This window comes from Acinonyx jubatus, chromosome X (genome assembly GCF_027475565.1).
Source record: "Acinonyx jubatus isolate Ajub_Pintada_27869175 chromosome X, VMU_Ajub_asm_v1.0, whole genome shotgun sequence".
NCBI classification, from domain to species: domain Eukaryota; kingdom Metazoa; phylum Chordata; class Mammalia; order Carnivora; family Felidae; genus Acinonyx; species Acinonyx jubatus.
This window is the reverse complement of record NC_069389.1, coordinates 111721300-111850699: the sequence shown is the minus strand read 5'-3', so window position 1 is coordinate 111850699 and position 129400 is coordinate 111721300. Positions and strand designations below refer to the sequence as shown.

General features: G+C 43.7%; 1 protein-coding gene and 1 pseudogene across 9 annotated transcripts; one reads left to right on the top strand and one right to left on the bottom strand.

Moving 5' to 3' along the window:
• The first annotated feature begins 14622 nt into the window (after positions 1 to 14622).
• MCF2 (MCF.2 cell line derived transforming sequence) lies at positions 14623 to 123479 on the top strand. 9 transcript variants are annotated; one of them, XM_053201750.1, is made up of 31 exons: positions 14623 to 14773; positions 42780 to 42848; positions 48125 to 48239; positions 49758 to 49848; positions 65456 to 65575; positions 66401 to 66517; positions 68123 to 68272; positions 70515 to 70648; positions 71471 to 71585; positions 74367 to 74486; positions 76181 to 76372; positions 77271 to 77462; positions 79186 to 79357; positions 80877 to 80924; positions 84007 to 84044; positions 87695 to 87783; positions 89707 to 89773; positions 90411 to 90526; positions 90653 to 90722; positions 92276 to 92368; positions 96962 to 97054; positions 98345 to 98470; positions 99039 to 99260; positions 105760 to 105852; positions 107961 to 108039; positions 108600 to 108666; positions 110421 to 110530; positions 112915 to 113024; positions 115858 to 115970; positions 116853 to 116953; positions 121719 to 123479. In XM_053201750.1, the coding sequence occupies exons 1-31, from the start codon at positions 14689 to 14691 to the stop codon at positions 121757 to 121759; spliced, it is 3348 nt and encodes a 1115-aa protein (XP_053057725.1). In that variant the 5' UTR covers positions 14623 to 14688; the 3' UTR covers positions 121760 to 123479. The 9 variants fall into 9 exon arrangements, with proteins under 9 accessions (XP_053057725.1, XP_053057728.1, XP_053057726.1 ...); XM_053201753.1 differs by lacking the exon at positions 66401 to 66517; XM_053201751.1 differs by lacking the exon at positions 80877 to 80924.
• On the bottom strand, positions 44231 to 48001 carry LOC113597802 (40S ribosomal protein S26-like; annotated as a pseudogene).
• Positions 123480 to 129400: the final 5921 nt, after the last annotated feature.

The window sequence follows — 129400 nt, the reverse complement described above, 5'->3', positions numbered from 1 at the left end:
AGAATCCAAAGCAGGCTCCAGGCTCCGAGCTGTCAGCCCAGATCCCGACGCAGGGCTCCGACTCACAAACTGTGAGATCATGACCGGAGCCGAAGTTGGACACTCAACCCACTGAGCCACCCGGGCACCCCAGGGAAAAAGCCTTTTCACTATTTGTGTCCAGTTCATTTTAAGCAAAACATTTTTCTAGAACCAAAATGCCTGGAAACCACTTTGGTCCCTAGAAGGCTGGGAAGCATAGCCTTGGAAAGCACAGAAAAATACAAGGTCTTGAGGACAGTTTTCTACAAGAATATGATGGCATTTGTCACGTTGTTTATGACACCATTGTTTTTATTTTTTGAATATTAAAGCCAGAACTACACAATTCATTCCTAGCAGTATTTTCCTACAGTATTTGATGTCCCTAAAAATTAAAGTTCATGAATATAACAGGGTAACTATCCAAATAGAGATTTTCTTATTGAGGCAAAAAAACAGATCATTTTTCCCCCCTAACATGATGAAACCAAGACTTTTGACAGATTTGAGGGATTTACTCTATGGACCACATTGGACAGACAACTAGAATTTGCCTGGGGTTTTCTCTCTTTTATTTTATATTATATTATATTATTTTATTTTATTTTATTTTATTTTATTATTTATTTTTGAGCAGAGTGTCTAGCGAGGCAAAGGTTTCCATTTTCTTTTTGCTCTCTGGTATTGATCGTGGAGGTACAAAGTTTTGGGGAAGGGAGTGGGTACATTTATGTAAGACACGGAGGTCTTCTAAGAATGAAGGGTTGGAACCTTCTTTCTCTGATAGACAAAGTTCTTAAAACCTGTTTGCATCAAAAAGGCTCACGGAACTTGGTAGAAGGGGTGGAAAGGGACGGGAGCGTCTGAGCTGGCTGTCCTCCAGGCTCGCTGCACGTCTCTCCTTCTAGAATTTCCTGTCTGTCTCCTGGGTTGGATCACTATTTCACGGATTCCTTGGCTTTCTCTTCGCTGAGTTACTTCATTTTGGGGGCATATGCTCTCTAGCAACTTCCTAAGAAAGGTTTATGGAAGATGAGCTTTTTATGTGCTATTATTTAGATGTCTGAATGTGTCTGTAGTCTTTTTTCCTAAAGATTATGATCTTCATTTTTTAAAACGTTTTATTTATTTATTTTGAGAGAGAGAGAGAGAGAGAGAGGGAGACAGAGGACCTCAAGCAGTCTCCGCGCTCAGTGTGGAGCCCCCACAAAGCGTTCCATTACACAACTGTGAGATCACGACCTGGGCCGAAGTCAAGAGTCGGACGCTTAATCGACTGAGCCACCCAGGCGCCCCTGGAAAGGTCTTTAGTCTATCTTTGTATTTGTTCGAGATTTTGGCTTAGTAAAGAATTTTAAGTTGCAAAATATTTTCCTCATAATTTTGAGTGTATTTTTCCATGAGTATCTAGAATCCAATATTGCTACTGAGAAGTTCAGTGCCATTTTGATTCTTATTCTTTTGCAAGGGATTAATTTTTTCCCTCTGCATATATTTAGGGGTTTTTCCCCCCATATCCCTGATGTCCTTAAAAATTCGTGAGGGTGTGTTTCAGTGTACTTCTTTTTTAAAGTCATCTCATTTTACTTTTTTTTTTTTTTTTAAGATTTTAAGTAATGTCTACACCCAACACGGGACTTGAATCCACAACCCGAGATCAAGAGTCGCACGCTCCACCCGCTGAGCCAGCCAGGTGCCCCTCACCTCATTTTACTTTTGAGAAGCCCCTTTCATACAAATATTCATGTTCTTCCGTTCTAGAAAATTTTTCTTTTGTTTCTTCTGTTTCTCGAAATGTCCCTCCCCATTTTCCCTGTTTTTTCTTTCTTGGGTTCCTGTGTGATACTGGGACTCCAGAACTGAGTCTCCGTGTCTCTTCTCTCTCACCCAACGCTGTCAGGCAATCCCACTGTACTCTCTTAGAAAGCCAGCTTTCCAGTCTGAAATATCCATTTCACCTGTCCCTTCTCGCCTCAAAGTTCCTACAGCTGTTCCTCCTTCTCCTTGCTATCATTTGATGACTTCAATTCCCGCCTTCAGAAGGAAAATTAGATACAGGAGGTTCCTTAGGAGGAGGGGGGATGACTGGGCAGAGAAGTCACACTGTAAAGTCTTCTCATCCAACCCGACAGGAGGGAGGTTGGGGTCGTTGGTCAGAGTGGCCCCTGTTCGGGGCAAGGGAGCTGGACCTTAACACCCTGCGTTGTCCAGTCATTCAATATGGCTTGTCCTTGGCAGGACCTTGGCTTAGGTGGCTCTTTTCAGCTGGGGCAACCCCTGCACGAGGCTGGCAGCTGACGACATTTATCTGGCAGCCTCGTCAACAGATGGCAGGACGCAGACTTCGCTCCTGAAGGGAGAGCTGATTGGCACATCCCGGCCCCTAACACGTTAGCCCACCTGCACCCGGCAGCGATTCAGCGGAACCAGCATCGGTAACGTCGAGTTGGCAGCTGAAAATCAGCCCTGTCGTGGAAAGGTTTGCCGATCGCTTTCAGCTCTACGAGCCCCCTTTCTTTTTCTTTAAAGGTTTTATCGGTCAAAGTAAACAATTTTTTTAAAAATAAAAATCGTTTAGTTCGGGGCACCTGGATGGCTCATCGGTTAAGTGGCTGACTTCCGCTCAGGTCCCGATCTTGCCATTCCCAAGGTCGGGCCCCACGTGGGGCTCTGTGCTGCCAGCTCAGAGCCTGGAGCCGCTGCGGATTCTGCCTCCCTCTCTCTCTGCCTCTCCCCTGCTCTCATCAAAATGTTTTTTTCTTAATGTTTATTTGTTTTCAGAGAGAGAGAGAGAGAGAGAGAATCCCAAGCAGCTACGTGCTATCAGTAATTTCTGCATCCGGCATGGGGGCTGGAACTCACAAGCCCGAGATTAAGAGTCATTCACTCCTCAGACTGAGCCAGCCGGGCACCCCGAAGAGCTCTCTTTCTTGTTCTGTAATTATTCCCTTTTCATAACATTCCATTACTGTTTACATTTTCTCTTTGAAAACAATTTTTTTATGTTTATTTATTTTTGACAGAGAGACAGGCAGACAGAGGGAGCAGGGGAGGGGCCGAGAGAGAGGGAGGCACTGAATCCGAAGCGGGTTGCAAGCTGTCAGCACAGCGCCCCACACGCAGCTCGCAGCTCGAGCGCACAAGCCACGAGATCACAACCTGAGCTGAAGTCGGACCCTTAACCAACCGAGCCCCCCAGGCGCACCTATTGTTCGTAGATTCGGATAAAGACTTGGCTCTTTCGCTGTCTCAACACTTCGTGTTTTTAGAAATTAATGTTGTTTTTAAAGTTGTCTGTTCCACCGAGGTTTTCATTTTCCCATCCATATATCAGCTCTTCAAACAAAGGACCAGGCACTGAGTTAGGTGATGGTGACACAACAGTGAACCGGGCACAAAGGGTCCCTGTCCTGGTGCCTCCCTGCCGGTGGAGGCATCAGACAGCAAACTAATAAATCCGCAAATACAGCATGTGGGAATGGGGGGTGGGGGGTCTGTTTTATGTTTTTAAGTTTATTCATTGAGAGAGAGAGAGAGAGAGAGAGAGAGCGAGCACGTGCACATGAGCGGGGGAGGGGCAGAGATTGACGGTGGGGAGAGAGAGTCCCAAGCAGGCTCCAGGCTGATAGCACACAGCTGGTAAGATCCTGACCCGAGCCTGAATCAAGAGTCGGACGCTTAAGTGACTGAGCCACCCGGGCGCCCCTGGGGGTGTCTGTTTTAAATTAGAGTGGTCTGGGAAGGTGTGTCTGCAAGAGGGGACATTTGAGCAGAGACGGGAACACAGTGTGGGAGCAAACCAGCTCAGCCTTTGCAGGGGGAGGCAGCCCCCCGGAGTCACAGGCTCTGAGAAGAGAACAGCATGTTACGTCAAAGGGACAGCAAGGAAGGAGTCCAGCGAGCTAGGGGGGGTGGTCAGATCGTTCTCGCTGTTTATCTCTGTCTCTCTTTGCACTTGGTGACTTAAAAAAAATTTTTTTTAATGCTTATTTATTTTGAGAGAGAGAGAGAGAGGGCACGAGCAGGCGAGGGAGACCCACAATCCGAGGCAGGCTCCAGGTTCTGAGCTGTCGGCACAGAGCCCGACTCGGGGCTCGAACTCACAAACCATGAGATCATGACCTGAAGTTGGACGCTCAACCAGCTGAGCCACCCAGGCGCCCCTCCACTTGGTGAGTTTTATCAGCCAGGGTTGTACCAGAGAAACAAACCAGTAGGATGTGTGTGTGTGTGTGTGAGAGATACATCTATAAATTACCTATCTTTGTACAGGTAAAAAGAGACCTGGAGACAGAGACAGACTGAATCAGAGGTTTATTCCAAGGAATTGGCTTAGACATCCACAATCGTGGGGCCCATCCAGGCAGGTTTGAAAGGAACAGAGCCAGCCTGCAGGTTGGAAACCCTCAGGCGCTAAAGCTACAGACTTGAGGCCGATTTCTCCTTCCTCGGGGAAACCTGTTGTGCCTTTCAATGGTTTGGATAAGGCTGTGCGGATTTTCCAGGACAATTTGCTTGGCTTGAAGCCAGCTGATCGCGGCTGCTTTAACCACTTCCACAAAATACCCCACGGCAACGTCCACATTAGTGTTTGATTGAATGGCAATCGCCTGGCCAAACTGATATATAAAAGCAACCATCACCGTAATTTGCCTCAACATTTAGTGATTCTTGCCAGCGGGCTCAGATTTAAAAACGAGGCCCAATGGGGTGCCTGGGTGGTTCAGTCGGTTAGGCATCCGACTTCAGCTCAGGGCATGATCTCACAGTTTGTGGGTTCAAGCCCGGCGTCGGGCTCTGCACTGACAGCTCAGAGCCTGGAGTCTGCTTCAGATTCTCTCTCTATTGCTCTCGCTCTCTGCCCCTCCCACACTTGTTCGTTCTCTCTCTCTCTCTCTTAAAAATAAATAAACTTAAAAAAAAAATAAAAATGAGGGGCACCTGGGTGGCTCAGTCAGTTAAGTATCCAAGCCTTGATCTCAGCTTGGGTCATGATCTCAGAGCTCATGGGTTTGAGCCCCGCATCGGGCTGCGAGCTGACAGTGCAGAGCCTACTGGGGATTCTCTCTCTCTCTCCTCTCTCTCTCTGCCCCTCTGCTGCTTGCACTCCCTCTCTCCCTCCCCCCCCCCCCCCCGTCTCTCAATGGATAAATAAAAAAATCAAGATGTGGTTATCTTCTTTGCTATGTTATAACGTGCTGTTCCTCCCAGGGGAGGCTCGGATGAGGCCCTTCTGTCCTACTGGGTTGAGTGCCTCCAGCTAGGATGAAAAAAAGAAGGTCCTGAGTGAATAGATTATCACAGAGGAGGAGGGCTAGGATACTAAGAAGGAGATCTGACCTGGGTGAAAAGCTGGGAGGGACAAAGAGGGGACCTAAATCAGGGAACAGGAGGTGGTCGAGTTCAAAGGGAAGAGCTAAGAATGGAGCTTAAGAACCCCAGGCCCCCATCCTTTATCCTCTCATAATCCCCCCTATCATAACTTCCATCCCTGGAACCCCCTTTTTTGTTTTGAGAAAGAATGGGGGGAAAGAGAGGCAGAGAGTGAGAGCGAAAGCATCCCAAGCAGGCTCCATGCTTGGTGCAAAGCCCAATGCAGGGCTTGATCCCACAACCCTGGGATCATGACCTGAGCCCAATTCGAGTCAGACGCTCAACCGACTAAGCCACCCAGGCGCCCCTACCCTCAACCCTTTTAACACTTGCACCCCGTTCTAAGTTTCCTCCACCCCATCCTAAGAGACCTCTGGAAACTGACCAAGAGTACAAGCAGATTCTGAGAACAGATAGATGATAAGGGAATAGAAAAACATGCTCAGCTTCATGAACAACCCAGAATCGGTCATTTCAACAACAATAAGAGACCTTGGAAGGGTTTACACAGAGGAGACAGGTTATCGAAACACTTTGACGATGAGTGTATCTCTGGTCTGAAATTTTAAGGCAGGATATACGTCTCTGTGAACATCTCAAGATTAGATTTTTTTAAATGACAGTGTTCTAAGGAGAAAAACTATGTTGTTAGTTCAAACATATCCAGATTTCAATATTTATGCATTAAAACAGCACAGTATCCATCCACTGATGAGCAGATGAGCAAATATTCCTTACAAAAGGAACAAAGTATTGGGGTGCCTGGCTGGCCCAGCCACAAGAGCATACAACTCTTGATCTTAGGATCCTGAGTTTGAGCCCCATGCTGGATGTAGGATTACTTAAATAAGTAAATAAACTTAAAAGAATATTTAAAAAACAGGAATAAAGTACTGACATATTATTTTTTGAAGTAGATTCCATGCCCAGAGTGGGGCTTGAACTCATGACTCTGAGCCGAGACCAAGAGTCAGATGCTTAACCGACTGAACCACCCACGGGCCCCACGGACATATTCTGTAATGTGGATGAATCTTGAAAACATTACGCTAAATGAAAGAAGGCAGTCACGAAGGACCGAATATCATATGATTCCACTTGTATAAAAACACCCAGACTAGGAAAACCCATAGAGACAGAAAGAAGATGAATAGTTGTTTGGGGCCGGAGGTGATGGGAGACTTGGGAAGTGATGACTACAAAGGGTTTGGGTTTCTCTTTGGAGTGATGAAATTGTTCTCAGATTAAACTATTATGGGGTGCCCAGCTGGCTCAGTCAATAGAGCTATGGGACTCTTGATTCCCAGGTCATGAGTTCAAGCCCCACGTTGGGAGTAGTGTTTACTAAAAAATAATAATCATAACATAAAAATAAATTATTGTGCTGGTTGAACATCCCTGTGAATATGCTAAAAAGCATCGATCCTATTCCATGAGCCTTTTTTTTTTAAGATCTTATTTTTTTTTTTTTTTAAGTAATCTCTACACCCAACATGGGGCTGGAACTCACAACCCTGAGATCAAGAGTCACGTGCTCCACCAACTGAGCCAGCCAGGTGCCCCAGTCAGAACATTTTTAAATTAAATAATAAGGGGGTGCCTGGGTGGCTCAGTCGGTTAAGCGTCCGACTTCGGCTCAGGTCATGATCTCTCAGTTCGTGAGTTCGAGCCCCACGTCGGGCTCTGTGCCGACAGCTCGGATCCTGGAGCCTGCTTCGGATTCTGTGTCTCCCTCTCTCTCTGCCTCTTGCCCACTCACACTCTGTCTCTCTCTGTCTCTCAAAAATAAATAAAAATGTTTAAAAAAACTCACGATTCATTTGCATGATCGTTTTCACTTACTTAGTCAACAGATATAGTCTAGTTCTAGTTATGCTACAGACTAAAATACATGAGCTTAGGCGACTCTCAGTCTCTCAAAGCCTCAGTTTCTTGGCCTGGAAACTGGGTATAAATAAACTGAGTCTTCCTTACAGGTTTGTTGGAAGGACCAAATGAGATGACGGATGAAGAGGAACATAAAGCTGAGGTGTGAGGGGCCCCTGGCTGGCTCGGTCGGTGGAGCGTGCGACTCCTGATCTCAGGGTCATGGGTTCAAATCCCACGTTGGGCATGGAGCCTACTGCAAAAAAAAGATGAAGTGTGACAATGAACATGGTACGTTGATTAATTTTCTTGTCGTTAGTAACAGCAACTCCAGTTATGTCAGATTGAGATGGTAACCTGCTGGGGTGCCTGGCTGGCTCAGCTGGTAGAGGTGTATGATTCTTGATCTCGGGGTTGTGACTTCGAGCCCCACGTTGGGTGTAGAGATGACTTAGAAATAAAATCTTGAAAAAAAAAAAAAGACGGTGACCTGCTAATCTTGTAGGCTTAGATCATTACATTTGGCATTATATGAAGTCAATGACATGTTTTATATTTTTCATTGGTCATCGTTGCCAAATTTTATATATGTATGTATGTATATTTATTTTGAGAGAGAGAGAACGCAGGTGCATGAGTGGGGGAGGGGCAGAGAGAGAGGGAGACACGGGGCTCGATCTGTGAACCGTGAGATCATGACCTGAGCCAAAATCAAGGGTTGGACGCTTGACCAACTGAGCCACCCTGGTCCCCTACCAAATAATATATATTTTTGGGAAACAGCCAGGTAATATGTATAATTATGGACCTTAGCTTGGGTTGCTTGTACTTCTTTTATCCTCATGTGAGCTATATAACACCACTCTGGTGAAAGTGGTTTTCTTAAACCATGTCTTTTTTTTTTTTAACATTTATTTATTTTGAGAGAGAGAGAGAGAGAGAGAGAGAGAGAGAGAGAGAGACAGAGCATGGGCAGGGGAGGGGCAGAGAGAGAGGGAGACACAGAATCCAAAGCAGGCTCCAGGCTCTGAGCTGTCAGCACAGAACCCGACGCGGGGCTTGAACTCACGGACCGCGAGATCATGACCTGAGCAGAAGTTGGACGCTTAACCAACTGAGCCACCCAGGGGCCCCGAAAGTGGTTTTCTTAAAATCAGGCTGTCTAACTTGATCATCTTTTCAGATGCCAGTTTTGAGTTCCAGTTCACCTTAATAAGTAAATAAAGAAATACTAATAAATATTTGTGCAGTACAGAAATTCAGCAGAAAACAATCCATTTCTATTTCATTGTTTAGCCTGAAATTAATCTTGGCTAATGTGGAAAGAGGCAGTCCTAGTTAGAAATTAAAGAGCTGGGAAGTAATGATTTCACATTTCTACTTGTGACTCAAATTTTGTCCGTTTCCAATATATTCTCATTGCTTGAGAAAGTACCATAGCATTTCATAAAAGGACTGCCAATATTTACAGGAGCAATTCTTTGCTGCACTACAAGTATAATTCCGTTGGAAATACTCTTAAAGCATTTGGCTTGTCAAATATACCCCAAAGCTGAAAAGAAAAAAGCATTGGGCCATCAGAACTAAGTTAGAAACAGGCACTTCACTTAACGAACAACAGAAATATAAGTATCTGCCTCTGAAACGATGTTTTCTTCGGAAACCAAAGTTTGGCTTTTAGAATGATATCTAATCAAAAATTTTAAAATAGTAACAAATGAAAAGATTTCTGTGGAATTTCCTGTGAAGGGGTGAACTTTAAGTCAATGTCAAGGACTGAGCTCGATCAACTAATTAATCTCTTTGAAGTGACTTAGCCCAGGGTGTCAAACAGGCTCCTCTGTATTTAAATACAAGCATGTTAAATACATGCATGTTAAATACACGCATCTAGAAGGTTTCATGGTGCCAATCTAGAATTAAATGAGATTATGTGTTGCATTCATCATAATTAGTTGGGGTTCTTTTGGTTGCAAATGATAGAAACCCAATTGCAAACAGGTTTAAGCACAGAAGAATGTATTGATCTGTGTAACTGAAAAATCCAGGGGGTGGATATTTCTTCAGGCAAGGCTGGATCCAGATGTTCCAATAACTGCTTTTGTCACATTGATTTCATTCCCCGGCAAGCTGTCTTTGCAGCCCCGAGGCTTACCTCACCCCTGTAACTAACAATCCCAGCTAAGAGTTATTTTCCTGTTCATGGGTTCCCAAAAGCCCTGGGATGGTGTCTCATTGGTTTCAGCCTATCACAGTGGTCAAGGAACAGAGTACATTGATTTAGTAGACCTGAGGTACTTCCTTAAGGGCGTGTGTGTGTGTTACTGACAATCTTGTCTGTAGCACATGGATTTAGAGTGGGACAGGGACAGGCACCTGACTGACTCAGTCTATAGAGCATGTGACTCTTGATCTCAGGGTCGTGACTTCCTGCCCCACACTGGGTGTAGAGATTACTTAAATAAATACACTTTAAAAAAATAGAGCGAGACAGGGAAGATTCTCTATAGGAATATTGAAATACATAAATACTGGGCAGGCAAAAAAGTCAAAGAACCTAGCACATTGTGAAACTCAAGACAGCCCTTTATGTACTATAAACATATTTAATCCAGACAAATTGTGACGTTGCTATTATGTCTATTCTCCAAATGAGTTTTCATTTGGTTACCCTGTCACATGTCAATAGACTTCCCGAATTCTGCAGAACCTTCTCAAAATCAAAGGTGATAAGGGGCAAATAAGGGTACCTGTTAATTTTATTGTTCCCCTTCTTCTTTCAGCATTTTAGACATTCTGGTTTCTCAAAACCTGTGTCTAATTTACTATAATAAAATATTTCCTGTTACTCAAATCCCTTCTGATCTACCTAGGCGGGATGGGATTTACGGATTCAGGTAAATGGGATGAAATGTTTTCCTATCACTGTTAGTAGAGGAAGGAATTTGTTACAAGTCTAGCTTTCATTTGTTACAGTCCTTAGCTTTCATCCAAGGGCATCAACAAACTCACAAAGGACCTTATTTCCAAAGATGTTAGTTATATTGTAAGGCCTGTGTCAAGGGCCCCAACGACCTTTCTGTAGAACAACTCAGTGTAGGGGATGTGAGCATGCTATACAAACTGGGGAAGATTGAGTCATAGCTATGCATTTTCTTCTTCAGCTCTGAGAACCCCTGAGGTTAGTGTTCTTTCGAATAAGGGTCCACAGCAAAATTAAACGACTGTTCAGCCACTATTGCTTTATTCACCCATTTGAGCAACCCACATTTTGAGTGCCTGCTCTATGCCAGGCCCCGGAAGACAGTGCTTAATAAGACATTTCTCCTGTCCTCGAGGACCTCAGAACTGATCCAGATGGCCGACCTACAAGCAGTTACAACACACGATGAGAATCAGAGTGTGGGAGGCAGGACAAAGGGACGTGAGAGAAGGTATCTGGCTCAGAGAGCGTGGCAAGGCTTTACAGAGGAGATAATAATTTTTAGTGATGGCATAATTAGCCATCCTATGGACGACACAGAAGGAGCTTGTGTAAGTCCAGTCTTCTCGTTTTCCTATCAATTTGTCTGTGTATCTATCGATCACCTGCCTGTCAATCGACCGATCGATCAATCTATCTGCTCAATGTTTCTTCCGACATGTTTTCAGTGCTTATAGATGGCATGTACTTCAGATTATACCGCATATTGTTTAAAAATGAGATTTTTTTTATTTGAAGATAATTGTAGATGTAGAAGCAGTTGTAAGAAAGAATACAGAGAGATATCATATACCCTTTATGCAGTTTCCCCCAATGACATCACCTTGCAAAAGTATAGTACAATACCACAACCAGTATATTGATATTGATACAATCAGGATGCAGAACAGTTCCATTGCTACAAAGGAATGTCATTTTTATTAACTGCTTAATAATCCATTTTATAAATGTATCATAACTTATTAGTCCTGCTATTCTCTGACATCTAGGTTGCTTCCAATTTGGGGCTATAGGAAATAATGTAGAGAACATCCCTGTATGTAAATCTTTGCCAAAATATCTGATTATTTCTCTAGGGGAAATTCCTCGAAGGAGACTTGCTGAGTCAGAGGATATGTACATTTTAAGGTTCTCAATACTGATTGCCAAGTTGCTTTCCAGAAAGGTTGTACCAACTTAAAGTTGAGTATTAAAAGTCTTTGCCAATTTGGTGAGTGAAAAATGATATCTTGGGATTTTTAAAGTTTATTTTATTATCATTGAAGGTAAACATTTACATAGATACACACATATGTATATATTAGATTTTTTAAATGTTTTTGAGCGGGGCACCTGGGTGGCTCAGTCAGTTGAGCGTCCAACTCTTGATTTAGGCTCAGGTTGTGATCTCACAGTTCCTGGGATCAAGCCCCTGTGGGGCTCTATGCTGACAGCCTGCTTGGGATTCTCTCTCACCCCCTCTCGCTTCTCCCCCCCCCCCCACTCATACACTTGTATGTTCTCTTTCTCTCAAAAGTAATTAAAAAAAACATTAAAAAAAGTTCTCCTGAGTTTTATCTGTTCCTATTTTCGGACCATTTCCATTTGTTATTAATTTATAAACACTCTTTACATATTAAGGATATTATGTGACAGCTTTATTAAGATAAAATTAAAATACCATACATTTCATCCGTTTAAACTACACCCAGTTTAATGACTGCTAGTGTATCTACAGAGTTGAACAGCCATCAGCATAATTTTAGAACATTTCATTACCGTACACAGGAACTCTAATACTCTTATCTGTTACCTCCAATCCTTCCATCCTCCCCATTCCCTGGCAACCACTATCCTACTTTCTGTCTCTATACACTTGCTTATTCTGGACACCTCATGTCAACAGGACCATAAAATATGTGGTCTTTTGTGCCTGGCTTCTTTTACTTAAGCATATTGCTTTCAAAATTCATCCATGTGGTGGCATGTATCAGAATCTCTGTTTTTATTTTTGATTTTTTAAAAAATGTTTATTTTTGAGAGGGCAGGGACGGAGAGAGAGGGGGGCAGAGGATCTGAAGCGGGCTCTGCATTGACAGCAGAGAGCCTGATGTGGGGCTCAAACCCACGTACAGGGAGATCATTACCTGAGCAGAAGTAGGACACTTAACCGACTGAGCCACCCAGGCGCCCCCCAAGATTTTATTTTTCATCTCTGCACTTAACATGGGGCTTGAACTCACAACCCCAAGACCAAGAGATGCTTGATTGAGCCATCCACGCACCCCTACCATAATTTCTTATAGAGCAAAAAGCAAGAACTCCCCCTTAACCAAGTGATTCCCAATTTCACCCTCCAGAGATCACCACTGTTAGCAGTCTGTATCCTTCTCGACCATTTTTTACGCACATACATATGTGTAGTGTTTAAAAAGTGGGTTAAAAAAATGAAAAGGGAGATCAAACTATAAATACTGTTTTGCATCTCTTTTCACTAGACGATACAGCAGGGCATCTTTCCATCTGTGGATCAATCACATACTTTTTTTTTTATTATGCTAAGTAGAGCCTTCTCTACCCCATGATTATAAAGATAGCCTCCTATTTAGTCATCCAATACTTTTATGGACTGCTGTTCGTACTTCTTTATCTTTCTTTTTGAGAGAGAGAGAGAGAGAGAGAGAGAGAGAGAGAGAGAGAGAGAGAGGGAGAATCCCAAGTAGGCTCCACACTGTCAGCACAGAGCCCAACCCAGGGCTGGCTCTAAGGAACCTGAGATCATGACCTGACCTTGAGATCATGACCTCAGCTGAGATCATGACCTCAACTGAGAGTCAGAGGCTTCACTGGACTGAGCCACCCAGGTGCCCCAGTTTTTAACTTAAAATCGTTAAAGATCAACAAGTGTAGCGCTGGTGGAATTCTTAATACCATCTTCTCCACAACGGAGGGGGCAATTATAAACCTTTCCTCCTCTGCCCTCAGCACATATTCCAGAGAAGGGCTGGAAAACAGTGTGCCTGTTGACTTAACACATTCAGAGAGCGCGTACCCTGGCCAGAGGGAGAGGTGTGTGAGCGTGTGCGGGAGCGCGCTTTCCCCCCTTACTTTGGTACTTGCCCGCACCCACTTTCCTCGGGTATAAATCAGGGGCTCCCCACAGGGTGTTTACAAGATCCACCTGGAAGGACTGGCCTGTATAACATCAGACCACTCTTCCGGACAGAAACCTTTGAAAAAGGATAAGGATTAAAGAGAGAACTGGCCCTTGCAATTCCCACAAAGACTTCTAGCATTGAAGCAAAATTAGGGGCGAATCCCGGTGGCATTGAGTCGGTTTCAGACTTGTGCCGTGTTTATACTGACATTCCCTGGCCTCTCCTCAGCAGGCCGCGGGTTCCTGGGGAGGGCTCCCGCGGGTCCTGCTCATTGCAGGCACTGCGGAACCCCATCTCTCCTCTGCCCCATTTCCCACTTGGCTTCTTCAGGGGGGGTCGCCTCCTCTCGCCTTTCGGTTTTCTTGTGGCCTCTATACTCCTGTGCTCTAAGACCTGCGAAGATCCCCAAGTCGCTGAGGGACGGCAGCCCAGGTGTCTGTACCGCGTGCTTCCTAGGACCCCGGCGTTTTGAGAATCGGGGATCTGGAAGGCAAGGGGCTTAGCATCTCCAAGAGATCCGACTGGTTGTGTGTGTGTTTGCACTGGGGGCGGGGAGGGCATCTTCCGGCTGCAGCACAGACCCTTTTCAGACCATCCAGGGCCAGTCTCTGGGCGCCAGCTGGGACTGCGGTCCCGCTGGGGCCACCCGCCCGTGCGCTCACTGAGCGACGCCCCCGCGCGGCGGATCCCCGCCTGGCCGCTGCGGGCGGGGATGCTGCGGAACCGTCGAGACCTGCAGGAGTTGCCAGGGGAGTGCGAGGCCGGCCGTCCCCTCCCACCACGCGTGCTCGCCGGGCCCGGCCTTCCCGCCCCTGACAATAGGCGTCTCGGCAGGGGTCCTCCCCGCGGTCGCCTTGAGTCCCTCCTCCGCCTCCTCCGCCTCCACTCTTCTTCCTCCGCGCAGCTGGGAGGGGGCGTGTGTGCGCTCCCCGGAGCGGTCGCTCTCGCTGCGGCAGCCGTCCGAGGCAGTGCGCCGGGGCCCCAAACTCCGAGCAAGTTCCCGGGCTCCGGGGACGCGCGCGCGCGCCCGGGCTGCGGAGCCGGTGGTGGGCCCCCTCCGGTCCTGCCCAGATGCGCCTGGGCGGACGCGTGGCGGGATTCGGGGGTCGCGGCCCGGGCTCCGAGGCGGGGGTGGCGGCGGCCGGCTCCGGGCCCCACCCGGGCGCGTCCACGCCGCCGGCCCGGTCCGCGCGCCTGGGCTCGGCGCCCCGGCTCCCCGCGCGGTGCGGCGGGACCCCGGGCCTGCCCCCGAACCGGGACGGCTGCACGATCGTGCCGGCCGCCCAGGCCGTCCCTGGGCAGGTGGACATGGCCATGGCCCCGCAGCGCGTGAGGATATCCGAGAAGTACGGCAAGAGCTACCTCTGCCTCCTGCATGCGGTCTTCGTGGCAGGTGAGTTCCCTCCCCGCTCCCTCCCCGGCGCGGCCGGCCGGCGCGCACACTTTGTTTGAGCTCGCACCCCGCGCACCCTTCCCCATTGCGGGGGGCGCCCGTTGTTCCCCGGGCCGGGCGCGGCGCTGCGGGCGGGCGGTGCGGGGAGGTCTCCGCTGCCGCGTGTCACGGGAGAGGTGGGGCCGGACGGCTTCTTCCCGGTCCGCATCCCGCGGACCCGAGACAGGCCCCCTCCCCCCCCGGGCCGCGCTTCCCTTCTGCTGGTCCCTGAATGCCGGGAAAGTGGGGTGGGGGTGGGGGTGGCGAGTAACACGTGCCGGGGAAACCTAGTCCAAAAAGGCGCTGGGATCCGCGAACCGCAGTTGGAGGAGGGGTAGAGAGACGGTGCGGCCGCCGCCGGGGCTTCCCTCCCGCCCCCCTCCCCCCGGAGCGGTGCATGTCCCCAGCCGGCCCGCGAGCCTCCTGCCTCCTGGGGTCCTCACTCCGATGGCAGAAGTTTTGGTGTGTGACACGACGGACAGACAAAATCGCCCCCCGACTCACACAACTTTCGGTGCCGCCGCCGCGTTTTGGAAAAGGGGCGTGAGTGGCGTAACGTGGCCTTGGCCACTTGCCAGCCGCGGGGCGCGTGCGCGTTCACCTAGTCGGAGGTGCCGGGTTCCCCGCGGGACGGTGCAGACCGGGGCGTGGGGACACCCCGGGGACGGGGTGCAACTCTGGGACCTTAAGTTCAGCCGAGGCTTTCGGGACAGATCTGCGAGGCACCGCGGTCCGCCCAGGTTGTGGTTTTGGTTCAGCAGGTGCTCAGCCTTGCAGTGGGAGTTTGGGCATCCGGAAAAAAAAAAAAAAAGAGTTGGCAATTTTCTGCGCATCAGGGGGTCACAACACACGTTCCAAAGATTCCTCCTTATTCAGGGTCATCCGCGAGTCCAGAGGAGGCCGCCATACAAACCCCTTTACTTAGACCAGAGTAGGTCGGGACGGCCATCTGTGCGCCTTCGGAACACAGAACTTGTTGGTCTTGTCCGTTTGGGTTTTGAGGCGGTCAGTAGTGATTTCTATATGTAATAAATCATTAGGGGGCAATGTGGTGACGGACGCAGATATTAAGTTAGCGCTGCTGTGAAATCCAAGCTGACGTTTCTACCGCTGGTGATTTCCCTTATTTCTATATTGTGAAGTTTCATCTTCCCGTATAGTGGAAGGCTCCTGCACGTGGGCAGGTCCCTGTGGCCTTGGCATCATGACAGAGCACGGCACCTAAATAATACCAGTTGCTGTGCTGTCTTTACAGGGGCTTGCAGTAGTTTTCTGCCTTTCAGCATTTTTGGCAGGAATGCCTTTCACCTTGTGGATCAACAAAGTGTCCTGGAAGTGGTGCGTACCCGTGCTGTTAGAACACAGGCCATGGTACCAGAATTTCATGCGTGAAAAAGGATTTCATGTGTATTTCATATATTTTAAGAATGCTAATGTATTTAAAAAATGTGTTTATGGTGATTTTCATGGTGGGGCAGAACTTCCTGAAAGATGGTTTCACTAATGATCGTTTATAAACTGCTCACTACCAGGAGCATGGTAGCGGGTAATAAGCTAAATTACACGTGCTTGTGCAGTACCTGCTGGGGGCCAGCCAGAGAGGGAATGGTTGCCTCTATTTGAGTCTTCAGGGTGGACAGTTTGCAAGGGCACTGGGGGCAGGGGATAGAGTGGTGGGGATAGGTAGGGAGAACGGTATTCTAGGCAAAGGAACTAAGATTTGCAAAAATAAGCAGAAAAGGGGCAGCATAGTAGGTTTGGGGAATTGTTTTGTTTTTTAACGATTGGAGTGCAAAGTGTGGAAAGTACAGGAGAGAGAAATTTGGAGAGGTAGGCCGGGACTGGATCAGGCAGAGCCTTGTAATGCATACTAAAGGGCTTTACTTCATTTGTAGGGCAATGGGGGAGCCAACGGAGAGGAATACAGCAAGGTTGCTGCATATGGTTGTACAGGTTGTGCACTGCACAACCCTTAGGGGCTCCATTCACATTTACTGCACCATGAACAATGCCCTCGCTAGGACTGCACAGTGCGTGGTGTGCACGGTGATCAACAGTGGCAGCGCATGGTGGGGCTTCTTGTTTTTACAGATCTCACCCTGGCATTTGTGTGGAGGACACAGTGTGCGGACAACGCAGTAGAGAGGAAGCCGTGAGGTAGGGCGGCCAGTTAGAAGGCATTTGTAGAAAGCCAAGTAAGCGTGCACTAAGTCCTGGACTGAGTCCGTTCTGGGACCTGGGGCAAGCTTGGAGAATTGAGAGGGTACAAGTGATTTGACTCGGTGACTGGTCGTGAGGTTTGAGGGACAGGGAAGGAGACCCGTTAATTCCAGATTTCTGCTTAGGGTGACTGGGAGGAGGAGGAAGAGCACGTTTTGGGTTCAGTTTTGGGGGTGTGGTTTCTGTGGAACATTTAGAGAGAGCTGACCAGTAGGTCTTGAGCTGGGAAGAAGCAAATCTTTTTTTTTTTTTTAATTTATGTATTTATTTTGAGAGAGAGAGAACACACAAGTAAGGGGAGGAACAGAGAAATAGGAGAGACCATCCCAAGCAGGCTCTGCACCGTCTGCACGGAGCCAGTGCGGAGCTAGATCCCAGGAACCCGTGAGATCATGACCTGAGCCTAAATCAAGAGTCAGGTGCTTAACCGCTTACACGGGTTATCTCGATAACTCAGGAAGTCTAGCACAGAAGTAGCCCACACTTGGGGTGCCTGGGTGGCCCCGTTGGTTGAGCATCTGACTCTTGATTTCAGCTCAGGTCATGATCCCAGGGTTGTGGGGTCGAGGCTTGTGTTGGGCGCTGTGCTGAGGGTGGAGCCTGCCTAAGAGCCCCTCTCTCTCTCTCTCTCTCTCCCTCTCTCCCTCTCTCCCCCCACTCCAGTGCTCTCTCCGTCTCTCTCTCTCAAATGAAAAAAAAGTAGCCCATAGTTTATTATAAAATTACCTTTTGAACTTGTCCTCAAATAAATGCTGCCCCCCCCCCCCAGCCACACCTTCCTTACCCGAGGATGGAAAGAAAGAGGAAAAAAGAAAGTAATGTTTTACATTCCTTACAGGACAAAAGAATGCAAACTATACCTCGGATAACTCAGATAAGTAGTTGTGAGCACCTGCTCGCTGGAAGGTTTATTTTGTGAGGGCGTACACGTCGCATACTGAGTAATTAACTTGTGTTGTCATCCACACATCTTCTGGAGCTACGCCCTTACAAAATCAACACGTGTTCCACATGACTGAATGTTTCTGGGTAAATGAGGTTTAGCACTTTTGGTGCTTGATACATCCCCCTCCCCCCCCCCCCCCCCGTTGTCCCCAAATCTGTCACATTTTGGGTGGAAAGCCTTTCCGAAAGATGATTTAGTCTCCTAACTCCTGAACCTGGTGATAACTGCATCTTTTTTTTTTTTTTTTGATGATTCAAGATTATCCTTATAATAGCATTAGTTATTTTAAAGTGCTGTATATAGTGTTGTCTCAGGGGCTCCTAAAGTCTGGAGGGTTGTTTGTCCCTCCATTAGATTGGGTACAGATAGTTCTGCCTCTTAATTTGTAATGCCCGCTTTTCTAATCTTTTCATATATCCCCTGTCTGTTAGGTCTCATTTTTTGCTGCTGTTATTTTTTTAAAATGTTTTATTTATACTTGAGGGAGAGAAAGCCAGCAGGGGAGGGGCCGAGAGAGGGGGGGGGGGTGGCGACAGAGGATCTGAAGTCGGCTCCCTGCCCACAACAGACAGCCCAAGCGGGAGCTCAAAGTCACAAACCGCCAGATCATGACCTGAGCCGAAGGTGAATGCTCAACCCCCTGAGCCACCCAGACGCCCCTACTGCTGTCGTTTTAAACTGTTTCTGGGGTGGTTTGTGAGTTCGAGCCCCCGCGTGGGGTTCTGTGCTGCCAGCTCGGAGCCCGGAGCCTGCTTCGGATTCTGTGTCTCCCTCTCTCTCTGCCTCTCCCCCTGCGCGTGCTGTCTCTGTCTCTGTCTTTCTCTCAAAAATAAAAAATAAAACCATTTAACAAACCCCCACAACTTTCTACCAACCAGCAGTCCGTGTCTAATCCTCTGGTTCCTCTGCCATTGGCTTCTTCTAACGTGCTGCTCTGAGCAGGCATGCCGGTGACGAAACCTGTTAGAATTGTCTGCAAAATAGGAGTAAGTAGATTATGAGTGGGGCCTCGGGGAGTCTACTTCCATGAATGTATGTGAACTTTCACACTTGGACTCTGTGCTGTCAGTTCTGATTGCTTAAAAGCCTTTTATTTTCTGTTTTTCTCGTTGCTGGTTGTGTTTTGGAGGGTTGGTGATGTTAAGTAAGTTATCCGGAAAAGCCCGTGTTCTCCTGTCACGTGGGGTAGTAATATTTTAGTTTTTTGGAAAACAGACGAATGCGTTTGTTCAAGATCTGTCAGAAAGTCAAGGTTTCTTTTTTCCATTGCATTTCTCGGGCCCCAGGAGGCACCTCAGTCTTAGACGTCGCCCCCCCCCCCCCCAAGGAAAGCAAACATCCCTATTACAGCGTCTTCTTTAACAGGCACCCTCTGGGGGTGACAGAACTGCCCCTCACCTGCCCCAGGGCGGAAGCGGGTCAGCCCCGGAGGGTGAGATGCCCCCGATCTGGCTGCGGTCAAGGTGAGTCTCCCCTCTCTGTTGCCGCCAAGGTCTTGTCCCGGAGGCAGCTCGCTCCTGGCAAGAGGCCAGTGTCACAGCACTTTCTCCTACTTAGTTTTCACCCAAAGCATCCCCACGTTGTATGTGTATGACACACGTAAGGATCTGACCAGCTGGCGACTCCAGCACTAAGAAGGTGACGTGGAACAAACACCTTAGAACTCGGGGGGTGTTCCAGGCAGAGGGGACCGTGGGTGTTAAAAGGCCCTGACACGAGAGAATACTGACAAGTTCAAGCCACAGGACAGGGACGCGTGTGGCTGAAGCACTGTGTTTTGCATTCGTGTGTGTGTGTGTGTGTGTGGGAGAGAGAGAGAGAGAGAGACAGAAAAATAAATAAATGAATAAACTGCAAAAAAAAAAAAAAAAGAGGAGACCATTAGGATTGGTGATGGTGGCTCGAACCAGCGCGGTGGTGACAGAGGTGGTGAGCAGTGCTCGGATTCTGGATCTCTTGAAGGTGGAGCCAAAAAGCGTTTGCCAAAATGCTTCGGTTACAAGGTCCGAGAGAAAGAGGAGGGATTGTCATCGGTCGAGACGCACATGTGTGCAGGGGGAGCGGGTCTGTGAGAAGAATCGGGAGGGCGGGGGTCTGGTTTGGCACCTGTTAACTCGGAGGCGCCTACCTGCTGTCCTCGTGGAGGTGTCCAGTAGGCGATGGGACGTGGGGACCTGGCATCCGAGGAAGGGGCCTCGGACGGGGATGTAGGTTTGGGCGCCATCAGGCTTCTACGTGGTGTTTAAAGCCTGGATGCACGAGCGTAGATGGAGAAGAGGTCAGTCATGAGAGACCGTTGTTTGTGTCCCAAAGCAAAATGTACTTGAGGAGGAACGAGGGCGCAGAGTGGAAGCACTGCTCCAAAAAGACAAAGCGTGGCTGGGATTTGTTGCTCAAACGTTCGTGCTGTCGGATTGGCTCCCAGGTCCCTTGGACTCATCGTGGTCCTTTGCTCACAGTCTGGAACTGGTGTAATCTATGCCTGGGGGTGGAGAAGAGGTCTGTGCTCAGAGCTGTCCAATGAGAGAAGCTACAGCTATAACGGTAACTGATCCTACTTTACTGGGGACACGAGATCGGTAGTTTATTACACAACCCCCTCCTTTTTTTTTTTCTTTTTACAGATTCTCTAGTTTACTCTTTTATGGTTTAAATTCATGCCGGAGAGGAATCCTTTCCCATCTTATTCTTCCTTCAGTCGAAATATTAAGCAGCCGTTATTGCTTTCCAGTTGAGAACTTTATTCATTTATCTTCTATCGTTTTCAATACCTGGTATAATTTTCTTTTTTTTTTAAACCATTGCACTTAAAAAATTTTTTTCATTTGAGAGAGAGAGAGAGCATGCGTGTGGAGGAGAGGGGCACATAGAGATAGTGTGGGACGGGAGGGGCAGAGAGGGGGAGCGGAGGGAGAGAGAGATAGAGAATGAATCCCAAGTGGGCTCCACGCTCAGATCCCACGACCCTGGGATCATGACCTGAGCTGAAATCGAGAGTCTGGATGCTGAACTGACTAAGCCACCCAGGCGCCCCCCCCCGCCATGGTATAATTTTCTAAAAAAAATTATATCTTAATGGAAAAACCAAAAGCTGATGGCATATTGGAAAGAAGGACCATGGTATACTCACAATTAAGTTTGGGGCTTATCAAATAGTCGAGTCGTGGTTTTCCAAGGTACCCCAGATAGCAAGTATAGTGATGTTTTAATATACTGAAATTTACTCTTAAAAATAGATTATCTTCTCTCTGACTTTCAAATATTTAGTAGTGATATTCTCATCTCTGTCATGAAGAGGTTATGTTGGCTGTTAACCCTGCAGATGCTGGGTTTTATCGCAGCACTTAAAACTTACATATGTGTATTCTGTCTCTTGAAAATTATGTGCTAGCACCCGTATGGAGATACATCTACTCTCTTTTCAGATAATTTTTTGCATCATTTTGTTTTTTGCATTATTTTGAAAAGGGAAAGCAAGGAGGAGGAGAAAAGAGGTTTTTGAAAAAATTTTGTTAATGTTTGTTTATATTGGGGGGGGGAGGGGCAGAGATAGAGCAGGAGACCCAGAATCCGAAGCAGGCTCCAGGCTCTGAGCTGTCAGCACAGAGCCCGATGCAGGGCTCGAACTCACAACCATGAGATCGTGACCTGAGCCGAAGTCAGACACTTAACTGACTGAGCCACCCAGGCGGCCCTCAAGGTTTTTTTAAACTGCTTTGTTGAGATATAATTCACATATCATGCAATTAACCCATTGAAAGTATACATTTCAGTGGTTTTTAGGATAATCACAGAGTTGTACAGTCATTACCAGAAGTTCAGAATATCCCTGTCACCCCAGAAACAAACCTGCCCACCGCTCATCTCGCCAACCCCTGATGGCCGATATTATACAGTGCTTTCTACCTTCCTAGATGTATCTATCCCGGGCGTTTCAGATAAATAGAATCATATAATATGTGATGTCTTGGGGCTGGCTGCGGTTAACATAGCTTTTAAAGGTTTATCCATGTTGTAGCATGTATCAGCATTCATTCTTTCATATGGCTGAATACTACTGCTGTTGTATGAAGATCTACCATATTTTAATGATCTATTCGGTTGATGGACATTTGAGTTGTTTAAACCTTTTTGGCTACCGTGAGTAATATTGCTGTGGACGTTCTTAGACAAGTTTTTGTGTGGATGTATGTTTTCATTTCTCTCTTTAAAACGATTTTTTTTAAGTTTATTTATTTTGAGAGAGACAAAGACAGCATGAGCAAGGGAGGGGCAGAGAGAGAGAGGGAATCCCTAGCAGTCTCCACACTGCCAAGGTAGAGCCAGGGCCCTGTGGGGGAGGGGCAGAAGGGTGAGGACAGAGGACCCGAAGCGGGCTCCATGCTGACAACAGTGAGCTCGATCGGGGGCTTGAACCCGCAAACCGTGAGATCACCACCTGGACCAAAGTCAGACGCTCAGCCGACTGAGCCACCCAGGTGTCCCCCTTTTTAAAATAATACATATTTTTTATGTCAAACGTTTCAGATCTACAGCATTCGATGTTTGCATATACTGCAAAACGATCACATTCACTCTAGGTGACATCTGTCACCATGCATAGTTTACAAAATATGTTTATTATAATGAGAACTTTAAAAATTTACTCTCTTAGCAACTTTTTAGCAATACAGAATTATTAATGCTGTACATTAGGTCCCCCGGACTGACTTATTTTGCAACTGGAAGTTTGTACATGTTGACCCTTGTTAAACCAGGCACTACCTCCCTCCCCCCCGCCCCCACACCCCACAACCACCAGTCTGTTCTCTGTATCTTTGAGCTTGCTTTTTTTTTTTTTTTTAAAAGATTCTGCATGTAAGTGAGATCATCCATAATGCCCTCAAGGTCCATCCATGTTGTTACAAAAGGTAACATTTCCTTTTTATGGCTGAATTTATTCCATTATACACACACACACACACACACACACACACACCAGTTTTCTTCATCCATTCATCTATGGATGGACACTTCATTGCTTCCATATCTTGGCTATCCTGAATAATGTTACAATGAATGTGGGCGGGGTGGGGGGCAGATGGTTTTTTGAGTTAGTGTTTTGTCTTCTTTGGGTAGCTACCCAGAAGTGGGATTGCTGGATCTTCTAGTAGTTCTGTCTTTAATTTTTTGAGGAACCTCCATATTGTTTTTCAGAGCGGCTGCACCAATTTACATTCCCACCCCATAGCCCACGAGGAGCGTCTTTTTCTCCGCATCCTCCCCAGCAGTTGTTATTCTCTTTTTGGTGACGCCCATCCTGACTGGTGTGAGGTCATAGCTCACTGTGTTTTGGTTCGCATTTCCCTGATGACTGGGTAATTGTTTAAGCACCTTTTAATGTACTTCTTGGCCTATTTTTTCTCTGGCATCCTCTGCCTTTGGTGTCCCATATGAGAAAAGCTGGCCTGGGGCACCTGGGTGGCTCAGTTGAGTGAAGCAGCCGACTCTTGATATCTTGATATCGGCTCAGGGCATGATCTCGCGGTCATGAGTTCGAGCCCGTGAGTTTGCGCCGAGCGAGGAGCCTGCTTGGGATACTCGCTCTCCCTCGCTCTGCCCCTCCCCCGCTTACACCCATGTGGGTTCTTGCTCTCTCTCAAAATAAACATTAAAAAAAAGAGAAAACCCGGCCTAATCCAAGATCACAAAATCACACCTATGTTTTCATATGTGTTTTAGGTTTTTTTTTTTTAATGTTTATTTATTTACTTATTTATTTTGAGAGAGAGAGAGAGAATGCACACAAGCGTGCACAAGCAGGGGAAGTACAGAAAGAGAGAGGGAGAGAATCCCAAGCAGGCTCCAGGCTATCAGTGCAGAGCCTGTCACGGGGCTTGATCTCATGAACTGTGAGATCACGACCTGAGCCGAAACCAAGAGTTAGAAGCTTAATCAACTGAGCCACCCAGACGCCCCTGAGTTTTAGAGTTTTAGCCCTTACATTTAGGTCTGATCCTTTTTGAGTTGATTTTTGTGCATTATGTGAGTTAGGGGTCCAAGTTCGTTGTTTTGCACGCACATGTATCCAGGTGTTCCTAGCATCATTTGTTGAAAGAATATTCGTTCCCGCCGAAATGTCTGAGTACCCTGGTTTAAAATGACTTGACCATAATGTAAGTGTTTATTTCTGGACTCTCAGTTTAATTCCACTGATCTATCCACAAATCTATCATACCTGTATCGCTGTCTTGGTTATGGCAGCTGTGTACGAAAATTTGAAATCAGAAAGCGTGAATTTTTCAACTTCGTTCTTCTGTTTCAAGATCGTTTTGGCTCTTCTGGGACCCTTGCATTTCCATATTAATTTTAGGATCAGCTTGTCAATTTCTGCATTAAAAAAAACTAGCCGGGATTTTGCTAGGAATTTTGCGTTGAATTTGTGGATCAACTTTAGGAATGCCTGAACTTCATTTTTATGAGGTTTCCCTAAATTTGGGGTAGTCACATTTAAAGTATTTGGAAATTAGGAACTATGATGCATTCTGGCCTGTCAGTCAGTGCTCATTTTGGATGGTTATTCGTCTGTAGTCTTTTGTTTTGTTTTTTTTTTCAACGTTTTTTATTTATTTTTGGGACAGAGAGAGACAGAGCATGAACGGGGGAGGGGCAGAGAGAGAGGGAGACACAGAATCGGAAACAGGCTCCAGGCTCTGAGCCATCAGCCCAGAGCCCGACGCGGGGCTCGAACCCACGGACCGCGAGATCGTGACCTGGCTGAAGTCGGACGCTTAACTGACTGCGCCGCCCAGGCGCCCCTCGTCTGTAGTTTTTCATGAGTTTAGGAAGGTTACAATATACGAACTCATTCCCCTTGTGGGAATTATTCTCGAGCCCCTGCCGAAAGCCTCAGAGGCAAAAAAAAAAGAAGAAAGAAAAAAATATCCACAAGAATTTTTCCAAGGAAAAACAAAAGCATAAGCAAAGACACAAACAGCGAAATAGTCACTAACTCCATTGCCTCAGTGGTCGTGATTCAGCCTTTGTTGTGCAAGTCTGTGTGGGAGCGGGGTGGGATAGTCTAGAGAAAATGAGAGGCACGTGTTTTGATACTCTATTGACCAGGAATGTGCAAAGACCTTTCCAGGGCAAGACCTTTTGTCAGTCAAATGTGCCAGCCGCATCCCTGCGGCTGGCTGGAGAGGTCTTTTAGGAAAATAGATTGCAAAGCCTAGACGGGTAAGCTTAGGTCAGCCCTGCTGTTGCTTTAAGGAGGAAAAAAAACAGTTATTTATCCCTAGTTTTGCTTCCAGTAAATCATCACATATGGAGTTCTTTATGAAAGGGTTCAGTCCCTCTCAAAATGTACCTGCCTGTAGTTAGGAAAACCTGCTGTCTCCATTGGGTGGCTTTTAATCTGAAGGGGGGAGGGAGGAAAACCTTTCCATAGCTATGCTCTTATTTTTTTTAAGTTTATTTATTTATTTATTTGGGGGGGGGAAGGGCGGAGAGAGAGTGAGAGAGAGAGAGAGAGAGAGACAGATTGAGAGCGAGAGAGAATCCCAAGCAGGCTTGCATTGTCAGCACGGAGCCTGACATGGGGCTCGAACCCATGAACTGTGAGATGGTGACCTGAGCCGAAACCAAGAAAACCAAGAGTCGGACGCCCAACCGACTGAGCCCCCCGGGCGCCCCAGAGCCGTGCTCCTAATTAAACCTACTGCAGACATGGGCGAGGCCCGGCAATCTGGGACACCAAGCCCTGGGGTAGAGGTTGTCCCTTCCCACCTTCTGTACCTCATTTTCCTCAGGTACTTTTTGGCCCTTTCATTGCTTTCTCTTCACGGTTTCTTCTGTGTAGCTCTCACCTCCTTGCCTAGCGCCTTAGATACTCCTTTTTTTCCTGTGTGTGTCATGTGTTTGTTTGTTTGCGTGCAGGGAGGAAGTATCTTTTATTTTTCCAGTTTCTTAAGGGCTTAAATCATGTCTGTATGATGTTTGTCAAACATCTAAACCGCATATGCCCATAAACTAATGAGTTGAAAGTCACCCTTCTGCCTAGCCCAGTCCTACTCTCTGGAGGAAAACGCTAACAGTTTGGCCGTAGGGAATTTTCTGTGGGCATAGATAGTTCAGTAAATATTTGTTGATCACCTTCTACGTGCTAGACACTGTTGGCACGTTTCGCTGAACAAAACAGACACAAATCCCTGCCCTCAGGGAGCTTATTTCTAACCGGTGAGGACGACAATTTAAGAATCCACCCGTATCTAGGTGTTTTACCGAAGTGGGATCATACCCCATGTGTTGATCTGTGGCTTACACGTGAATGTGTTTATTTTTAAATGATTTCATTGTGGAAACTTTCTTACGTTTATTCATCTTTGAGAGAGAGAGAGAGAGAGCGCGCACCTGAGGGGCAGAGAGAGGAGAGAGAGAGAGAGAGAGAGAGAATCCCAAGCAGGCTCTGCACTGGCAACGTAGAGCCTGATGCAAGACTCGAACCCACAAACCATGAGACCATGACCTGAGCCGAAACCAAGAGCCGGATTTCATAATTTTCAAGAAACAAAATACATGCTTTGAAATCATTCTGCTGTGTTACTCGAGCGTTTTCCTTCCATAGAGCACAAAGGCTACTCCATCTTTTCAGCACAAAAAAAGCATTTGTCCAGTTTTGTCTTAGTGGGCCTGGGGTTGAAATAAACCCAGGGAGAAGCTGTCGTACTTGAGAAGGATGCATTCTTTACCCAGTTATCCACACTGCTTCTGTCTGAAGAAGTAGATAAAATTTTATTGAATCTTTCTGTATTTCCTTGATCTACACGGGACCAATTTCATATTGAGACCACCTCCAGCTACTTAGGAAATTAGTTAAGATGAACAGGAGATTTTTTTTCTTGTTTTTCAACAAGAGATTCTAATATAGACATTATTGAAGAAACCGATCCTCATTTGTCTGCTATGTGTTTATGGATGTATACGGCCAATGGCTTGAAGATATAATTTCAGTGTCACTGTTATTAATTTATTGTTATTCAAATGGTCTCTTAGAAGTAGAAGTTTGAACTTTATTTTTTTTTTTGAATGTTTATATATTTTTGAGAGAGAGAGAGACAGAGCACACGTGGGGAAAGAGCAGAGAGAGAGGGAGACACAGAATCCAAAGCAAGCCCCGGGCTCTGAGCTGTCAGCATAGAACCCGACTCGGGGCTCAAACCCACGAACCACGAGATCGTGACCGGAGCCGCAGTCAAGAGGCGGACGCTTCACTGACTGAGCCACCCTGGTGCCCCTAGAAGTTTGAACCTTAAAAAATCAAGTTATTACTTCCCATCCCCCAAAACCGTTCCATGACATTTTCTCACTGGAAATAAGATTTAAAATCAAGTTACACACACAAACACATATAAAATACGTGTATGTATATGTGTATATATTTGTATATGTATTTCACATATATTATATATAATTATATACTGATTTCATTTTTAGTAAGTTGCTAATGACTCTTCTTTGTAAAGCCTGCAGGCAGAAGAAAGCTTGTAGATGCTACTAGAATATTAATTTTAAATAACTTCGTGGCCAAAAAGTCTGGTCTGGCAGTGGTTGAGTTGCCTCTCCAAATCTACTTTGGTTGGGTCAACGTCTGCGGGTGATGTCAGCCAGGAGAGTTCTCATTCGGGGACACTGGGTTTTCTGTCTCTCAGGCCTTCATTTGCACTCGTGGCCCGCAGTTAAGGTGAAGCATTAGCTGTTTAATGTATAGTCTGATCAGAAAAACCACAGGGGATGATTTTAAATAACATTTCCTCTGTTTAAACTGAGATGGGGGACGCCCGGGTGCCTCAGTGGGTTAAGCGTCCGACTTTGGCTCAGGTCATGATCTCACGGGCTGACAGCTTGGAGCCCAGAGCCTGTTTCGGATTCTGGGTCTCCCTCTCTCTCTGCCCCTTCCCTGCTCAAGCTCGCTCGCTCTCTCTGTGTCTCTCAAAACTAAATGTTAATAAACAAACGAACGATCGACCGAACCGAAATGGTGTGATGAGATATCCTTAGACTCGTGGATAACACTTAAAAGTAACGTGTGTGTTTTTGAGGGGCATCTCTGAGTTTGCAAGCCAGATGATGTGACTAATCACAGCAAAATGCAGCAGCCAGCCCTGGTTTTTATTGCCACTTTGCACTTGACAGTTTACAAAAGAGGGTCATGGTTGCTTCCTTAGTTAACACATTCCAGGGACCACAAACAGATGACGTGTGTCTTTCGCATGCCTTATAAGCGAAATAAAGTAAGTCATTTTCATTGGATTTACCATTGCAGATGCTGGGTATTTCAAAATTAGGTTTTCTGAACCCGAGAAGAGGCAGATGGGCACGGAGTAGGAGATGCGGCGGGTAGTTGTGTGGCTGCGTGGATATCGTGAGTTCTGACATTAGTGGGTCCGTCTTGTGTACTTTTATAGCTCGTGCTTTAAATAGCTGCTCTCGAAAGGCCTGAAGTTATACTAAAGATTTAAGAAGAGGCTAAGGTTAATGTTTACCTATTGCTAAGCTAGTACATTCAGAATCATCTAGTGGTGGCGGTGGCTGTAATTGTTGGGTACTGTGATTTTGTCTTTAAGCTCATGTTCAAACATGTCCCTGCTCATCTGTACTGTGGGCACTGAATTGCGATGATTTGGACGAATAAAATGATGCGCCTTTGATTTACAGCTTTTCCCCAAATTTCTTTTGTTACGGAATGAGTAGGAACATTTAAACGTTTATTTTTGAGAGAGAGAAAGAGAGACTGAGCGCGAGCAGGGGAGGGGCAGACAGAAAGAGAGGCGGAGAATCCGCAGCGGGCTCCAGGCTCTGAGCTGTCCGCACAGAGCCCGACGCGGGGCTCGAACTCACAGACTGTGAGATCATGACCTGAGCTGAAGTCTGATGCTCGACCCACTGAACCACCCAGGCGTCCCGAAGAGGCTTGTTTTTTTGTTTTTGTTTTTGTTTTTTTAAACTGTGCTTTCAGAAGCACCCAAGGAAGCTAATTCTCAAAGACATTTATTTTCAAAGATTTTATTATTTTTTTTCAAAGATTGTAAAGTAATCTCTACACCCAGTACGGGGCTCAAAGTTACAACCCAATATCAAGGTCACTCTACTGAGTGAGCCAGAATGCCCTTCGAAGACATTTATTTTCATAACAGTTCTATAGTTTTGAAGATGATGGGGATACATTAAAAAAAATTTTTTTAATGTTTATTCATTTTTGTGGCAGAGAGAGACAGAGCATGAGTGGGGGAGGGGCAGAGAGAGAGGGAGACACAGGATACGAAGCAGGCTCCGAGCTATCAGCACAGCTGACTGTGAACCCGTGAACCGTGAGATCATGACTTGAGCCAAAGTTGGCCTCTCAACCGAATGAGCCACCCAAGCGCCCCGATGGGGATACATTTTTAAAAGCACTTATACTTGGGCGCCTGGGTGGCTCATTTGGTTAAGCGTCCAACTCTTGATTTTGGCTCAGGTCATAATCTCAACGGTTCGTGGGTTCGAGCCCTGCGTCAGGCTCTGCGCTGACAGCACGGAGCCTGCTTGGGATTCTCTCTGTCCCTCTCCCCCACTGCCCCCTCCCCCGTCTCTCTCAAAATAAAAAAATAAAACGTAAGCAAAATAAAAGTACTTTTACCAGAGTTCTGGCATCAGTAAAGATTTAATCAATTGTGTGGGGGGGACTGTAAATTTATGTTATTTTATCATTGTTTTTTGTTTTTTTGACCGTGGTTGACTGAGGGGCTGCAAATTAAAATTATTACAAGTTTTTTAAAAATTTATTTTGAGGGAGAGAGCACAATGGGGGAGGGGCAGAGAGAGAGAGAGAGGAAGAGAGGGAGAATCCCAGGCGGGCTGCACGCGGGTGGCACGGAGCTCGAACTCATGAACATGTTCAAGTCACCCAGGAGCTTCAGAGCTGGGGTGAAGAGTAAGAAAAGGCTCCACACTTCAGGTTTTACCTTTTCCTGTCCCTGTGAGCCTCTTCATATTGCGTATTGACTTTACAAGTGATCTTAAAGACGGAGGAGTGAACTTTCCAGACTCGCCACACGGCTGATGGCAATACTAAAAATTTTCCTATCTGAGCGCTACGTACCTGTGCGCAAACCCATAAACATCGGTGTTTGCAGAAGTTGCGGAAATGCCTGCTTCCCCTTCATTTGCGGCACCCGCAAATATGTGTGATCCGTGGAAAGGTGAGGAAGCTCGCCGCTCTCCTCGTTGGAAGCAGGTCACCTTAGAGTAAGGTGTGGTCGCAATCTGAAACTTCGATGCTGCCAGTGAGTCCCAGGAGGTATTCGGCATAGGTTAGGCCATCAAACTATTTCTTTGTTCTTGTTTTGTTTTTCTACATTATCTGTTTTGTGGGTTTAGTGCTGGATGTCCTTTTGTCACTGTGCTCCCAGCATCCTGGGCTCAGTGCTATTTTAATTCCGCACTCTGGGCGGTTACTGCCTCCTGCTCCCGGACGAAGAGCCTTGTGGGGTCCAGGTCAAGGTTTTAAGCGCTTTCTGTGTCTCCAGCACCGCACAGAGCCTGGCATGAGATGGGAGTCTGACGATGGTTTGTCAAAAGGAATATGTGAGTGGTTCATGTGGCTGATCGATAAATGAGAGGCATGTATGTAACATTGGGTCGCAGTGTGGATTCCTGTTTTGTGTTTCCTGTTCTTTCCTTCCATCCTCTCATTTCTTCCTCCCATTTCCCATCTTCCCCTAGAGTTCCACTTGGTGCTGCTGGGGTAAAACCGTCCCACGGGTCCTGCCTTCAAAGCACAATTAAAAGGTTGAGCACCTGAGAACAGCCAGACCTGTGGATTTTCTTCCCTGAATTGGAACCTATTCATTGTCATGTGTAGTGTAAGCAAGTGGTAAAATGGTGTTGAATGCATAGTAGGTACTCAGGCCACACTTCCCAATGTGTGATTTGACGTCATATGTGTCTTTATTTTATTTTATTTTATTTTATTTTCATCAATGTTTGTTTATTTCTGAGAGAGAGACAGAACATGAGCTGGAAGGGACAGAGAGAGAGGGAGACCCAGAATCCGAAACAGGCTCCAGGCTCTGAGCTGTCAGCACAGAGCCCGACGCAGAGCTCGAACCTGTGAACCACGAGATCATGACCTGAGCTGAAGTCGGACGCTAAACCCACTGAGCCACCCAGGCACCCCTGACGTTAAACGTGTCTTTAAAGGGACCTCAGAGTTCCTTTGATCTTTGTTGCCACATCTAACTGATTAATTTTCCATTTTAGACTGTGTTAATCGCCGTATTTATCCTTCGGCTCTAGCAGGGTAGAAACTCTACCTGATACATTTTCTTACTGTTATCGCTAAAACAATTTTTAAGGTGGTTCTTTCGAAGTGGATGCTCCGTGGAAAAAGAAATCTGTAGTAACAGCCAAGGCCAAAACCAAAGCATACCTGTGGTTATGTTGTTGTATGTACAGGTGCTTGCTAATGTTGGTTTTTAAAAATTGTTGCTTAAGTGGTTGGTAGAAGAGATGATCTTATTGTCCTTGAAATTTGCATTTCCCACAGTACAAATGCAATCAAGGACCTTTTTTTTTTTAATTTTTTTTTATGTTTATTTATTTTGAGGGAGAGAGAGAAATAGAGTACAAGCAGGGGAGGAGCAGAGAGAGAGGGAGACACAGAATCTGAAACAGGCTCCAGGCTCCGAGCTGTCAGCACAGAGCCCGACACGGGGCTCGAACTCACAAACCGTGAGATCATGACCTGAGCCGAAGCCAGATGCTCAACCGACTGAGCCACCCAGGCGCCCCAAGGACCTTTTCAAACGTGTCGTCATCTTTGTGAAATGCCCGTTTGTGTTATTTTTTTTCACTATTCTATGGGGTGATTTGTCTTTTTTTCTTATGGACTTTCATACATCTTTCACATATCCTTGATTCTATTTGTCACTGTGTTTCGCAAATACCCGCACATGGTTTGTGGCTTATCTCGTCATTTTCTTTATGATGTCTTTTGACGAAAGAAAAATTTAAATTTAATGTAGCCTAAATGATCAGTCTTTTATGCTTTGGGCTGCTTGTGTTCTGTATTTTCTCTGATCCGATTCCCAGTGCCGGAGGCTTTGAATCTTTACTAGTGCGTGACCATGAAAACCAAGTTCTAAGTCACCTGGGATTTGGCAGGTGCCAACAGGGCAACTGCTCTTCCCAGTTGGCCCGTCTCTCAGGATCTGCACCCCCTGAATGGTCTTGGCCTCTGAGGATTTCCTTGTTTTTCCAGCTCAGCCATACATTTGAAAGTTCAAGTTTTATGGTCAAAGAGGAGATCTTCTAAGAGTTTTCCTAGTATACAAGACCTGAGATACGGACAAGGAACCACAACCTATTCCCCCGTTTGCAGATGAACCAAAAGATGGAAGTAGGGGCGCCTGGGTGGCTCCGTTGGTTAAGCATCTTCTTGGTTTCGGCTCAGGTCACGATCTCACAGTTCGGGGGCTCGAGCCCCGCATCCGGCTCTGTGCTGGTGGCATGGAGCCGGCTTGGGATTCTCGGGTCTTCTCTCTCTGTGCGCCCCTCCCCCACTCACCCACTATCTCTGTCTCTCTCAAAATAAATAAGTAAATGTTTATCTGCCACCTGATTGCTCACTGGTACGCTAAACCTTTAACATCACAGTGTGACTTTTCTTTATTCTTTAACAATTTCACGTTTATTGAGCACTTGCCATTGCAGCAGGCAGTGTTCCAAGTCTTCGTGTGTACCAACAAGTTTGCTCATTATAGCAGCCCTGTGAAATAGGTCCTATCACCGTCCCCATTTGACCAGTAAAGGAAACTGAGACGCACGCTGTTTTAGCAGGTTGTCTAGGGTCCAAGGTCCTGCAACTTGCAAGTGCTGAGGGCGAAATTGGAATCCAGGCAATCTGTCCCTGGAGCGTGTGCTCAAAAGTACTGTGCTATATGACGTCTCTAAGAAATATTTATTTGAAATTGTGTGAAAAAAAATCAGAATTTAAAAAAAATGTTTTAATGTTTATTTATTTTTGAGAGAGACAGAGACAGAATGCGAGTGGGTTAGGGGCCGAGAGAGAGGGAGACACAGAATGGGAAGCAGGCTCCAGGCTCCGAGCTGTCAGCCTGGAGCCCGACGCGGGGCCCGAACTCACGAACCGTGAGATCATGACCTGAGCCAAAGTCGGACGCTGAACCGACAGAGCCACCCAGGCGACCCCCCCAAAAATCAGAATTTTATGTGTATACATCACCCAAGATAAAATCCAGAATAAAACCACCATTTTAACCTATTGCTTCTGTGATGTCATTGTGCTGAATTGTTATGCACAACCTTCATCTTTTTTTTTTCCTTAACATTTATTTCCAAAAGTTGAGCTTACTTCTGTTGGTTTTTCGTGATTAACTTCCCAAGGAAGGAGAAGTGGAAAAGGTGCATCCTTGGCTCCGAGGAACTTTTTTCTTACAAACACTAATTCTGCCCTTCATTTCTTTCTTTTTTTCTTTTTTTTTTGTAAGTTTTATTGAGATATAATTCACTTATCATACAATTTGCTCATCTGAGGTATAAAATTCACTGTTTTAGCACATTTACAGAATCGTGGCACCATTGTTGCAATCAATTTTAAGCCATTTCATCATTTCTTTTTTTATTTTTTTATTAAAAAAAAATTTTTTTAATGTTTATTTATTTTTGAGACAGAGAGAGACCGAGCATGAACGGGGGAGGGTCAGAGAGAGAGAGACACAGAATCTGAAACAGGCTCCAGGCTCTGAGCTGTCAGCACAGAGCCCGACGCGGGGCTCGAACTCATGGACCGTGAGATCATGACCTGAGCTGAAGTCGGCCGCTTAACCGACTGAGCCACCCAGGCGCCCCTCATCATTTCTTTTTTTAAAAAATTTTTTTAAAGTTCAGTTATTTTCAGAGAGAGAGGATGAGTGGGGGAGGAGCAAAGAGGGGGAGAGAGAGATGGAGACAGAGAATCCCAAGAAGGTTCCTCACTGTCAGCACAGACCCCTACGCGGGGCTCAAGCCCACGAACTGTGAGATCATGACCTGAGCGTAAATCAAGAGTCGGACCCTCAACCCACTGAACCACCCAGGTGCCCCAACATTTCATCCTTCCTAAAAGAAACTCTACCCTTCTGCCAACATGCCCTCAACTCCTCCATTTCCCTAGCCCTAAGCAACCACGAATCTGCTTGGTGTCTCTCTCCGTATGCCTATTCTGGATATTTCATGTAAATGGAATAATAAAATCTGTGGCTTCCTTCACTTAGCAAAATATTTTCCAGACCCATCCATGTTGTAGCATGTATCAGCCCTTCATTACTTTATTGCCAACGAATGCTCCATTGTATGGATGTGCTACCTTTATTCTTCAGTTGATGGACGTTTGCATCGTTTCTACCTTTTGGTTATTGGGAATAATGCTATTAACATTTCTGTGCATGTTTTTGTGTGGATGTACATTTTCATTTTTTTAAGAATTTATTTTTAGATGAACTCTACACCCAACGTGAGGCTCGAATTTATAGCCATGACATCAGGAGTCACAGACTCCATCCACTGAGCCAACGAGGCACCCCTGTTTTCATTTTGGGGGAGGTATATGCTTAGAACTAGAATTGTGGGCCATATGGTAATTCTCTATTTAGCTTTCTTTCTTTTTTAAAAAATGTTTATTTATTTTGAGAGAAAGAGAGTGCGAGTAGAGGGGGGAAGGAGCACAGAGAGGGAGAGAGAGAATACCAAACAGGCTCTGCATTGTCAGCACAGAGCCCGATGTGGGGCTTGATCCCACGGCCGTGGGATCATGACCTGAGCTGAAATCAAGAGTCAGATAGATGCTCAACCAGCTGAGCCACCCACGTGCCCCCTTGCCTTTTTATTATTGATTAGTAAGTGTTTATGCATTCCAGATGCATATTCCTTAACAGGTAAATGATTTGCAAATATATTCCCCCTTTCTGTGGATTGTTTTCACTTTCTTGTTGGTGTCCTTCGAAGCACAAGAGCTTAAATTTTGACAAAGTCAAATTAACTATTTTTTCTTTTGTTGCTTGTGCTTTTGATGTCATGTATATGAAGGTTTTGCTTAATGCAAGGTCCCGAAGATTTATTCCTATATTTTAAGAGTTTTATTGTTTTTAGATCTTATGTTTCTTTTTTTTTTTAATGTTTATTTATTGGGGTGCCTGGGTGGCTCAGTTGGTTAAGTGTCCGACTCTTGGTTTTGGCTCAGGTTATGATCCCACAGTTTGTGAGTTTGAGTCCTGCATCGGGCTCCGTGCTGTCAGCTCTCTCTCTCGCAAAATAAATAAACTAAAAAAATGTTTTGAGAGAGAGAGAGTGAGTGACTGTGGGGGAAGGGCAGAGAGGGAGAGAGAGAATCCCAAGCAGGCTCCGTGCTGTCAGCACAGAGCTCAACAGGTGGCTCAATCTCACAAGCCATGAGATCATGACCTGAGCCGAGATCAACAGTCAGACGTTTAACTGACTGAGCCACCCAGGCACCCATAGGTCTTCTGTTTCAATGTTTGATTCCTTTGCATTAATTGTTGTATATGGTGTAAGCTAGGGTCCAGTTTTAGTTTTTCCCCAACGTTATTCGTTTGAATGTGGACATCCTGTTGTCCCATCACCATTTGTTGCAAAGACTATTCTTTCCTCATTGAATTGTCTTGTCCTTGTCAAAAATCAATTGATAATGTTGTGTCAATTTGGTTTCCTGAATTGTAACCTGTACCTCTCTGGTACATCTAAAATGACAGCTGTGGGGGCACCTGGCTGGCTCAGTTGGTAGAGCCCGTGACTCTTGATCTCCGGGTCGTGAGTTCAAGCCACATGTTGGGTATAGAGCCTGTTTAGAAAAATACAAATCAAATGACAGTTGTGAAATCTAATGACGTGTGTATGTGTGTCTACGTGTGTGTGTGTATACATGTATATGTATGTGTATATATCTCAACCACAGAGATTGGGAATGTATTTTTTAATTTCCTGTTTTTCCTTGTTATGATTGCAATCGATTTGTTCTGAGGTACTTAATAACGTAGGGTTTTGGATGGAAGAATGAAAAACTGAATAAAATATGATGGTGAATCTAAGGTATCTCCAGATTTCAGAAATGTTAACATTGGAAAATAAAAAAGAGCATTTTACAATAGTACTCAAATCAAGTTTCTTCTGGAGTTTGGAACACACACTTTCCTTTTCCTTCCTGCACGCTTTGTGGTGTAGGTGCTTAGAAATTACCCGAGTTCCGGGAACCTTCGGTGAATTGCCTGAGGTTATACCGGAAGTGGGTAGCTAACCGATCATGGAATCCACCAGTCTCTACAGCCCTGTTGTCGTGTTGCAGGAGTTGCCTTCCTGGAAGATATCTTCATGCTAACTCAGTGATCCTGGATCAGAGGCATCTCAGAAGCCTGTTCCCTGGAGGCGTGCAGAGTTCTCCGTTTTTTGCTTCTAGTGGTGCTTTCTGGCTTTGGCTAGACTATCCCGTACTCTAAACTCAAACCATATCAGGCCACACGGAGTCTCCCATACCTTCACCTGCTCCTGCGCAGGCCCCTTGTTTCTTTTACCTGGAACGTCCTCCGTTCGCCGTCCACGTATTGGAACCCTGATCAGTTTTCAGGGCCCAGCTCAGATGTTACATCATCTCTGAAACTGTCCTCTTTTCCCACTTCCTCAATTTAGATGTCATAAGTCTCACCCCTTACATCCTATATTGTGTATTTCTATTATAGCACATACTGCAGTATATATTATGGCCAGTTGTTTATATGTTGTATCTTCTGTTAATTTTTAAGCTTTAAAAAAATTTTTTTAAATGTTTATATTTTGAGAGAGAGAGAGAGCGAGCATGAGTGGGGGAGGGGCAGAGAGAGGGGGAGACACAGAATCCGAAGCAGGCTCCAGGCTCTGAGTTGTTAGCATAGAGCCCGACGTGGGGCTCAAACTTGTGAACCACGAGATCATGACCTGAGCTGAAGTCAGATGCTCAACCGACTGAGCTACCCAGGCGCCCCCATTTTGTGATGGTTTCAGAATGACCCTTTTGTTGATACTACTTAAAAAAAATTTTTTTTTAACGTTTATCAATTTTTGAGAGATACAGACAGTGTGAGTGGGGGAGGGGCAGAGAGAGAGGGAGACACAGAATCGGAAACAGGCTCCAGGCTCCGAGCTATCAGCACAGAGCCTGATGCGGGGCTCGAACTCTCAAACTGTGAGATCATGATCTGAGCCCAAGTCGGACGCTTATCCGACTGAGCCGCCCAGGCGCCCCTGATTCTACTTTTTAAAGCATAACACAAGTTCAGCGTGTTGCATGTGCTAAGTCATTGCTGTTTACAGATGGATAGTGTATCTGCCTCTCATATCGAAAGAGAAAAAATTACACCCCTAGAATCCCATGTGCCTTGCGACAGGATTTAGGACTCAAGACCTAATTTTATCTGAGTTCTGCACATCAGCAACAGGGAACTTTCAAAGAGATGATGGCTAAAAGTAAGCATCGTTGTTAAGAATTTCAGGCTGGAAAAATAATGGTGTTTCTTGCAAAAGATTGTTGGTAAACAATCTTGGTATAGTTTGGAATGAAACTCTTCCTGGAAGGAAATGGCAGGTGATGGAGACCTCCCTAGTTAGTAATTTGCATTAGAGCTCATTGTGTATTTTCTTCCGAGGGCAGATTTTAGACTGTCTGTCTGAAGAAGGCTAGGGGACCGAATAGATAGGGCTGTAAAAGCTTCTGCTAAATCTACTGGATTCTACCACGGGTCTGAGCAGTGCTTGCTGCCTCGTGGTTGTTCAGTGTGAATTTCTTGAATGAATACGTCTGAATGGGAGCCTCTCCGAGCCTGTTTCCTCATCTGGAAGGTGAGGGTTTTAATACACGGTTCTGTTGTTTTCCCTTCTATTTTAATCTGAGCTCCGTTTTTGCTTCTTATTTTTAGGAAAACTTGAGGATATAGTGGTGTTTGGCCCTTGAAGCACTTTGTTTGCCGTGGTTCTTTCGTGCCCGGACAGAATGGCATGTGTGTGCAGCACGGTTCAGAACTCCGTTTTCTTCTATCGTCTAGGGACAGAAACCCCGGAGAAAGGATAAATGTCCCTGGGAGAGAGCGTCACTGTGAAATAAAGCTCAAGGGTTGGAATTATTGCTATTACACAGCAGGATGTAGAGTAAAAATGCTTTCTATAAAATGAGAATGCTTATAGGGCGCCTGACTAGCTCCGTCAGTGGAGCGTGCGACTCTTGATCTCAGGACTGTGAGTTCAAGCCCCGCGTTGGGTGTAGACATTACTTATTTTTTTTTTTAAAGTAGGTTTTGTGCCCAACGTGAGGCTTGAACTCACAACCTTGAGATCGAGAGTCACGTGCTCTACCCACGGAGCCAACCAGATGCCCTGGGTGTAGAGATTGCTTAAAAATTAAAAAAAAAAAAATAATAATTTATTGTCCAGTTGGCTTCCATACAACAGCCAGTGCTCATCCCAACAGGTGCCCTCCTCCATGCCCATCACCCACTTTCCCCTCCCTCCCACCCCCATCAACCCTCAGATTGTTCTCAGTTTTTAAGAGTCTCTTATGGTTTGCCTCCCTCCCTCTCTGTTTGTAACTTTTTTCCCCCCTTCCCCTCCTCCATGGTTTTCTGTTAGAGATTAGTTAAAATTTTTTTTTACAAATCTTAAAAAAAAAAAAAAAAGATAATGCTCGTAGATGCCAAGTTACCTAACTTTCTAAACTACCATTTTCCCTCTAGGGGTTGATAAACCCAGTGGAGTTGTGGTTCCTTGGAATGGAAATACATACTCACATCATGGAGGCATGGACTCTTGGAGAAGTAGGACACGAGAGAGAGAGCATTTATTCCGACCCAGCTGCGTGCTTGGTTGTCCTCGCCAGCCTCCTTCCCACAGAGCAGCTCGGCCTGTGTTCAAACCCTATTTGTGACGGGGGAGGGCTGCTCTGTCTACCTCCCATGGCAGTCATTTCATCTACAGAGCATTCTGACTTGTATTTTTTATTTATTTTATTTCTTTATTAAAACAATTTTTTTAAATGTTTGTTTATTTTTGAGAGGAAGAGAGGCTGAGCATGGGCGGGGGGAGGGGCGGGAAGAGAGGGAGACACAGAAGCAGGCGCCAGGCTCTGAGCCGTCAGCACAGAGCCCGACGTGGGGCTTGAACTCACGAGCTGCGAGATCAGCCAACCAACAAACCAAAAGTACGTGATCAAATAGCACGCATACTGCAGACATAGCCCAAGGAGTTGCATGGTGCGTATGTGTATGTGCTGGGGGATGTTGCGGTTTGCTTCAGACTCACGATTTCACAAACTAATGTGAACACGAACCTTTACTTTCACCCAGAACATCTATCCGAACTTAACAGTGTGTAACACCTAGTAGGGACTGGATAAATGTTTGTTTAAAAAAGCGAATGCATATGACATCGATCTTTAAAAACTATATTTTTTGTTACTTTTTTTTAAAGTAGGCTCCATGCGGGGTGCCTGGGTGGCTCAGTCGGTTGACTTCGGCTCAGGTCACGATCTCACGGTTCGTGGGTTCGAGCCCCGCATTGGGCTCTGTGCCGACGGCTCGGAGCCCGGATCCTGCTTCGGATTCTGTGTCTCCCCCCGTCTCTGCCCTTCCCTTGCTCACGCTCTGTCTCTGTCTCTGAAAAATAAACACTGAAAAAAAAATTTAAAGTGCACTCCATGCCCACCGTGGGATTTGAACTCACAACCCTGAGGTCAACAGTTGCGTGCTCTACTAACAGAATCAGTCAGGTAGGTGCCCCTAAATTCTTCAGATTGGAATTCTGAGCTCGTCTCCTCATTTGCACAAACCTTTGTGTGTGTGTGTGTGTGATCTCTATGTCCAACGCGGGGCTCATACTCACCACCCCGAGACCAAGAGTTGCATGTTCCGCCGACTGAGCCAGTCAGGCGCCCCTGCACAACTGTCTTTTATAAAAGAAACGTTCATGATCGGTTCATAATTTATGGTCAAGGCAGTAAAAGCTTGTCCTCATTTGCTTCCTAGTCCTATGTATGGAATGAATGAATTGGCAAGCACTTTACCTGTCTTTTGCTTTTAGGTTGTGCGTGGTTGTGTTAGACGGTTCAAGTGCATCGTTGTCCCGCAGAGCTCTTAGTGAAGGGCTGCTCCATCGGGGTGTTTTTACGGTGTTCGTAACCAGCTCATTTTCGGTTTAGCAACCAGTCCCAAGTAAGACAGGTGTGTGCTTTTCATTTGTGAGTAAGCTGGGTGTAACTCAGTGCCAGCTTCCCCCCAACTCAGATCTCTGTCTCTCTCTCTCTCTCTCTCTCTCTCTGTTCTCAGCAACCGTCTCCCCTTATCTTTTGTGGCTGCTCAGTGATAACCCTGTGTCTTCTGGCTCCTCTCCCTTCAGTCTATTTCCGATCCAGAACGTGATCATTTCTTTTTTTTTTTTAATTTTTTTTAACGTTTATTCATTTTTGAGACAGAGCATGAATGGGGGAAGGTCAGAGAGAGAGGGAGACACAGAATCTGAAACAGGCTCCAGGCGCCAAGCTGTCAGCACAGAGCCCGACGCGGGGCTCGAACTCACGGACCGCGAGATCGTGACCTGAGCCGAAGTCGGGACGCCCAACCGACCGAGCCACCCAGGCGCCCCGTGATCATTTCTTAGAGTAGTGACGTGTTCCCTTTCACCCATTATTTCCCCCTTTTTCATTAGTGTGGAGATGTTCCTTTTATGGCACAATTGGGGGTGATATTTTACTATAGAAACATCAGTTTTTCTTGTAACTATGGATTTTACCTGCTCTTGGATCTCCTAGAATGGAAGGGGACCGAGAAAGCATTTGTTTTCTGAAACCGGGACAGTGAGGCCGGTGGTCTGGAGTAACTTGCTCAGGATCGCAGCGCTGCTCTGTGGCCCGGCCCGCGCTAGGCCTGCGTCCTTCCACTCGCAGCTCTTGGCCTAATTTTATTTTACGCCCTGGTGCCTCTTACTACATGAACGGATTAAAGAATTGTAGACTAGGGACGCCTGGGTGGCTCAGTCGGTTAAGCATCTGATTTCAGCTCAGGTCATGATCTCACGGCTCGTGGGTTTGAGCCCCGTATTGGGCTCTGTGCCGACAGCGTGGAGCCCGGAGCCTGCTTCGGATTCTGTGTCTCTCCCTCTCTCTGCCCCGCCCCCACTCATGCTCTGTCTCAGTCTCTCAAAGATGAATAAATATTAAAACAAAATAAAAAAATTTTTAAGTTTATTTATTTATTTGGAGTGGGGGAAGGAGGGACAGACAGAGAAGAAGAGAGAGAATCCCAAGCAGGCTCCGCGCTGTGGGGCTCGAACCCATGAACCGTGAGGTTATGACCTGAGCTAAAGTCAAGAGTCGGGCGCTTAACCAACCGAGCCACTCAGGGGGCCCCACAAACACATTCTTTGATGTGAGGAAACTTGTAGCATTAAACAAATAACTGTTCAGCAGTCTGGATGTGAAGGCTCACAGATGGAAATGCACAGGCCTGGGCCTGGGACGTAGCAGGAATCTACTTTAAAAAAATTTTTTTTTCCAACATTTTTATTTATTTTTTGGGACAGAGAGAGACAGAGCACGAACGGGGGAGGGGCAGAGAGAGAGGGAGACACAGAATCGGAAACAGGCTCCAGGCTCTGAGCCATCAGCCCAGAGCCTGACGCGGGACCGTGAAATCGTGACCTGGCTGAAGTCGGATGCTTAACCGACTGCGCCACCCAGGCGCCCCAAGGAATCTACTTTTTTAATGACAAGACGTTTTTGGGAATTGACTGTTATGTCCTGACAGATTGCAGATTTGTAATGGCACGCGTTTTATGAAAATGATGCGTCACTGAATTTTTTTTTTTTTTTTTTTATGTTTTACATTGGGAGGATTTATGTGAGGGTGGGTCATTCCATGACTGATACCCATTACGCTGTCTAGGGTGGACCCACCGAGAACTTGGGTTTCTAATGTCCTTTCTAATGTGCCATCAGCCTGACACCACCATCTACTCGGTCTTTGAAGGCCCTTTGTGTCCGAGAGCCGTGGAAAACGTGGCTTCTGTAGGGGATGTGGAGCCACAGGCATTAAAACCAGCCATCCAAAATAGCCCTGTTTCATGACCTGTTTCCTTTAAAAAGTTATCCTTGCCCATGGACCAGAGGCAGGTAGTAGGCTTTGATTTTTGGCTCCTGTAGAGTTCACTGGAAAGGGACATGAGAAATTAGCACTGAAGATCTGGGGCAACTAAAACCCACTTAGCAATGCCTGGATGTTGTTCCGCCTCTAATAATCAAAGGCAAGTTCGTATGTTACCATTTCCTGAACGCCAATAAGCTGAAAGATGCGAGAAGTGCTCTGTAATCGCTAATAAGCTTTGCAGAATGAAAGGCATTATCATTATCAGAAGTAGAAGACTGTCCGCTACGGTGTCTTCTGTGTGACAGTCTACCCTTTAAATAAATCGGGACGTCCTGGAGCTGGGACCTTGGCCCCTGGCTTTCTGGTGAGGGAGAGTAGCTTATGCCCTAGGTATAGACTCTGAGAATCGGGACATTGGTCCCGCTTCCCCAGCGATATTTTCAAGAGTGCGATTTCCTTGCGGTGTAGCCCAGAGGAGTAGAGGGGGGAAGGGCAGCGGTGTGTGTGCGGGACCCCCGGGGTTCTTTTCGGCATGATGAGAAATCGTGCGGATGCTTCCGGCCGAGCTCCAACACGCGTGTCATCTCTCTCCCTTTCTCGTTTGTCATAGAAACCCAGCTGCTGCTCCGTATGAAGGACATCGATCATTTCTTAATGCAAGATATCGCCTTCTTGTCCGGTAAGCAGACTTTTCATAAGTTTAGACTAGAACAGTGTATGAATTTCTTTTTGTAAATTATGTATTTCCTCACTCTCTAACGCGTGTAGTTTTTTTTTTTTTTAATTAACTAATTTATTTTGAGAGACCGAGAGCGAGCGGGGGAGGGGCAGAGAGAGAATCCCAAGCAGGCTCCTCGTTGTCCATGCAGAGCCCAGCGTGGGGCCCGAACCCACGAACTGTGAGATCATGACCTGAGCCAAAATCAACAGTTGGATGCCCAACTGGGTGAGCCACCTAGGCGCCCCAAATGAACAAATTTCTTAGCAAAACGAGTGTGGTCACCCGTTTATTATATAAGTAGCCATACACATAGGTGCACGCGGAGTTTGGGAAGCACTGTTTTATTTTTTTTTTTTAACTTTTTATGTATTTAAATAATCTCTGCACACGACGTGGGGCTCAACATGATCCCGAGATCGAGAGTTGCTTGCTGAGAGGCACTATTTTAATGAACGTTTATGCATTATGCACATGGTTGCTAAACAGATGTTTACAGAATAGAGGTTTTAAGTGTGTTTCGATTCGTGACGAAAACAATCTTGCTACCCTCGTACGTTTGCCTTTCAGACACGCCTTTGGAAATCTGTGATAGGTGCAAGCAGAATTCTGTGAGAGAGGGTGGTAACTGAGGTGACTTCCTGGAGATTTTCTCTTCTGCCATAGCTCTGATTATTTAAAAAAAATTTTTTTTAATGTTTACTTATTTTTGAGAGAGAGAGACAGACTGCGAGTGGGAGAGGAGCAGAGAGAGGGAGACACAGAATTGAAGCAGGTTCCAGGCTCTGAGCTGTCAGCCCAGAGCCTGATGCAGGGCTCGAACTCACGAACTGAGCCGTGAGATCATGACCTGAGCCCGAGTTGGACACTTAACCGATGGAGCCACCCAGGCACCCCTCTGGTTATTTAAATGTTTCTTACAAATGCCATCAAGTGACCCTAATTAAGCAGCTTGTACTAAGTTATTTTTTTTAGAGTTCCATTTACGAGAAAGTTTTACTTTTCACATATATGTTCTATGCGTTGGTGTATGTATATGCATTTGTACGTAGTTTTGAAAAATTGTGATAAAATACTCATAACGTAAAATTGACCGCCTTAACCATTTTTTAAAAAGTATAATCTCCATTTGGGGCGCCTGGCTGGCTCAGTGGGTTAAGCATGTGACTCTTGGTTTCCACTGATATCATGATCTCACAGCTTGTGAGGTCGAGCCCTGTGTCGGGCTCTGTGCTGACGGCATGGAGCCTGCTTGGGATTCTTTCCCTCTCTACCCTTCTGCTGCTCTCTCTCGCTCCCTCTCTCAAAAGAAAGAAACATTCAAAGAAAGTATAATCTCCGTTTTATCTTTTTCCAGAGAACAGTTTTTTTTCGGTCCTCAAGGTCTTAGCTCCTGACATGGGTTTTGGTCGAGGTCGTGGGGCAGCACCCACGGGTCTAGATCGGGGTGGGGGTGTTCGGTCCTTTGGGGCTTCACGAGAGCGATTCCGGACTACCTTGCATAGTAATGTAGTCTCATACACGGCTTGGGAAGCACATAGGCATTGAAGACACTACCTTGGGAAATGTCCCTGATGGCAGTGGCCTCTACTGTGGTCTGAATACCAAAATTATTCCTTCTTCTTCCTCTCCTCCCTCTCCTCCCTCTCCTCCCTCTCCTCCCTCTCCTCCCTCTCCTCCCTGTCCTCCTCCTCCTCCTCCTCCTCCTCCTCCTCCTTCTCCTTCTTCTTCTCATTTTCTTAAAAGTAGGCTTCATGCCCAGCATGGAGTCCAATATGGGGCTTGAACTGATGACTCCGAAATCAAGAGTCACATGTTCTACCAAGTGAGCCAGCCAGGTACCTCTTGAATAATGAACTTTTTTTTTTAAGTTTTATTTAACTATTCTGTACACCCCACATGGGGCTCAAACTCATCACCCCGAGGTAGGAGTCACCTGCTCTTCTGACTGAGCCAGCCAGGACCCCCTTACCCCCCGGCCGAATAATGAACTTATTATTATTTTTTTAATGTTTATATATTTTTGAGACAGAGCATGAACAGGGGAGGGTCAGAGAGAGAGAGAGACACAGAATCTGAAACAGGCTCCAGGCTCTGGGCTGTCGGTACAGAGCCCGACTTGGGGCTCGAACTCACAGACCGCGAGATCATGACCTGAGCCGAAGTCAGCCCCTTAACCAACTGAGCCACCCAGGCGCCCCCAGAATAACGAATTTCTTAATGGCCTTGTACTTGGGCATGCAATGAGTGCAGTTGCTACAGCAAATAGGCTGCATGTGGCCATGGCCCTTTGTGTCATGACCCTTATTCCTTCTCTTCTTGGTTATCTTGGAAGTGAGGACCCAAGGGTGCCATCTTAACCATTTTTTATTAAATATGTATTTATTTGAGAGAGAGAGAGAGAGAGAGAGAGAGAGAGAGAGAGAGAGAGAAAGCGTGCATGAGCAGGGAGGGGCCGAGAGAGAGACGGGTAGAGAGGATCCGAAGCAGACTCTGCTGACAACAGAGAGACCAATGTGGGGCTTGAACTCACGAACCGCGATATCATGACCTGAGCTGACGTCGGATGCTTAACCGCCTAAGCTACCCAGGCGCCCCGTTAACCGTTTTTAAATGTATAGTTTGGTGGCATTAAGTATATTCACGTTGTTGTGCAGCCATCCCCGCAGTCCATCACCAGAACTCTTGATCTTGCAAAAGCGAACCTCTGTACCCACTAAAAAATAACTCCCTGTCCCCTTCTCCCCCCAGCCCCTGGCTGCCACCATTTTGCTTTCTGTCTCTGGGTATTTGACTACTCTAGGTTCCTCATATAAGTGGAATCATACAGGATTTGTCTTTTTTGTGGCCGGCTTCTTTCACTTGGCATGATAGCCTCAAGGTCCATCCAAGTTGTATATGTCAGTATATGTCAGAATTTCCTCCCTTTTTAAAGACTGAATAATATTCTGGGACATCTGTGTGGCTCAGTTAGTTAAGCGTCCGACTCTTGATTTCAGCTCCGGTCATGATCTCTCTCTGTCTCTGTCTCTGTCTCTCTTTCTCAAAAATAAACATGGAGGGGGGAGCCTAGATGGCTCAGTCAGTTAAACAGCCGACTTTGGCTCAGGCCGTGATCTCACGGTTTAGGAGTTCGAGCCCCACATAGGGCTCGCTGCTGTCCACGCAGGGCTGGTTTGGGATCCTCTCTCTCCCTCTCTCTCTGCCCCTTCCCTGCTCACACTCTCTATCAAAAATAAATAAGCATTAAAAAAAAAGATTGTTGTTTAGGTATACTGTATCCTTGCAAATTTCCTGTCTAATTGTTCTGTCAGTTGTTGAGAGAGGGGTGGTGAAGTTTTTGGACTCAAGTTGTGGATTTGTCGGTTTCTCCTTGTAGCTGTATTAGTTTTTGTTTTACGTATCTTGAAGCTCTGTTATCAGGTGCATAAGCATTTAGGATTATTATGTTCTTTTGATGAATTTACCACTGTTTGATTATCAAATGATTTTCTTTTCTTTTTAAAGGCTGTTTATTTATTTTGAAAGAGAGAGTGTGCACAAAAGAACAGAGGAAGAGCAGAGACAGGGAGAGAGAGAGAATCCCAAGTGGGCTCCATGCTGAGTGTGAGGGACCCAATAAAGCCATCTAATTTTAGACAAAATAGATTTCAGAGTCAGGAATATTACTAGATATTAAGAAAATCATTTGAGGGGGCACCTGGGTGGTTCAGTCGGTTAAGCATCTGACTCTCTTGATTTCAGTTTAGGTCATGATCTCACGAACTGTGAGATTGAGCCCTGAGTCAGGCTCTGTGCTGACAGCGTGGAGCCGGCTTGGAATTCTCTCTGTCTCTGTCTCTGTCTCTGCCCCTCCCCTGCGCTCTCTCTCTCAAAATAAATAAATAAACTCTAAACAAAAATTAAATTGAAAATAAAGTGTGTTTCTTGTAGGTAGTGTATAATTGGGTCTTGGTTTTTTTTTTTAATCCAACTTGATCATCTCTAACTTTGAACTGGGATGTCAAGATTATTTTCATTTAATGTGATTATTCATATGGCTGGGTTTAAATCTACCATTTTACTATTTGTTTTCCACTTGCCCCATTAGTTCTTTGTTTTTTTCGCTCCAGTTTTGCTTTATTTTGCATTAAGTATTTTTACTCCATTTTCTCTCCTTTGCCATCGTCATAGTTTTTTAAAAGTTTATTTATTTTTTTAAGTAATCTCTACACCCAACGTGAGGCTTGAACTCACAACCCTGAGATCAAGAATCGCATGCTCTTCCAACTGGGCCAGCCAGGAGCCTTGCCCTTGTCATATTTTTATTGCACATTGAATTTTTTTTTATATCCTGATATCTTTATTCACTTGAATTCAGCCAAATAAGAATTACAACTAAACTTCTCAGAAAATTTCCATTAGCAAGCTAAATTCGAAGGCCACCCTGTAACTTTCCTCCTAAAAGAATCCTTCAACTTCCATTTAGCACTAAGTATTTATTGAGCACCTACTCTGTGCCCAGTTGTTGGGCAGGCTGTAGAGTAGGACCTTAAACATGTGTAAGGCTCATCCCTGCACTTAGATGGCTTTCATTCTGAATGTTCCATAGTTTCCAAGCTATGTGGAGGGCTCTGGGGTAGGGTGCGCACTGAATTTTAACTCGCAAAGAATTTATGGTCTTTGCTGTTTCTTTGCATTCATCAGTAAGAGTTCTATACCATTGTCGCCGTTACTGTTTATGTTGTTTCTTCCACAAATCCATTTGAACATTGCTTATTTCCTGTAGTTTATATCCTGTATTCTTTCAGGCTCACCATAGCTGTAAATGGTTGATTCTATCAAGGTTTCTATTTCCTGTCAGGCTGTCAGTCACCAGTTGGGATTTAGGTCCTTAGCATTGGTATGGAAACAGTTATTCCCCAATACTCTTGGCTGTCCAATATGAGGGCTCAGCTGTGGTTTCAACTACATTTATTATATGCATTCTATGAAAATTTCTTCTGACTCTAATCACTCCTTTTGCCTTCTCTCTCGCTCCCTCTTCTTTCTTGCATTGTTTTCATTTAGAACTACTTGGCTGCTTCTTACACTTTGGAGCGTGTTGCCATTTTGATTTATGCGGAGACCATCATCCTTATATAAGCTACATTGGCCCCAAACTGTCTTCTAACCGCCCCTTTCAAATCCTCTTTCTTGTACTGCTGTCACATGAATTGTTAATTCGGCTGATTTCTTTTTTTTTCATACTGTTTTAGGTGGCCGGGGAAAGGATAATGCTTGGATCATTACTTTTCCAGAAAATTGTAATTTCAGATGTATACCGGAAGAAGTGATAGCGAAAGCGCTGACTTACTTGACATCTATTGCAAGGTATGGCGTTTCGTTACATTTTTTTCAATTTGTTATGTATCAGGTACCCATTTGAATATAACGGGAAAATGCCTTTGTGGTGTGGCTGTAATTATTATTGTAAGTGGATTATAAGAGTCACCTTCAGAGGAGATAAGAAAGAAAACGTGTAAGGGGAAGCGGACAGCCACCTAAATTGGTAAAAAAAAAAAAAAAAAAATTATGCCGAGGATCTAGGAAAGCAAAATTGGGAGTCTACAAATAATTGTCTTCGTGAAGAAAAGCATACGTTGAAAACGATGATCAAACTTAAAGCCTTCGATTTGCCTAAAAGGAAATCTTCCTAGCCAAGAGTGAGGGTAAGTTTCCAAAGCTTCCTGAAAGATTGTATCTAGGTTGAAAACACATTTTTATTTATTTTTTTTAAAAGTTTATTTATGTACTTTGAGAGAAAGAGAGAGAGAGAGAATCCCAAGCAGGTTCAGTGCTGTCAGCACAGAGCTGGATGCGGGGCTTGAACTCATGAACTGTGAGATTATGACCCGAGCTGAAGTCGAGTCGGACACTTAACCGACTGAGCCACCCAGGTACCCCCAAAACAGATTTTGTTTGTTTGTTTGTTTGTTTAAATGTGAAATTTATTGTCAAGTTGGTTTCCATACAACACCCAGTGCTCGTCCCAACAGGTGCCCTGCTCCATGCCCATCACCCACTTTCCCCCAAAAGCAGATTTTTAAAGGAAACATTTTCCACTTATTAACCCTGAAGACTAAGAGGGCACAAGTCTACAATGGTAAAAATATGAAGAGTCTCATGAACAAAAGTCAAAATCACAGAAAACTAAATTTATAGTGCACCCCTTAAAGCCTAAAAGTGGTCTTTTTAGGGCAAATAAAACATTCGGTAAACTTCCTCCTCTAAAGGCACAGACAGGATAGAAACCTGTATTTGACAGTGTTTTTCTGAGTGAGTGAATGGATGGATGGATGGATGGATGGATGGATGGATGATGGGCTCTTGATGGATTGCCATGAAAAGTTAAATCTGATGTAATGAAGGACAGCTGTCTATAAAGTTTTCCCACACCCAGGATTGCACTATGCCAAATTTATCCTAGTGACCTATTTGCATTATGCTATCCCTTGACTATTTAAAAGAATGACATTAGGGGCACCTGGTTGGCTTAGTCGATTAAGCACCTGACTCTTGATTTTGGCTCAGGTCATAATCTCACGGTTTGTGGGATTGAGCCTTGCACTGGGCTCTGTGCTTGATAGTACATTCTCTCTTTCAAAATAAACTTAAAAAAAAAAAAAAAAAAGAACGACATTAGTGCCAAAAAAGAAATTTTCAATATTGAGTGGTGGAACATGGAATTAAACTGGTTTTCCCATGTAGCGCTTTGTGATAGCTTTCCCAATCCACATAAATTTATCTTTAGCTGAGACGGCAAATGTAAATGAAACAGTCAGAATTAAGGACATACCTAGCAAATTTGGGTAGTTACTAAGCAAAACATGATTTCTTCTTATCTTGCAGGCAAAATGGATCTGATTCCCGGTTTACCATTATTCTTGATCGAAGATTGGATACATGGTCTTCTCTCAAAATTTCTCTTCAGAAAATCTCAGTAAGTACTGGGGCGCCTGGTTGGCTCGGTTGAGTGTCCGACTTTGGCTCAGGTCGTGATCTCACAGTTTGTGAGTTCGAGCCCCACGTTGCCACTCTGTGCTGACAGCCTGGAGCCTGCTTTGGATTCTGTGTCTCCTTCTTTCTCTGCCCCTTCCCCGCTTGCACTCTGTCTCTCTCTCTCAAAAATAAATAAACATTAAAAAATTAAAAAAAAAAACTCAGTACCAATGCATTCTGCAGATACTTTTTTTTTTTTAATGTTTTATTCATTTTTGAGAGCGAGCACGAGCGGGAGAGGGGCAGAGAGAGAAGGGGACAGAAGATCTGAAGTGGGCTCTGTGCTGACAACGGCGAGCCCGACGCGGGGCTTGAGCTCACCACCTTGAGATCACAGCCTGAGCCGATATCAAGAGTCAGATCCTTAACCTGCTGAGCCACGCAGGTGCTCCCACTTTTTAACATTTCGATGTGTGTCTTTCTAGACATTTCCTCCCCTGGGATAGAGTAGGGCAGTGACTCAACAGTAATAGAACTTAGCTCCCCTGTTGGATTCTAGCCCCTAGCTTCCCAAGACCCAGATGGAGAAAACAGTTTCCCTAAGAGAAAAACATGAGAGCTGCAGTCCTGCTCACAGCCTGGGTGATCTTTCACATCACTAGGCTCACGTGGGTGCGGTGGCATTGTCAGACCCTTCTTCATAGAAGAGGAGGGCAGTGTGGGACCCGTAGACTACCTAGCTGGCAAGATTGGGGCTGTCTGTAGAAGTACCATGCGGTTAACTTCCTCTATCAGACCAGAGTAGCTGGGAATCAATATGTGTGTGTGTGTGTGTGTGTGTGTGTGTGTGTATTTAATGTTTATTATTGAGAGACCGAGCATGAGTGGGGGAGGGGCAGAGACAGAGGGAGACCCAGAATCCCAAGCAGGCTCCACGCTCGGAGCACAGAGCCCAACATGGGGCTGGATCCCACGAACCACGAGATCGTGACCTGAGCCGAAGTCGGAGGATGCTCCAGCCGACTGAGCCCCCCGGGCGCCCCCAATACATTCTTTGAGAGTCCAGCATCATCCATCATCAGAAATCTTCGTCTCCCCACTGACATGGGAGGCCACTCTCACCGGAGGAAGTTGATTTAGTGGCAAAGGCAAGCCAGAGATCTAAGTTGTTGGACTTCTTGACCGGTGTACCTTTTCCTGTACTAAACCTAGACAATGAGCGTAAGAAATCTACCGGCACTCACATGGTAAAATGCATGAGATTCTGTTCATACCCAGCTTGAATGATTCTTCATCTTGAGCCAATCAGCCAAGTGGGTTTTTTTTTGTTTATTTCTTTAACAGAAGTGTTTAACTATAAGCAATGGAGAGAAGAATACCAAATTCATACACGTGACTGAAATAAAATAGCAAAGCCTTGACTTCATGTAATATATTTTTGCTTTTTCAAGTGTTCACATTTATTAAGTAATGGTCATTCTGTTTCCTGACTAAGTACTGCAGGCAGGTATCATTATAATTGTCTCATAGCTGAGGGAATTACGTCGATATACACACTCAGGAAAGGTTTTGTGTGAAATCCAAGGTCAAATATCTAAGTAACTAAAAGAGGCGGAGCAAGAATTGAATTGTCATGAACTTCAGTTGTTGCACTTTCCACCTGCTACTTTCTATCATTTTCCAGATGGCTTGTGGATAGACAAAAAAAATTTTTTTTTTAATTTTTTTAATGTGTATTTTTGAGAGACAGAGAGACAGCGTGACAGGGGGAGGGGCAGAGACAGAAGGAGACACAGAATCCCAAGCGGGTTCCAGGCTCCGAGCTGAGAGCACAGAGCCCAACTCTGGCCTTGAACCCATGAACTGTGAGATCATGACACGAGCCCAAGTCGGACACTTAACCGACAGAGCCACCCAGGCGCCCCTTAAGTGTTTTTTGTTTTTTGGGTTTTTTTTAAAGGTAAAATTCCTTTGGAGAGCATAAATCTGCCTGGTGTATACTATTGAGCCATGTCAATGGGGCAAAGTCAAGTCAAAGCTGTTGACCTTGCTCTGGCCTTTTAGGATCTGTCCTTGCGCTTGTTGACGAGATTTCAGTTTACAATTCTTTTCTACTTAATATAGCACTTGTTACAATAAAACACTTTTTATTACCCAGCCCAGCTTTTTTCTTTTGGCCAAAACAATCTGCTTGATTAAATTAATTTTCGTTGAGTGACCGTTTGGCACATAGCATCAGTTTTTTAAGGTTTTATTTTTATTAATCAAATAGGCCACTTGGAACAGAGGGTTGTTTTTTTTTTTTTTTTTCTAAAAGAGAAATATCAGATTTGGTCTTCATGCTGTTGGTTGCAAGTCAACGGAGCAGGAATGACTTGTTTCTTGGGAGGTGTAGCTCCCCTTTCTGCTTTCCTAGGGACGATCTTTCAGTGGGGAAGTGTGAACCCTGTTCAGCACAGAACTTGGCATGCAGGGTTCCTTCATTCTCTTTACTGCCAAAGTGATGGCGCTGGGCAAGATTGGGGGCCCAGGTGATGAAGACGTATAACCAGCTATAGATTACCTTAGGTGTTGTTTCTTTTTAACAGGTTAAATGTTTCTGCTTGTGGTATAGTTTCTACACCCATACTCAAGAGCACATTCATTACAGGGGTGCTTGGGTGGCTCAGTTGGCTAAGCTTCCAGCTCTTGATTTAGGCTCAGGTTGTGATCTCATGATTTGTGAGATCGAGCCCCATGTCGGGGTCTGCACTGACAGCACAGAGCCTGCTTGGGATTTTCTGTCTCCCTGTCTCTGCCCCTCCCTCCTTCTCTCTCTCTCTCTCAAAAAAATTTTTTTTAATGTTTATTTTTGAGAGAGAGAGAGAGAGAGAGAGAGAGAGACAGATAGAGCGTAAGTGGGGGAGGGACAGAGAGAGAGGGAGACACAGAATCCGAAGCAGGCTCCGGGCTCTGAGCTGTCAGCACAGAGCCTGACGCGGGGCTCGAACTCACGAACTGTGAGATCATGACTTGAGCCAAAGTCGGACTGAGCCACCCAAGTGTCCCTGTCAAAAATAAATAAGTAAACATTTTTTAAAAACCCAGCACGTTAATTACATCCCAACCATTAGTAGCTATTGGGCACTGTTTGCATTAAAGATAAATACTGAATACAAGCTAATTTCGAGAGCAAAAGTTGGATTCAGCAAAAAGGATTTCTGGCGAAAATTGCCACTGAAAAGATAAGGTGTAACTATCTTTGGTATGTTACCTTAAACATCTATGAAATAATTACACAACTCAATTTGAAGACCTTAATTTGTAAATTCCAAAATAAACTGCAGTCAGGTTATACTTTTTAATGATGGGAAACAAGATTATTTTCAGTTTGTACAATTGGGGGAAATGTCAGTCTGGGAGAGAAGCCTATCCATTATTAGAAAGTTTGTGTGTTCTTTCTAGATTATCATCAAGACAACATTCCACCAACCGGTAACCTGTCACAAGGCTTAAACTCAGAATAGCATTTAACCATAACAACAACAACAACAACACACCTGGAGTGAATTTTCAGTTACGGATCAGGGTAGGACAAGAATAAGGGTATCCGTTAATACTACCTTCACAGAGATTCTCAGCATTCCACCTTAAAAATCAAACTGCGTAGAGGAGAAAGCCAGTCCCATCAAGCCCCTAGGAGAGAGTCATTTTTTTTTCCCCCCTTTCTCCACTCTTAGGACATGCCTCATCTTCAGCGGTCCGGCAGGAGCTAATCCATGAGGTTCAATCTGGCTAAGTAATTGGGGGAATGTGTCAACTCTGAATTACAATGAGCAGCCGGGAAGGCTCGTCAGCTGACTAATCAGGAAGAGTGGGTGTTTTTGCTGTGCTGCACGCTGGTAATGGAAGCAGCTACGGTAGCTTTGTTTGATAGAGATTTTTGGCTGCCGTTTTTAAATACTACCCAAGAAGCAGCTCATATTTCATCCGTGTTGCACTGACAACTGGAAAAGAAGAGTGTTATTGTGTATAGGCGAGATGGCAGAGGCAACTCCCCCGAGAGGCAAGATGAGGTTCAGAAGGAATGCGGTAAGGGCTCTGCCTGCGGTCCTGGAAAGCCTATATTCCCAAGTTCAAGTGCAGGGATGCTGCGGCATGGTGCTATAGCACAAACTGCTGCCGAATGAGGCTTTTAAAGGACAGATGGAGAGAGAATGGAGACTTGTGTTTGCATGAATTGCATTGATGCGATCACTGTGATCTTGACATAGGGAAACATAAAGGAGTCAAGGAGGTTGAATGCAATTTCAAAATCTAAATGTGATCAAGTTTATGAGGAAACATCGTCAGGCGTGTTATTTGTCGAAGGCCATGTGAGCAGTTTTGAATCGTTTGGCAGAGTAGCTTTAAATCGCGAGTTAAGATAATATCTGACAAAAGGATTCATCCTTTCACCATGGTCAAGTAGAGTGTGATATCATGGACAGGTCTGGAGCTGACTTCATCAGCGTTTGAAAAGGCAGCCCTTCCTGGGTGTTACTTACTGTTCCAGTGAAAAATTTTAAAAGTCTGATGACTTGAAATCTGATGACTTGATTGGAATTGTCTTCCAAATTCAAACTTTAAAGATGCAGAATTCTAGCCTGTTGACAACTTTTTTTTTTTTAAGGGAAAGAAGTGACTTGATTTTTATTATAGACTAGAATTTAGAAATCTCTCCATTCAATAGGTTTCAAACACTTTTCTAAGTAAATTTTTCCCTTCATTGGTTCACTTGTGTACTAAATTCCCAGCAAATTTCTTAAGTGACGTTTAGATGTATTTTGGGGGTGTGTGAAATAACACTAATTTAATATCTGGTCATCAACAAGGTTTTAAATGTCACTCTTTTTCTTTGAAAAGTTAATGTTATCGATGTTAGGATTTAAAATACAATCCTTGCTCATTGAAAAAAATCAAGACAACACACAAACATGAGAAAGTAAAAATCAGCCTTAGGAAAAAAAATGACATCTGGAATCAAAAGTAAGATAAGGAAACTAAACCAGTAAGAGTTTTATTGTGGTTGAAGGAGTGTTAACTTCAATGGGTGAGTAAATGCTTTATTTTCTACTCAAGGTCTTAGCACAGAATGATGTAGTTTAAATTATAGTTTAGGTTATGAATCTTTCTATTTTGACAAAATTGTGTGTCTTTAGCTCTACACATGATTTTGTACTTTGGGAATAAATAGTTTCAGACCCGACAATTTGTAGTGTGCAAGAAATGCCTTTGTACGTGCTTCGTGGCATCGGGGCAGCTGGCATCGGTACTTCTGTTATCAGAAGTAACTGGCTTAAGCTTCCGGAAAGTTCCCGATTCCTTTATGTACACAGATATTTTGTCGGTGACATTTAGTTTCGTGTATACGCACCTACGTTAATAGACACACAAGTGAATTCAGGACATGCGCACTCATTGACTACATATACCTAGTGGTAGACCAATAGACTACTGCGTTACACACAGTATAGGTTTCGCCAAGGTAACTATGGCATGACTGTTGCACTGAAAGAGCTCCCAATCTATTTCGAGAAGGGAGGACGTGTTCATAACTAACTCTTACCAAAGAACTTCCAGGTGGATGGCTTCATGAAGGAAATGAATATTGGTTTGGACCTTAAGCAAGAACGTAGGTTTCTATTACCTTTCTTTGTTTCTCTCCTCCATTCTTCTCTTAAATGAATTCTTTCAAGTGGCCCCTAGGGATCAATGTCTTGAAATGCGATTTATTGGATTAAGTCGGAAGCCCAGAACTCTAGTGGAAGTCGCATTTGTTCTGTTTACATGGGTTGGCTTGACCAGGGTAAAAAATGTGAAACTCACCGGTGACACAGCGGTTTGACCTTGCAGGATCTCTGGAGTTGGGCTGATTTTGGAGACTGTGATATAAGTAGCACCTGAGAGGATGGGACAGTGGATTTAAAGTCCAGAGAGAAGATTAAATGGGTTACTTGGTGGAAATTGCAATGACTGTGGCCAAGTGGGAGGGAGGGCATGATAACAGATAAGTGACGAGAAGGACAGACGTCAAGGAAGGACTGTTGCCCATGACTCTTCTGCCCCTGAGGTCATGTGGCAAGTTACTTGGAGGTCTGCAGAGTCACTCCTACTTTCTGTACTCTGTAAGGGCGCGGTATGGGAGAACAGTGTGGAATTCGTTCATGACGCTGGAAATTCTTCTCTGTACCTGAAGTCATGAAATTGTCCTTGGTGTATTCTGAAGAGGTAGTTCGGACCGTATCAAGGTCAATCACATGGCCACGCCTGAGCGTTCTATTCTGTTAGGCTAATTAGAGCAGCCTCTGTTCAATGGGCTCCATGATGCCAGATTCTTTCCCCCAGTTTCTTTTGACCATTAATATTTGTCCCATTCTGTTAGATGTGCGGGTCAAGTGATTCCTTAACGCCAGGCAGCAAGTGTCAGTGTGCATTCAGCCTGTGTAACACTGAAAAGTGTTCTGTGTCTTAGAGCTCTCCCTGAGGATTCAGGTAGGCCTGGGTGCCCCTGCTCACTGGCTGAACCCTGGACAAGTTACTGCACTGCTCTGTGCTTCGGTTTGTGCATCCAAAAAAGGCCGTAAAAGCTACTTGACCGCAGTGTTATGGGGGTTCACTAGGTAATGTGTGTACCAAGCCTCGCGCATCTGTAATAGGCTTTTAGTCAAGGGTTCCTTCCGTCTTAGTGTTACTGCGTTGCTTTGCCTTAGAGATTAAAAAACGGAGAAAGTCTGTAGGAATAGAAGTTGTTTTATTGTAACATAACCAAACTTTTGCGATGTATAACGCACTTTAAACATTTTTTTCCCCAAGTTTATTTAAGAGAGGGAGAAAGAGAGCAAGCACCAGTGGGGTAGGGGCAGAGAGAAGAGAGAGAGGGGAGAGAGGAGAGAGAGAGAGAGAGAGAGAGAGAGAGAAAGAATCCCAAGCAGGCTCTGCACTGTCATCGTGGAGCCCTACACGGGGCTCGAGCCCACAAACCGTGAGTTCATGACCTGAGCCACAATCAAGAATCAGATACTTAACCGACTGAGCCTCCCGGGCGCCCCTGAACATTTTAAAAGAAATAAGTACAGAATCACAGACAAGTGTATACAGGGTGTATGAATTGCCTCTCTTTGGTACTACACAAAGGATTTAGGCGAGGTTAATTTCCAGACTTCAGGAGCGAGGTGATGTGTCCAAGTGTATGCCTTTTGTTGTTCTTGCTGTCCTTACTGCTATAAGGCTATGTAGCTGTGGAATTTGAGGGTAGGCGTGAGGAGAAGGGAGCAGATCTTCTCTAGGAAGGAAAGGTGAGAGAGCGAGCGAGCTAATTCTGTGCCCATTAACCGGAAGAACCAGAGAGATCTGCTGTGGGGGCGGGGGGGGGCGTGTCACACATAGTGACTGGAGAAATGTCAGCATGTTCATTCTACGGAGGTGCCTTTAAGCAGTCACATGTTGAAACTCCCCCCCCCAAAAAAAATGCCCGCAAGAAGCTAAAAGCAATGCTGTTTCCTCTCCCATGCTGGCTTTTTTTTTTTTTTAATAAAAATAAAAACAAAATAAAATAAGACTGACCTTTGGCCACATCGCTTTGCTCTTTTGACAGGCTCTCAAACACGATTTATAGTTTTACAATCTGGGGCTTGTGGAGAAAATAGAAATTGTGCTTTTTCATGTTTATATAACCATAAAGATTAGGGATTCTTAAAGCAGCATACCAAAGAATTTAGAAATGTAGTATCCCCAAACAGAAATGGAAAAGCTCAATGGTCTTGGGTTATCTTTGCTCTAAGATACGTGCGTCTGATACTAGTTATGATAGGTGATATGCTGTTTGTTCATTTAAACACTAGTTTTGGGGCGCCTGGAGGGGGGCTCAGTGAAACATCCGACTCTTCATTTGAGCTCCGGTCGTCATCTTGTTGAGCCCCGCAGTCGGGCTCTGCACTGACAGTGCGGAGCCTCCTTGGGATTCTCTCGCTCTCTGCCCCTCCCCCGCTTGTGCGCGCTCGCTCCCTGTCTGAAAATAAAATAAACTTAAAAAATAAACAATAGTTTTAAAATGGATTATCTTGAAACTTTTAGGCAAATGTGTGCATACTGTATAGAGAAAAAGCACTCTCTCTCCCTATGTGTATGCTCATAGTCAAACATATGCAACCTGGTCTTAATTCATATGGCCTTTCTGGTTAAAATTTCTCGAGTGCTCTGTCCCGTCGAGATTCTCCTAGCCAGCGATCACAGAGAGAGGAGCATATATTGATACCTACCCGTGTTCAGATGACATGAAGCTTTAGGTCACAGGTCACAAGCTGGTAGTCCAAAGATGTGTTCTGTTTAGGTCATACAGTGTTTCAACAAACTTTGAACTTGTTTCCCATCTTTAAAAATCCTGACGTTTCACACAACTCTGGATTTCTGGCTTCTTTTGAGAAATTGAAGATTTGGCAAAGCCCACCTTTCCACCTGACATTTAGCTGAAACTGACTAGTGGTGCCCCCCCCCCCCCCCAATGCTCTCCAGTTCACCATAATCCCCACCATTTCCGGTGACTACTCATCATCTGGGAAGAGTGTGAGTTGCCATTTCCACCTCCTTCAGGCTGTGTTTTGATGAAACCCTGCCTACTTCACGTGTTTCCATTCTTCCCCTAACACATGGTAGACATTCACATTGGTCACCTTTGTTTTGGGTTTCAGGTTTAGACTCTTGACCTTGAACCCGATCCTTGTACCATCGTTGCCACGCTTCCCCAGATTCCTCCTGTTGCTCCTTTTTCTGTCCATTAGGAGTTTCTCCAGAGGAAGGAAAGCTGAAATGAAAATACTCTTTTTATTTTTCAATCATAGCCTGTTTAAGAGTCAGGGGAATGTGTTTGTTTTTTTTTTTTTAAATTTTTTAAATTTCTAATGTTTGTTTATTTTTGAGAGACAGAGAGAGACAGAGTGTGAACAGGGAAGGGGCAGAGAGAGAGGGAGACACAGAATCCGAAGCAGGCTCCAGGCTCTGAGCCGTCAGCACAGAGCCCGACACGGGGCTCGAACCCATGGACCGTGAGATCATGACCTGAGCCGAAGTCAGACGCTTAACCGACGGAGCCACCCAGGCGCCCCAGGTGAATCTGGGTTTTCATTCTGCCACTTACAAGCTAGAAGTTTTTGGAAAGTTGCTAACCTCCCACAACCTCAGTGTATTACTTCCCTTTTGCTGCTGTAACAACTTACCACAAACTTAGCAGCTCGAAACAACACAAATGTATTCTGTTAACAGTTCTGGGATCAGAAGTCCAAAATGAGTCTCACTGGGCTAAAAGAAAGGTGTTCGTAGGACAGCGTTCCTTCTGGAAACTCTGGAGGAGAATCCACTTCCTTGACTTTTCCAGGTTCTAGAACCGCCCACCTTCCTTGGCTCTCGGCCCTGCATCCCTGCCCTGGGCTTCTCATGTCACATCTTCTCTGACTCTCCTGCCTCGCTCTTCGTCTAGTAAGGATCTTTGTGATTACATTGTTCCCACTGCAAGAGTCCAGGATTATCTCCCCATCTCAAGACCCTTAACTTCCTCATATTTATAAAGTCCCCTTTGCCTTATAAGGTAATACATTTACAAGTTCCAGGGATTAAGATGTGGGCATCTTTGGAGAGTGATTATTCAGCCTACCACAGGCAAGTTCTCCAGTTGTGCAATAAGGATAAAAATAGAATCTAATGTATGCACTCAGCACAATATCGTAATTATGCTCATGGTGATCATGATTCTTGTAAAAGGCTTTCAGTAAAAAGCGACATTCTCACCCATGGCCAGCTAGTCAGTCTCCTTTCCCTTACCATAAGGCCTTCAGAGGTCCCAAACATACATAAATGTGTGTGTGTGTGTGTGTGTGTGTGTGTGTGTGTGTGTATTTTAAAAAGTTTTGGGGCGCCTGGGTGGCTCAGTCGGTTAAGTGTCTGACTCTTGGTTTTGGTTCAGGGCATGATCTCATGGCGTGTGAGTTCGAGCCCTTGCATCGGCCTCTCTGCTGACAGCGGGGAGTCTGCTTGGGATCCTCTCTCTCCTTCTCTCTCTGCCCCTCCCCCTCCTCTCAAAATAAGTAAATAAACTTTTAAAAATTTAAAAATGTTTGTGTTCGAATATAGTTGACGCACAGTGTCATGTTAGTTTCAGGTGTGCAACACAGTGATTGGATGCTTCTATAAGTTCTACTGTGCTCGGGGCAAGGGTAGCTACCTAGTCTGTTACCCTACAAGGCTGTACAATCTCATTTTCTGAATTCTTTGTGCTGCACGTATGTAAGTGTTTGCTCGAGAGAGTTATGAAACGGAGTCATTCATGCGAGGTTATGGATTTGCTGTAACTAGACAAATATGGCAAGCACCTTTTTAGCTTGGGAAAATAAATGGGACCGGGATCAAAAACTCCAGTCTATCCGATTGGCACAGGGGATTCAATGGGTGGGAGGGATACAAACCATACACGTGGTCTGAACTGTGTGATTTCGTTTTCTAAAAAAAATAAATAAATAACCGACCAGTCAGATGGATTTATTCCTCTAAATGGCTTTTAAATTTGAGAGTAGCTGTTAGTTTAACGGAGCCCGTGTGTTCCAGGACGATCTGTGTGGTCGCGAAATAAAGATTCTCTACCTATCCCATCATGAAAAACACTGTAAATGCAAGTATGCAGGCAATAACTGAAGTTTTCATCCTTGATGATGCATTTTCTTTAAAAATGCTAATTTTTGTGGGCTTTTGGCCACAAGTGAATCCCTAAACATTTTGAAGGAATTAAGGAAGGACAACGTATGGCAGAGTAATCAGGAAGTTTTCCTTAAGCATGATATGATTAGAATGTAGAATTCTCTTTAGAAGGATTTTTTTTCCAGGTGTCCATGTTTGGGGCAAACCACTTTGTCAAATATAGGCAATGACTGATTCCGTAAACGGGGGCGCCTGGCTGGCTCAGTCGGAAGAGCGTGCGACTCTCGGTCTCAGGGTCGTGAGTTCAAGGCCCGTGTTGGGTGTAAGAGATCACTTAAATAAATAGATGAAGAAATAAATAAGTAAACGAGACAGTTAAATGAGATGGTTAAAATGTTAAAAATAATAGCTACATAACATCCCTGACTTTTAAGCAGCGGAGCACCCCCAAACCCTGCCTGGATTTGCTTCCCTGTGGATTCTATAGACCATGATTCTGCTTTTTCTCTCCTCTCTCCTTTGTTCCCTGCCGTGTGATGGACCTTGGACCTAGGTGCTGGGACAACCTTGCTCTCCCGGGCGTGGCAGGCTAGAGACCAATGGCTTTAAGTTGGTCAGGCTCAGGGCCACCTAGAGATTTCCTTTGTGATACCAGAGACTATGGTGTTAAGGAAAGTCCGAGAGAAAAAGATGATGAGACCAGATCAACCTAGGGTCCATGAAAGAACAAAACACATTTTGCCATAAGTGTTGACAGAGGTCGGGTGCTTTCAGTTCCAACTGAAAGAAAAAAAAAAGTGGAAAGGCAGCTGGGTCAAGGCAGGAAAGTATAATGGTTTTGGGAACTTACCCGTGTGAAGAAGAAGGAGAGGCTTAACTCCTAAAGCAAATGGCATCGAAGTAGAATCTATGCTTTCTATCTAAAAATAGGCCCAGAGGGGCACCTGGGTGACTCAGTTGGTTAAGCAACTAACTTCAGCTCAGGTCATGATCTCGCGGTCTGTGAGTTCAAGCCCCGCGTCGGGCTCTGTGCTGACAGCTCGGAGCCTGGAGCCTGCTTTGGAGTCTGTGTCTCCCTCTCTGCCCTTGGCCCGCTCGCGCTCTGTGTGTGTGTCTCTCTCTCAAAAATAATAAACATTAAAAAAAAAATTTAAAAATAGGTCCGGAGTTCTCCCAAGGCTCTGTCAGAGTCTCCCCTTTAAGCAGGCCTTTATCAGAGCCCCTGGGTGGCTCAGGCGGTTAAGCATCCAACTCTTGATTTCCGTTCAGGTTGGGATCCCAAGGTCGTGGGATCGAGCCCTGCATCGAGGGAGAATTGGGATTCTCTCTGCCCCTCCCCTGCGTGCGCGCGCTCTCTCCCTAAGTCAATTAAAAAACTTAAAAGAACCCAATACGACAATGTATGTTAACTAACTTGAATTTAAACAAATGAAAAAAAAAAAAAAAGCAAGCCTTTATCAATATCCTGGAAGTTTTCTACCTAAGCCTACTTGTCTTTAGATCCAAGAATGCAAGGTAAAATTTAAAGCCTATCTTCTTTTTTTTTGGGCTTAACAAAGTTCCTCTGTGTTCATTATTTAATTTAATTCTTATGATAACTATAGGAAGTACGTACCATGTTTAACATAAAATACATACTATGTACATCATAGAGGCATCGTTGGGACCCTGTCTCTGCTTCTGGTTCTATACGCATGTTAGCTGCATGCTTTGAAGTAAGTTTTCTCCAGCAGGTTCACGGCGACCAGCAGCTCTGGAACCACACCCTCAAAGTGTTCTTCCCTCAACGCTGGTGTGAAAAATCCCAGGGCAGGACTTCATCCCACTACTAATCGCTGTGTGTTAGGAGGGCAAGGTCATGTAGGAAGATCACAGTTCTTTTTTTTGTTTTTAAATCTTTATTTTTGAGAGAGACACGGTGGGAGTGGGGGAGGGTGGCAGAGAGAGGGAGACACAGAATCTGAAGCAGGCTCCAGGAGGGGGGAGGGGTCTCTCTGGGGTCTCTTTTATGAGGGCACTAGTCCCCTTATGATGGCTCCGTTCTCATCACCCAGGCACCTCCCAAAGGCCTCTCCTCCTACCAGCCTCACATTGAGGGCTGGGTTTCAGCACAAACTTTGGGGGACATAACCATTTAGTACCTGAGAGAGGGGAAGAAGTCTCTTCTGAAGGGAGAGGGTAGCAGAGGCACGGCCACCTGGGGGAGTTCGGAGTTGGACAGCCAGCCCGATTTGTGTCTGTTTATAATCATTGATTAGTTTATTGATTTCATTTTGACCTCTTTCACTTATTTGTGAGTCTCCCACTCGGTCTTCTTCCCTTGCTCTGGTTCTCATGGCCACTTAACTGTTGATGCTTTATCGCCGTCTCAAGTTGTATTTACGGATTTTATTTTTAAGTAACCTCTACACCCAGCGTGGGGCTCAAACTCACAACCCCGACGTCAGGCGTCTCGCGCTCCACCGACTAAGCTAGCCAGCCACCCCTCAAACTGAATTTAAAATATCCCCAGTTTCAAATGTGTATTTCCCAAGAGTCTAGGTCTTAAACCCGAGTGAAAGTTCCTCTTTTTGTTAATACCCACCTCCTAGCTCGTCTGTCTGCCTCCACTCTTGTCCAAATCTAGTCCTTTCCTAAAGCTGAAGTGATCCCTCTAAAATGCTGATCGTGTTGCTCCACTGCCTAAAACCTCTTAGAGCCTCCCCTTGCCTCCACGAAAAAGCCAAGGTCTTTCCTGATCTGGCATCTACCTGTCTTTCTAGCACCATCTCCCGTTGCTACACTCTCGAGCATCATTTTCCTCTAGCTTTCCTGACCGGGACGTCTCGAAGAGATAGGGAAGCGTACAGTGATTAAGAGCCCTGACTTACGGGGCACCTGGGTGGCTCAGTGGGTTAAGCGTCCGACTTCGGCTCAGGTCGTGATCTCGCGGTTGAGGAGCTGGAGCCCCATATTGGGCTGTGCCTCTGTCAGTGAGGAGCCCACTTCAGATTCTCTGTCTCCCTCTCTCTTTGCCTCTCTCTCTCTCTCTCTCAAAAATAAACATTAAAAAAAAAAAAAGAGCACTGATGCAGGCATAGATTAAGACTTCACCAGCCGGGGCAAGTTAAACTCTCTGAGCCTCAGTTTCTTTCTGTCTTTTTTTTTTTTTAATGTTTATTTATTTTTGAGAGAGAGAGAGCGAGCAGGGGAGGGAAAAAGAGAGACAGGGACAGAGAATCTGAAGCAGGCTCTGTGCTGATAGCACAGAGCCCAATGTGGGGATCAAACTCACCAACCGTGAGATCATGACCTGAGCTGAAGTTGGACGCTCAACCAACTGAGCCACCCAGGCGCCCCCGCTTGCTTTATTTGTAAAAGACGCTAGCTTAACTACCTCACACAATTATTATGAAGAGGAACTATGATAACGTTGGCAAAATACTTGGCATAGAGTAAGCATTTGATATATGGTAGTTCATTATTAACGTTGGGCCATACTGTTCTGTCTCTCGCTAATTTTCCATCGTCCCCTCCTTATCTTTTTAAAAAATGTTTATTTATTTTAAGATAGAGCACAAGTGGGTAAGGGGCAGAGAGGGAAGGAGAGAATCCCAAGCAGGCTCTATGCTGCCACCGAACACCTTGATGCGGGGCTCGATCCCGTGAACTGTGAGATCATGACCTGAGCGAAAATCAAGAGTCAGACGCTCAACTGACTGAGCTACCCAGGCACCCACCCTCCTTGTCTTTCTTTCAGCAACTATTTCTTGACCACCTACATGTCCGTATTCTGGAAACGGGGGAAACATTGGTGCACCAGAATGAAATTCTGATCTAAGTAATTCCTTTTCTTAGGCTTCAAACAGACCGTTTTGACCGTCTGTTGCGGATTATTCTGCTTCCTTTGTTTCACTTATCAACTTGTGCTATAGAGTTAACAATTACTAATGGACTGCACTATTAGACTGATTTTCTTGCAAACTGGGTAGGGACTACATCTTATTAATTTGGGGACACCGACTGCTAACAGTGCGCGACAGTCGTTCGCTTAGGTACATGAAATGGACATGTAGAAGAGACTCTGTGAATGTTGTTTGGATGAAAATAAAAATATGATTCCATATCACAGGTTTCTTCCATTGCTTAGTACATGTATATAATGTTTAAGCTCCCTTTGACTTTTGGGGTGATCCTAGGAACCTGCGTTCTAATTCCGTTTCACAGGGAATAAATGCAATTCAAATACAAATGACTAACTTTAAAATGATGTTTCAGGGGCACCTGGGTGGCTCAGTCGGTTAAGCGTCCGACTTTGGCTCAGGTCACGATCTCACGGTTCATGGGTTCGAGCTCCGCGTCGGGCTCTCTGCTGACACTTTGGAGCCTGGATCCTGCTTTGGATTCTGTGTCTCCTCTCTCTCTCTGTCCCCCTCCCCATCAAAAGTAAACATTAAAAACATTTTTTTAAAAAAAATGAAGTTTTAGGGTATGGTTCGTGGGGTGCCTGGCTGGTTCAGTCGACAGGGCGTGTGACTCTTGATCTTGGGGTTGTGAATTCAAGACCCATGTTGGGAGTAGGGATGACTAAAATAGAAATAAGCTTAAAAGGTAATAAATAAAATAAAAACCTAGATTTATTTTGTAAAAAAGTATAGTTCTTCTTAACTTGGGATCTACTTTTGTGTGAGAAAATTCCCCGCCATGAACATTGCAAGGGTCTGATCTGATGACCTTACATTAGTTCTGTTTCTGTTTCCAAGTTTTTAGATTGTATCAATATCCATTTTTAAAGTTTTGTCCTTCTAGTGGCTTTTATTGCTTTAAAAACGGTTTCCTTTAATTACGTATTTTCTGATACGTGCTCAGTCGAGTGCACGTTTTGACGATTTGTTCTTCCTTTCCTGCGTTTCTCCTTTCCGTAGGTTTCTTTTCCTGGGAACTTGCACTTGGTGTTGGTTCTACGTCCCAGCAGTTTTCTTCAAAGGACTTTCACAGACATTGGATTTCGATTTAGTCAGGAGGATTTCATGCTGAAGTTACCAGTAAGAGTATATTGTTTAAATGTTTTGTCTCTTTAATTCTTGTGAGGACTTTGTACCATGCTGTTGATGCTTTACCCATGCTCACAAAGCATCTGAAAGAAAAGAAATAGAATTTGTCTTCCCAAACTACAAACTTGAAATCCCCCAAAGTCTTCTGTTTCTATCGTTAAACTAAAGGAAGAGTTTCGTCAATTTGTAACAAAGCAATCCCTGTTGAATGAGATATATGTCACCTACGTTATTTATGTGTGTGTATATGCACGTGTGCGTGTGTGTATAAAATCAGGACGTTTTATTTTTAGGGAAAAAATGAGCGTGTGTTCTACGTATTTGAACTCCCATGAACTTAGCATCCTGAGCTAGTTCATAGTACCATGATCTTTTTTTTTAAAATATATTTTTATACGTTTATTTAGGGTTGGGGTAGAGTCCTCCTCGTAAATTATGGTACTTTTGCGAAGATCAGCCCCTCCTGATAAGTTATAACTTACTACAGAAAGCCCTTTTCCTCCGTTGTAGGCATAACATTCTTTCGGAAGGTTGGCCATTAATAATGCAAAATTTTAGATCAAGGAGAACCAGCGATTTGGGTTTCTATGGAGATTAACTTTGCTTTACAGAGACATGTTTCGTATGTGAAAACTGTTATTACCACAGAACGTAGTGCAGACGGATGTGGGCGGGGGAGGGTGTACAGGAGAGAACTATTAGAACCATTTGCAAAAGGTAACTTTGTGCTAAGGAAATGCTGAAGTTCATTGTACAGTTGAATGGAGGGATGCCGCGAAGGGCAGTTAACAGTATCTCTCTTGCTTATTTGTATAGGTGGTTATGCTGAGCTCAGTTAGTGATTTGCTGACATACATTGATGACAAGCAGTTAACCCCTGAGTTAGGCGGCACCTTGCAGTACTCCAACAGTGAATGGATCATCTTCAGAAATGTATGTTGCCTTTGCTCTTACTGTAGAGCCTGTAGTTCATATTAGCCTTTAAAATCTAGTTCCGGCATTGTTCTCCTCGTTGGGAAAGACAGCTTGCTGCGGCTCCTGTTTTTCAAACACATATAATTCAACATCTTGATTTTCTTCCCTAGGAAATATCTAGAAATGATGAAGAGGCACTGAGGATGGCAATTGAAGGAGAGGCCTAGGGAGTAAGGCGATCGTGCTCTGTCCACTGCCTCCGGTGGCCATGTAGTAACTTGGAGAAACACAGCGTTTTGGGTTCAGACCTCAGCACTGCTGATTTTTAGCTGTGTGACCTTGTGCACGCTATATAGCCTCTCTGGCTCTCAGTTTTCCCAACTATAAAATGGGAATAATACTACTTTACGTCATAGGGATATTGGGAAGATTAAATGAGATAACAAATGTAAATTGCGTGGCACAGTGCCTAACAGATGACAGGCCCTCAAAACATGCTAAGTAATACGATTCATGTCATCCTAGCGATGCTTCTGAGGCAGTTAGGATTACAGTAGAGTTTCGTCCGGTTCTAGAAATTGGCAAATAGGCAAAGACCCTGTGCCTCGCAGATGTGAGCTTATACTAGAAGAATCTTTGTCCCAGATCCCAGCGATAAGGGAACCCTCTGAAGGAAATGATTTCTCGTTCAATCAGGATCCTGTTTTCCTCATCTTTGTCATTCAGCAGTTCTTTTTGTTCATACGAAAGTGTATCGTCAAAATTAGTGTCTAGCCTTTCATAACCTCTAAAAGTGCAAACGAAAGAGCAGATCACCTCGAGCTGCATGGTAAGCAGAGGGTTTATAAGGTCTCTACGGGTTGCCCCCCCACCCCCCCCACCCCACTTTTCTCTTCCTGAGCAGTTGATTTTGGAAACAATCAACAGCGCAACGCGACTTGACATTTGAGGGCGACCGAACCTTCGCGATCACAATTTCAAGTCTTGTGCCTGAATGAATTGTTGTGGCCACTTTGTTCCCCCATCACCCTTGTGCATTGCTTTGTTGGAATGCTAATGCTTGCTCATAAGTTATAATAAATGTCCGGTGGCTTTGATGTTCTCTTCCAAAGTAAAGTTAGTATAAAGTAATTTTACATTTTACATTTGCAGGGTCTTTGTTTAGGGATAGACCTAAACAAAGTCAGAAAGCGAATGACTCAGTCCACGGCATCTTTAAGAAATTGTTTTCAGGGGCGCCTGGCTGGCTCCGTCGGAGGAGCACGCGACTCTCGAGTCTTGGGGTCGTGTGTTCGAGCCCCACGCTGGGTGTAGAGATTACTAGAAAAAAAGAAAGAAACTTTAAAACAAAGACATTGTTCTCATTGGCGTTCAAGAAATGAGTACAGAAGTTTACATAAAAGGCATTCAAGAAGACTCTTTAACCTCACGTCAGTTTCGTAGAGGCTTAGCTACAAAGGTAGCGTTGATTGCCAAGGGCAATGCCAACTTTCCTTAGCAGAAGAGAGGTCATAGTATATGTGCTTGTTGTCATACCTAGATGAAAATGAGTACAGTTACTGATCTAGGTATTGATGTGCTGGCAGTTTCCATGGAATTAAAACGATCGCTGGGTCTTTGCAGGCTATAGAAAATTTTGCTCTCACAGTGAAGGAAATGGCTCAGATGTTACAGTCCTTTGGAACTGAACTGGCGGAGACAGAGCTGCCAGATGATATTCCTTCAATAGAAGAAATCCTTGCGCTTCGTGCCGAGAGGTATCACATGTTAAAGGTATGTCTGAAAACGTCAACAAACAACCACGACCCATGGCCTTTCTTTTACGGCGCACGTGCCTTTCACACTGATTGGTGGGTGGGGGACCCACAAGGGGAAAATGGCCCGGATCTGTTGAACGTAAGTGGCCCCCTTGTAACTGGTGCATTCTCTTGAGAAGTTCTTTATTTGTTAATGGAAGAGTCCATGCTGCCCCAGAATAAGAAGTCTACAGTCCTCTTTGTTATCACGGATTCTTTATCTTTTCAAAAGGCCCGCTCATTTGGAAAGCTGGAGAATCAGAAGGCAGATGGGTGTTCTAGGTTTACGCCCACCCCAGGTGCGATGTGAAGTGGAGAAGGAGAACCAGATGAGGAGTCAGGGGGCCTGCGACCAAGGCAAACATTGTTAAATTGATCACAAGCTTTCTTTTGCACAGAGTACTAGTTTGTTTTTTTTTTTTTTTCCTTTTTTTAAAGTAGGCTCCATGCCCAGCACGGGGCTTGAGCTCACGACCCTGAGACCAGGCGTCACGCGCTCCGACTGAGCCAGCCAGGCATCCCCAGAGTACTAGCTTTTGTTGTTTTCTACCGTAGACCTTAGATGGCAAGTTGACTTTGGCCTCCTACCCAGTTGTCTGGAGTGTTGGGTTGTGAAGGATTCTGAGTCACAGTTCAGACAATCACCAAGTACTTTGAGATGCACGTTCTCCCGAAAGTTGAAGAATGATCTCAAGAAGCACCAGGCTCTATCACTCATGTCCTTCTGGGGCGGGGCGTGGGGGGGTGGGGGTGGGGAGGCGGCGCTCGGATACGAGCTCTGTGTAGAGACGACACTTGTATTTTAGTTTGAATTGCTTTTTGAGGGGACGTTTGTAGATGAGGAGGAGAGAGACTGAACTCGTGAATCATAATCTCAAAGTAAAACTGTTCCAGGAGAGAAAGCTCTGACCCTCATAAGCTGTGTGATCGGGCAGTTTGCCTCCTGTCTCTGAGTTGCGGTTGCCCTACGTGCACAGCGAGGTTGATGCCGACATGTGTGTACCTTGTAGGGTTGTTGTGAGGATGAAATGGAGGAAGTGATATATGTACAACCACGTTTGGCACATAGCCACTATTTCATAAATATTAGCTCTTTTAAAAAAAATTTTTTTTTTAACGTTTATTTACTTTTGAGACAGGGAGAGACAGAGCACGAACAGGGGAGGGTCAGAGAGAGAGGGAGACACAGAGTCTGAAACAGGCTCCAGGCTCTGAGCTGTCATCACAGAGCCCGATGCGGGGCTCGAACTCACGGACCACGAGATCATGACCTGAACCGAAGTCGGACGCCTAGCCGACTGAGCCACCCAGGCGCCCCAATATTAGCTCTTTTTTTAAAAAAAAATTTAACGTTTTATTTTGTATTTGAGAGAGAGACGGACAGAGACAGAACATGAACAGGGGAGGGGCAGAGAGACGGGGACAGAATCTGAAGCGGGCCCCAGGCTCTGAGCTGTCAGCACAGAGCCTGACGCGGGGCTCGAACTTACGGGCAGTGAGATCATGACCTGAGCCGAAGTCGGACGCTTCACTGACAGAGCCACCCAGTCGCCCCGGAAATATGAGTTCTCAGTGATTATGTTCTTATTTGTATTGGTGGTGGCTTAGAATCTGTTCCCGGACAAATACAGGGACACCCACATTTTTGCCTAACAGTTCAGAGGACCCTTGGATTTCCTGAAGGGAGTCATAGCTCACTCTTAGATGCCCGAAGAATCTACCCACCAAGGTTAAGACCTTCTGAATAGAAAGCAGCGTATGCTCTGTGAGGAATTAATGAACCCAAATGTGACGTAACATAATATGGCAGGCGGCGGTTGATAACAATCTCCCTATCCCTGAATGTGCATTAAATATTATGTTAACTGCATGCTTTCCAATGTGGTAGACTTCATGACGCTATGACTGCTTTATTAGAGCACGTTAAAAATATTAGTAGAGTAGAATGAGTTAGAACTTTCTACCAGTAAGAGAAGGAGACTACATCTGGACCACAAGGGACTGCTGCCTATAAAGATCTTATAAAAATAGCGATCGCAACACCCGTCTCAGTAGGCAGAGGCTTCTTGGAAATCCTCACGGGTTTCGGATTCAGTAGAGGCCGTTCTAGAACTGCCGTTTCTCTTCTATAGCGTGCTCTAGCTGCATGCTTCCTTGTCGTGAAGTCATGCGGGATGGGTTGCTAGCAGGCTAATTCATCCCACCGTGCCTTTTTCCAGAATGATATTACAGCTGTAACCAAAGAAGGAAGAATCCTCCTCACAAGTCTGGAAGTGCCTAGCATTGAAGATGTCGTCAGTTCAAGACTTGAACGTCGGCCACAAATCAATGGTGACTGGCAAACCGTTAATAAGTGAGTATTCTCCTTTTGGTTTGGAATTACTTATCTTACACTTTTGAACGGGAATTCTAATTTTGCTTCAGTCTCTTAAGTGTGCAAGTATTTCTGGACCTTTGGGAATCTGAGAACAACTTCCCTCGTCTCACAGACATCAGTTTGCTTGTAGGAGAGGTTCTGTGGACATTGATGGGCTCTTCGTGGACCAAGTGTCATGGTCTCTGACTTTGCTTATAATTCTTTTTTTTTAATGTTTAGTTTTGAGAGAGAGAGAGAGCGAGTGCACGTGTGCAGGCACACGTGAGTGGGGGAAGGGCAGAGAGAGACGGGGACATAGGATGCAAAGTGGGGTCTGTGGTGACAGCAGAGAGCCTGATGTGGGGCTCAAACTCACGAACCCTGAGATCACGACCTGAGCTGAAGTCAGACACTTAACTGACTGAGCCACCCAGGTGCCCTGACTTTCCTTATAATTCTTTATAAAAAAAATTTTTTTTATTATTTATTTTTGAGAGAGAGAGAGAGAGAGAGAGAGAGCGCGTGCAAGCAGGGGAGGGGCAGACACACACATACACACACACACACACACACACACACACACACACACACGCAGAATCCAAAGCAGGCTCCTGACTCTGAACTGTCAGCACAGAGCCAAGCATGGGGCTCGAACTCACGAACCGCGAGATCGTGACCTGAGCCAAAGTCGGACGCTCAACTGACTGAGCCACCCAGGGGCCCCTCCTTATAATTCTTAATGTCCAGGCCAGATTTATGTACTTCCCTACGGAACAAATCTCTGGTGTGAAGGAATTCTAACAACTTTTCTTTGTTAAGATTGCTGACTCAAGTACATGATATGGAAATAGCTTTTGATGGATTTTGGGAAAAACACCAACTAAAAATGGAGCAGTATCTGCAACTATGGAAGTTTGAGCAGGATTTTCAAGAGGTCAGTTAAAACATTCCTTTATACGGGGTTTTTCATTATTGCCAGCGGCTCTTACTTGCTCCTTGATCATGAGAAGTACAGTCTCACGAGATGCCCACTGACACCCAGAGCGAGATGGAAAGGGAGCAAATGTGAGCGAACCCTGCCAAGATGTCTTTCTGGCTTACTAATCTCCTGGGATAAAGCACTGAACTTGTAAGGAGGACTCAGTTGCTGTCCACCCTGATGTTTATCTTTGAAACTCATTTTACATACAAAATGCTTTCAGGCTATGGACTAGGTTTCCAAGGAAATAATACCCACTTCCTTCTTGTTGTTGTTGCTGTTTTAATACCATATACTGACCGTATTTAATATGACCTAACAAAAACATTTTTCTTTTTTTTTTAATGTTTATTTATTTTTGAGAGAGAGAAAATGAATGGGTGGGGAGGGGCAGAGAGAAAGGGAGAGGGCTCTCAGAGCCCGACGTGGGGCTCGAACCCACGAACTGTGAGATCATGACCTGAGCCGAAGTCAGATGCTTAACCGACTCTTCCACCCAGGCACCCCAAAACATTTTTTTCTAATCCAGTAATTTATTTCTATGAAAAGCCTGATGGGTGAAATGAAATCGTGTTCAATTATGCATTATTTGAAAGGCTAAAAGTACATTCTAGTTGGATGCTTCTGGAAAATACATCACACTTGGTCAAGCATTATTTGAAAGGCTAAAAGTACATTCTAGTTGGATGCTTCTGGAAAATACATCACACTTGGTCAAGCGACATAGTCTCTTTCATAGTACTTTTCCAGGAGATCCGAAGAAAACTCACCTCTTTTCTCTCTCACATGTGGCTGGCTTGTTTTCTACCCATGACTTTCTTACTTACTTGGTATTTCATCTGTGTGAGCAGAATTGGGTTTGGGTGCCGCATTCTGGACACAGGGCTCGGGATTGCCAGACCTTTCCCTCCTGTGACTCAAACAGATTTTGGAATGCCATTCTCTCTGTGAAATCTTCCTTAAAGAAAAAGAATAGGCCAAGTTGTTCTTGGTCCTTCCAGATCTTTCCCTCCTCCCCAACCGAACCCATGTAAGGATAACACTCTTCCTGAATGTGCCCCATCGTCCCTCCACTCCGGTGTTAGTTTGCATCCATACTACGTTCTTGACCTGGAGTTACATTCTGTTTCTTCAAATCCTTGTTGCCTCTAATCGGTATTGTTCTTTTCCTTGGATCGTAACCTCACTGACGTGATCTGTATCTCATGGTGATTTGTCGATAGGTTCTGTGTATTTAGGAAGTTCACTTAAAAAAGGTCTTATTCGTAAATGCAGATGTACAGAAAAATTGGATATTCTCAAACTTGAGATATTTTTGAATCTACAGGATAGGAATATTCTCTTGCATAATCACAGGACAGTTATCGAATTTAGGACATTTAACAATAATGCATTCCTTTTATATCACCTACCATTGGTATTCCAGTTTTATCAATTGGCTCAATAGTGCCATTTATGTCATTTCCCCCCACTCCAGTACAGGACTCAGTCTTAGAGGGTTGGGTGTTGGATAAGTTGTCCTGTCTAGTCACCTTTAATCTAGAACAAACATTTCCATAGCCTTTCTTTGTCTCTTATGACACTGACATTTCGGAAGAACACAGTGCTTTTTAATATAAAATGTTCCTCATTTTCCATTTGGCTGACATTCTCTCTCTCTTTTTTTTAAAGTTTATTTATTTATTGAGAGAGGGGGGCTGTGTGTAGGAGCAGAGAGAGAGCTAGAGAATCCCAGGCAGGCTTCTCACTCACAGCACAGAAGCCCGACATGGGGCTCGATCCCACGAACTGTGAGATCGTGACCTGAGCTGAAGTCGGACGCTTAACCCACTGAGCCTCCCAGGCACCCCTGTCTGACGTTTTCTTATGATTAGATTAACCATTGTATGACCAGCAGGAATACTCTATGAGCGATGTGTTCTGCCGAGGGTATTGTTCTTGGCCCTTCCCGATCTTTCTCTCCTCCCCAACCAAGGGAGTTAATGAAGTCCACCTGCCCCTCATCGTTGATGTGCATTTCGATTACCCAGTCAGGCTGCCGTGGAGTTTCTCCACTAATGACTTTCCCCCACTTGTGACTAGTAGGAAACGTGTGGGGAGAAAATTTAAGGTCATGCAAATATCTTCCTGCTCATCAGAAGTTCTTCATGGTTTGTGATTCTTTACTGTTCTTAACTATTTCGGTGTTTCTGACTGGCTACTGTGCCCTTGTGACACATCCAGACTTTTTTCGGGTTATCACTTCTTTACTTTCTGGCATAAAGAGATGTTCCAAGCCCATCTTGTGCCTCCTCTGCTTTAGCCGTGGAACCAGCCATTTTCCTGAGGAGCCTTGGTTTCTTTTTCTGGGATATGATAGGGAAGACCAAGACCTGGGTTCCAAGTATGCTGCTAATTACTACTGGGGGAACCTTCTTTCCTGGGACCACTCGCCATAGCGCTGGGGAGTATATGTGCAAGTATGTATACATACACGGACTTCCATACGTGCCCACATATACATGCCAACACATGTACATAGAGATATTTACAGATCATGAGTATACACTGATATCTAGTAGGTTGGGTGTTCATAGATTATATCGATTCCTGGGAATAAAATGACAGAAGTGTTTGCCACATATGTGATTTTTCCATGTCGCTGTTCTTATTTAATAGCACTGCCTACAAAAATGACCAAAGGAAAAATGCTTAATAATTTGAATGCTTAAAGCCTTGGTTTCTTCCTGTTTGCAGCTCGCGAGTGAAGTCGAACTTCTGTTAAACCAACAAGCAGAGCTGGCAGACGTCACCGGGAACCTAGGTCAAGTAAAACAAAAAATTAAAAAGTTGGAAAACTTAGATGAAAATTCTCAGGTAAGAGGACATCTCAGACGGTGACTATTGTTAATAGTTCATTGTGATGCTTTTCAGGAGCAGGAACCCTCCCGGTTCACTTTTCCTGGTAACAGTCTACGTAATGGGTTTAATAGCACTGGTCTCTATTCTTTTCCAACCGACGTGGGCCAGAGGTGACCCTGCCGATGCGTCATGTAGTTGCAACGGGCAGTCTCTGAGGTCACCGTGTGAGCGGTTTCAGGCCCACCGATAGGAACAGAAGCATAAAGCATTCTGAAGAAGCCAGCAAAATGTCTCTCAGGAATGCTACTTGGAAACAATAGAAATGTACAAGAGCATAACTTCTTAAATATCCATCATGTGGTATCTGCAGTTGAACCAGATATGGATTCAGACAGATAAATCTGCTTCGTTTTACTAGCTGCATGACCCTGGGCAAAGTGATTAAATGTTCTAAGCCTCAACGTCTTCATCTATAAATTGGGGCCAAAGTGGCCTACTTTGCGGAATGATTAGGGGAGGACTGTTTTCGATGCTGTAGATAAAACACTTAGCACAATACCCGGGAAATGTGGTTGTATAATAAGTACTCAAAACGATGATCACTTTGCTGGTCTTAAAGCTTGGACTCATGGCTTTAACAGTTAACAAATTAGCTTTGCTCTTCTGTCTTGTATGAGAGAGCAAGGCCACTGGTTTTTGTTTTTTGTTTTTTAGTTTTTTTTTTAATGTTTATTTATTTTTGAGAGAGAGAGAGAGAGAGAGAGAGAGAGAACACGAGTCGGGGCGGGGGAGAGAGAGAGAGAGGGAGACACAGAATCCGAAGCAGGCTCCAGGCTCTGAGCTGCCAGCACAGAGCCCCACGCGGGGCTCGAACCCATGAACTGCGAGAGCATGACCTGAGCCCAAACCGAGAGCCGGACAGTTAAGCAACTGAGCCTCCTGGGCGCCCCCCGCCCCCATCTTCACCATTTTTAAGTACACGGTTCGGTAGCGTTAACTATAGTCACATTGTGGTGCAACAGATTGCCAGAACTTTTTTTATCTTGCAAAACTGAAGCCGTACGCATTAAAAAAATAACTCCCTGTTATAATCCTGTGTTTGCCCCCGGCTAGGTAGGCCAGTCACTTCATCGTTCCGGGCTTCAGTTCTCCTTATTTTACCTCGCCAAATATTTCCTGACCTCCTGCTCTTTCAGTTGCTAGGTCGGGAGCAAGTGGGGGACCAGGGCGCGGGGGGCGGGATGCCAGTCGTTGGTAAAGTGGAGGCAAGGCCGCCAAGATCCCCGTGGTGTTCACTTCAGGATGTCCAGGAGGCGGGCAGGTGCTGACTCTAACGAGATTTCCAGAGCTGAGATGGCACGAAATCCGTCCGCTTTCGTTTGGCTGGTGTGTCCCTCATCTGATATATGCAGTTCTGTTCTAAATCTGTACATACCGGGAGAAGCAAATCTCGTCCACACTCTGAGCAGGCTGGTTCATTTTCTGTTTCTGTTACCAGAAACACGTGGGCTTCTGATGACGTCACTGCCGTAGCTAATTACTTGTAACCCCGAGCTTTCTGACAGTCTGCAGAAGTATGACATGCAATCATATTTTTGGCACTCCGTCCGCCCTGCTTAAGCCAATTTGCTTCTCAGTTGCTTTCTTTTTGCCCCCTCCTCTATCTGAACAGCGATCATGTGCTTATTTTACTTCTTTCTTAAAATTAGGATCTGTTAGCAAAGGCCCGCTTTGTGATATTACACGGACACAGACTTGCTTCAAATCACCATTATGCACTTGATTTGATCTGCCAGAGGTGCAATGAACTCCGTTACCTTTCTGATATTTTGGTTAATGAGATTAAAGCCAAACGGATACAGCTCAGCAGGATCTTCAAAATGCATAAACTCCTGCAGCAGGTAGTGTCGTGAGACCTGATACATTTCTTAATAAGAAGACCGTTTGTTTTTGCTTTTGCGTTCTAGGGTGAGGGTCTGGTATAGCCTCGGAGTTGAATGTGCAAGGGGTGGAAGGATTGAATTTGATGATTTGAGATCACGGTCGCGATGGCTTCCTTTCTATTTTGGGTACATCTCTGCATCCTCTCCTCTGGTGATAATTTGCAGTCGGAACACTTTTCACAGCCCTAGCGGCATTTTGCTAACGCCAGAAACTCCTTCCACATTTCATAGTTACCGCAATAAGAAATTAAACAGGGACTGGAAAATACTCCTCCCTGGCTTGTGGGTCTGACCCCTTTCAGAAAGAGGCAGCGAAAGGAAGATCTGGCCTCGGAAGCGGAATGTAAACGAGGGATATCATTTACAGACATCGCATCTGAGCATGGACAGTTTAACCTGTCCCCCCTCCTTCTTTGGCAAGGAAACTTTCATCCTTGTCCTTGGCAGGTCACTACACATTTATAGGACACTATGTATTTTGCGAGGTGTTTCATATTTCACTTACTGATTTGGGGAAAATAGCACGCAGCTGATGTGTTAGCGCTGAGAGAATGGTCAGACTCTCGCTGCAGAATGAATTCCTTGTTGTGAAAGAAAATACCGTGCTTCTCAGCCTTGGCTATGCGTGCATCAGAAATACCTGTGGAGCTCTGCAGAGCTATGAACGCCTGGCTTAGGGCCCAGAGCTACTGAATCAGAATTTCTGGGGGCTGCACCCAGGTATCTTTATTTTTTAACAGCTCTGGAAGCAACTCTGACTCACAGAGGCTGCTAAACACTCCTAAAAGGCAAACATATTTCTGTTTATTCATTCATGGTTTTGTGTGTGTGCGTGCGTGTGTGATTTGCTCACCAGGCTCGTCAGTGCTGTGATGAAGGAGAATGCCTTCTAGCTAACCAAGAAGTAGAGAAGTTTCAGTCTAAAGAAGATGCTCAGAAAGCCCTCCAAGACATTGAAAATTTTCTTGAAATGGCTCTGCCCTTTATCAATTACGATCCTGATACCCTACAGTATGAATTTGATGTAATTTTATCACCTGAGCTTAAGGTAGGAGGCTGTTGTGATTTTTTTTCCCCAAATAAACGCATTTTTTAAAAACTATGATTCCAGTCAAGTTCACAGCTAACTTTATTCAAATTGTAGTTACACGGCTCTCTGAAGGAGGAGGGGTGATATTAGTCCCACCGGTAAGCATCAAAGAAAGAATCCAAAGGCTTGGGGAGCCTGGCTGGCTCGGTCAGAAGAGCATGTGACTCTTGATCTTGGGGTCACGAGTTTGAGCCCCATGTTGGGCGCAGAGATTACTTTAAATAAATAAACAAACAAACTTTAAAAAAAGGAAAGAATCCAAAGGCTTATGCTTGGCTGTGTAATGAGGAGTGACGAGTGAGGAGCTCTCACGTGCCATTGTTTTGTGCATCCTTGGAGACGGGGCCAATGCTGTCCTAGGAGAACACTGGGTTCGTGTCGAGAGCATTCTACGGCAAATGTCTTGTCTTTCTGCTGCCGTGACCACCACCGGTGCTCTGTGGACACAGATCTGGCTCTCCTACTCAGCTTCTTGGGGAGGGGGTGCCAACAGATGTTGGTATTAATGAGGCAGGGACCTGTGGATTAGCTCGGTGCCCCCCTGTTGGAGATGTCGTGAAGCCCTCTCACCACACTGTAGCTCAGAGCTTTTGTGATGCTATTTGTGGCCAGACTGTATAGTCGACCCCCCCTTTTTTTTTTTATCTTTTTTTAATTAAAAGAAAATTTTTTTAACTTCTTAAAGCTTAATTATTTACTTTTGAGAGATAGCAAGTGAGCACGAGCAGGACAGGGGCAGAGAAAGAGGGAGAGAAATCCCAAGCAGGCTCCGTGCCGTCAGCGCAGAGCCCAGCGTAGGACTCGATCTCACGAGCTGTGAGATCACGACCTGAGCTGAGATCAAGAGTCGGACGCTTCACTGAGCCACCCCGGCGCCCCTGCGTAGTTGACTCTTAACTGGAACAGTATCTAAAACCGTGCTTAGCTGCACATCTTAGGGGATGCCCCAGAAAATCAGAAACGTGCCTATAGCAATAACCAAGTGATTTCTCTGGAAGCCACCAAGCGAAACCAACTGCCTCAGATCATCGAGGAGAGTCAAGGAGGAGCTTTTTACAACACAGAGAGCTATAGAATGTCCCGCGGGCTACAACATAACAAACTTCCAAGACAGTGCTTACCTTGGTGGCTTTGTTGTGCTTAAACATGCCTTCTTTTCCAGCCGTTGCTTTGTTCCAGCCATGAAGGGTAAAGCACTTTATACAGTGACCGATTTCATGACTGCTTGATAAATTTCTTTGTTTTATTATTCTTTTTTTTTAATAATTTTTTAAAGTTTGTTTACTTATTTTGAGAGAGAGAGCGGGGGAGGGGCAGAGAGAGAAACAGAGAGAGAGAATCCCAAGCAGGCTCCATGCTGCCAGCACGGAGCCTAACATGGAGCTCGAACTCACGAACCATGAGATCATGACCTGAGCTGAGATCAAGATTCGGGTGTTTAACCGACTGAGCCACCCAGGAGCCCCAGTAAATTGCTTTTTCAAGTTGTTTTGGTTGAGAGCTTCGGGTTTTATAACCATGTGAAGACATTGCATTCATCTGTTTTCTGTTACTTGCCTCATTTTTTCTAGTTACATTTTAAACTCTAAATTAATTTTTTGACTGAGTCTGAGAAATGTAATAAGATTTGTAATGAGCCCAGTTCAGAAAACACTTCATAGAATTCTTACGCGACCTGTAGGTGCAAATGCAGACAGTGCAACTCAAGCTTGAAAACATTCGGAGTATATTTGAGAACCAACAAGCTGGGTTCAGGAACCTGACGGACAAGCGTGTGAAGCCAATCCGGTTTGTGGTACCTGCTTCTGACAGTTCGATCAGATCCGGAGTACCCTTTTTGTCACCGAAACATGGTAAAGTATCTTGCATTCACTTTTTTAATCTCTTCCTTTCCTGCTGTCGTTTGTTACTCTTGATGTAAACACTGAGTTCGTTCTTCAATCCTGATAGATGGAGATTTTATGTAAGCATCTTTGGTCACGTTTAAACTCTGTTGCACAGGGCAGGAGTCACGGCTGAGAGGATCATACGACAGTAAAGCATAGGAATACAGCGTAGTAGGGCCCGATGAAAATGTGGACTGAAGTCCAACCTTGCAATGAGCATGAACGTTTTACCAGCATCAAACTCACCCCTTTCTTTTTTTTCAACGTTTATTTATTTTTGGGACAGAGAGAGACAGAGCATGAATGGGGGAGGGGCAGAGAGAGAGGGAGACACAGAATCGGAAACAGGCTCCAGGCTCTGAGCCATCAGCCCAGAGCCCGACGCGGGGCTCGAACTCATGGACCGCGAGATCGTGACCTGGCTGAAGTCGGACGCTTAACCGACTGCGCCACCCAGGCGCCCCAAACTCACCCCTTTCTTGAGCAGGTGGAGGAAAGGATATGGATCTGGTCTGCACACGCAAGCGTGTGCACGCGGTCACACGTATTTACTACTTAAATGGATAAACTATTACTTGGTTCTTATTCGCTTCTAGTAAGTGAATGGCTCAGATAACAGAATGGATTGCCTTTTCTAAGTAAGTGCAGATAAATAGAATGATTCTGCTAGAAACGAACTGTTAGAGTCCGTTCTCTTGTTTTAATATTTGTAGACGAGTTTTAACCATGTAATATCCATTGCCTTTCTGCATTCTGTGGGATAAAATAATTATCGCGACGGTGGTGTTGAACTAATCTGGAAGTGAGATGATTCGATTGCCCAAAGCTGCCCTTGTGCGACCTCTGGGGAGAATAATTTGGCCTTTGGGGCCCTAAGTTAGTTGAATGGGTGAACATGGGACTAAATTCGGTCTGTCTAATCTGAGAGGATCACAGATTTCATTAATATATGCACGAAATGCTTTGAAATGCAGAGAAAGCTTGAAGGCATATAAAAACCCAGGGCAGTCCCAGCATGGATCATCTGAGAAAGAGGTGATGTAGGCATGTAACTAAGCTAAGATGATGAAAGCTATGTAGCTAATGGTTATTAAATATAAAAATATACTCACAAGTGAATAATGTCGACTAAGAAGATACTGGGCAAAAAAACAGAACAAAACAAAAAAAAACCAAAAAAAAACCCCCCAAAACCAATAAGGGCATAAAAGCATCTACCGCTAGGAGAATAAAAATAGAATACGTTGATATTCCTTAGCAGAAGACAGACCTCAGTTAGACTTCGGGCTCTGTTTCCTGGCTGTGTGACCTCGGGCTGTTCACTGAACGTTCTTCAGCCTCAGTTTCCTTGTATGTAAAATGGGAACGCCTGCTGCCTTCAAAGGGTTGCAACGAGACAATCTCTTCCATTCTGTTTTATTTATTTTTTCTTTCTGATATTCTCATTTAATGCCATTACACTTTTTTTTTTTTTTTTGTCCTGCAGTGGGAGTTGGATACTCTTTCTTTCAAGCATGTAAACTTTTTTCAAAAGGTACTCATCTTTATTACTTCGGTCCATTTTCTGAGTTTGTGCACATGTGAAAAACCAGTTTGACGTCTAAAGCCAGCAGCAATTTATTCTTGAATGTTGCCTGCAATTAACTTTCTCCCGTTTTTCATAACACGCATCCGTTATTCTCTTAGCATTCAACTTACCTGGGAAAAGGACTGTATGAAAAGTAGACGATGCCTCTAAACTCCCATTTCATCGAATGAGCGCTCGTAAAAAGAAACCAGGGAAACCAATCGGCGATGTTAAATCAAGGTTTCTTTCATTTTAGCGACTCAGGTGTCATCCGCAGTACAGCTATCTGTTGGGAGCAGCTTAGATCGGCTTCAACTTAAGACTGCCTCATGTATTTATGAGGAAGAAGGCAGCTTACCGAATAAATGATATGGATGGATAAGTGATTTTACCCATTATTTATCATGGTTTCGAAATGAAATTAAAGCATTATTTACGTTGCAGGCATTGCTATGCCAAACATACAAGATTTGGTCCAATCAAGTTGTGTTCATTTTTCATACAGTGCGTCAAACTGGTTTTTTTGGGGGGGTTTGATTTTGTTTATTTTTATTAATTTGCGTCAGACAGGATCCCATACCTAGCGCAGTGCTGGCACCTAGCAGGATGCCATAAGTGTTTGTTGAATTAACGATTTACTACAAAGGGTACAAGTTAGCGAAGAACATTGTGAGGGGTGACATGTGGTTTGAGCTGCAAAACCTGTAGCTCTAGTCTACACACTTCGGACGTGGCATTTACAATTCGCCTCCTTGAATTTCCTATAGGCAAGTCAGATTCCACATGCAAACCTTCTTTCCAACCCCACTGTTAGCCCTCACTGCCGCGTCCTTAATCCCAGCTAACATCTGTTGCCTTGACAACCGCAGCTGTCTCCCTGCCTCCCCAGATGCCCCTACCTGTCTTGCCTGTTGGATTTTACAATACTCTTCTCTCTCTGGGATGCTAGTCGCTTCCCTCTCCCTTTCCCCTTTGCTAGCTCCTCTTCTTCCAGCAGATTTTCCTGTCTCTAGTCCATTCTCTTCAGGTAAGCTTTTCTTTCCTGCCTCTCTTCCCCCCCCCCCCCCCCCCCGCCCCGCGCCCAGTTCACTTAGGTGTTCATGCTGTGGGCTAACAACCTCCCACTTTGGGTCTTCACAGCTTTTGTGTAATTGCCTCTTTTCGGTCTCTCTTGTCAGCCTGTAAACTCTGTAAGGACAGGGACCGTGCTCAGTTCACGTTTGCATCCCCAGCACCAAACACAGAACCTAGCACGTACCCTAGGTGCTCCATAATTTTAAGGATACAGTAAAACCTCGGATCACGAGTGACTTAGTCCGCGAGTGTTCTGCCGGACGAGCAAACATTTCCCGTAAATTTTACCTTCGTGCCCGAGCGATGTCCTCCATTACGAGGAATACGTGACGCCGACCGCGGCGTGACAGCTGAGCCAGTGGTTCTTAACATTCGCTCTGATAGATGAATGCTTTGGGTGACAAGCATGTTTCTGTAACGAATCATGCTTGCGAGCCAAGGTATTACCGTACGTTTACATTGTTGCGAGAATGAACTTGTCTACCTTGCTTTTCAGAAAAAAGGATGCATTCCTCATGAGTTTTGTGTATATTCCTTTTTCATCTCTTAGTGCAGTTGCAAGGAATCAATTAGTAAAGCTAATTAGAGAGGCTCCCTAAGTTACCTTTATAAATAAGTTCGGATCTCTGTGGATCAGGTGTCTTTTAAATGGTAGACATCAGTGTTCATGGAGAAATTGATTTTATGTGGTAAGTGCCACTACGTCTAACATATATTGATATAGCTGATGCTATAAATGTAAAACTTGTATATAAAAAATACATATTTAAAAAAATTTTTTTTATTTGAGTATAGTTGACACACAATGCTACTTTAGTTTCAGGCATACAGCACAGTCATTCTGCATCTGTATATATTTTAAGTAGGCTCCCTGCTCAACATGGGGCTTGAACACACAACCATGAGATCACAAGTCACATGCTCTACTAGCTGAGCCAGCCAGGCGCCCCTAAAATATATTTTTAAATAATGAAAGCGAAGTATAAAATTTGGAGAACAAAACAGCACGGCCTTTCCCCGAGGTTGCCTTGCAGTGGTTTCTGCCGAGGAGGAAAGGACAAAAAGTATCTTCCATAGAGAGAAGAGATCCATGAAGCCTGTGTGGGTGGCAGCCTTTTTAGCTGCAAATAACAACCTAGTCTTGCACTTGGACCATGCCCTGGGCTTTGTAGGGACGTTTGGCCTCCTTGCTTAATAATATAGGGGCTTACCCATCATAAACAGAACAGAAAGAAAAGGAGGGGGGAGCCTGGCTGGCTCAGTTGGAAGAGCATATGACCCTTGATCTCTGCTCGTTAAGTTTGAGCCCCATGGTGGGTGTAGAGATTACTAAAAACGAAGAAATGAACTTAAAAAAAAATACAGATGACTTTCCTTTCAACGTGTTTAAAAAGAGGACAGAGGAGAGATTAAACAGGAAGAGCAGAAAGATTAAAGCTCGGATTTTGACAAAGTTGTGTTGTTTTAGCATCTTACCGTGCTTCAGAATTGTTGTTTTATGTAGCTCTTAGAAACATATATTCTGACGGCGGACTATGCACATTTGAATACCACCTCTGCTTCCTGGACAAGACACTAACCATACTTATCTACAAAGTGGGGATAGAAATCGTCCCTTTCGGGTAGGGTCGATTGGAGGATTAAAGAACAAAATGGCCGTGTAGGGCTTAGGACAGTATCTGGCATGCAGTAAGTGCCAAATAAATGTTACTCTTCGTGGTCACTTGGCAATCAGGGGAATGCTTGATGAGTCAGAGAATGGGTGAACACATAGCAAGATGATGCTGAAGAAGTCGAAATCCTACAGATAAATCTGACCAGTCAACTGTTTCGTGTAGTGTGATTTAAAAGTACTCGTATAAATAAGTTGGAATAGTCCCATGTCTCTAATTACTGAATAAACATTCGTGTATTTTAATTAAAAGTGTTGATTTTCATTCTGGTCTGAAATTCTTCTTTCATATTTTTCTACCAGGGAAGAAGAGTTGGAGACAAAATCAGAGCAACTTAAAAGTAAATATCATTAATTAATTCAACATTGGCTTTATTGCTGTAGTTGCAGAATCGGTGTGGAGGCTCAAACCATATTTTTAATCCACTAAACCAATATTGTGTGCTCAAAAGCCTCTTTAATCTAAAAGAAAAAGCTGCTACTGATGCATTGCGTCTAATTGCGGTACTGACATATCCCCAGATGTATGAGCGGTTTTTTAAGTCTTGGCTCAAGTTCAGAACTAGTTTCTGTAAAGCATCTATAAGTCTCAGCTTTTCTTTCCCCCACACCACTTCAATAAACTTAAATAAGTATTGCACCTTTCTACAAAAGATTTCTTTCATAATTGATTACATTCCCATAAGTATGGAACACGGACAGAGGACAGGTTCTAATGGTCCATACTCGGGGCTCAAAAAACACACATCTGTTCATTTCTTGATAGAGACGAGATTCCTTCTCAGTTACCCATGATATTCTGGTACCTGCAGAGAGTAGCCTCGTCATAACTGTAGGGCCCTACATTTTCCTTGTGTCTTCTTGATGGTCAGTAAGGACAAGAACATCTGTCTCCAAGAGGCAGTATAGCAGTGATACGGATTATTGAGCAATTGTAGAGACTACCTGGGTTTTCATCCCAACTCCGACAATCACTGGCTGTATGATCTCGGGTAAATTCTCTCACACTCCCGTTTCCTTATCTATAAAATGGGGATAATAGAACACCCTCATCATAGAGTTAGTGTAAAAATGAGATAATATTTGGGAAGTATTTCCAATGATGCATGGCATACGGTAGTGTTCTAAGTGTCCCATGCCATTATTAGGCTAGTGAATGGCCTATACTGATATACCATGCCTGGTTATCACGTTGTACGGTCACGGCTTGTGTTTTCAAGAAAGAAATGGACCGAATGCCAAATTCCATCATCTTACGTGTCTTACGGTTCCACGTTCCTCTCGTGACACCTTAACATTCCTCTATGTGGATCTTTTTATTTGCATATCTCAGGGAATAAATAGGCTGTGGCTCTGTACATTTTCTTGGTGAGATTTCTAGCTGGTGGACCCAGTTCCAGAAGGCACACCTTCTTCCAATTCTAGCCATTTTGCACAATCCTTAGGCATTTAAAGGTATAAAGTTACGTTTCAAAACTTTCCAATCTTGGAACAGAAACCTGTTAGGAGTAAATGATACTTACCTATCTGATGAGTGACGTACATGGTATTTTCAGTCTTAGTGTATGAAAATGGTAACAGTTAATACATTCAGATAGAGTAAATCAAACCATAGTCTTAAAGAGGGAGCATAATGGTGACACATCACAGGCTTGACTCTTTCATCACTTATTAGGTATGTGACCTTGGCCCTGTTGCTATACCTCTGAGCCTCAGTTTTCCCATATGTAAAATGAGGATAAGTGTGCCGTAGCTTGGTAAATTGCTGGGGGTGGGGAATGGATACAATATATGCACAATAGATAGGAATATATAGGAAGTAGTCGATAGATGTTTGTTCCTTTCCACATGGATTTGTCATATTTTGTGGAAATGCTTTTTAGCCGCTGGATCTTGTACTTCATTTTTGGGTTCTAGTGCTACATTTACGTGGAGTTCAGAGATTTTTGCAAGCTCAAAAGTCCCATACAGCCAGGATCCCTGGAAGATACTTCTAATGCTTCTGAAGAACAAATAGCCATCGCAGAGCTCCTGTAGTTGACTCACTGGGCCAGTCCAAGGACTGTAGAGTCTTTTTTTTTTTTTTTTGAAACTAACATTACTTTTATTGATTTTTTTTTTTAATAAGAAGCTTATTGTCAAGTTGGTCTCCATACAACACCCAGTGCCCATCCCCACAGGTGCCCTCCACCATGCCCATCACCCACCCTCCCCTCCCTCCCACCCCCCATCAACCCTCAGTTTGTTCTCAGTTTTTAAGAGTCTCTTATGCCTTGGCTCTCTCCCTCTCTAACCTTTTTTTTTCCTTCCCCTCGCCCATGGTCTCCTGTTAGGTTTCTCAGGATCCACATAAGAGTGAAACCATATGGTATCTGTCTTTCTCTGTATGACTTATTTCCCTAGTGTAACACTCTCCAGTCCCATCCACATTGCTACAAAAGCCAGATTTCATTCTTTCTCCTTGCCACGTAGTATTCCATTGTGTATATAAACCACAATTTCTTTATCCATTCATCAGGTGATGGACATTTAGGCTCTTTCCCTAATTTGGCTATTGTTGAAAGTGCTGCTGTAAACATTGGGGTCCAAGTGCCCCTCTGCATCAGCACTCCTGGATCTCTTGTGTAAATTCCTAGCAGTGCTATTGCTGGGTCATAGGGTAGATCTGTTTTTAATTTTTTGAGGAGCCTCCACACTGTTTTCCAGCGCGGCTGCCCCAGTTTGCGTTCCCACCAACAGGGCAAGAGGGTTCCCGTGTCTCCACATCCTCTCCAGCATCTATAGTCTCCTGATTTGTTCATTTTGGCCACTCTGACTGGCGTGAGGTGATAGCTGAGTGTGGTTTTGATTTGTATTTCCCTGATGAGGAGCGACGTTGAGCATCTTTTCATGTGCCTGTTGGCCATCTGGATGTCTTCTTTAGAGAAGTGCCTATTCATGTTTTCTGCCCATTTCTTCACTGGATTATTTGTTTTTCGGGTGTGGAGTTTGGTGAGCTCTTTATAGATTTTGGATACTAGCCCTTTGTCCGATATGTCATTTGCGAATATCTTTTCCCATTCCGTCAGTTGCCTTTTAGTTTTGTGGATTGTTTCCTTTGCAGTGCAGAAGCTTTTTATCTTGATGAGGTCCCAATAGTTCATTTTTGCTTTTAATTCCCTTGCCTTTGGAGATGTGTCAAGTAAGGAATTGCTAGGGCTGAGGTCAGAGAGGTCTTTCCCTGCTTGCCTTCTCCTCTAGGGTTTGGATGGTTTCCTGTCTCACATTCAGGTCCTTTATCCATTTTGAGTTTGTTTTTGTGAATGGTGTGAGAAAGTGGTCTAGTTTCAATCTTCTGCATGTTGCTGTCCAGTTCTCCCAGCACCATTTGTTAAAGAGACTGTCTTTTTTTCCATCGGATATTCTTCAAGGACTGTAGATTCTTCGAAATAAGATCGTGGTTTAGGATCAGAGAAATCACCTGTAGCAAAAGCTGACATGTGGCAAAGAGCAGAGGCAGAAATCAACAAGTTACGGCCATTTTAAGAAAGAATAGTTACCCACGTGTTATTAGCCCCAGAGTGTTATCCTTGGATTTTATCACATCATTCATGTTCCTGATGATACCACTGGATCATTGGAAAGAGAGTCAATGATGTTGTGTATCCTTGATTAAAGGACTCCAGGATTCATGTAATATTTCCTAGAAAGGCTTCCATTAGAAATCATTAAGGTTAAAAAGCTGGGTTTTTTCTTCAGTAAATAAACTTGAGTTATCTGGAAATTCAACGTTTTATAAATTAACCTCGCTTCCCCAAAGTGCCAAATAAAACATTAATGTGTGGAATAAATTCTAATTAGCATCTTAAATCTGAAAAAAAAAATCCTAGTGTTATTTTTCAAGTTATATACACAGTTAGGACCTAGAGAAAACTTAGTTTGAACTAGATTTCCTTCAAGAGGAACTATACGTACATAGATGCTAATTTAAGTCTTCTTTTCATCATTTCAGATCGAAGTGGTGCATGATTGTCGGGAACAGAGAAATTCTGGTCAATCCTCCAGTCTGGACAACGACAATAGCTTGGATATTTTACAGAAGTATCGTTTCCTTATTGACACACACTTCTATACGCATCTACCAGTAGGGATCTGATTCAGTGGTCAAGGCGAATGTGCTCTGTTTGTGTGACTTGAAAATCAGCCAAGGTTTTCTAGAGTCTTCATCTCCTCTATTGTAAAAGAGATGACAGGGAACGGGACAGTCGCTGTTTCAAAAACTACAAGGATTATTTAGATATACAGTTTTATTTTAGACATGTTAAAAATAGCGTGCTCACTTTTATAATGTTACTATTTCAGACATAAGAATATTCACCTTTTGGGGGGGTGCCTGGGCGGCTCAGTTGGTTGGAGCATCCGACTTTGGCTCAGATCACAATCGCGCGGCTTGTGAGTTCGAGCCCCGCATCGGGCTCTGTGCGGACAGCTTAGAGCCCGGAGCCTGCTTCGGATTCCGTGTCTCGCCCTCTCTGTGCCCCTCCCCTGCTCGTGCTCTGTCTCTCTCTGTCTCAAAAATAAATAAACGTTAAAAAAATTAAAACAAAAGAAGAAGATTCACCTTTAAAATTTTATATCCTAGAGTTGTGTGGCGATACATATTCAGATAAATAATGCTTATAAATGTAAAAATAAAAGAAAGGCAAAGGTAGAAGTTAAATGTGTTACCTGTATTGGAGAGTGAGGCAATGAATTTTATTTATTATTTATGTTTTATTTTGTTAATGTTTGTTTATTTTTGAGAGAGAAAGTGTGAGAGAGAGACACAGCATGAGCAGAGGAGGAGCAGTGAGAGAGGGAGACACAGATTCTGAAGCAGGCTCCGGGCTCTGAGCTGTCTGTACAGAGCCCGATGCGGGGCTTGAACTCACGGACCAGCAGGTCATGACCTGAGCTGAAGTTGGACGCTCAACCAACTGAGCCACCCAGGGGCCCCAGGAAATGGATTTTAAATATGGTATTGAGTTGCCTGGGTGGCTCAGTCGGTTGAGCGTCCGGCTCTTAATTTCGGCTCAGGTCATGATCCCAGGGTTTTGGGGTCAAGCCCTGTGTTGGACTCCTTGCTGAGCGTAGAGCCTGCTTAGGATTCTCTGTCTGTCTGTCTGTCTGTCTGTCTCTCTCCCTCTCCCTCTCCCTCTCTTAAAAAAAAAGTGCCAATTAGAAATCACATTGGAAGAAGAATGTATTTCATTTTAAAGAGATCAAAATTACTAAGGTTTAAATATGATCTATATTTAGGAAAACCAGCAAAATAAATCCATTTCAGGTCTTGGAAAATTTCAGAACATTACTGGGAAAGGGGAAAATCGGACATTAAATGTTAATGTCATTATGTTTTTGGAGAGGGAGAAAGAGAAACTGTGTTTTTCCCTACCCCCCACAACAAAATAAACCAAAGTTTTAGGAATAGATTTTTGAGTTTTTAATAAATTGATTCTTAAGCTTAGTGAGATAGAAATAAAGTGGGCTTTTTTTTTCATTTTGAAAAATAAGTCCTGAGTCCCCTTTCCTTTGTTTTAAATATATTTTATTTTTATTTTTTAATTTTTTTAATGTTTATTTGGGCGGGGGAGAGAGAGAGAGAGAGGGAGGGATGGACGGACGGACAGAGAGAGAGGGAGACTATCCGAAGCAGGATCCAGGCTCTGATCGGTCAGCACCGAGCCCAATGTGGGGCTCAAACTCCCGAACTATGAGATTATTAGTTGAGCTGAAGTTGGAAGCTTAACCAACTGAGCCATCCGGGTGCCCGCCCCTGTTTTCAATATATTTTAAAGCATCTTGTGGGTGATATTTATTCTAGAGACTATACGATTCACTCCATATTTTGATGATAAAGCCAAAACCATTGGTAGTTCCTAGGTGTTAACAATTTTTACCTTGGACAATTTATGATGATAACGATTGAAAGATCATAATTCCAAGGCAACAAAATAACTGATAAATATTGTCTTTTTGCTTTAGCCACGTCCTAAATGAGCTGATACAGACAGAGAGGGTCTATGTTCGCGAGCTGTTTACTGTTTTGTTGGTAAGTGACTCAAATTCTATTTTCCCACCTTCGCCCCAGTGCTCTCCCTGCTACATTCATTAGGAAGTACTGAGGACAGTCTTCTCTGTCTCTTTCCTTCCTTGTCACGTGCCAGCAGTAGGTGTTTCTCCCATTGTTTGAGGCTGCCCATGCGTTAAGTGTGCGTATTCGGGTTCTCCCTCAGTAGTGAGAATTGTGCTGTGTAGAAACGGTGCTGGAAAGAGTTAAAGGTAAAAGAAAACCATTCATTTGATACACCTGTCATAATATTAATTTGCTCTAAAAACCCACACACTTACTGGCAGCTTAAGGAGAGGTTAATGACCTGTAATACAGTTTTTCCTGCTTGATTTCTAGTTTGTTTCCTATACCATCAGCTACCCCGAAGGCCAAGAGAGTCACTTTGTTCTACGCGCTGAGCGGGCAACGATGGTTTCCTTGTCTGGCTTTCTGAAAACGACAATTTTTTGTAAATGGGTAACTTCGGGTACTGGAAGATTTGATTGTTGGAATTACAAACAGCTTTCACCCAGGAGTCTCGCTGTACACATTTCTGTTGTAGCTATACCCTTTGGTGGCCCAACCGAGTATTAACGTGAACGTGGTTTAAATGAACAAATGTATTTATTTTGGGTAGGGCTACAGAGCGGAGATGGACAATCCTGAGATGTTTGATCTTATGCCACCTCTCCTGAGAAAAAAAAAGGATGTCCTCTTTGGAAATATGGCAGAAATCTATGAATTCCATAACGAGTATGTAATTGCCGAATTGAATGTTTCTTTTGCATCGTATTGTTTAAAGGGCTGTTGACTAATTTACTGTATTTGATGTAAAATTATATCGTGGTTTTTTTTTTTTTTCCTCTGACATCTTCACAGCATTTTCTTGAGCAGTCTGGAAAATTGCGTTGACGCTCCAGAGAGAGTGGGACCTTGTTTCCTCGAAAGGGTTTGTTAATTATTATTTAAAAATATATAAATATGGGCCACTAAAATAGCAGCTCGTTGTATAGGACCGGATTTAGAGACAAAGTAGGTATTGTTTTTTATGTCTTTATGTTTTGGGAGGAGACCCATCACTCCAGCAGGTATTTAATGGTAAACCCAGTTTTGTTACAGAGACTGACGGAATCAGACGCTTCAATGGCTCAGCTTGTGCCCACTGACCTCTGGGTGATCCCAGGAGTCCAGGGACCAGCCTGGCTATGAAGATGTGAGAGTAGGAATCATCTTAGCTCAACCATTCTTGGATTGGTTAATTTTTAGCCTAAGAGATGCCTTGGTATTCCCCTCTAATGCATGTAAAGTCTTAGAATCAAGCGTAGTCTGGCTTTCAGACACCAGGGCATCTATCACGGGGACTTTGCGAAACAGAGGGCTGTCTGTTCTTTTTATTCTATGAGACCATTCAGGGAGGCTCATTTCTCCACATCCCAAGAGAATACTTAGCACAATGGACTTCCCATACTCTCCTCCATTAGAATTTTCCTTAGAATATTCTCTGCTCATCTACGTATCTACTTCCTCCTCTTCCTGAAAAATCAGTTCCATCTTGATTTGAGAGTCAATTTGATAATGGTGATCATTGAAAGCTTCCAAAGAGATGTCTTATCCCAGAAAGCGTTAATGGACTCAGAATATGATATGGTTAAGAAAAAACTGTTTGTCCTTACCTCTCTCAATATATTCGGACTTTAAACATATTTAAATGGTAGCCAGATTCTTCCCTGACTTCCCTAAGCAACACCAGTCTTTTTCCTTCGGGCTCCTATAGTACTTAATGTCTGTGCTGCTCGTTGGAGATTTTATATTTGACCAAGACTATATTCACAGAGAAGAACAGGGGGAAAATCATTGTATACAGTGTGAGTTGTGCTATACCGGGGATATACGAAAGATCCTGTAAGAGCCAAGAAGAGGGGCATCTGACATAGATTGGAGGTATAAAGGATGGCTTTCCAGAAGAGATGACTCATGAGGTGGGAGTTAGAGAGTGACTAGGAGGTAGTCCATTAGATGAGGGTCCAGGAAAGACGATTCCAGGGGCAGAGAATAGCATGGTCACACACCCAGCGGGGTCATGGTACAATGATGATATCCCAGTGACAAGCCAAGGGACTTGGAAGTTAGCCACAAGTTCATTCACTAGGGAACTGAGAGGCTGGTGGCATGGAGACGGCGTGTTCCTTGGTACCCTCTTGGCTTACAGCTGTGAACAAATTCATCTATTTGTATAGTTCAGTCGGAGAAGGCTTTTCCCTAGCTCTCCAACTTGGTAAGTGGAGGTGGTGAGATTACTGAGATACTTATGTGTTCCTCTGCTCAGTCTGGTGGGCCTGTGTTTCTTGGATTCCAGAGAGGGATCCTGACTTACTGCCAGTGTGGCAGGCCCTTTAGGCCACGTGTAATGCTTGGCCCTACTCATTCTAGCTCAGCCTTTCTTGATAAGAACAGTACATGTTCACGGATTGATAATACGTTTGAATGTGCTTTTTATCACAGAAAGATGATTTTCAGATGTATGCAAAATACTGTCAGAATAAACCCAGATCAGAGGCAATTTGGAAGAAGTATTCAGAATGCGCCTTTTTCCAGGTATAGTAATTATTCAGGTATTGGATATACTCTTTCCGGAAGACACTGGGATAGTTCTTATTTATGAATCCATTCCTACTGTGAGTCGTATATAATACAGATAGCTCAAAGAACAATTTGACCCCGCCACACAATGTGTACGTGCACACGCATGCGCACATGCGCACAAATCTGTATGCTGCTTCCCAGAGGCAAACACTTTCGGTTCTTTCAGCTGCTTCCTTTGATATTTACTTCCATGTTGGTGAATAACATTTATATCGCTACTTTAACCCTCTTTCACTGCCCCTGCCTCACCATCAGATACATACACATACTTCTTTTCCTCCAAAACATCCAATATGGTTATAAGTTTAGTTATACAGATACAGTGGTAAATTAGTAAGACTAGGTAATTCCTATGTTCAGACGAATCCTCCAGTATAAGATGGTTGCTTTTCCATCCCTTTTTTTCCCCCTGCAATTGTCTTTTTTACTTCCTTAATTTTTTAGATACTTTTCCCTATTCTACCTACCCATAGACTCTCCGAGTTAAGAGAGTTACATAAATTTCTTCTTAGTAAATTTAAACATATTCTTTTTTCTCTGAATTTCATTTTGAATTAATCTCTCCTGGACTTTTCTGATCTGCTCATCAAGGCTCACTAGACGTGTTGCACAGCTGTCAACCTGGGATCTTGTTGAATATAACTTTTGGGATTCTGTTCATGGTCTCTTGCGTAGGCTCTCCTGTTTCCTAGGTGCCATATTTTTTCCTTGTTTCACTCACTTGTTTTGTAGAACATATCCTCCAGCAGTTTTACTGAGAAAGTGTGCCTGGGAGGTAAAAGTTTTGAGAGCTTGTATGTCTACTGGGAGGTAAAAGTTTTGAGAACTTGCATGTCTACAAATGTCTTGAGTGTATCTACCCTAACACTTAATTGCTAGCTTGGCTGGGTATAGAAGTCTGTACCCAGTAAGTAAGAAATAATTTTCCTCAGAATTTTAAAGGTATTTGCTACACTGCTTTCTGGCTTCCAGTGTTGCTGGAAGAAATCTGATGCTATTTTTATTTATTTATTTTCTTGAGAGAGAGAGAGAGAGAGAGAGAGCATGCACACACACAAGTGAGCACAAGTGGGCTAGCAGCAGAGGGAGAGGGAGAGAGAGAATCTTAAGTGGGCTCCATGCCCCATGCAGAGCTTACTCTCATGACTATGATGTCATGACCTGAACTGAAATCAAGAGTCAGATGCTTAACTGACTGAGCTATCAGGTGCCCCACCATTTTGATTTTCCATCCTTTGTGTGTAACCTATTTTTGTCTTCTCTCTGAAAGCTTATGGGAACATTTGTATCTTTGGAGTTCTGAAATTTCACAAATAGTGCCATGACATTGGCGCTATTTTCATCCATTATGTTAGTCTTGTGGCGATCCCTTTGAATTTGGAGCCTCTTGTCCAAATTTACTTGGATTTTTTTCTTTGATTTTCTCTGCACAATTTTTCCATTCTGTCTTTCTGGAATTTTTGTTGTACAGATGTTGGACATTCTCGACCATTCCTCTAATTCTCTGATCTTTTCTTTTTATTTTCTGGCTGCCTTGCTCTATTTTTTGGAATTTGTCTTTCAGTCCTTTTATTGAGAGTTTTGTGTCTGCCGTTATATTTTTAATTTTGTAGAGCCTCTACCCTTTTTTGTTCCCTCAATGTTCCTTTCAGTAGAACCCTGTTTTCATTTCATGAATTCAGTATCTTCACTTATCTTTATGAGGGTAATAAGAATAGATTTTCCTTTTAAAACTCGTTTTCTTCTCCTTGCATAATTTCTGCTGTCTTCAGATTGCTTTTGTTTTTTCTTTTTCTTCATTTTGTTCCTGTCACTCATATTCGATACTTCCCACAAATGTCTGGTGACACTTGTTTGGCCACTTACCTTGAGAGTAAGCACTAGAATGCAAAGCTCGCTGGGATTTTCCTGCACATATGTGGATTTATTGACCATGGTCCTCACTATTGAGTGATTTGTGTCAAGGTGTTTCCTTGAGGGGATCCCCACACCTGTATCTTTCTCAAGCTGGTTAGATTCCTAAGTCTACTACCTGGTGAATAAGGATCTGGTTGCCAGTATTCTGGTAGCCAACTTAGGTGAAAACGCTGAGAGTATTTAATTTGGTACATAAATAGTCAAGTAATCTCTTTGCTTTCAATATGGTACTCTGTCTTCAACTGGATCAGATATTCCCTAGTTCATAGGCCTTCCATTTTACTTTTTTCAGGTAAACATCTATTCTCCTGCTATGTGATGGGACAGGCATCCACCTAGTTGTGCAAGGTGGCATGGTTCTCTGAGCCTTCTCTCCTTTTTTTTTTTTTTTAAACTTTTCTGCTCATTTCATTTTGGGGGTAACCACTCATTGAGATGGAATTAAAATTCCATAAAATTCAGCCCTTTCAAATGTGTAATTAAGTAGTTTTACTATGTCCACAATGTTGGGCAACCATCGCTACAGTCAGTGTAAGAACAATTTCATGACTCCAAAAACAAAAAAAAAAACCCCATACCTTTTTAGTAATTACCTCCCATTCCCCGCCCCCCCACCCCCCCCATCCAACAGCCTTCTGTGATTGGTAAGCTACTTTCTGTCTTTCTAGATTCGCCTGTTCTAAACATTTCATATAAATGGAATCATAAAATATGTGATCTTTTGTGTTTTGCTGATTTCACTTGGCATGATGTTTTCAGGGTTCATCCATGTGGTGGCAGATATGAGTTCTTCTTTCCACTGTATGGGTATTCCACATTCAGTGTACCCATTCATCAGTTGATGGTAATTTGGTTCTTTTCCACCTCTTATGTACAAGTTTTTCTGTGGACATATGTTTTCATTTCTCTTGGCCATGTACCTGGGTATGAAATTGCTGGGTCATTTGGTAACTCTCTCTAGCTTTTTGAAGAACTGTTGGATTGTTTTCCCCAGTTGCTGCACCATTTTACATCACGGCCAGCAGTGTGTGATGTCCTGATCACTGCACACTCGCACCAATGTGTGTTAGTGTCTACTTTTTTTTTTTTAAAGGTATAGATTTATTTATTTATTTATTTGTTTTTTTTTTTTTTTTTTTTTTTTTTTAGAGCATGTGCGAGCAGCGGGAGGGGTAGAAGGTGAGAGAGAATCTTAAGGAGACTCCATGCTTGGCCTAGAGCCCAATGCCAGGCTTGATCCCATGAATCTGGGGTCATGACCTGAGCCCAAATCAAGGCTTGGACGCTTAGCTGACTGAGTCACTAAGGCACCCCAGTATCTCGATGTACTTTTTTTTTTTTTAAGTTTATTGATTTTTGAGAGAGTATGAGCAAGCAGGGGACGGGTAAAGAGAGAATCCCCAGCAGGAGCCGCACTGTCAGTGCACAGCCTGATGCAGGGCTCAAACCCACGAACTGTGAGATCATGACCCGAGCAGAAATCAGGCGTCGGACGCTTAACCGACTGAGCCACCCGGGTGCCCCTCTACTTACTTCTTAAGCAGACTTTCAACAACCACATTTTTTGAAACCTGACCTTCATTTCCCCCCTTTCAGAGGTCCTTGATGTCTGTAATTCTGGAGTCTTTGTGGAAGCAGGGGGAAGGTGTTCTATAACATAAACTGACTTGTTCCTTGGCTTTTCCGAAAACTCTGCCAACTTGAGTCACGTTTCTCTAGCGTGCACAGTTGTCTAACGTTATCACTTTGGCGTTCAGTTTCCATATTTGGTTGATGTGTTTTTCCTCTCCCATCTTTGTAACTTTGGGTTTTGCCTTGTAAAAATTACTTTTTTAATCACTTCAGTTGGGTTTCATGAGTAAGGGGAGCTAAATGGATGTATCGGCCCATCATCTTTAACCATAAGCTGCTAACTGTGTGCATTAGATTGTATATTGGTTTTTATCTATATTCAGAGGCAGGTCCCAGATCTTATACATATATAGCCTCTCCTACTCTCTCTGTGTTCTGTACTGCTTGCATGTACATTTCATCCAAATCAGCCCCATCTCGCCCTAGTTAGGGACCCTACAATGTTCCCAGGACCCAAAGGCATGACCCTCATATTTATAGTGGCAGTGAGCCAATAATCAGATGAAATATAGCACCAGTTGATGAGGTCTCCATTTTTCTTGTGGTGTTCAAAAAACCTCTCCTCATACCCAGTTTGATTTATATTCAGTACAACCTGTTTCTTTTCTTGGCCTTGACCTGTGCAGCTGAGCCCTTTAAAAATTTTCTTACGTACGTTTTTTAGTCATGTTTCATGTTTAATCATGTTCATCTATGGTCATTCATTGCTTTCTCATTTTTTAGGCATTCCACATCAATGCAAATTTTATGTAAAAACTTATTAGTATTTGAAATCTTGGCATTTTATACCTCTCAAATCCTTAAGGCAACATTTACAGTGGTTTTTTTTTACGTATACCGCTGCTTATAATTTCCACACCATATGTAACAGTGGTTTTCCTGGTAAATTTCCCTTGAGATGTAAGAAACCTGCATGCATTGGGTCTAATCAGTGAATGCTTGGTATTTTCATGGGTGCATGTCTTAAATTCATTGATAATTATATTTTAATGACAGGAATGTCAAAGAAAATTAAAACACAGGCTTGGTCTGGATTCCTATTTACTCAAACCCGTGCAACGAATCACTAAGTATCAGTTACTGTTAAAGGTAATTACATAAAGCCTTTCTTTCTTTCTTTCTTTCTTTCTTTCTTTCTTTCTTTCTTTCTTTCTTTCTTTCCTTCCTTCCTTCCTTCCTTCCTTCCTTCCTTCCTTCCTTCCTTCTGTGGGTCAAATGTATCAAAGCCATTAAAAAGGAAGCAGGTGACTAGGAAGCACCAGGAATAGGTAGGCTCGGGGCCTGGGTTCACTGTGGCCCTTAAAGTGCCTGGCGCATAGATGTAATCTGAGGCTGTCTGGATCCATACCAGTTACATTGATGTATGTGTAATGCCGAACCTTTACTATTTAAAAAGTTTTTTTTAATGTTTATTTATTTGAGAGAGAGAGAGAGAGAGAGAGAGAGAGAGACAGAGCACGAGCGGGGGAGGGGCAGAGAGAGAGGGAGACAAGAAATGTGAAGCAGGCTCCAGGCTCTGAGCTGTCAGCTCAGAGCCCCATGCGGGGCTTAAACCCATGAACTCTGAGATCATGACCCAAGCCGAGATCAAGGGTTGGATACTTAACTGACTGAGCCATCCAGGTGCCCCTAATGTTTATTTTCGAGAGAGAGGGAGCGCGAGCGACCGCAAGAGCAAGCGAGCAGGGGAGAGGCAGAGAGAGAGGGAGACAGAATCCGAAGCAGGCTCCAGGCTCTGAGCTGTCGGCACAGAGCCCGACGCGGGGCTCGAACTCACAGACCGCGAGATCATGACCTGAGCCGAAGTCGGACGCTTAACTGACTGAGCCACCCAGGCGCCCCAATCTTTTTACTATGGTTGGGAAGAACTAAACACACATTTCTTAGAGTTTGAGACAGTATTTCGTAGGAGTCTTCGTGATGAAAATTGGAGGAGGCTCACCCCTCGTGTCACGTTGAAATTCAGGTTACAAAAATGTTGTGTTAAGTGTAAGCACCGAGCTTATTTAACAGTATGTTTTCACGGTGTTCTGTGGTCGAGGCAAAATGAATAACACAAATTGTTGTATGTCGAAGGCCAGAAAAGTGTGATTACTTTAAACATAAATCTCTAGTGGGTCCTAATAGCTGTTTTTCTGCAGCTTCAAGAGCGGCGAGTGCCCTTGACTCGATGCCGTTTAGTCACTATTCCATTTCTTCCCAAATTTTGACACAGTTTTTAAAATATAGTACTAATGGGACGGATAGCAAATGAAAGGTATTACTCACAAAATGACATTATCTGTGGACTCCTCCTTGAAAGCGTGTTAGCCAGAAATGTATTCATTTTCTCCCGCTATTAATATCTGGCCAATATTAATTTTTGATTTCTAATCACAGGAGCTGCTGAAATATAGCAACGGCTGCCAAGGGATTGAACAATTAAAGGAGGCTCTGGACACGATGCTGGATTTACTGAAGTCAGTTAATGACTCCATGCATCAGATCGCAATAAATGGCTATATTGTAAGTAAATTGTAATGATTGTCGCAGTTTTGTGGGTAAGCAAGTTAAGATCTCTTTCTTCGTCGCCCGGAACCAATTGAGAAATAAAAAAGAGCCGAAGAATGGGAGATCTTGTTTGAAGGAATGTTTCGGTCTTCTAAGGAGATGTATTGTCCCGGAACTGCTGCTCGCATAGTCCCAGATAGATACGGAAGAAAAAAAATCAAGTCTTTAGACTTAGCTCTGCCTAGTGGGGATCCCAGGACCGGTAGATGTCAATCGCCAATCAGGATTGAGGAGAAGATGGGCGGGGGGTGGGGTGGGGGGTGGGGGCCTACCCTAAATACATCCACATGGAGACAGGAAGCCAGGGAAAAGGAGCTTTCTTCTGTCTCTTGTCCCCACCCTAATTATGTACCCGTGTGACACATGGCGCGTTTTCACGTAAAGTTGTGATGAATGAAATTTTAAAGACCGTACAAATTGTGTTGCAGGAATTTAGTAGCTCAACCTACACAGTACGACGTTGATGTCAGAGGCCCGAATGTAGCTCCACCTTGTACTGATGAGTGTTGATTTTCCTTCACAGGGAAACTTAAATGAACTGGGCAAGATGGTAATGCAGGGAGCATTCAGTGTTTGGACTGGACACAAGAAAGGTGCTACAAAAATGAAGGATTTTGCTAGATTCAAACCAATGCAGCGGCATCTGTTCTTGTATGAAAAAGCCATTGTCTTTTGTAAGAGGCGCGTTGAAAGCGGAGAAGGGTCTGATAGATACCCATCGTACAGCTTTAAGCACTGTTTGAAAGTAAGACAATTTAAATTGTGTAACGTCATATTATTTCATATGTAAAAAAGCTTGTGCACCTTTTCAAGTGAAATGAGTGGGTTTTATACATGCATATCCCTTTATTTATTTATCTACTTATTTATTTATTTATTTATTTATTTATTTATTTATTTATTTATTGTTTCTTATTTGAGCGTGAATGCGAGCAGGGGAGGGGAATAGAGAGACAGAGACAGGGAGAGGGAGAGAGAATCTCAAGCAGGCTCCCACGCTCAGCGTGGAGCCCAACATGGGGCTCGATCCCGCAACCCTGGGATCATGACCCGAGCCAAAATCAAGAGTCAGACGCTCGACCAAGTGAGCTACCCCAGGTGTCCCTCACATCCCTTTTTTTTTTTTTTTAATGAAATCTTTCTATTGAGGCGTTATTGACGTATAACATTATATTGGCTTCGGGTGTAAAACACAATGATGTGATATTTGTGTATGTTGCAAAATGATCGCGATAAGCCTAGGTAACATCCATTACCACACCGTTGTAAGTTTTTTCTTACGGTAAGAACTTTTAACATCTTCTGTCTTAGCAACTTCCACGTGTGCAATAGAGTATTATTAACCACAGTCACCAGGCTGTACATGACATCTCCAGGACTTACTTATTTTCTGACTAGCAATTTGTACCCTTTTTGTCCTCCCCCAACCCTCAAAATCTTAAGTAGAGGCCTTTTTTTAAATTGTTTTTAATGTTTACTTATTTTTGAGGCAGAGAGAGAGAGAGAGAGAGCAAGCGAGCATGAGTGGAGGAGGGGCAAGAGAGAGAGAGGGGGACACAGAATTTGAAGCAGGCTCCAGGCTCTGAGCTGTCAGCACCGTCTTAGTTGGTCGCGTAACTGAGCCACCCAGGCGCCCCTCAAGTTTTAAATGGTGCAAGCAGGGGCGCCTGGCTGGCTCAGACGGTGGGGCATGTGACTCTTGACCTCGGGGTTGTACGTTTGAGCCCCACGTTGGGTGTAGAGATTACTTAAAAATAAAATCTCAAAAAAAATTGTAGAGGCAATATAACATTTGTTATGGGAAGACTGGAACATGGAGAAAACTATTGCCTTGCCTCCCCAACCACCCTGACTTGAGTCATTTTTTATGAGCATGTTCTTTCCTCGTTGTCAGCCATTTGAAAATTGACGACGTTTTCAGCAGCAGGGACAGAGGATAAGTGGTGTGTCCCAAGGTGTTTTGTGTCCGGAGTCTCCCAGATAAGCAGGCCCTGGTTTTGATTCTCCCCACACGGCCGACAGTCCCAGGCTGTTGGTAACAAAGTTCCTACCCAGAGTTATGACCTGATTCGGGCCTCTTCGTACTGTCGAGTTTCCCCTGCTTTGCTCTGAACCCTCAGCAGCGCCACAAGTTTCCTTAACTCCGGCTGCTTTTACAGCAAACGCACCGAGTTGCCCTTTTGACATCAGCAGCCCGCCTCCATGTCCCCCAGATCTCCGTTGTTCTTTTATGTCTCCAACAAACATCGATTGAGCACCAAGATTTTATGGTTGACCTCAGCCGGCGTTTAGATCTCTTGCTGTCTCTGTGCCTATTTCTGGGGATGAGACTTTCTCTCCATAGGCGTGTTGGGCCCAAATGCATTTGGTTAGCTTTTTATTTGTAGAGTGACCTAGCCAGTACCTAATGTTGTATTTCTGATTTGTATCGATTTTTTTTTTTTAACTTGAATTTGTCACTGTGGTGGGCAACAGAATGTTTCTGAAGTACATTAGAGTGAGGAGGGACTGGTATGCGGGAACCAAGTCATGAGAATTCAAACTATAATGGTTACCATGGAAACAGGGCCGGCTAGATGCAAGAAACATTTCAGTGGAAGGAGACCGATGGGCTTGGTGACTTACTAGATACAGGAAAGAAATAATACCTGACATTTGAAGGGAAAAAAAAAATCAGTCTCCTTTTTCTTTGGTTTCCCGATAATGTCTAATATTTTTAATAAAAAAGATTATTCAGTGCTGCCTGCAAAGGTTTAGGCCAGGAGTACCAGGAAAATGGTGATCGCACTGACAGACAAAGATGGAAATTGGGCTAGTTCTTTTCTTTCTTTCTTTCTTTCTTTCTTTCTTTCTTTCTTTCTTTCTTTCTTTCTTTCTATGTCTGTTTATTTATTTGGAGAGAGAGAGAGAGAAAGCACAAATCGGGGAGGGGCAGGGAGAGAGAGAGAGTCGCAAGCAGGCTCCGCACTGTCAGCACAGAGCCCGGCGTGGGGCTCAAACCTACGAACTGTGAGATCGTGACCTGAAGCAAAGCCAGACTCTTAACTGACTGAGCCACCCAGGCGCCCCAAGTTTGGCTGTTTCCTAAGCCTCATTCTGTTTACTTCTTCTTGCTTTCCTATTGTGAGATTCTGGGATTAAATCATCGCTAGCAGTACTAGTCGGTGTGTAACGTAACGATTGGGGTTACCGGTTTCCAAGTTTTCTCTTTAGTAGAGAGGATGGACGCAGAATGCCACTTCCCTGTCACTTTCCCGGACCGTTGTCTTGAGTTCATCCTATCAAGCTAGAATCCCGTGGCCTAACAATTGCGTGCTATATTTTAAGCTGGCCGCTTCTGTACAAAGGAAAGGCCCTCAGGTCACAGCCAGACGGAGAGGTTCGAGTTCTTCAGATTCCTCAGTTCCTGCATTTATTATCATCACCTAATTTTTTTTTTAATTTAATAACCCTGCATGGAGCGCTTACTATTTGCTAGAAGCTGATCTAAGTGTTTATAAATGGCACTGTTAACTCATTGAACCCAGATGGCAACTTTAGATGAAGTAGGAACTATGATGAGCCCCATTTTGAAGGTGGGAAAGCCAAGTTCCAGAGAGGCGACTGATTTGGTCAAGGGCACATAGCTAGTAAGCGGCGAAGCACGGGTTCAAACCCAGGTAGATGGTTCCAGAGTCCATGCTGTTAATCACCGCACCATGCTGGAAGGCCTTGTTTTTTTGTTCTTTCATTCTTTCATGCCTTCCTTCGTTCCCTATTCTCCACACTTAATTTCCTCTCTACCCCTGTAGCAACCATTCTGATTTATTTGATGTACATCCTTCAGTTTGCGTGTTTTTGTTAAATGTGTGTCGATGTTCTGTGCGCATCTAGTTTAATTTGCATAAATTGTAATCCGTTATAATTCTCTTTTTTCTTTCTTCTTCTTTTTGGTCTCAGAAACTGTTTTTAAGATACAGCCATGTTACCGTTTTATACCCAGTATCTTTCTTGTACCTGCCTCATAGCACTTACATTTTAGCTACATTTTTTGTTAATGTGATTCAAGATCAATTTTTTTAATGTTTATTTTATTGAGGTGCCTGGGTGGTTCAGTCAGTTCAGTGTCCGACTTCAGCTCAGGGCGTGATCTCACGGTTTGTGAGTTCGAGCCCCACGTCGGGCTGTCTGCTGTCAGCACAGAGCCCGCTTTGGATTATCTGTCCTCCTCTCTCTGCCCCTCCTCCGCTTGTGTGCACACACACACACTCTCTCTCTCTCTCAAAAGTAAATAAACGTTAAAAAAGAAAATAATTTTTTTAAAAACAAATGTCTGTCTTATTTAATTTTAAGAGACAGAGCGCGAGTGAGTCAGGGACAGAAAGAGATGGAGAGAGAGAATCCCGAGCACGCTCCAGGCTCAGTGCAGAGCCCCACGCAGGGCTCGATCCTGCTACCATGAGATCACAACCTGAGCCGACATCAAGAATCGGATGGTTAACTAACTGAGCCACGCAGATGGCCCTCAATATTTTAAATTATACTAACCCAAGAAGTAAATACATTCTATTCCATACATATAAATGTCTTCAGCTTGGTAGTTGTTGGTGATCGTTGCCGAGTTCTTGACCCGCTGGATGACTTTTAACAATGTAAAGATTTGACATCTTTACATTACCTTGATGACAAAAAATTAGGTTACAAGTTGGAGCCCTTAATTCTTGACACACTGAGATGTCTTCAGATAAAATGCTTTATAATAAAGGATTTATATTCATAGCTACCAGGAATATGAATGCAAATATAATAGATGCAGCAGAGACCACAATTCGGATGTAACTATAGAATCAGGCTTGTTATTATATATAATATGTACTATAGAGTACTATATAACTGTATGCATATAGTTAGACCTTTAACTGCCCCTAGATTCTAAAACGGAGTAAATTTCACGGTATAGTAAACACTTCATGGTATCGTAACATTTAGTAACATCTGACAAACTTTCAGTAAAACCTTTGCATTCCAGTAGATCATTTGTAAGTGACTTGTTTGGAACTCAGAACAAGATTGTCTGATCGACATCATGGTTAGATTACCAGGGCAAATCAAAAACTCATTTAATCTATAATGCTATGTATGCTATGGGTATGAAGTGAAAAATAACAAAACTGCAATTCAAACAAGGGAAAGTTTACAAAGCAAACGCATACTTTGAAAAGCTCATTATACGATCTAAGCATTTAATGCGTGCTATTTAATCCTTTAATCTACCCTGTGAAGAAGGTATTCTTTCCGTTTTAGAGTTGAGGAAACTGCCATTCAGAAAGGTTAAGCAACTTCCATCAGAACACATAGCTCTTAATAATACGAGATGAAATTCCAACCCGGGCCTCGCAGACTCCAAAGCCCAGGTGTGATCCATCTTAAGCGATTAAAAGTATGTGTTGAAATGCAATCGATTTAAATAGAGATTGAACATGAGGTTATTATTTATCTTAAATCCCGATGTTTCAGCCAAAGTACGTTTAGTTGGGGCGGTTGAGTAGGAATGTGAAGATATTTTTCCACGCTCGGTGCTTAAGTTTCTCTCCCTCTGCCCCTCACCTCTGCTTGTGCACATGCTCGCTCGCTCTCTGTCTCTCTCTGTCTCTCTCTCTCAAAAGAAGGGGCACCTGGGTGGCTCAGTTGGTTAAGCATCCCAACTCTTGATGTCCGCTCAGATCATGATCTCATGGTTTGTGAGATCAAGACCCGCACCAGGCTCAGCACTGACGGCATGGAGCCTGCTTGAGATTCTCTTTCTTTCTCTCAAAATAAATAAATAAACTTTAAAAAAAGAACCTTAAAAAGTATTTTTGGAGACTCTGGAAGTAACATGGGACCACGTTCAGGGTAGACATCAGAGACTCTTGTATGTATGCATCTCATTTCTAAGCATAATCCCCTTTCTTTCCCTTTTTTCAGTGTATGTTTATTTTGAGAGAGAGAGAGAGAGAGAGAGAGAGAGAGTACACATGCACAAACAAGGGAGAGGCAGAGAGAGAGGGAGAGAGAGAATGGGGCTCGAATTCACTCATAAACCATGAGATCATGACCTGAGCTGAAGTCGGATGCTTAACCAACTAAGCCACCCAGGTGCCCCCCTTTTCTTTCCCTTGATATGGTGACCTCACTAGGGGTACTTTTAATGCTTAGCAACTCTAATCAGCGCTGTTTGGGGTACTTATAAATGGAACAAAGAATGAGATATTCCTTTAGATAATTAGACGGGAATTGAACAAAAACAGAAGGCAGAAGAGAACTAAAAGAGAATGTGTGTGTGAGGGAGTGAAATGGCACAAAATAGAATTAACCAAGCTATTAGCACAGGATGAAAGAAAATTGAAAAGTTTATGCTTTGCACAATCATACAGGGAAGAAAAAATTGTGGTAAGGAAGGGATATTGCATACAAAAACTTCACTGGTTGGGGCGACTGGGTGGCTCTGTTGGTTAATTGATTTCGATCAGATCGTGATCTCACGATTCATGAGTTCGAGCCCCATGTCTCTGCACTGACAATATGGAGCCTGCTTGGGATTCTCTGTCTGTCTCTCTCTGCCCCTACCCTGCTCGTGCTCTCTCTCTCGCTCTCTCAAAACTAAGTAAATAAACATTAAAAAAACAATTTCACTGGCTACAGGAAGATCTCACTCTGCTATGACAGATAATTTGTTTTCCAGAGAGGCTGAGAGGTTGGTGGAATAGAGGGGACCCTTGTGTACCTAGCTGGTTTTCCCCCACCCCATAAATTGGTTGTTTATCACTTATAAGGCTTCCATAGAGATAAGTAATAATCTGTCAGATGAATTTATCTGACAAAGGATTATTAAAAGTAACCATTTAAATTACTTTGGGATGAGCTTTTTTATTGATGTTTAATTACTTTTAGTTCTGCGTTTGACACAATAATTTGTTTCCATAGTGTGCAGTTAATTGTAATGGGGTTCGATCTTATGGGGACTCGTTGGGGGTTCAGATTTGTAACATTTGTTTCCATCACTGGAATGGAGTATGTAATCTATACTGTAAGCGCATGGCTCAGTGAAAACACTTAAATACTCAGGTCTGTGGTTGTATTTATCATTTCATATTCTTGAATATAAAATGTGTATTTTGCCCAGTGAGAAATTCTGTTTCATTTAGAGTATGACGAGTGTAGATTTAATGTAATTTCATATTCCAAATAAAACCCTCATGACAATTTTGACTAACATATTCTAGATGGATGAAGTTGGCATCACTGAATATGTAAAAGGAGATAACCGCAAGTTTGAAATCTGGTATGCTGGCAAGGAAGAAGTTTATATTGTCCAGGTTGGTCCTTTAAGAATTATTCTAGAAGCCATAACCTGCAACAAACAAAAATAATTTTGGTTCCATTATAAAAGTTCTCATTCCTCTCACTTAAGTCGCTTAAATATTATTTCATATTTTTTGTGGTGTAATCAAGCATTTTTTCAGTAGCACATGTTTTCTTTAACTTGAGATGGGTCTATGGTGCTTTCTCGGGCTTTGAGTTTTTAAATGAATTTTTTTAAGTTTGTTTATTTATTGTGAAAGAGAGAGAGAGCACAAGCAAGGGAGGGGCAGAGAGAAGGAGAGACAGAATCCCAAGCAGGCTCCTTGCCATCAGTGCAGATGCCCGACGTGGGGCTCGAGCTCACAAACTGTGGCACTGTGACCTGAGCCAAGGTCAAGAGTTGGACGCTTAGCCGACTGAACCACCCGGGTGGCCCTCTAGGGCTTTGAGGTTTTACAACTACAAGGATACTTATCAACCGGAGCTGATAGCCAAGAACTTGGCAGGGCTTCTCTGTCCCCGTCAAGCATCTAGAGTTACAGATTTCGAATGGTTATGAGTTTTTCTTGGGCTTGGTATTCTCATTTGTGAGATACAGTGATATGACAGTTCAGATTTGATCATTGTCTCTCAAAAATTTGCTTCAGAGTACCCTTATCATGATGAAAAAAATAAACATACGCTTAAAGCCCTGGCCTGATGCACTATAAGGTCCAACCTGTTTCAGGGAAGGGGAGACGAATGAGAGCATTTCAAGAGGATATTGTCATCGTGATAAGTATTTGTATATGACTTGTGACCTGTGAATGTGCTGTTATTTGTTGAAATTGCTCAGTGGTGTTTCTTCGTTTTAGTTCTATATTAGGTGATAAGAATTCATAAAAATACATTTTCTGAGTTTGATTTACATATAAGACTTCTTGCTGTCCTTTTACAAACTTGTAAGTTATCAAGATTACAGTAGATTGTCTTTTCAGAATCAGGAGAACTTGTTTCATTTTTACCAAAATTAAACATAAAAGTGTTTATATATACGTGTATATATACATATACATACATATACATATACACGTATATATAAATATAATTTTATTTATTTAATAAATATAATTTATTGTCAAATTGGCTAACATACAGTGTGTACAGGGTGCTCTTGGTTTTGGGGGTAGATTCCCATGATTCATCGCTTCCATACAACACCCAGTGCTCATCCCAACAAGTGCCCTCCTCAATGCCCATTACCAATTTCCCACCTCCCCCACCCCCCCATCTACCCTTAGTTTGTTCTCTGTATTTAAGAGTCTCTTATGGTTTGCCTCCCTCCCTCTCTGTTTGAAACTATTTTTCCCCTTCCCCTCCCCCACAGTTTTCTGTTCAGCTTCTCAGGATCCACATAAGAGTGAAAGCATATGGTATCTGTCTTTCTCTGTATGACTTACTTCACTTAGCATAACACTCTCCAGTCCCATCCACGTTGCGACAAAAGGCCAGATTTCATTCTTTCTCATTGCCACGTAGTATTCCGTTGTATACATAAACCACAACTTTTTTACCTATTCATCGGTTGATGGACATTTAGGCTCTTTCCATACTTTGGCTATTGTTGAAAGTGCTGCTATAAACATTGGGGTCCAAGTGCCCCTCTGCATCAGCCCTCCTGGATCCCTTGGGTAAATTCCTAGCAGTGCTATTGCTGGGTCCTAGGGTAGTTCTATTTTTAATTTTTTGAGGAACCTCCACACTGTTTTCCAGAGCGGCTGCACCAGTTTGCATTCCCACCAACAGGGCAAGAGGGTTCCCGTCAACGTTTATATTTTTAAAAGGACCCTCCTACAAAGGAAAAATAAGTTAGATTGTATTGTGCTTTTTCTCTGAGCATTATTTTTTTTTTTTTTACCTGAGCATTATTTTTTTAAGGGCGGTTTCAAAAGGGTTTTGACGATCTCATCTCATCTGATGGCTACCTACTTCTTAGAAGTTTTAAGAATCAAATGGTAGAGTTTGAATTTGGTGGTTTGGGATGTAGATCATGTGTGATATACTTAGCTACATTTGTTTTGTCGTGAAGCGTTCTTTTTCAAAGGAAACCTGTCATCTCCTCCTCCCTTTTGAAAATCTTTAGGCTCCGAATGTCGATGTGAAAATGACATGGTTAAAAGAGATAAGAAGTATTTTGTTGAAGCAACAGGAACTTTTGACAGGTAATTTCAAGCTTGCATTCTTCAGAACAAGAAGTACAGTAACAGCTCATTGACTCCTGTTTTGGGATAATTTGTACCGGGAATGGGGCTGATATTTACTTTATACCATTTATAGTGAAACGGTTTGTTAAACTAATTAGTAGAAGACCAAGGTTCAAGGGGTTGTTTGAACTGTCTTGGTGAATGAACTTTACACTGGCAAGTGAACTCCACTGCTTGAGAAGTAACACAGCAAACTAACTGTATTAACTCTAGGTCCTTCCCATGAGTGAACTCTGCCAGGGACCTCAAGTAATGTTCGCAGGGTGATGGTTACAGTTATAAACTTGAATTTCTTGATAAAATACTACGTAGTTCAGTCCTTTTCCATATTTCACATCCAGACCGGCCTTTTCCCCTGGTTATTTCCGGTCTGTGAAGGTTAATTCTAATGGGAATGGTGTGTGTGTGTGTGTGTGTGTGTGTGTGTGTGTGTACATGTACGTGCATGCGTGTGCATGATTCATGGAAGAAGTGTAGCTTGTGAATGGTGCTCCCATAAGCTTTGTTTTCTTTCACAGTTAAAAAACGAAAGCAACACAATCAGTTAACACAACAGGATCAGCTTCCTACTCAGCAGATTGATGCGTAAGTGATTATTCTTTAAGAAATTATCACTCCTGCAGTCTTCTGTTTTCTGTATGTCCACGAGACAATGTTATTATAAAGTATCTCTGACATAAACTACCCTCTCTTTTAGGAGTAACTCATCAAATTCCACAAATACATCATCTTTTCAGCTCTATCCTTATACGTGGAGCCTAATGGTCCTTAATATTATCCTATTGTTTCTCTGGATGTTAAAAATAATAGGAGAGTTTGGGCTAATTTTTTTAAATGTTTATTTATTTTTGAAGGAGAGAGAGATTGAAAGCATGAGTGGGGGAGGAGGAGAGAGAGAGAGAGAGAGAGAGAGAGAGAGAGACACAGAATCTGAAGCAGGCTCCAGGCTCTGAGCTGTCAGCACAGAGCCCGACGTGGGGTTCGAACTCACGAACTGTGAGATCATGACCTGAGCCGAAGTCGGACGCTTAACCGACTGAGCCACCCAGGCGCCCCAGAGTTTGGGCTAATTTTTATTTTATTTTATTCCTTCTTTCCATCTATCTATCTACCTCTTTATTGACAGGATGTTCATCTATCTATCTACCTGTTTGTTTATTGAGAGAGAGAATGTGTGTGCTCACATGAGCACAGGAGGGGAAGACGAAGAGGAAGAGAGAGGGAGAATCTCAATCTGGTTCCACACCCGGCACAGAGGCCGACGCAGGGCTTGATCCCACAATCATGAGATTGTGACCCGAGCCGAAATTAAGAGTGAGATGCTTAACTGACGGAGGCATGCAGACGCCCCTGGGCTAATTTTTAAACATGATTACAGATGCTTTGTCCTCAGTATATCCTGGAGGGAGTAGCGTGTTGGCAAACAATGGCTGCACTCGTGACTTTCTGTTCAAAATATTTTTGGTCACCTTCAATCTGATTGGAGAAAGAGAGTTGTAAGAGTAACGAAGGACCGGCAGTCACTGCTGCACAGAGGAAGAGCCATGCTGAAATAGAAAGATTCCTGATGACATTATTTAAGCTCCTGGATCCATATGTGTCCAGTGTTAATCCTTAGACTTTCAGTTACAAGAGCCAATAAATTCCTCCTTTTATGGGACTTTTTTGTTTCCATTTTCCCAACTGTATTGAATTATAGTCGACAATTAAAAACGATATATATTTACAACTTGGCTTGATATACATACACGTTGTGAAATATTAATCCCAACCATCCTTTTGTGTGTGTCATGAGAGCATTAAAGTCCACCTCTTAGCAGGGGCGCCTGGGTGGCTCAGTCGGTTAAGCATCTTGCTCTTGATTTCGGCTCAGGTCATGATCTCACGGTTCTTGAGTTCGAGCCCCGTGTTGTCAGGCTCTGTGCTGGCGGCATGGAGCCTGCTGGGGATTCTCAATCAATCAACCTTTTTCTCTCTCTCTTTCTCAAAATAAATAGATAAACTTTAAAAAAATTATTAAAAAAAACGTCTACCTCTCAGCAAATTTCAATCATATAATACAGCACATGGTAAGAATTTTAAACAATATACCTGTCGTGGGCCCTGAAGGGAGTACATTTTTCCTTCTGTGTTAAAGAGAGATCCTGCTGGCTTGGATCAGCTTTTCTGATATTACTATCATTCCACGGGCTGAAATTCAGGGGGCAATCAGCTGGGTTTGAATGATTCTTAGAGCATGTTCCTAATGCACGAGATCAGTGGGAAATGTCCATCTTTAATTTCTTGTGACTCTTAAAGCATATAAAAGCTCACTTGTTTTTACACACTTACTGTCTCAGAAGGCAACACGGATCCTTTATGGGTGCCGAGGAGACTGAATCAGAACACAGCAGCGCTGTGGTGGACGTCCGGGAGACCGTCCCAGTGGTTCAGGCCGAAGCGAACACAGGTATGCATAGTGGCCGTGGGAAGGTAAGACTCATGGCTGTGCACAGTGTTTCCTCCCGTTGTTAATTTGGAAAATCTTCCTGTCTGCTACCTTAGTATAGAGAAAGCAAAATTAACCCATTTTCATAAGGTCCTTTTGTTTTCCGCGTGCAAGATAACACTGGCGGGCCCTGCCGCTTGGGTGTCAGAGCTGTGCCTGGACCAGTAGCATCAGCATCACGTGGGAACTTTTAAGGAAGACAGACTCTCTGGGTCTGCCCCAGACCTTCTTAGTCAGAAACTCTGGGAGTGAGACCCAGCCATGTGTGATTTAACACGTTCTCTATGTGGTTCTTCTTCTTTTTTTTTTTTTTTTTTAAATTTTTTCTAATGTGTATTTATTTTTGAGAGAGAGGGAGACAGAGAGAGCACGAGTAGGGGAGGGGCAGAGAGAGAGGGAGACGCAGAATCGGAAGCAGGCTCCAGGCTCTGAGCCATCAGTCCAGAGCCCGACGCGGGGCTCGAACCCACAAACCGCGAGATCACGACCCGAGCCGAAGTCTGACGCTTAACCCACTGAGTACAGAGATGAGTGAAACATCTCCTGGCTTCGAGGAATGCACACTTCACTCACCATAGCTTTAATGAATAGAGAAGAGTCATTTACAGCTGGAATCTTTACTTATTTTTTTGCAAATTGTGTCATTTAAGCTGATTTCAAACAAGTTGGTTAATTCAACAACTATAACCTGGGCTGTGTGCCAGGAATTGTGCAAAGCTTTGGGCATACAGTCTGTTTAAGATGCACTCAGTTGTGGGGCACCCAGGTAGTTCATTCGGTTAAGCCTCTGACTCTTGATCTCAGCTGAGGTCTTGATCTCAGGGATGTGAGTTCAAGACCCACACTGGGCCCTGCACTGGGTGTGAAACCTACTTTAAAAAACAAACAAACAAAAAGATATACTCAGTTGCCATCCCTATGAAGCCAGGAGGGTAGAACGATCATTTAAGAAATAATTACTGTGTTATAATAGAGAAATATAATAGATTGCTGTAGAAGCACCTGGCAGGGTCATCTATACAACTCTGGGATAAACAGCATAGACTTTTCTAGAAAAATGCTTAAGAGAAATGCTTAGCAAATGTCTGATACTTGATACGTAAATAAGAAGGTCCTCAGTCCGGACGAGTTCTCTCCTAGTTGAAAAGAAACAAGCAATGACAGCCTTGTTCAACTGAAAGTCACTTCCTTCAGGTCATCTATGCTGCGGCCCCTTGAACAGTCAGGATGAGGGCCTGGTACCGTTGCCTTCATTTGCCAGATGAGGAAACCAAGTTAGAGAAATTTGACGTGATTTTTCCAAGATAACATGAATAGTTTAGTGTGGCCAAGATGAGATTCTGTTAGTTCTCTGCCTGTATGAGATTATTTAATCTGTATCAATTCAATATATTTTTATTTTATTTTTTAATGTTTTTATTTATTTTATTTATTTTTTTGAGAGAGACAGTGAGAGCTGGGGAGGGGCAGAGACAGAGAGGGACAAAGGATCGGAAGCAGGCTCTATGCTGTCAGCACAGAGCCCGATGCGGGCTCGAACTCACAAACCACGAGATCATGACCTGAGCCTAAGTTGGATGCTTAACCAACTGAGCCACCCAGGCGCCCCTTTAATTTTTTTTTAATGTATATTTATTTTTGAGAGAGAGAGAGCGCGCTCATGAGTGGGGGAGGGGTAGAGAGAGAGAGGGAGACACAGAATCCGAAGCACGCTCCAGGCTCCGAGCTGTCAGCACAGAGCCTGACGCGGGGCTCGAACTCACGAACCGTGAGATCATGACCTGAGCCGAAGTCGGACACTTAACCAACTGCACCACCCAGGTGCCCCTGATATATTTTATGAATTAAGCACCTCTTACATGCAGGACTCTTACGGACATACAATGTATGACCCACGGTCTTTGCCTAGTAAGGAAGTAAGACAGGTCAGAGATAATAATATTATTAGGTAGGATGTTGTAAGTGCTGTTTGAGTAGGACCAATAGCAATTCCATAGAAAACAACTTTGGCAGGGATTATATTCTCTTCTCTATAATATTCTCTATATTGAAAGGGTCAATATTCTCTGGAATGTTATTTAACTTATTAGTTTTAATAATTCTCCCACCAGCTCCAACTTGCAACCATCCTAGGAAGTAACAGAAGTATATGACATTCCAGGCCCTTTCTGAAATATCAGAAATTCTAAACTAGTACAGTCTAATTGGAGGTGTTATTATATAAAGATACTGTTCTGGGCCATTGACGGTTATAGCCTTGATGACTGCAGTTAGTTTTACTTCACTCCCTGTGTTAGACCAGCACCATTAAGGAACTGCCCCCCCCCTCCATGTTTTTCTTCTAGTTTGGACCCAGATGTCATCACCTGCAGAAATTTCTGAAGACCCTGAGGAGTGGTCAAGCAACTATTTCTATTCTTATGATGACAATGAAGAAGAAGAAAGGCCCCTAATGGTCAGTAATGACATATGCAAGTAAATAAATAAAGAAAAACGGCTGGGGCAGTTTTACTGATGCAACAGTGAGGCACGTGGGGGCAGTCTTCCGTCCAGATCCTCGAGGCCGTTAGGTGTATTTCGTAGCCAAAAGATTTGAAACCAGTCTTACCGTGAACATTCATTAGTAAGCACTCCTCTCTGCCGGTAGAACCGGTTTGAGCTCCCTGTGGCGCTCTTGCTGAGGTTGATGGGACATCTGGTCTGTCAGTTCCACGTCTCTGTACATGGACCAGTTTTCTCTCTCGTTGAACTTCACCCCTGTCTTCAATCGCAGCAGCGGAGATAAAATCAGAGAGCACAGGAGAGAGTCACGTCTACTCTAACGATCAGTTTCGATTCCAGATTGGAAAACCTAGGGAATAAACTTTACACGTATGAAACTCTTTGATAACATCTGGGGAGCACATTTTTGTGGGTGGCCAAAACATGTGTCAGTGGTGCCACATCGTCCTGACGGACCAAGGGAGCACCCCATAAAACTAAAAGTTTGTTTTAGAGTAAAAGTAATTTCTGGAAGAAATAGCGTGTGCTGTGGTTAGGATCCGAGCCGATTATTAGGAGAGGGGCAGTTAGGACTGTTTAGGGTTCTGTCTACAGTTTTCCGAGGTCAGCAGCTTGGAGGGTGGGAACACTCCTGTGGAGCGGACCTCTCCTCGGTGCCCTTCAGAGCAGCAAATGCAGTTGGGCCGTTCTCATGTTGGGCTAAGGAAGTTAGTGGTGTGGATAGTCACAGAGCTGCGTAGCGCCGACCCTAGAATGCTTTCTTTAAAAAGGTAACAGAATTAGGGGCGCCTGGGTGGCCCAGTTGACTAGGCATCTGACTTCAGCCCAGCTCATGATCTCGTTCGTGGGTCCGGGCCCCGCATCGGGCTCTCTCCTGTCAGTGCAGAGCCCGCTTCAGATCCTCTGTCTCCCTCTCTGTCTCCCCTGTGCTTCCTCACTCTCTCTGTCAAAAATAAATCAAACCTTCAAAAAAAGTAACAGTAGTCTTTCTCTGAATGAAACAGTGACCGTAATACATATTTGGACGGGAGTTTCCTTAATTAAATACTATCTGAGGACGAGAGAGAGAGTTCAGACGTGAGCAAAAATTCAGAGGAAGCCAGTTCGGGTTTAGATGTTTTCTGCAGATGCTCTGTGAGGGGCTCGTCAGGAGCTATCAAGGTGCTGAGTAAGTGCTTTCCCAGCCACGGTGGCAGAAAACGAAGTGTGTAGGCAGCGTGACTTTCATCACAGGGGATGGGGATGGAGAAGACCCTGTAAGCTCTGTCTCCTCGCCGTTATTCCCTGAGTTGCGCTACTAAGGAGAACATAGGAGAGAGCAAAAAGTAAAATGGGTTGCAATGAGCCGCTCTGTTAGGCTGATGAAAAGTACTGCTCAAAAGATGTTTGGCCCGAGTGATGTGGATATTGTTTTCAGGTTAATTCCTTGGCATGTGCAAAGAATCGATACCACGTGACTCTTTCATTTAAAAGATTTTTAGTTACGGTACTCTTTTTAAATGCCCATCTTCAATGGGTGAGCTGCTGTGCTGGAAAATTCCTCAACTCAGGGCACCTTTGGACTTGGGGAGCCTGGCAGGCTCCGACGGTGGAGCACGCGACTCTTGATCTTGAGGTTGTGAGTTCAAGCTCCGCACTGGGTTAAAATTCAAGAGATTACTTGAAAATAAATTCTTTTTTTTCTTTGTAAGTTTATTTATTTATGTATTTATTTTGAGAGAGCAAGCACGAGCCGAGGGAGGAGCAGAGAGAGAGAGGAGAGACAGAACCCCAAGCAGGCTCTGCGCTGACGTGAGGCTCGATGCCACGAACCACGAGATCATGACCTGAGCTGAAATCGAGAGTCGGGCGCTTAACCAACTGAGCCACCCGGGCACCCCGAGATTACTTAAAAATAAAATCTTTAAAAAAAGAATACTTCTGGACTTGAAAATTATTTCGTCTCTCTCTACGTTGTAGCAAAGTGCAATCAGTGGGCCTTAGATAATTTATTTAGCTTCTTAATGAATCAAGCTCACATGATAGCTGTCAAAAGATTAAGGCCAAGTTAAGCACAACAGTATGGTTTAATGTGCTTTTATTGGACCCAGAATGTCTGTGTTCATTACTTTTACCTGTGCAAAATGATACAAATCCCAGAAATCCTTTTGAGGGTGTTAGTGAGTCTTTGTTTAGGGCTGCTGCCTTTTGTGTGTGTCTACATAAATTTTCCATGGGAGCAGTCTACAAGTAACCGTATTGAAAAACTAGTTTCACACTGGGTTTTTTTTCTGGGTTTATGCTTTTTTTTTTTTTTTTAAAGTTTATTTATTTTGAGGGAGAGGCGGGGGGGAGGGGCAGAGAAAGAGGAACAGAGAGAATCCCAAGCAGGCTCTGGGCTCACAGCACAGAGCCCGATGCGGGGCCTGAGCTCACGAAACTGTGACATCACGACCTGAGCCGAAATCAAGAGCCAGACGCCTAACCAACGGAGCCACCCAGGTGCCCCGTGGGTTTGTGCTTATAATTCATAGAAGTTAAAGTCATCGTGCTCTGTTATTTTCTGTGTAGTTCGTGCTCTACTTCTCTTTTTTTGCAAATAAAAATGAATTCTTCAGGCTCCATAAGGCCATGTTCTGCTTTTTCTTCCCCCATCACAAACGGTTCCGTGTTTGCTCATCCCCGCTGGGCTGTGTAGCCACCACTATTCCCACTGAAGAGTGAATTCTTTATGTCATAGAGCATGCAGTTACCCAGGCCGTTTTATAGTCAAATTTGTAATGTGATCTTTCAAAACAACCTTATAGTCTCCAGGCAATTACAAAGCCCTAGCAGATGGCAGGAAGAGAGGCCCAGAAGACCTCCTGATCAGAAATGGAGATGTCTTTCAGTTTCTCCATGAAGATGCCGAAGGTCAATGGTAAGTGTGTTCTCAGTGCTTATGATGACCTTTGCCGGGGGCACATGCATATCTAATCAAATGTTCCGCTTTACTTGTATCTTTGTTATACAGTCCCAAGAAGCAGAAATATCACATTTCTTATCAGTATCTCATTTTCATTGCTTCAGCTATGCCTATATAGCTCACTGAAAGGGATGTTAACCTTTGGTGAGTGAAACATGCTTTGAAAGAATGAAATGCTATGAGTCTGCATGCTCTTTTGTGGTTTACCCTTGGCTCAGACATTTCAACTGAGAGACCTGGCTTTGTAATGGCTACAGATCCCACTACATTTGGTCGTTGAAGTCACTCATTAACTCATCTCATTTTTAATGAATGCCTACCAGTGTGTGCCAGGAACCATGCTTTGCTACTTTATGACACAGTCACCTCTTTGTCAATTCACATATTGACTTTTTAGTCCTACCATTCTACTCTAATGCATTTGACTTCATTTAGCACCGATTGCCAAGATGGTTCTGCCGAATATACTGTGTAATTATAGAGAGTCCAAAGCAGGAAGGAAATCTTGTTTGGGAGAGGACTGAGTGAACGAAACTTCCATAAATCTTTTGGAACTTTGCTATGAAATGATTGTTGTCTTCACTGTGCCCATGACTTTAGCTGAAAGGCTACATGGAGTGTGTACTTTGACTCTAAAGGTGGACGAGTACAGGCCAGGGTGAAAAGTCATGACGGATCATTAAAGTAATCAGCATTTTTGCTAGTAACCTAAGTCCCTTGTAGGTCACTCACAGGACTCAAGCACAGTGTCATGAAGGTCATTGGATTACATGTGTTTTTTGTTGTTGTCGTTACCGTATATTACCACTGTTGGCTACTAATTCATTTATCATTTAGGTTGGTGAAAAATCTAAACAGAAGAAAAGAAGGTCTGATTCCCGGGAATACTTCGCAGATTTTAATTGGTGACTATAGGTTTCGGAATGCCAAAGTTACAGGTATAATATGAACAGACTATATACTGTTTGTTTAAAGGCTAACAGTTTTAAAGCTTCACCAAGGATGCAGTCGACATAGGCAAGAACTTCTCTGCACTTAGAAATAGAGCTGCAAGCATATTATGTTGGCTAGGATTTTATTTTTTTTTTCCTTTCATAGCTTTAAAATAATGAAGAAAGATTTTTAAAACATGTTACACTTTTCCCTACGAGGTTGACTGGTATGGAAGAGAGTCTCAGATACCAAGGTGTCTTGTAAGAGATCCTTCAGAACTAAATACTGATGATGTGCTTTTAAAGTACCGGCCTTATACTGTCCAAGAACGCTTTACCAGTGTATTTCACTCAGTTCTGAGTATGTTGTTTCCTTATGTTAGCTTTCAGCCACATACACACACACACACTCGTGTCTGTGTCCAAGACGTAATATATGAAGGTAGCATAAAGTAATGAGTGCTGACCTAATATTCCCTTCTATTAACCCTACACTTAATACATAAAATTTCTGTATTTGAAAATAAACCAGTATTCTTTTACATTTTCCCCCTAAGTAATACTGAGCTATCTATCAAAAGGTATCACCAAAAAAAACCCCACGAAAACACAGACTTTTTGTGAACATTATTATCATATGCACATATTTCCTTTGAATTCCTAGTTTTGGACTTGTATTAGAATTCTGTATTGGCTCAGTTAGAAGAGCATGCGACTCTTGAGCTCAAGGTCGTGAGTTCAAGCCCCACGTTGGGGATAGAGATTAGATGGTATAGAGATTAAATGGTATAGAGGTTGGGTATAGAGATTAAATAAATAAAGGCCACTTCTTGTTTGCTTTTTTAGGTACCCTAAATCTGGGTCACCTTTTAGAGTTTTTCCTCACCGGTTGTTGAATTATTTAGATAATTATTGAATGATTTACATAATTAGTAATCAGGAGCGTCTGACATATCTGAACTAGTTGACATTTACTTAAAACCTGCACCCAACGACTGTAGAATACACCATTATTTTTAAGTGTACATGGAACATTCACCAAGATAGATCATATGCTGGGTCATTACAATAAGTCCCAATAAATTTCAGAAGACTGTAATCATATAAAGTCTTAAAAAGCATTAGAAATGGATGTCCGTGGATCTCTGGGTGGTAAGCAACGCACCTCCAAAGAACACGTGGGACAAAAAAGAGAGCACAAGAGAACTTAGAACTGTTTCAAATTGGATGTTCAGATACTTGTATTACAAACTTAAAAGTCACCGCAATTCACCATATGAACATAACAGAGGGGGAAATTATGTCATCCTTTAAATAGCTGACAAGAGTCCATATTCATCCATGATAAAAACTCTCACCCGACGAATAAAGGGAATTTCCTCAATCTGATCATGTACGCTCATGAAGAACCACAACTAACATCATACTTAATGGTGAAATATTGGAAGCCTTCGCCCTGAGATTGGGAACAAGCCAAGGATATTCACTCTCACCATTTCTATTATAGCCATTTTCATAACTCAAGATAAAGAGAGAACAAAATGAAGGGAAGAGGCAGCGCCGTCATGCCGAGCACATCACGTATTTGTACAAAACCATAAGGAACCTTTACACAAAAAGACCCTAGTAGAAGTAATAAAATTTTATAAGGCCATAGTGTACAAAATCATTATACAAAATAAACTGTAATTCTCGATCCTAGCCACAGAGAATTGAAAAAACTGATTTCAAAAAACAATACCATTTACATTAGTAATATAAAATGTAAAATAAATAGGGATAAATCTAACAACAGATGTCTAAGCCTTCTATACTGACAACCACGAATCACTGCTGAGATATGTATAAGAGAACTTAATAAGGGGGAGGGAGAGATACCATGTTTAAGGATTAGAAATCACAGTGTTGTTAAGAAATCCATTGTCCCCTGGGGCACCTGCATGGCTCAATCAGTTAAGTGTCCAACTCTTAGTTTTGGCTCAGGTCACGATCTCACGGTTCATGAGTTCAAGCCCTCATTGGGGCTCTGCCAGTGCAGAGCCTACTTGGGATTCTCTCCCTCTCCCTCTCCCTCCCTCCCTCCCTCTCTCCCTCTCTCCCTCCCTCTCTCCCTCTCTCTCTCCCTCCCTCCCTCCCTCCCTCCCTCTCTCCCTCCCTCCCTCCCTCCCTCCCTCCCTCTCTCCCTCCCTCCCTCCCTCCCTCCCTCTCTCCCTCTCTCTCTCTCCCTCTCTCTCTCCCTCTCCCTCTCCCTCTCCCTCTCTCTGTCCCTATTCTACTTTTGCTTTCTCACTCTGTCAAAATAAACTTTAAAAAAATCCATCGTCACCCAATTGACCTATAGAGTTCACGCACTCAAAATCTGAGTATTAAAAAAATGCAGGTTTATTCTAAAATGCATATGGATGGGTGCCTGAGTGGCTCGGTCAGTTAAGCATCTGATTCTTGATTTTGTCTCAGGTCATGATGTCATGGTCGAAGATTGAGCCCTGCATCAGGCTCCACACTGAGCATGGAGACTGGTTAAGATTCATTTTCTCTCCCTCCCCCCCGCCTCTCTCCCCCACTCATGTTCTCTCTCTCTCAAATAAAAAAAATAAAATGCATATGGAAAGGCAAAAAATCCAGAACAAAAGAATCTCAAAAATCTGGAGGACTTACATATCTGATTTCAGGACTTACTATATAGGGTTATAGTAACAAATGCGATGTGGTATTAATGTAAGTGTAGAAAAATATAGAGATTTCTAAAATGGATCCACATGCACATAATCGAAAAATGTTCAATCAAGATACCGAGCCAGCCGGATGGGGAAAGGCAGGTTGTTTTAACAAGCGGTGCTTGAGCAACTGGGTATCCGTATCGGAGAAGAAATGAACCTTCATCCGTACATCTCATACCGTATACAAAAAGCGGTTTGAGTTGGATCATAGACCTGAACATAAAACCCAGAGTAAAAGCTTCTGAAATCTGAAAGCACAGGACAATATCTTCATAACTTCAAGTAGTTAACAGTTTCTTTCTTTCTTGCATTATACGAGGCAGAAGAAGCACTAACTATAAAAGAAGAGTATCAAATAGAAACCTTGCACATGCTGAATTGAAAGTTGCACATACAACTTTAAAAATTTGTATCTGTTAGAATAAGATAAAATCTAAGATACTAAAAGTCAACACTTTCAGAAGCCAGATAGTTGTACCGAATCACATTTCCCCCCAGATTTCACTGATTCCATCTGCTACATTGAAAAGTTTGAAAATCAACATGGCCAGCTTTCTGCTAACTGCTTTATGCTTATTTAAATGATTGACGACAGGGGCGCCTGGGTCGCTCAGTCGGTTAAGCGTCCGACTCTTGATTTCGGCTCAGGTCATGATCTCCCAGTTCATGAGATCGAGCCTGCTTAGGATTCTCTCTCCCTCTCCCCACCTCTCAAAAAAATAAATGATTCATGAGAGAAGAAATACAGGAGTCCCTGAAAGTACATGCTGGAGAAGCTGTTGAAAGTAACGTATATAAATCATTTTTTATGAAGCGGTTCAAAAACCAATAAAGCCATGTGTGTACTGGAAAATAATGGCGTTTCTTGTGCTCCGGTCTCCAAGATTCAAAACTGAAAACACCAAGTATGTTCATCTAGCTTCCATATATATAATACAGGAAGACTTGGTAGGTTTTCCATCATTTGTATCATCATTTTAAATGTAGAGCCAGACTGCCCTCATACTTAATTCGGGACAAAGTTAATTACATTATGTTTCAGCTAACTGAACTGTGGGACATGTAAAATTACATATTCGATTAGCTTTAATTTGAAGTGATTCCATTACTGTAACCAATCACCGTAGACTCAGTGTGTGTCACTACCCTTTGGAAAGCACGTGGCCGAACAGCTTACATTGGCTTTGGGCCAGTGCTTGTTTCCCAGACGGCAAAGGGCTTGCTCTGTGTTTGTTAACGTGTACGCTTTAGTTGGCAAAAACCGCATTATCTTTTCTAGTTCTTTTAATTTTCTACCATAAGCATAGTTTTCCAATAGCCTTTTCTTTGTTTCGTGCCATTGGGAGGGTAGAAATGTAATGTATTGATAGATCACCAGCACTTAAAGCATTTAGTGCTCTCAACGCGGTGTGCTACTGGATCAAGGCTCTAGGTCCCCTTGGTCCCTATTCTCTAGAAAGTTCTGACTTCAGACCTTTTGAGAGCATGCATGCCTTTCCCATCACGTGCATTTATGACTTAAGTCCTTTGACACATTAATACTCATTGGTAGGTTTTTGTTGAATGCTATAATATCAAGTGGTCTGGATTGAGATCTACCCTCATTACACCGCATGGAGCAAAATAGTGTATTGTGGCCTACAAAAATTGAATGTGTGCCAGTTAGTGGGTTAGGAAATTACAGTTGACCACACAGGCAACTTTCGGCAGCACTTAGGTTTAAAGATAGATACGAGGCTATCTTATTTGGAATCTGGCAAATACAGGGTAAACATCTCTTTGATACTTACGTGCTTAACATGTTTCCTGTTATCTATATGCACACAAGCATAACTCATATAATATTTATGAAGTCCGGTTGTAGGAGATGTGAATTCTGTTTATTTTGCTGCCAGTAAAGTTATGCCATTCATAAACTAGATGGCTTCAAGAAATAATCTTGTACCAGAATAACACCTTTCATAGTGAAATAAACAAGCAAGAGACATCACCTTTGGATTTAGGATGCACCTTTTGAATCCTCACGTTGATCATTCTTCATTATTTTGTAGCTGCTGCTCTGAGTAACACAAGGAAACTAAGTTCCCCTTGAATGAAAGGAGAATGAATAGACTTTTCGAAATAAGATTTCCTTTGGAGGTGTGAACTAGATTATATTTCTTAAAAGCGTTACAGATACATAGCACAAGAGTCAGGATGATCTGTGCTGCCCATGACATTCACAGAATTTCCTCAGGACTGAGAAGGACTTCGTCATTCGCAGTTTGTCTCATTCTTGCAAGAACCATCTTCACACCTTCCGCCCCCCCACCCCCCCCTCAGGTGACAAGTGCAGGTTACTTCGCTTCCAAGTAGGGTTTTCCACGGCACGCATTCGGACTCCATCTAAAACCCAGAGATCAGTCACTCGGAACATTTCCAGGCAAAACGCTTTCCCTGTAATGTTCGGGGTAACTTTTCAGTAACAAAACAAAACGAAATTCCAAAGAGAGAAGAGAGATAACCAGAGAGTTTAAACCCCTTTGTGGGCTGATGGTTTTATTTCATTATTTACTTCTGTTACCTGTGGGACTCTAACGTACCAAAGGCATGTGTTCTGAAGGACCTCTTTTGCACTTTGACTGGTATTAGGGTTGACAGAGCTGTCTTACAGCTCTGGAAAGATCCAAAGCCAAAAATCCTGTAGTTAGGATGTGTTGAAGTTTACATTTTATGCATTGAAACTTGGATACACGTGTCACAGCTTTAAGTGAAAGACTCCTATTTGCACAAGAGGTGTTCCTGTTACAAAGCTCTACGTTTCCAGTGTCTTCACTTGCTTTTGCGTTTTGTAGAAAAAGCAGTTCTAGTAAAGGTGTTCTTAAGTTATATTGTGTCTCTTCCTAGGGTTTTTTTTTTTTTTTTTTTTTTTTTTTTTTTGGTGATCCGTGTAGAGATGTCTTTCTTCTAAATATGTAAAAAGCGTGACCACTTGCTTTAAAGCCCAGGGCCAGCTTTTGCATGCGGTGTTGAATTTATGCTTGGAGTATTTTCTTTTACGGACCACTGAAGACAATGGTTTGAAATTGCTGCCTTTTGAATCACGGGTTGTGAGTTTTCCTGTCAAGTTGGCACATTAGGCGCATGGTTTTTGATTATTGGTTTTACGATAAACACCACAATAACTATATTAGACATAAATGTATCTTTTAAGTAGGTTTATGTGTCATGTAAGATCATAGTTAATGCCAGTGGTATCATTTGATGTAACAGTTTGTATGACAAACCGATTGTATTTTATTCAAAGGTACCTGCAAATTATAAGTCTTCGAATGTCCAATTTGCTGAATTTATGATGATTGATTTATAACTCGCTCATGAAAATGTCCATAAATGTGATGTTTCGCTTAATGCTCCTACGACAATAACAACAACAAAATGAGACTAAAGTACATTTCTCTTGAGTGTTGACCCTGTGGTTAGAAGACACAGCTAGGAGATAAAATTTTTGATTGATGATGCCCCTCTGCACAAAACGTCTTCATTTTTATGGTATTAAACTAGCGATTTTAATCCTTTAAGACGATACTGAGTTCTGTAGTTTCAAACATACAGTTATAGTCTTTTAATGTCTTAATCACTGTACAACGAATGCTACATTTGTATATGTATTTGTACATGGAAATGCACTGTACTAATTTTATTGGGCTATAAATGTGTGTTACTATAAAACATAGCAGCAATTTCCCTTTAAGTCTTCAAAATTTAATTACATTGTAAATGTACTTACAATGTAAATGTACTTGTGTTAATTCCACATTAAAAATATTCAACCTTAAATTTAGTCGTGCATTTTTTTCAGTTTAGTATAGTATCAATTATATGTTGAACCCTCCTTTCCTCTCCTATATTAGCGACACCTGAAAGATACCAGAGGTATTTTGAGTTAAATGTTGACCTTCAGGTTCGTCATAATGCGGTAATAAATAAAACAGTAAGAATTAGCCTCATGGTAGCCAGATACAATAGAACAGAGAAGAGAAACCAGAAACAAAGTCTTACACATATGGAATTTGCTGTATTATTGGATGTAGCATGGCATGTGGGGAAATTGGGGACTGTTTAATAAACGATGCTAAGAAAATTGGGAAAAATAGATGTTTACCTTGAGCCTTGCTTCATAATTCCCTGAGAGACAGAGATGGAGAGATCTGACTAGAACTAGGATAAAATGTTGTGCTCAAAAAGTTTCTTCATCCAGGGGCGCCTGTCTGGCTCAGTCGGAAGAGCATGTGACTCTTGATCTCGGAATCGTGAGTTCAAGCCCCATGTTGGGTGTAGAGATTACTTAAATAAAGAAAAACTGACTTTTTTTTTCTAGGGCTCCTGGGTGGCTCAGTCGGTTTAAGTGTCTGACTCTTGATTTCGGCTCGGGTCGTGGTCTCACGGTTCATGAGTTTGAGCCCCACATCGGGCTCTGTGCTGATGGTGTGGAGCCTGCTTGGGATTCTCTCTGTCTCCCCCCTCTCTCTGCCCCTCTCCCACTTGCAATGTGTCACTCTCTCAAACTAAATAAACTTAAAAACAGTTTCTTCCCCCAGGATAGCTGTAAATGAGGTTTCAGGGGTTAGACGGATAGCCACATTGGTGAGTGGATATTTCTACACTCTGAAAAAAATCTGCTTCCATATCATGGAGCCCAAGGAAACCCAGAAGACAGCTAGATCTCTGAGATGGTTTTCTGAACCATTGCTTTTGCAAAGGGCACCTAGTTGGGTTCACCAGACTTCACCTCTTCCAAAGCCCACTAGGGAACCAGAACTTTGGGCTTAATATAGAGAAGGAACAAAAATCTATCAAGTTGGTTCAACTGAATCTTCTGTTTTTTAAAAACTGAGAAATGTTTCAGATGCCTCAGTGAGCATCCCATCGCACAACGAAACATTTCTTTTGCCTTTAAATTTACTTTGAGTTTTTTTTGAGCGAGTGCTTTCAGTGAACTAGTTAGAAAGAAGCTAATCTCCAAAGAGCTCCTTGAAAATTAAAATGGGTATTCCAGTGTTTATTCCTATGTTGGCGGAAGAGTAAACGTTATTGGTGACATTTCCAAAATTGCGTATGAATCTCATAGAGTTGTTATGAAAGCCATCCTGACATCTGGGCTCTAGTATTCTCTTAAGAAGCGAGGACATTTCTGAGTATATTTTTGTAAATGTAAGGGAATATAATGCTTCACTGGAAGAGAAATTAGTGATTCTGTTTGGGGCTTGGTCAGAAATCAATCCAGTTTCACTCAATAGACTTTCTCTGAGAAAAGTGCTCATTATTAATAGGTATTAGAACATAGGAACCTGCTTCCCCCAGGGGCAGTAAACTCGAGAGTGCTTAACGAATCAAGTCTCAAGCAAGTAATTGTCAAAGCAAGTTATTTTTTATCACATTTTGGTACACTTCCCTACATTGATTTGAAATGGTCAGTTTGCAGTTGGTTTCATGGGGCCTGCCCAAGGCCAGCAAAACGCTTAGGAACAAACCAGTGTTGGGGCGCCTGGGTGGCTCAGTCCGTTAGGTGTTGAACTTCAGCTCAGGTCATGATCTCACAGTTGGTGGGTTCGAGCCCGTGTTGTGCTCTGTGTTGACAGCTCGGAGCCTGGAGCCTGCTTTGGATTCTGTGTCTCCCTCTCTCTCTCTGCCCCTCCCTGACTCACACTCTGTCTGTCTCTCTCTCAAAAATAAATAATAAACATTAAAAAAAAAGGAACCAGTGTTAAAGAGAAAACTTAAACCCTTTGTATTGTTGAAAAGAAAATCAGTAGAAGTGACAATAGGCTTTCCTTTTTAGTTCAAAATGTATTATATATATTAAAGCTCACGCATGATATATTTAGGTCTTCAGTTTTGCTTTGCACTTAGCGAGCGCCTATCCGATGTTTGTTGATCACCTCATTTTCACACGTACAAATTAGCGCACTAAATTCTGGGGAGATGGTTTCAGCATATGACCTCCAGATAGGACCATTAACATGTATTGAGAACAGCCAGTGAAGTTGGACTTCATGAAGATGTATTCCTTCAGCTAAATGAAACTTTGCATAAACCCAGCCAAAATCAAATATAAACCATTTCGAAGATACATTTCATCTGCATATTTGTGAGAGAGACTCACTAACTTGATTACTATCAAAATAAGCAAAGAAATGCAACCAGGCTGGAGAACAATTAAAATATCATAACGGAGCAGAAGAGAAAGTCAAAGATTTGAAGCATGAAAAGAGCTTGATGTGCCTAGGATTACTTCAATTAACTTTTTTTTTTTTAATATTTATTTTTTGGGAGAGCACAAGCGGGGGTGGGACAGAGGATCTGAAGTGGGCTCTGTGCTGACAGCAGTGAGCCCGATGTGGGGCTCGAACGCACGGACCGCGAGATCATGACCTGAGCGGAAGTCGGGGCGCTCGACCTCAACCCACTGAGCCACCCAGGTGCCCCCTACTTCAGTTAACTTTTACTCACAGTTTGATAGTGAATGTGCTCTTTTCCATGACAATCTATGAGACATCAAAGGAGAACAAATAAAACGTTAGTGACTGACAGAACCGTAACTTTTCCACCATGGCGGACATTTTGGAATCTATCTTCAGAAGCTAAAATGATCTCTTTACTGCAGCTGGGGAAGATATAGGGCTATACCTCCCTGCACATTTACAACTAGTTTTAAAATACCTGAATTCAGTGCAAAACAGCCATCTTACATACCGGAATTAGTACCTTGGAAATCTACCTGGATTCTGAAAACACCAAGTGCTGGGGCGGGGGAGGGGGTGGGACGTGAAGCAAGAATTCTTACACGGTGCTACCGGGAGCATAAACTGGTGCAACACTTCGTAACAATTTTCCAATAGTAAGCAAAGTTGAAATGAGTACTCTATAACTTAGCAGTTCTGTTCCTAAATATCTGCCCCAGAGAAACACACGCGTGCTCGAGATGTGTCCCAGAATGTTCATAGTAGCACAGTACAAAATTTGGAGGCAACAGGAATGACCATGAACAGAAGAATGGAATATTGTGGAATATTCTACAACAAAATACTGTGTAGAGGTTAAAAGGAAAGATCTAGAGGGGGTGCCTGGGTGGCTCAGTCAGTTGAGAGTCTGACCCTTGATTTCAGCTCAGGTCATGATATCAGGGGCGTTGGGATTGAGCCCTTTGTTGGGGTCTGCACTGTGTGTAGCCTGCCTGGGATTCTCTTTCTCTCTCTCTGTCTCTGTCTCTCTCTGTCTCTCTCTCTCCCCCTCCCTCTGCCTGTCTCTCCCCCCCCCCCACTTGCATGCTCTCTCTCTCTCTCTAAAATAAAATTTAAAAAAAAAATAAAAAATATATAAGAGCTCAGGGCACCTGTGTGGCTCAGTTGGTTGAGCATCCGACCAGGGCATGATCCCTGATTTCTGCTCAGGGCATGATCTCCCAGTCGTAGGATCGAGTGTGGAGCCTACTTGAGATTCTCCCTCTCCCCCTCTCTCTTTCTTTCTCTCCGCACGCCCCCCCCCATTAAAAAAATTAAAAAATAAAAGATCTAGAGCTATGCTGTCATCAATGAATCTCACAGGAAACTGCAGGATAAATATGATACCATTTGTATAAAGTTTTAAAATATGTGTACTTTTAATGGGTAATTTAAAGTAAAAGTATATGCTGGATGATGATGAACATCAAATTAAGGTTGGTAGCTGAGGGTCGGGGAGAGAGAAGGAATGGATGGGTATTCATACGTGGGAGCTCATGATGTTATTCTCTATACATTTTTATGCATCCAAAACATTTTATGCTGTAGAAAACTATGTTCACTTTAATTCAGTACTGAAAAAGTGCAATATAATGTCTTATCCCCTGATGACTGAAATGTAGTGAAGCCCTGCCTCAAACTTCTGTTCCATACATCCCTGTGCAGATTTTTTAAATTTTCATTAATGTTTATTTTTGAGAGAGAGAGAGAGAGAGAGAGAGCATGAGCAGGGGGAGGGGCAGAGAGGCAGACACAGAATCCCAACCAGGCTTCAGGCTCTGAGCTGTCGGCACAGAGCCCAAGGTGGGGCGTGAACCCATGAAGCTCAAGATCATGACCTGAGCTGAAGTCAGACGCTTAACTGACTGAGCCACCCAGGCGCCCCAGGGATTATTATTATTATTATTATTTTAAATCTTACATGCTGGCTGAGAACTCTCTTTGTCAAGAACTGTCAAGAACTCTTTTCCACTCTATTCCATTTGTAAATATCGTACAAATTACCGTGAACGAGCGTACCAGCAGAAAGCGAGCACAGAATAAACCTTTGTCAACTTACCACTGTGTGAATGTGTTATATAGGAGAAATATTTGCATTTAAGGAACGTTATGTTTTCTTTGACTACATAAAGTACCTGTTGCTCTCTGAGAACAATTTTAAAGGTCTGATTTTTTAGGCTTTCTAGCTCGTGAATATTATGCTTTCTTAAGTAACTTCTGTATTTTAATTCACAGTATTATTTAGTGCTCCCTTACAGCAATAATTGAGTAGCAGGACTGTAAAAATGAAGACTTTTTAGTCAAATAATTAGATTGCGCCCACTGGTAGGTTAGTAAATGTTAAACAACTGGGTCTCTTTAAGAAACAGGTCATGATCTCACAGTTCGTGGGGTTTGAGCCCCTCGACAGCATAAATCACGGGACCACTTTATCGTTATGAGGTCAGTGCTTAAGCCACTTCCCGGTTACTGATCTGGAGAAGTCACAGAGGACTGCATTTTTAAAAGTTTAAGAATGACAGCATCCAGGAGATTTGCTATTTCAGCCAATTTTTATAGATTAAGATCCCATATTTAACATTGCAATGAAGCAACCTTTTGAAAAGAAGTCTTTGGAATCAGGAATATCCCTGTCCTTATTTCTACCCTTCTCTCAACCAACGGGGAAAACTCCTACCGAAGTGAAGCGATCTGGCGGGGCGTTCGAAATCCTACTGTTGTTCTGTATGGGTGTGGAGAAAACGCTGTGGCCCTGTTCCAGAAGCCATTGCTTCTTTATATCTATATATCTATATCTAATCTATATCTATCTATATATCTATATCTATATCTATATCTATATCTATCTATATCTCTATATCTATATCTATATCTCATCTATATCTATCTACATCTATATATCTATCTATCTCTGTATCTCTCTCTATCTCTGTCTCTCTGTGTCTATATATCTACATATCATCTATCTATATCTATACGTATATCTATTTCTATAGGTAGATAAAAGAATCTGCGTCCTACTCTTCTTTCTGGTAACTTTTCCCATGCTCGAGGCTGAAATAACTGCAAATCTCAACGCAAGCCCTAAGTTCAAGGCTAGGGTGGGAAAAGGTCTGCCTCGAAACTACCGTCGGAGAAAATGAGTAGAGTGGCCGGCGTGCCCGGACTGGTTGAAAGGGCAGAAATTCCAGTCTTTTACCCCCTGGGACTCCTTCGGCAGCCTCCGCGGTTTGCAGAACACGTTGATTTGGGGGGCTTTTAACCATGAGATTTCTAGCCGGCCTTAGCTTCGGATTCAAGAGGAGCCCCGGTTCCCGAGGGCGTGGCTCAGACGGGCCTGGGGGCGGCTGAAGCCGGCCTCCTGGTCCCCCACAGCTGCTCTGCGTGGGGAGAAGTTCGGCTTCTGCGGGCCTCTCAGCTTCTGGAGTGGTCCGCCGTGGCCCGCTGTGTCTTAGCCGGCACAGCCGCAG

Coding starts and splice junctions, on each gene's coding strand:
- MCF2 (XM_053201750.1), top strand. CDS start 14,689: ATGGCCATGGCCCCGCAGCGCGTGAGGATATCCGAGAAGTACGGCAAG. Junction 14,774..42,779: donor GCATGCGGTCTTCGTGGCAG/GTGAGTTCCCTC, acceptor CGTTTGTCATAG/AAACCCAGCTGCTGCTCCGT. Junction 49,849..65,455: donor TTTCTCTTCAGAAAATCTCA/GTAAGTACTGGG, acceptor TCCTTTCCGTAG/GTTTCTTTTCCTGGGAACTT.